The sequence below is a fragment of the Benincasa hispida genome, unplaced genomic scaffold (assembly GCF_009727055.1).
Source record: "Benincasa hispida cultivar B227 unplaced genomic scaffold, ASM972705v1 Contig674, whole genome shotgun sequence".
NCBI lineage: Eukaryota > Viridiplantae > Streptophyta > Magnoliopsida > Cucurbitales > Cucurbitaceae > Benincasa > Benincasa hispida.
In genome coordinates, this window is record NW_024065018.1 from 97,019 (window position 1) to 241,197 (window position 144,179).

The following is a 144,179-nucleotide window of genomic DNA, read 5'->3' on the forward strand; positions in this document are numbered from 1 at the left end:
TTATTCCGGAGACAATAGGAATAAGAGTTATTCCACGGATAGTGTTTGGTCAAAATTGTTTGTTTCAGCGAAGAAGTATATGACTGCCCCTCGGTAGTACATATTCAGACTCACTAAAGTATCGTTGCAAATAAATAATGGTTATGGGTACATTATTACTTTTTGTTAAAATTGATTTTTGATTTAGTTATAATTTGCTAATTAGAATTTGTTTGAATTTTATCAGCATGTCGAATTCCTCTAGAATACTCACTTCCGATTTAAATAACAGTAAAATTAAATCAATAAACAAATTACTAGCGATTGATTACACCAAAATATTTTTAACAGAGGATTGTCCTCTATCTCTTAACTCATCTGAAATTATGAATTATGTAGATGAGAGTGCAGAATTCGAACAACAAGATAAATATGATTTACTTGTTATCGAAGAATGTTTAGTGAAAAACGATAAAATCTAGATAATTGATTCAGGTGCCGCTAATCATGTTTGTACTATCTCACAGGAAACAAGTTCCTGGAGACAGGTGACAGAAGGTGAAACAATCTTTAAGGTAGGGACCAGGGAGATTGTTTCAGCCAAAGTAGTGGGAGATATGAAGTTATTTTAGGAGATAAGTACATTTATTTGGAAAATATATATTATATTCCTTCTATGAAAAGGAATCTAATATCTATCTCTTGTTTCTTAGAGCAAAATTATAAAGTTTATTTCGAAAATGATGAAGTGTTCATCGATATAGGAAATAAACAGATTTGCTCTGCAAAATTAGAAATTAACTTGTACATGTTAAAACCAACTAAGGTCAACGCTGTTTTGATATATAGAGATGTTTAAAACTGCTGAGACTCATAAGAAAAAGAAAATTTCTCCAAATGCCTATCTTTGGCAATTGAGACTGGGTCACATAAATCTCAATAGGATTGAGAGATTAGTTAAAAGCAGTCATCTAAATAAATTTGAAGACAGTTTATTACCACCATGTGAGTCCTGTCTCGAGGGTAAAATGACAAAAAGATCTTTTTCTAGAAAAGGTCATAGAGCCAAATAACCCCTAGAGCTAATTCATTCGGATCTTTGTGGGCCCCTAAATGTTAGAGCGGGAGGATGGTATGAATATTTCATCAAATTTATAGATGATTATTCCAGGTATGGGCATGTTTACCTGATGCGCCAAAAGTCTGAAACTTTGAAAAGTTCAAAGAATATATGGTTGAGGTTGAAAACCAATTAGGTAAAAAGATTAAAACACTTCGATCAAATCGAGGTGATGAGTATATGGACATTGATTTCCAGAACTATTTGATAGTATATGAATTCAGTTTCAACTCACAGTCCCTGGCACATCTCAGCAGAACGGTGTGGCAGAAAGGAGAAACAGAACCTTATTGGACATGGTTCGTTCCATGATGAGTTACGCTCAGTTACCAAATTCCTTTTGGGGACACGCAGTTGAGACTGCGGTGTATATTTTGAATATGATTCCCTCGAAAAGTGTTTCTGAAACACCTTATGAGATTTGGAGAGGATGTAAAGGAAATTTTTATCACTTTAGGATTTTGGGTTGTCCAGCACATGTGTTGGTACAAAATCCTAAAAAGTTGGAACACTGTTCAAAAGTGTGCCTATTTGTAGGCTACCCAAAAAAGACAAGAGGTGGTTTTTTTTATGATCCTCAGAAAGATAAGGTATTTGTATCGAAAAATGCAACTTTCCTGGAGGAAGACTATATAAAGAATCATCAACCTCCCAGTAAGCTAGTAATAGAAGAAATGTCCAAAGAAATGACAAGTGTATCAATAAGAGTTGTTGATAGAGCAGGTCCATCAACAAGAGTTGTTGATGAAACTGAGACTGCACATCCTTCTCAAGAGTTGAGAATGTCTCGTCGTAGTGGGAAGGTTGTGCAATAGCCTGATCGGTACAGGGGTTTAACTGAAACTCAAGTCATCATACCAGATGATGGTTTAGAGGATCCATTGTCTTTTAACCAAACAATGAATGATGTAGATAAAGACCAATGGATTAAAGCCATGGACCTTGAAATGGAATCTATGTATTTCAATTCTGTCTGAGATCTTGTAGATCAACCTCAAGGGTTAAAACCCATCGGTTGCAAGTGGATCTACAAGAGAAAACAAGACCAAACTCGTAAGGTACATACCTACAAAGCTAGACTTGTGGCAAAATGGTTTACCCAAAGAGAAGGGGTAAATTTTGAAGAAACCTTCTCCCCAGTTGCGATGATAAAGTCTATTAGAATACTCTTGTCCATAGCCACATTTTATGATTATGAAATATGGCAAAGGGATGTCAAGACAACTTTTCTGAATGGCTATCTTGAAGAGAGTATCTACATATCTTAACCAGAAGGGTATATACAGCAGGGTCAAGAGCAAAAAGTTTGCAAGCTTAATCGATCCATTTATGGATCAAAATAAGCTTCTAGATCCTGGAATTTGAGATTCGACGTTGCGATCAAATCTTATGGCTTTGAACAAAATGTTGACGAACCTTGTGTAAACAAGAAAATCGTCAACAAACCTATCGTTCTTCTGGTATTATATGTTGGTGATAATCTACTCATTTGGAATGAGGTAAAATATTTAGCTGACGTTAAGAGATGTTGGCTTCACAATTTCAAATGAAAGATTTGGGAGAAGTATAGTATGTGCTTGGAATCCAAATAATTCGGAATCGCAAGAGCAGAACATTAGTATTATCTCAGGCATCTTACATAAACATGATGTTATCTAGGTATAAAATGCAAAATTCTAAGAAAGGATGTTTACCTTTCAGACATGGAATTTAATTGTCTAAGGAACAAAGTCCTAGGACATCTTAAGAGGTTGAGGAGATGAATCGAATTTCATATGCATCAGCAGTAGAGAGTTTAATGTATGCAATGTTATGTACTCGTCTTGATATATGCTACACGTAGGAATTGTCACCAGATTTCAGTCTAATCCTGGACATGATTATTAGACTGTTGTTAAAAACATTCTCAAGTATCTTCGGAAAACGAGAGATTATATGCTCGTGTATGGTGCTAAGGATCTGATCCTTACTGGATACACTAATTCTGACTTTCAGACCGATATTGATTCAAGGAAACCAACTTCGAGGGGACATATGGTGCAAGACGAAATAGATATTGACTCAATAAGACTCCCATTTCAGGTGTAAGACCGAATAGATAACTAGGGACATAGGGTGCAAGATGGAGTTCATACCTACCCGATTTAGGGATAGGAGAAATGTTGTTCTCTCAAGTACTGAATCTAGGTCTTGAATAAGAGGCCCCACCCTCTCACTAGGTTGAGAGAGATTGGTTTAGTGATTGGATCACAAACCAGTTGTTCATTAGAGGATCAGTAGGAACTTGAGGAATAAGACGTAATCTCGGGGGTAAAACAAATATTTGACCCAGCCATTATTACGAACAACCTATGAAAGGTTGACTTTCTAATTATGGTTAAATCATGTGGACATAATATATCTACAGTGAGGGTAGTGCAACTATGAGCTTTAGTGGCGTGACCTATTTATTAACAAATGGGGATTAATCTGGTCTAGTGGGTTTAGCCAATTAGTCTCGGATCGTTGGAGCCCATGATCTATAGGTCCGCGAGGTCCCCCTACTAGCTCGTAACGGACTAGCTCTAGAATAGCGTGATATGTTAATTTGAAACGTTCAAATTAGGATTATGGGAATTAGTAATTCTATAAGATATAATTACGTCTTTAATTTGAGAATTAAACGGAATAGGAGAATTTATATTTCAATATGATTTAAATATATAAAGATGGATGTGTGTAAAAATTAATTTAACATTTGATATTAAATTAATTAAATTTTATTTAAAAATTAATTTTATTTTTCAGTTTAAAATCAAAATATATTATAAAATCAAGTGTTGATTTTTTATAAAATTGGAAAATAGAAAATCAAAACACAAAATGGAAAAACCTTGTTTTCCATTATCCATTCTAACTTTCTCACACAAAAGCCGTCTTCTTTGCCTTGTCTTTCTCCAAGCATGAGCTACAACTCTCTCCCTTGCATGTTGATCTGCAATATAATGAAAAGATTGGAGTGAAATTCGGGCATACGATCAAGAGAGACTTTTAGAGAAATTTCGAGTTGAAGAAAGAGTTCTTCAACAAGATTGCTACAGTGAACATTTCTTCTTCATTCCTTAGTTCAAGCTTGTTTTGAGTCCCACAACTCAATCTAGAGCACCAAGAGAATAGTGAGGAAGATCTTGAGGTGTTCTGCAACAAGATTTGGAGAAGATTACAGCTGGAGATCGATCTTTGAAGAAGTTCTACAAGAGGTATGTCTTGAAACTCACTTGTTTTCTGCAATAGCATGCTTTATATTTTGTCAAAATTAGTGAATTAGAGTGCTTAGATGATCCTTGTGCTTCTACTGTTGCTGATACAATCCTACAGGAAAGTGTTTACATGGATCGAGATTTTAGTGAATGGGGGAAGTTGTTCACTTTAAAATCAAATATGATATTTTCGATTTTAAAATTTTCACGTTCTCAAGATGTTTACACCAAAAGGTTCATGCGGAACTTTGTGTCACCCTAGGAGTGGCCTCCATATGGAAAGTGTTTTTGTGAATTGATCATGGTAAAGGAGGGGAAGTTGTTCAATGGAAAATCAGATATATTATATATTGATTTCAATTCTCACGTCCCTACATAATTCCCACTGTGAGATCCATGCAGCACTTTGTTTCGATTATTCCTTGAATGCTCCATTCGGAAAGTGTTCGTCATAGATCAAGACCAAAGCGAATAAGGAAAGTAGTTCATAGTAAGTAGGTGAAGGATATGTATTAACATATCCTACAATCTCTTGTATAGGTTTGAACCGTGAGATTCCTATGTTGCGCCTGTTTGTCGTCTTTAAGTTGGCCTCTCTAGTCGTTTAACGACGGCTATCCCCACGGAGGATTTTAACATAGGATTCAGAACAACTCAAACTCTAGAAATGGATAGGATTTCTAAAGTCGATTTCAACTTTGTCTTTCCAACTTTGGGAGCATCGTTGGGATCAGACTTCTGAGGTCTAAAAATAGAGGGTTACACTTACAGAATTACTAAAGAGTTAGTAATTTCTGACAAAAAATGGTAGCTAAATGACTATTGGAATATGAGTTATTCTGGAGATGATGTTTAGTCAAGAATGTCTATCTACAGTATTGTTGCAAAAATAATCTTGGGTATATTATTACTTTGTTAAAATTTGATTGAATTTAAAAAGAAATTCACTTGTAATTTATTTATATTTTTCAGAATGACGAATGCACTTGTACAATTGTTGGCGTCTGATAAACTAATAGGGGATAATTATGCAACCTGGAAATCAAATTTGAATACTATACTGGTGATAGACGATTTACGATTCGTTTTAATAGAGGATTGTCCTTCCTTTCCTAGCTTTAATGCAAACCGAACTGTTTGGGATGCCTACGATAGATAAATCAAAGCGAATGATAAAGCTCGTGGCTATATCCTCGCCAGTATATCTGATGTCTTGGCGAAGAAACATGAGGATATAGGTACTGCTAAAGAGATTATGGAATCTCTACGAAGGATGTTCGGGCAACCGACCTTTTCCCTAAGGCGTGATGCTATTAAGAATGTTTACAATTGCTGCATGAAAGAGGGGACCTCTGTTCGTGAACATGTCCTGGACATGATGGTCCACTTCAATGTGGCGGAAGTAAATGGTGTTATCATTGACGAGAGAAGTCAATTCGGTTTATTCTAGAATCTCTTATGAATAGTTTTCTGCAGTTCTGCACGAACGCGTTAATGAATAAAATTGAATACAGCTTGACTACTCTTTTGAATGAGTTATAGGCTTACCAGACAATAGTGAGAGCTAAAGGTCTGGAACCGGAAGTACACGTTACTACTTCTGAGAAGAGAGAATGTCCTCCAAAACGCCTGATGTTGCTTCCTCTTCATAGAATAAAAGTATTCTTGTTAAGAATAGCTAAGGGAAAGGGAAGAAGAAACCCGCTGGGAGAAAAGGCAAGAATAATGTTGCAGACAAAGGAAAGTATTTCCACTGCAACGAGGAAGAGCACTGGAAGAGGAATTTCCCTCAGTACCTTGCTGAGAAGAGAGTAGAGAAAGCACAATAGGCAAACTAGTTCCTGGACTACGTGCTTAGCTTAACCAGTGGGAGATGTTGTTGTCTAATGATAATCTTATTTTATTTTTTTAGCACGTAAAGAAAAGATTGTATATATTTTTGTTGTGAATGAAATGTTCATTTTCGAAAATTATGTTTGTTCTATCCGATAGCAACTTTTATTAAAGAACCAACCTAGTTAAAAGCCATTTGTCAATATTCAGATATTTTAAACGGCTAGAAATCAATTAAGGAAAGTAGTTATTTAACATAAATGATAAGTTTAGAACACTTGAAACATTCAAAGTGTATAAAACTTGTTAGGTAAAATAAAACAAAAATACTTTGATTGGGTCAAAGTATAGAAAGTTTAAGATTTCAAGGTCTATTTGATAGAACATGAAATCCAATGAAAAACTTTCTAATTACCTTAAATTATTTTCTCAACATCATTCCAATTATTGGAATATTGTTCCAGATCACCTTGTATTATTTGTTTCCATAAGAACTTGCATAAATCAATAATGAGTTATTGAACTAAACACTGTAAACAAGAGTTGTTTAGATAGGTCAGATACGTCTTACTCAAAGAGTTGAGAGTACCTCAATGTAGTGGGAGGAAAGTATGACTTCCTGGTCATTATTGAGAATAAGATGCATTCCTCAAATAGTTTAATAAGAAGTCTATTGTACATTAACATGTTTACAAAATATCTCTCGGCTAAAGTGTTTGAGAATCTCCTAGTAAGATTGGAATACCAGGTTAATGACCTAGGGCAAGTGGGAGAAATATCGGGTATAGGATACCGAATGGTAAACCATGGATATGGGATGCGCTAGTTTATTGTATTTCTCTATAAAACTCAGAAACTCAGATTTATATATTCGGATATATAAGTTACCACTGAAGTTTTAGTCCAAGTGGGAGTTTGTTGAGTTTTATGTACTAAAACTCATCATTTGTAAATAAGTTACAATGGACAGGAGGATGCATATCAACTTTAATATGGCTACAGGCGAGAAAGTCTCTTCATAGCCGACTCCCTCTACCTGGGTATAACCCTTTACCACAAGTCGAGCCTTGAAGGTTTGTACCTTCCCATCAGCACCCTATTTGCACTTGTAGATCCATTTACAACCGATAGGTCTTACCCCATCAGGCTAATCTACAAGATCCCATACTGAGTTGAAGTACATCGACTCCATCTCGAGATCCATGGACTTGACCCATTCACCCTGATCAACATCCTCCATTGCCTTCTGATAAGAAAACAGATCCTCAATGTCGCCATCTGCCACCATAGCAAGAATTTCAGTGAAACCCAAATAGCGAACGGGTGGGTTCGCAACCCTCCCACTATGTCGAGCTTCCCTCAACTCTTGAGGTGGAACCGACCTACTAGATGAACTCCCATTAACAACTATTGTTGATGTAGCAGGCTCTTCAACAACTCTTGTTGAAGTTTCAGTAGTTTCATTGGAAAGCTCACGTAACACGACTTTACTTCGTGGACTGTGCTCCCTTATATGATCCTTCTCCAGGAAAGTAGCGTTCGTTGAAACAAACATCCTATTTTCTGACAAATCATAAAAATAACCCCCTCGTGTACCTTTGGGTAGCCTACAAAGAGGCATAACCTCGATCCTGGTTCCAACTTCTTGGGATTTGCCTCCAACACATGTGCAGGGCAACCCCAAATAATTAAGTGACGTAAACTAGCTTTATGCCCGCTCCACAACTCCAGACGTGTTCTCACAACACTCTTGGAGGGAACACAGTTGAGTATGTATACTGTAGATTCCACTGCGAAAACCCAAAACGAGGCCGGTAAGAATGCATAACTCATTATCGAACAAATCATGTCTAACAAGGTTCTATTTCTTCTTTTCGTTACACCATTCTACTGAGGTGTACCTGGTGCTGAGAGTTGGGAAACAATTCCATGTTCTATCAAATAGTCCTGGAATGTTGAGTCCAACAACTATCCACCTCGATTCGACTGAAGTGTTTTAATCTATCTATCCAATGCATTTTCAACTTCAGGCTTGAACTTTTTGAACTTTTCAATGGATTTAGACTTCTATTGCATAAGATAAACATACCCATACCTAGAGTAATCATCAGTAAAACTGATAAAATACTCATAGCCACCTCGGACTCGCACATTCATAGGACAACAAAGGTCAGAATGTACTAACTCAAGGGGCTTTTTGGCTCGATACCCTTTTCCAGTAAAAGGTTGTTTAGTCCTCTTACCCTCAAGGCAAGATTCACACACCGGTAAAGAATTTTCTTCTAACTCATTTAGAAGTCTATTCTTCACTAATCTTTCAATCCTATTGAGATTAGTGTCCCTAAACGAAGATGCCAAAGATGGACATTTTCTTTTGGAGAAATATGTCAACGTTTTGTTTGAGTTACGGTAATCGTAAACAATTCTGTGTTATGGAGGGAATTAATGGCTAACAGTCTTAGCACATATAAATTACTTTCAAGATTTGCTATACAAATAGTAACACCATCTTTATGAATAAACGCTTTATCCACATTGAAAGAAACGGTATATTTACATTGTAACAAACACTTTAGAAAAATGAGGTTCCTCTTAAGTTCGAGAAAAATATATACATCGTTCAAAACTAGAAAAATATTCTGTAAAGTTAACTGGAGCTCTCTCACTGCCACAGCTGAGACGATATGCCCGGTGCCTACTTATATCGTCATCTCACCAACCTCCAACTATTGCCAGGATTTAATCCCCTGAAAAAAAACAAATGTGATTAGTGGCGCCCGAATCAATTATCCAGGCAGAATCATCATTCTCCACTAAACAAGTTTCAAGTACAAGTAAATCATATTTACCTTTATCTTCCTTGGCCTTAGCCTTGTCGGCCTTCCTTTCCTTCAGCTAGCGAGGATAGTTCCTCTTCCAGTGTCCATCTTGGTTGCAGTGGAAACACTTTTCCTTTTCAACCTGTGGTGGACGCCTTCTTGGGGTGACAGGCGGCGGGTTAGCAGGTGTCTTCCTTATTCCATTACCATTCTTCTTCTTCTTCTCCTTTGTAGAGTTAGAAATAGAAGGTGCAAACATCATTCCTGAGGTCGAACCTCTATGGAACGTCTTGGAGGATGAAGCAACATTTGTCTCACTCTTCTTCCTCTCCTTACTTATCAGTAAAGATCGGTAGGTTTGCAACTCGTTGAGGAGAGTTGTAAGGTTATATTTCACTTTGTTAAGAATCACATTACTAACAAAGTTCAGGAAGTTCTACGGCAAAGAATGCATGATTATGCTAACCTGGCTGCCCTCATCGATGGTAGACCCATTTAACTCTGCCACATTGAAGTGGACCATCATGTTAAGCACATGTTCACAAATAGAGGTGCATTCTTCCATTTTGGAGTTGAATATGTACTTAAGAGCCTCACGCATAAGCTGTTCAGACGGTTGTCCAAACATCCCCCGTAGGGACTCTATGATCTCACATGCTGAGTCCATGGGCTCATATTTCTTGGCCAAGACTTCAGAAAGACTAGCCAAGTTGTAGGCTCGGACCTTTTCATTCGCCCGTGTCCATAGCTCGTATGCCTCTCGAACATTTCGAGTGGCATTTGAAGCTGGAATAGGAGGACAGACCTCCGTAACGGTGAACATGAGATCCTCGATGATAAGAATCGTCATGATCATGTGTTTCCATGTCGAAAAGTTATCGCCAGTTAATTTTTCAGAACTAAGCAAGGCTAACATGGTTGTGGCCATTTTGAAAACTTGTTGTTGAAATACGAACATAACTTTATTAGATTTTGCTAAACCACATTTAACCAATTAATTTTGCAAAACAATTTCAAGTACCCTAAGTGAAAGACTTCTATTTTACAATGATGTCCCAGTGAGGCAGGACAAACGTCACCGGTGGGGTGATCAGATGCCCCTTCGCTCGGATGAGACATTCTCAACCATTAGGCAGAACCAACTCTTGGAACTGAACCTAACAGCCACCATTTTTTCACTCTAGAACTGTTAACCTTTAACAATTCAAGCGTAAGTGTGACCCCTCATTTTCAGTGCCAAAGTCCCACCCTAATGAGCCCACCGTAGGGAAGAAGCATATTAGGAAAAGAGACTAAGTTAATTTATCCTCTTACAGGAGATCAAATAAAAAAACACGTAAAACTTCCATCCTTTTGGGGGACACTCCCAGGGTGCCTCGAGGCGATGCGCAGTAACTTTATTCAATTCAATTAGGAAGATCAAGAGATATGCTGTCGCACTTTCCACTCCCACTTACTATGAACACTCTCTCCATCCACCTTGATATTGACCTACCCAAATACCATCCATTAGGGGGACACGCCAAATGCGCCTCAAGACTGAGGGTAGATCTCATGATGTGGACTATTTAGGAGAAACGTAAAAGGTTTAAGTGAAGCATCTTATGCCCCAAGTACCTCCCACTAAATATTCTACCTAGGGGTTCATTAACCTAGACAACCCGACTACTGATTTTAGTCTAAGTCATCTTATTAAGTCCGCTCATAAACAACTTCTGTCTATGAAATATGAACAAGTTCAAGTAGTCATTTAAACACTTTAATGGATTGTCCTTAACTTGCATGTATGCATCAAATCTATATAATTCACCTTTCCAGGTAAGTTCCCGGGAAGCGATGTTACTTTTCCGTCAACTTAAATTCCCAGCCTAGACAGAATCCACCTTAGATAAAAGGTCCCTTATAGATAGATTTGCTACACTTTAACCTTTTATTAGTCAATTTAATCCTATTAAATTAATTAAAAGATTAAAGCCTTAGGGTTGTTAATCATATTAGAACCGTGATCTTAGATCTATGTCATCCAAGTTTTAAATAGTTTAAAACCATGAATTAAACCTAAGTGAGCATGCATGTCTTTCTTATTGCTTTTAGTTCTAATTTCTCTTTAACTTTTAAAAAGAAACAACTAAAATACATCATGCACAACTAGGTGTTTATAACGCTTATAAAGAAACCTACGTGTCATGCTTCATACAATATTCGATCATTACTATACATAACTTTTATATACGCGTAATAACCAAGTAAACATGTTTTCCATTCACCCTTATAATATAACAATTATAATATAAAGATGATGCATGTCAATGCTTTTTATGCATGCATAAATATAACTTTTATATTATATGATACACGAGCATGCGCTTACAAAATTAAATCATGCTTCTCTAAATTATAACATTTATAATAAAGAGATGATGCATGACCAATGCATAACCTAAGGTGGGATTTACTATATGTGCATACCATATGACATATAAAAGACATACATCGCATGTAATAAACCAAGGATTAATGATTTGGGATGAGCCTTTACAAAAAATGGGAATGAAATAACCCTATCTATTACATTTTCCATCAAGCAAACCGGTTCACAAGCGAATCGGGTCTTGAACCACCAGGAGAACTCCATCGTTTAGTAAACGCCGAAGGTAAACGATCCCTGTAGATATATTGTGTCCACTCGATATAATTATAATTAGTAAGTTAATCCTTCACAGGTTGTTCGTAATAACGGTTGGGTCAAATGATTGTTTTACCCCCCAAATTACCTCTTATTCCTTAAGTTCCACTGATTCTCTAATGAATAATTTGTTTGTAATCCAATCAACAAATAGAATCTCTCTCGGGCCAATGAGAGAGTGGGGCCCCTTGTTCAAGACCCAGAATGAACACTTAAGGGAACAACCTTTCTACTACCCCTGAAAGTGAGTACGAATAAATTCCATCTTGCACCCTATCTCCCCAACTATCTACTCGGTCTTACCCTAGAAATGGGAGACTTATTGAGTCAGCGCTATTGAGCCAATCCTCACCTATACAAATCGAAGGATATGTCGAATAAACAGAAGTTCATAGTTAGTTCAGGATTAAAGTTAAGTTACCTAGGTCATCGTTATGAAATAGTTAGTCTTATATAGTAAACGGCGTTATAAAGTAAGAGTAACTTATTTCTTGGTCTGATCTTATACAACTTATTGCACAGGATGCCCCCACTTCTCATGTCACCACATGAATGAATCAGGATCATTTCGTTTGTAGCACTTTACAACTCCTTGTAACAATTACAAAGTGGGTCGCATTCAATAGTGTTACCAAAATAAGGCATCCAATCTTATTTGTATACTATAGATCATTTTGACTATTTACTCAAATATGATCCACTCTTATGTCTCCACATAAAGTTCAAGTACTCATATAATAGTCATAGATCTTTTATTTTATTGGATTTATTGCTGAAATGAAATAAACACATATATTCAATAACAACTTTATTGAGTTTCAGAATAAGTTTATTGTTTTACAAAACTACAAGTTTTAGGACATAAAACTCAACAAACTCCCACTTGGACTAAAACTCCAGTGGTAACATACATATGAGTACATAATGTTGAGTTTTTTGAGTTTTACAGAGAAATACAATAAACAAGGGCATCACATACCCATGGTTTTCCTATAGGTATCACATACCCATCTTTAGGTATCACATACTCATGGGTTTTTCTCCCACTTGCCCTAGATTATATAACCCGTTGTCCTAGTCTTACTAGGTGATCCTTAAACACTTTAGTCGAGAGGATCACTGTAAACATATTAGTATAAAGTGGACTTTTATTCAAACAACATAGAAAATGCATCTTATTTCCACAACTTCTTGTTTCTCGATATCGTCACCTAGACTTAATGACTTGAGTTTCAATTAAACCCAAATTATGGCTAGGCTATCATACATTCCTCCCACTACATCGAGGTACCCTCAACTCTTTGACTAAGATGCATTTGATCTGTCCAAACAACTATGTTACAGGGTCAGCTTTAATCAATAACTCTTATTGATATACACTTGGTTTTTATGGAAACTAAATAATATATGGCGATCTCGTATACTTTTCTAGAAAATTTGTCAACACAAACACTTGATTTTTTTTACTTAAAAAATATACTACTCTTTGGGTTGCCTACAAATAGACATGCCTTTTGAACAATATTCCAACATTTAAGGGTTCGACACTAACACATGTGTGTCGATCTATTCCAAATTTCTGAATTATGTAAACATCTTTTACATATCATAAACAACTTTTATGAGTTCTCCATATCTCATATGGAGTTTGAGAAACATCTTAAAATTGGAATGATGTTCAAAACAATCAAGGCAACTTAGGTGTAGAGAGTTGTCACTAGACTTTATGTTCTATCATAATAGCCTTAGAAATCTCAAATTCTCTACACTCTCTACCTCGATCTAATCAAAGTGTTTCGATTAGTTTACCTAACAAGTTTTATACACTTTGAACCTTTCAAGTGTTCTAAACTTATAACTTAGGTAAACATAACTATACTTTGAACAATTACTATAATATTCATACCCTGTTTTCTTATGCTTTAACATTCATCAGATCTCTAAGATAAGACACATATAAAGTTAAAAAAGATTTGTCTTCTAACTTTTTTAGTTGACACTTTTTAACCTTTTTCTTAATCTTATTAAGATATTATGTGACAAAAAATCTTAATTACCAAAGATAAGTACTAGAATACACAATTTGCCTTAATGATTTCTAGTCATTTTAAATATTCAAATATTTGAGATGGCTTTTATCTTAGTTGGCTCTAATATAAAAGTTGCTTTATAGTAGAACAAATATAAAATATATTTTTTGCCAATGAACATTTCATTTACAACAAAAGGATTTTATACAATTTGTCCTTTACAAAAGATAAAACAACTTTTATCATATTAACAAAAGTAAAAGGATTCATCTTCTATTAGCAACTCTATAATCTCCCACTTGTCTTTCTAAGATATTCTCCCATGTTCACAACCTGGAGAATTATCTCATTGCGAGCAATCCTCAGGAACTAGTTTCCTTATTTTGCTTTCTCCACTCTTTTCTCTGCAAAGTACTTGATAGAGTAAACTAACATGCAACGAGAAAAAACAAAATCAATAAACACTCTAATTACACTTAATTTGAGTTTGAAACATGTATTGAAACAAAATTTCAGAAAAGGGTTTCTATAACACGATACCTTTGATGAAAACTCTTCAATTCCAGCTGAATTCCATGAATTGATGCTTCAATCTTTCAGTAGACCACCACAAAGACCTTCTCTACTATTCTCTAGCTTGTATTATGTGGTGGAAATACTAAATTGAGTTGAATTTGAGTGAGATTGAAGAGGGTTTTTCAGGGTTCTTAATTTCTGCAAATTTTCTAATTTAAACCTGATTTCATGAAGAGGTAATTGAAGTTCAAAACTTCAATACATTGAAATTGAAGTGGCATGAGATGTTAAATTGAGTGGAAAAATCCAAGATTGGATTTTCTCACTTTCAATTTTAACTCCAATTAATTTTGATTAATCAAATTAAATTAAAGTTGATTTTTCAAAAAAAAATTAATTTAATTTTATATTTTGAATTTTCAAAAATCCAAAAATTCTAATTAATCAAATTATAAATTTTGAAAAAATTTCAAAATTAAATAATCATTATTTAAATATTTTGAATTCTCGAGTTTCGTATAATTCCGACAAAAATTAAATGTTTCAATTGTATCAAATACAATTAATAGAAACCCTAATTGAATTTGAACACTTCAAATTCAAAACCCTAATTTCGAATCTTATCATTTCAAATTCACTCAATTCACTAATCTAAGATAATTTTACGAGCTAGTAAAGGGACCTTATGGACCTCCAGATCATGAGCTCCAACAATTTGTAATTAATTAGTTAAACTCTTTAAATTCGAATTAATCACCATTCATGAACTACCAAGATACATCACTATAGCTCGATAGTTGCACTTTCCTCACTGTAATATATTTCTGTCCATTTTAACCATAATCTGTATGTCGATCATTCACAGGTCATTCGTATTTATAGCTAGGTCAAAAATATCGTTTTACTCTTGTAAATACATCTTGCTCCTTAAGATCCCACCGATCCTCCATGGAACAATTAGTTTATAGTCCAACTTATAAACCATGACCCTCTCGATTATGAGAGGGCAGGGCCCCATTGTTTAATTACTAGAAATCAACGCTTAAGATAACACCCTATCTGCTAACCCTAAGTCGGGTAGAAGTGAATTCTATCTTGTAGAGCTATGTCTCAGCTATCTATCCGGTCTTATCCCAAAATGGGAGGCTTATATAGCAGTGTTGTTGGACTACTCTTGTAACACCCCACATTTTTTTTAGTAATAATGTAATTTCAGTAATTTTTATTATTTAAGGACATTTTTGGAATTTTGGACTTCAAGTGTAATTGCGGGAATTTAATTGTTGGCGTGAAATTATTCAATTTGAAAATTAATGGCATAAATTAATATCATTTTTAGAAGGAAAGGAATTTAATAGTATAAAGTAGAATAAGGAAAAGAATAAAAATATAGTTTACTTTTATTTCATTTTTAGTTTTTTTTTTTTTTTTTTTTATTATTATTATAAAAACCCCCAAATCCCTTCTTCTTCCTCACGCGACCAAAACCCCCCCGATTTTCTTTCTTTCTGCCGCTCGTCGCTGTCCTCCTCCGTTCAGACCGTCGTCCCACTTCACGTCTCAGTCGTTCGCACTGCCCAGATCCGATTTCGACCTCCCACGCTGAAGCCTTTCTCGCCATTCAGATCTGAGTTTCAACCTCTCATGCCGAAGCCGTTCACGCCGCCCAGATTCGAGCTTCGACCTCCCACGTCGAAGCTATTCGTCGCCCAGATCCGATCTCGACCTCCCACGCCGAAGTCGCCCGCGTCCGCCGCTTGTGAGTCCTTCGAGGCCGCCGTCCGCCAAGGCTAAAGCCGAACGAACCAGTCACATCAACCGCGCCCCAGTCTGCTGCCACCGGCTGCCTCCAGTCATGCCGATTTAGCGCCGCCCAGCCCTGTTCGTCGCCGAAATCTGCCTGCATTACTGGACTTTTGTTTTGAGTAAGGGATTGATTAATTTTGGGCAAGATTTTGGTTTGTCTTTAAGGGTTTGATTTCCCATTTGGTTTTGGGTTAAAATTTGTTATCTCTTTATATTTGGAATTTAGATCCAAGATTAGAGTGCTTCGATGTGCGCAGTGGGCTGTTCAGTGGATTCAAGTTCATTCGACGAGTATTTTGGTAAACGTTGTGATCCTTGTTGTTGGTTGTTGGGCACCTATTGGTTATTGGACTAAATGGGGGTTTGGTTTTAGTACTTTGAAGGTTCCAAATCGTCGTTCTTTGGGTTCTAGAATCTGCTAAGAGGAGATTTGGAATCGAAATCTTGCGAGTGTTTGTTGATCAAGTTTTGTTGTGTAAGTTCATTGGTGATCATTGAATTAAATTCGTATGTTTGGATCTTGGTTCCAAGGATTGAAATTTTTTATTATGTTTTGTATTAGGGGACTTAATTCAGGAATTATTTAGTTAGAGATCATTAGCTTGGATTGATATCTGAATTTGACTTCGAGATAAGTAATCTTACTACTGGAATTGCTCACGAGCCAGACACTAGATATATGCTAGTATGATAGATGAATATTATGACAGAACTATGGCATGATAGATTGATAGTATAGTATAACCGATGCATGTTCTTGTATGAGGAACTGAAAATTTTATTTATGCATGTAGATACTTAAATGCTAGCATGAGATGATATTTGATTCCATGAGGTTGTATCTGATCGGTGGATATTAAGGCATATATGTATGTTGTAGAGCCATGATGTTGAGGCATATATGCATGTCAGAGAACCATGTTGTGATAATTATGATGTTGAGACTATGATAGTGATTTTACTGATTAGTTAGATGCCCATTAGATATTGTGTTTCTGTCGGGATTCACCAGATTGTGTTTCCTTCGGGATTCACTAGATTGTGTTTCCTTCGGGATTCACCAGATTGTGTTTCCTTCGGGATTCACTAGATTGTGTTTCCTTTGGGATTCACCAGATATTGTGTTTCCTTTGGAATTCACCATATCATGTTTCCTTCGGGATTCACCAGAGGTAATGGGCATATTTAGCTACAATAGGATAGAAATCAGTTTTTCATGTATGTATGTGTCCCATGAGGACTAGGGCAGTTTATATGTTCCACCAGAGGTAGGGATCTAAAGAACACATATGCCTAACCTGACCCTAGTAGCGGGGTTACTTACTAAGTATTTTATACTCATTCTTTCTCACGTTGTTGTTTCAGGTAAAGGTAGAGATGCACCGACGATGGTGTAGCAGAATTCGTGATCGAGCCACTGGGACCAGTTTTATGCTTCCGCTCATGAGACTTAGGTTTCCTTTCTGTTTTGCATAACTTTCAATTTTGATATTTGAAACCTACTACTAAGAATTGTTTTCTGACTTATTTATTAAAATTTATGATTTATGGGTACCCTATTATTATTTTTTATATTTTCATTTAATAAAGGACTTTTGAACTTACCTTATTTATTTAGCATTTATTTCACCATAAAAGAGTGTTGTTTTAAGTTCCATGCATACATGTATTTAGTAACGGCCTAACTTAAGTCCTAGGGGGTCGGGTCGTTACAACTCTCACCTATGCAGATCAAAAGATAATCCCAAATAAACAGAAGTTCATAGTTAGATCAAGATTAAGATCGAGTTACCCTAGGTCATTGATTTTGAAATGGTCAGTTTTAACAGTAAACGATTATTATAAAGAAAAGTGACTGTTTTGTGGTCCGATCTTATGCAAACTCATTGCATAAGATGCCCCCACTCACATATCTCTACATGAATAATTTTAGGATCACATCTTTTGTATCAATATACAAAATGGGTCGCATCCAAAAGTGTCATCAGGATGAGGTACCCAATCTCATCCATATACTTATAGAGCTTTTTGGCTATATACTAAAGCTAGATCCTCTTTTATGTCACCATATAAAGTTAAAGTATTCATATTATAGCCATGAATTTGTTTATTAGATTTATAATAGATTGTAATATCAATAACAATTTATTGAACAAGATACTCAATGATACATTTATTGATATATAGAATATGTTAACAATATTTACGAACTACGAGTTTAGGACATTCCCAACAGTACTGTGGGCAGTTTTCCTTCCAGTACCCATCCTCACTACGATAGAAATATTTTTCCTTTGTCTTTGAGGCTAATAAAAGTTTTCTTTTTCCCTTTCCTTTTTTTATTCACTGGAATACTCGTATTCTTAGAAGAAAAAGCAACATTAGACTTTTTAGACGACGATCCTCTTTTCTCAGTAGCGGCAACACTTACCTTTGCTTCTTGTCTTTTTGTTTTCAAAATGGACTGAAAAGCCTGCAGATCGTTGAGAAGTGTAGTCAGGTTGTATTTTATCTTATTCATTAACGCATTAGTGCAAAATTGCAAGAAGCTCTTAGGAAGAGACTCTAGAATAAAACCAACTTGGCTTCTTTTGTCTATAACAGCTTCGTTTACCTCTTCCATGTTGAAATGGACCATCATGTCCAGGACATGTTCTCTAACAGAGCCCTTCTTTCATTCAGCAGTTGTAAACATATTGTTATTTTTAGCTCTCACATCCTTAAGAGTTCACATCAAGATTCATGCTTCACTTCATGTCGATTATACCTCGTTTGCTCTATTCGGAAAGTGTTTGCATGAATCAAGATTTAGGTGAATAGGGGAAGTTGTTCATAGTAAAATCAAAAATGATGTTTTGATTTTAAATCCCACGTCCTAAGATGTTCACACTATGAGATTCGTGCAACACTTCGTGTCGATTATACCTCGATTGCTCCATTCGGAAAGTGTTTGTATGGGACAAGATCAAGATGAAGAAGGAAAAGTTATTCATTATAAAATCAAATATGTGATATATTGATTTCAACTCTCACGTCCCTAGAAAGTTCACACCGTGAGATCCATAAAATGCATCGTGTTGATTATACCTCGACTACTCTATTTAGAAGGTGTTTGTATGGGTCAAGATCAAGGTGAATGAGGAAAGTAATTCATAGTAAGTGGTGAAGGATATGTGTCAATGTGTCCTGCGCCCTTTTCCATTAGTTTGGATCGTGAGATTCCTATGTTCCGCTTGTTGGTTAGCTTTAGGCGGCCCTTGCTAGTCATTTAACGACAATTATCCCCTCGGAGGGTTGTAACATGGGATTTGAAACAACTTAAGCTCCATAAATTGATAGGATTTCTTAAGTCGTTTCCCAACTTTGACTCTCAAATTCGGTAGCATTGTTGGGGCCGCTAATCTCTGAGATCTAAAAATCGAGAGTTACACTTATAGAATTACTAAGTGTTAGTAAGTTTTTACCCAAAAATAGTAGCTAAATGACTATCGGTACGTGACCCAAAAACTGATTCCCAACTTGTATCCAAGCTACCAAGGGGACCTTATGGACCTATGGCTCAAAGCTCCAATGGTACGTGAGTAACTGACTAACCTCTTTAGCCACAATATCCACCACCCGTTAACTGTTAGGCATACCACTAAAGACCGATAACTGAACTCTTCTTACTATAGATATATTTCTATGTCCATTGGATATAACCAATCATCAGTACGATGACCCTTCACAGATGCTCGTAAGTACAGCTGAGCCAATTTACCGTTTTGCCCCTGTAGTTACATCTTACTCCTTAAGTACCACTGATCCCTCTAATAAACAATACAACATAGTCCTACTATCTGTGAGCATCTCTTGGGCCATAAGAAGGTGTGTGTGCCACATCATTCAAGCCCCAGGATCAGCCCTTAAGGGAGCAATCTATCTACTTACCCCTGGTTTGGGGAAGGAGTGAACTTCATCTTGTGAAGCTGAGTTCCCAACTTCCAAATCATTTGAATCCCTAAAGTGGTAGGTTTGAGTCGGCACTCTGGCCATTCGCACCTAAGCAAATCAAAGGACTGCCCTCAATGGCAGGAGTTCACAACTCACTTAGGATTGAGGTCATGTTACCTATGGTCATCCCAGTGAAGTGAAGTCTCTGTCATGAATGAAGTTATATGACGAGACATTAACACGTCATGGTCAGGTCTTATACAAACTCTTTGTATAGGCTGCCCCCGCTCGCATGTCCTCTACACAAATGATCGGGATCAGAGCATCTATGACAAGTCACAATACTTGTAACTATTCCAAAAAACGGGCCGCATCCATAGCGTTACTAGACCTCCTATATCTATATACTACGGACCATTTTGGTTATCATTTAAGACATGATCCATTTATATGTCACCACATACATGTTTAGTTATATTAAGACAATCAGGGATTTTAAGTTTATTGGTTCATGGTAAAACAAATAAAATATCCAAATGTGCAAAGTCAAGAAGTGAAGTAAATATTATATATTAGACATCACAAGAGTTCGTACAAAAAAATGTTTACAAACTATAGAACACGAGACTTTAGGACATCAACCTCAACAAAATGGAGTTATCGTAGATAAGAGGAGTCAAGTCAGTTTTATTCTAGAGTCTCTTCCGTAGAGCTTCTTGTAATTTCGCACCAATGCGTTAATAAACAAGATAGAATATAACCTGACTATTCCCACAGCATAACAGATGTCTGGCCTAGTGCAGAGCATCGTACACATCAAACTGCCAGCGATAGATGCATATGGGACCCGTCTTATCTCCTCAACCTCTTGAGGCATCTTAGGACACATGTCCTTAGACAAAGTGACTCCATGCCTGAATGGCATTAGGCCCCTTTTGGAGTCCTGCATCGAGTGCTTGAGCAAGATCTTGTCAATATACAATACTTGAGACAGTGCTAGCACTTTGTTCTTACGATCCCGAAAGATCTGTATATCCAAAATAAACTGAGCTTCTCCCAAATCTTTCATTTGGAATTAGGTCGCTAGCCAGTTCTTAACTGTAGTTAGTAGACCTACATCATACTCAATGAGTAGTATATCGTCTACATACAACACTAAGAAAACTATTAAACTGTCGACGATCTTCTTGTAAACACAAGGTTCATCAACGTTTTGGTCAAAGTCATACGATTTGATCGCAGTATCAAACCAAATATTCCAAGATCGAGACGCCTGTTTCAGCCCATAAATGGACCGATTAAGTTTGCAAACTTTTTGCTCTTGACCTTGGGTAATGAATCCTTCGGGTTACACCATGTAAATGGTTTCCTCAATATTGCCATTGAGAAAAGTAGTCTTGATGTCCATTTTCCATATCTCATAATTATAATAAGCAACAATGGACAGAAGGATGCAAATTGACTTTAACATGGCAACAGGTGAGAAAGTCTCCTCATAGTCGACTCCCTCCACTTGGGTATAACCCTTTGCCACAAGTCGAGCCTTGAAGGTTTGCACTTTCCCATCAACACCCCGTTTGTGCTTGTAGATCCATTTACAACCTATAGGTCTTACCCCATTAGGCTGATCTACAAGATCCCATACTGAGTTGAAGTATATCTACTCCATCTTGAGATTCATGGCTTTGACCCATCATCCTGGTCAACATCTTCCATTGCCTTTTGATAAGACAACGGATCCTCAACGTCGCCATCTGCCACCATAGCTAGGATTTTCGTAAAACCCAGATAACGATCAGGTGGGTTCGTAACCCTCCCATTACGTCGAGGTTCTCTCAACTCTTGAGGTGGAACCGACCTACCGAATAAACTATCATCAACAACTTTGGCCGACGAAGCAGGTCATTCAACAACTCCTATTGAAGTTTCAGTAGTTTCGTTGGAAAGTTCACGTAACACGACTTTACTACGTGGACTGTGCTCCCTGATATGATCCTCCTCCAGGAAAATAGCGTTCGTGGAAACAAACACCCTGTTTTCGGACGGATCATAAAAGTAACGCCCTTGTGTACCTTTGGGGTAACCTACAAAGAGGCACAACCTCGACCGTGGTTCCAACTTCTTGGGATTTGCCTCAAGCATGTGTGCTAGGCAACCCCATATGCGGAAATGACGTAAACTAGCTATAATATGAATACTTTAACTTTATGTAGAGATGAATCAAGTTTTAGTACATAGCCAAAATGGTCTATTAGTATATGGATGAGATTGGGTATCTCATCTTGGAGACACTATTGGATGCGATCCACTTTGTATACTGATAGAGATGATGTGATCCCGAAGTCATTCACAAGGAGATATGTGAGTGGAGGCATCCTATGCAAAGGATGTTTGCATAATACCGAACCACGAAATAGTCACTTTTTTTTATAACGACCATTTACTTGGAATTAATTAATCTTATATCATTGGAGCTTATAATTTGTAAGTCCGTAAGGTCACTTGGTAGCTCACAACGAACCAATAAGGATAAAATATATTAAAAGAAAATTTGACATTTTCAAAATTGTTGAAGGAAAAATATATTTATTGTATCTGATATGTATTATGATACATTATTATAAAGTTAATTTTAGTGAGATTCAAATTTAAAACTTTATTACATGAGAAATTAGTATATTTGAATATGATTTAAATAATTAATTAAAACTATATAATATGAGAGAACTAAATTACTCGAATATGATTAAAATAATTAGATATTTTTATTTTACTATGAGATATTAAAATATTAATATAAATAATTAAGGTGCCCTATAGGTTTTATAAATAGGACCTTATAGAGAAAAACTGGTCAGTAGTTCATATATCTTCTCTAAATTTTTTTTCTTCTTCTCCCAATTCCTTCAATCTTTCATGAAGGCTTCCACAAGTCGGATCCTCGCTAGAGTCACAAAGAGGAAGACTTCGTGGAGGAGAATATCATTGAAGAAGATTTTTATTGCAACCATGCTTCTACAAAGGTATAATTCTTTAAGGCTTAAGCCACTTACAGTTGATTGACATAACCTTCTCACCTAGAGGTGGAAGGTTTGAATCCCCTAACTCCCAATTGCTATACTAAAAAAAAGACAGCATGCAATTCCATCGCTTTCGTTAGTGGGTCGAAATGTTCGATCTCTTCACTTTTTCTTTTTCTTTGCTAGAGGTTTATGCTTTTTCTTCAGGTGTGTTTGATAATTGCCCTTTGGCATTTGGTGTCGGGGTTAATTGCTTTGTTGTTCGCCCATTTTTTTCATTTCTTTAATTTCTGGGCTGAATCTACTGATTTCGTGGATATGGTCTAGAGTAGTTGGAGGAGATAGGATGGTTTCCCCTCCTTAGTGTGTTTACAAAAGGGTCTTGAAATCTTGAAGCCAGACTTGTGGGGGAAGTTTGGTCATTTGATCGATGTGATTGGTAAAAAGATGGTCGAGGCATGACAGAAAATGAATTGGTATATATTGGGTTAGTATAAAAACCCAATTTCATTGAGTTACAATACCGTGCTAGGGAGGAAACTTTGTTGTTTTGGGCTTGAACTCGTCTAGAGGAGGCTTCTCTTTATCAGAAAATCTCGTGTGCAATGGTTATCTTTAGAGGATAAAAACTCAACATTCTTTCATAGAGTTGTTCAAAATGGTATTTCCTCGTTGATTTCAGTATGGTCTAATGCTCTCCTCTAATACTAGCGTCTCCTCCACAGTTGTTCATTATTTTGAAAATTTGTTAGGCTCTCAGCCAACTCCGAATTGAATTCTTACTAGAGAGATATCAGATAATGTGAACTTCACTTAGCTTGAGTGGTGTAAAGAGGCATTGTATCACTTGTTCTAAAGGTTTTGCCCAATATCTAGGGTAAAAAAAAAAAATAGAGTTTTATTTCTAGACTCTTTTTCTAAATCATTTTACGAAAACCAAAATCTTCCTAACCCTTTTAGTATCAGATTCAATTTTACTATACTAATCTAGGTGATCAATCTAGACTTCAATAAAATGAACTAAGCTATGAATTGTGCCAAGTCATTTTATTTCATATATTAGGTCTTTGCTACTTTCTTTAGGACATTTACATATTTGAATCCCAAAGAAAAGTTTAACTCATTATGGAAGAAATGAAGAACAAAAATTGAGATGAACAGGAGTTCATCGTAGACTAAATAAAATAGAGTTTATTCAAGTAGTTTTCACATCCCTTCCAAAATATAAATTTTGATTATTGTGGTTTGATGAGTTTTCAAATATTTTTGAAAATATGTTTGTTACCGTTTGATTGTTTGGAATTATTGCATGCTCTAAATGATTTTCTTTTGGAAAGCATGTTACATGTGTTTTGAGGATCAACTCAAAGTATTTTCTATATTTTTAGATGATTTTGGTTAAAAAAAGGTATTACTTTTTAGAAAAATGGTTACTGTTTTGATTTTGGATATTTCTAAATTTTTTTGAATGTCTAAGTTTAAGATATGTTTGAAACTTTAAAAATTTTGGTTATTTTTTGATTTCTGCTTAAAAGTTTAAAGATTTTTCTGAAACTAGAGTATACTTGAGTCAAGGACATTTAGCCAAAATAAAAAAGGAGGTCAATTGTATAATTTTGTTTTGTTTGTTTGTTTCCTTTATTTTTGTGGGGTGATTTAACCTCAGCCATTCGGAGAGTCCACTGTCGCCCGCCAAATAGCCACCAGTCCTCATTTTGGGCGATGAGAAGTATTTGAAAAGGCTTCTCTTCCGACGTCCCTCGCCAAATTCCTCACCATCAATTCACCAATCGACTTTGCTTTTCCACTTGATTGAGAGTCGAAAGAGACTATTGAATGTCAAGAAGAGGAGCCGATTAGTGGAGGAGTGCACTTGATGGAGGTTTTCCGACAATGTAGCCAGATTCATAAATGTAATCACTGTGTTCGAAATTCCCAGAGTTAAAATCCATCGAAAATCACCAAAAACGCGTTCTCAAAAGAAGACAGAGTATTAGTGTTCGTGTTTCGAAAATTGTTTCCGATTTCAGGCCCACAAAACGATTAGGAAGTTCGTCGGAGAAGTGCATGTACTCGGGATGTTACCTGCTCTTTTGTTATCTTAATGATCGTTGGAACTACGGCGAGGAATTTTAGTTCTTCGTTTGAGGTAATTGGATTTTTTCTACTTGTTTTCGTGTTTGAAGAAATGAATTTTAGTTCTTCGTTTAAGGTGAGTGGACTTTTTTCATTTTCATCTCATGCGGGACTTCCAGCATGTTTCAGCATGTCTGTGTTCAAAATAAGAAATATGCTTTTAAGCATTCAAAATTAATTTGGATGGTATGAAAAAATTGATTTTGAATAATCAAAGGGATGTTTCAGAATGTTCATGCTGATTGAGTAACTCATGCTTAGGTTCGCCCTGGTTGAAGCTGACTACGCAGCAAGAAAGTAAAAAGTAGAGCAAGAATGACGTTTGAGCCGTTTGTTTGGTATTGTCGTCCAGTTGCTGGTGGTGTATGGACGAACGCAGTGGCGAATGCTTTTGGCGCTTACACACCATGTGCCATTGACTCTTTCGTGATTGTTATTTCTCACCTGGTTGTTCTGGGTTTGTGCATCTACAGAATATGGTTGATCAAGAAGGATTTTAAAGTACAGAGGTTCTGTTTGAAGTCAGGGATATACAATTACGTGTTGTGTTTATTGGCTGCTTACTGTGCATTTGAGCCTTTACTCAAATTGATCATGGGAATTTCAGTATTGAATTTAGATGCGCAGACTGCACTTGCTCCATTCGAGGTATAATTTCCTTAGAATACTTAGAATTATTGTTGATCTTTTATTTCTTTGCTGCAATTATTCACACATACTGCAAGCGTAACAAAAGGAATGTTTTGACCTTGTACTTCCCAATTTAGTTAAATGAAAATTTTTAAGTCTTTTTGTAGGTTGTTTCTGACTTTCTAATATTACTTAACTTTGTACCAAATTTTTCTTTCAAATAGTTGACCTTATGTTTCTTAACTGAGTTCGTTAATATTAAGTCTTATGTCCTTTTGTTTTAGGTGGTTGCCCTGATAGTTCAGACTTTTGCTTGGTGCTCAATGCTTGTAATGCTTGTTGTTGAAACCAAAGTTTATGTTTATGAGTTTCGATGGATCGTCAGGTTTGGAGTTGTTTATATATTAGTAGCAGATATTGTAATGCTCAACCTAATTCTATCGGTGAAGGATTTCTACAAGAGGTATTTCTAAATGTTTTCTCAACGTATATGTTTAATTTAATTCTTAAAATCATTTATGAAACATGGACGACATTTTACCATTTTGTTCCTGCTCATTTTACCATTTTGTTCCTGCTGTTCTTCCTATTTATTAGAAAATTTCATGTAAAAAATCCATGATGTCTTTTGCAAATGTGGAAGGAACTAAGATTTGCGGATGTTAATATCTATTTATTAATATTGAGATATTAATTGGAAATTCAACTGAATGTATATCTTAGGCATCTGTGAAATATCATGGAAAAATCTCAAGTTCTCTGATGTTAAAAAGGAAAAAAAAATTGGATGGTTTCTTGAGCATACATTTAGTTGTAACATAAATTCACCGTTTAACTTTTGTCATTTCAGATATGTCCTATATTTGTACATCAGTGAAGTCTTCTTCCAGGTTGGTTTGTTTTCTGTATCTTATGTGTTATGCAATTTTGCATTATTTTGTACTCTATAGGTGTTACTGAATGAGTTTGATAATTATGCATGGGCAACTAGTACATTGAGATTTTTTTTGTTTTCCCTATATTCTTTCATTTTTCTCTTTAGTTATTAAAAAAAAAAAGAACTAGTGCTTGAGAATTTTAAATTATTTTATTTGGTTAGCCACAGAACAAATATTGAGAAATGAAATATTTATATTTGTTTCATAGGATACATACATAGAAATATGTTTTTTTCTTTTTGTTTTTTGTTCTTTTTTTTCGCTTATTTTGTTTGTTGTTTTTTTTGAAACAATTGGTGGTTATTCTAGTAGCTTGTTGGATTAAATTTTCTTTATTCTATTGGCTTCTTCTGCCTTGTTCTTTTTCAAGAAAATTTCGTTGAAATAATGAAAAAAGACTAATGGTAAAAATACAAAAGCTACATTGAGGATATTACAATTCAAATAAAGATAACACCTCCTCGAGAAAAACTAAAAATAATAATGCAAACAAAACACCAAAAAAAAGGAGAAAACCCAACACCATGTGCTCTGAGCAAAAGAGACCGAAGGAAGCAGGACCCTAGAGAAACTAAAGATTAAAGGACTTGGAAGTCAAAAAATGTCCAACGATCAACTTCAAACTATCAAAATAAAAGGGCCACAGGCTTCCAGAAAAGGCATCAACCAACGGGAAAATAACATCCTCCAAAGTCTCTGTGATACCAAGAAGCATTGCACATAGCGGAGCCGTGAATCACAATCAGATCATAATTTGTAGTGATTAGGGCATGATTTCGTTCATGATTTCATATGCAGTCTACAAATCTCAATTAAGGAATGAAATTTGGGACGAAGTGACTGTTACTTAAAACTAATACTGTGATTGCAAAACTTTGACTAAATTCCTTCTATCCTCAATTGAAGAAAGACTTTTGAATTCTTCTGCAAAAGAGTCTTTGGTAGGAGATTATCGATCTCTATATCAACTAAATGTGCTTCAACTCCCTCACTACTCATACTTCTCTTATTTGCAGTATTTATGTCTCTTTTTGTATCCTTAGCATTAGCCTCTTTTCATTTACTATCCTTTTAAAAAAACTTAAAAAAACATCAAGAGAGTTTTTTGACATGTTTGCAAAAAAGCAAAACCCAGAGACACATGCCCGATTTTCATTTTTTTTAAAAAATTAAAGTTGCAATTGCCCCAAACATTAAATGCTTCATTAAGAGTCAATATCACGAACAATTGGAGAGGAGAAAGGATCCTTAGAAGAGCTCAAAAAACATTTGGTTAAAGTAACATTTGATCTCACATGAGTGCTCACTGAATGAGTGGACGAGATGAAAGGTTGTGAAAGAGACTAGTGCTACATTGGTGAGGAAGTGATGAGCTGAACACAAGCCTTTTCTTGAAATATCTAAATTAAAAGTAATTGGCATGACCTTCCTCCCAGAGTTGGAGGTTCGATCCCCTACCCGTATAGTTGTGTTGTTCTAAAAAAATATCAATATTTTTTTTGGAAACCAGAATGGGCTTTCTTTCGAGTAAATGGAGAGGGTAAGCTTCAATAAATCTGTTTTCGCTTTAGAGGCGTGAAAGTTTCGGCTTGAAACCTAATAAGACGACTGAGAAGATTGTGTGAAGGTTATCTTGAGAAAAGAAACGTTGATTTTTGCAACTGATCATGCAAAGGAATAGAAATTAAAATCAACATCTTTGCCCTTAAATTTCTTTGATGGCAAAGAAAAACCTTCATCCATCATAACTTGATTTATTCTCGAAAGATCCGTTGATCTCAGCCAAATTAAAATGCCTTTGAAGGCAACCCAATAGTCAACTGGTCCCACTTCGATTGCTCCAAGTTACATCAACAACAACTCAGCGTCCCCTGCATCTTCAAATCCATTAGCCTCTCTCAATTGACGCTTCAGTTACCAGCAATAACTTCTGCAGATAGAGAAATAATGACTGCTCCTCTTCCCAAATGAATTCATCGACTTCTCCTGCTGTTGAAACTTCCAGTGTTGCAACGGCTAGATGCCCATCAAAAGTAAGAAAACTCCCATACCTTTTCAAGCCATTCCCAAGCACTTTGCAAGAACAAAGAGATCCAAGTCGACTTCTAGGAAAAGGTTAGCCAACAAGAAGAAAGTTATTGAGAGCAATCCTGGCTTGTTAGAAGTATGTTGTACTCAAGTTCAAGCCTTAATTCAATCTAGCAGGTTAGCTCCTCTAACCTCTCAATCTAAACAATTTAATCACTCTGTGTTCTCATTTCCTAATTCGAAGGTGCAATTTTTGAGAGGTACACCAAGTCCTTCTCCAGTGCCTTCATTAAAAAAGAAAAGCGAATTAGTAGCTGATTCTCCCTTCAGTGTGAGTAGTGAAGATGTTGAGCTGTATGAGAAAGAGGAAGGGCAAGCGGCTATAATGTAGAAGGAATTATCTGTGATAGACCTTAATGTTTAATTTCAGATTGAGGAAGAACCATTTGTTAATGAGAAGATTGCTGATAAACTTTCACCAACTCAGTCTACAGAAATTCCAACTCATTTGAACTCAATAGTAGCTAATTGTGGATTAGCTGAATCCCTTCCTCCAATCACGGTGGAAATTTTAAGTTCTGAAATGAAAATAGTTTCCTAGAATATGAGAGGTTTAAAGGATGTAAATAAGAGATTGGCCCTCAAAAGATTTTTGAAAAAGCACAATCGAGACATAGTTATAATACAGGAGTCAAATAAAGAAGAGTTTGATAATTGTTTCATCAAGTCCTTATGGAGTTCTAAAAACATTGGCTGGGAATTTGTGGAATCCTTTCGAAAATCAGGAAGCCTATTGACATTGTGGGAAAAGAGAAAGTTGTCGGTTGTTGAAACTCTTAAAGGGGGATATTTGCTTTCAGTTAAGTGTATTACATTGTGCAAGAAGACATGTTGGGTTACAAATCTGCATGGGCCGAATGACTACAAGGAGAGAAAATATGTATGGACTGAGCTGTCCAACGCGTGTCAACATTCTTTTGTGGATAGTGGTATTTGGTCCCATAAATTTTTCCTCGATGGTGCAACATAAGCGACCTGCTAGTTGTTTATTCCCCTCCATTTGCCATTTATGTAAACAACATGGAGAAGACCTACAACACACCTCTTCACTTGCCCTTACTCTGAAAACAGTTGGTGGAAATTGTTCACTCTATTCAATATTTCATGGGATTTTTGTAATGATTTTAGAGGAAACATTCAGCAGCTCTTAATTGGTACACATTTAAATAGAAATTTTGATGAGAGTGCTAAGGTGGTGTCAACCTAGTTAAGATGCTCAGGTGCACCTCCTGATCCATAGGTCTTATGCTTTAAGCTCTTTGTAAGCTCTTTGTATAACTCTCTTGTACTTTGAGCATTATTCTCATTCAATTGTATTAATGAAGAGGCTTGTTTCCTTTTCGATAGAAAAGAAAGATCCATTGAGTTTGTAAAATCAAAAATTGAAAAATTCTCATGATCAGTGCATGGAGGATCTAAAGGATATTCCCAAAAATGAAGAGAGAAATTGTCGTACTTCCAATATGTTATCTTATCAGTCGGGTCGAAATCGCAAATATTTTTCTCCACTTCAATTATAATAGTTGTTAGTTGTACAATCAATGAATTTATAAGGTTGTTTGGCCCCCAATTTGGAATGGGTTGAGTGGGTTATAATAGCTCATTCAACATTTGTGGCGTGTGTTAAGAAAATGAGGGATAATGGTTCTCCTGTTGTGCTATAGTAGCATTATTTACAACTCATTGATTGAAATAGCCAACTACAGAAACAACCTCCGTCGGCAACTATCACCACCTCACTCTAACGACATGCTCTAGTGACCAACTCCGACGACCACTTCTAAGGAAGACCATCTCTGTTAATCAATTACAATGGTCACCTCTGACGCACAACTCTAGTGGCTAGCTTTGATGACTACATTCGGCAGCCAACTTTGACGACCCCCTTTGGCGATCAATTCCGTTGATCATCTCCAACGACTAACTCTAATGATCAACTCGACCAATTTTTTTTTGAAAAGGAAACAGCCTTTATTAATCAATATAATTAGGACAAGAGATGAGTACTTTGATAATAAAGGCAAATACAAGGAAATCAATCAGGAAACCAAAGGATCAGTAGGTGCACCAGGGCATCTCAACTAGGTTGACACCCCATAACACCCTCATCATATCCAACAAATTGAGAATGCCAACAAAGGCTAAAATAAGAGTAGTCTAATGAAGCAATACAATCTGAATATTGCAACCAAACAAAATATAGAACTAGGCTATAGAAATCTAAATTACATCAAGAAGCTAAGACAAATAAGAGTACTAAAGAAAGCGAAGCTGCTGTCTCTACTTCTGATGCTTCGATTAATCTTCCAGTTGACAAAAAGATTGCCAATTTAAAATTATGTCTTGCAAGGAGTAGGCTTCAAAGCAATTAGAAATGGAGCACCAAAGCGAGGCATTGAGCTTTGCTGCCTCGAAGCGATTATACCAAGGAGTTTCAATGATCAACTTGACCAATTATCTACAAACAAAAACAAAAACACAAAAATTCAGTGTTCTAAATACAAATTTGAAATTATTAGTTCATAGCGTTTAATAGTCTTCTTTTATAGTAATCTAACATTAATAGAAATACTTTGAGTGTATTGAAAGCCAAACAATTTAAAATGTTACAAAACACATAGGTGTTTTTATTTTAAACAGTTTAAATGAAAACAACTTTTTGGAAAACAATTTTTTTCCTGGGCAATTCAAATATGCCTGAATTCATTTTTTTAATGTTAAAAGGAGATCAAATGACATGTCATATAAATCTTTTTACTTCTAATTGCAAAATATAATATGTAACATACCACGACTTCTTTATAATAATAAAAAAAAATACTTAAACCCATACTTCAGACCTCGTGTTAAACAAATCAAATCCCAAACACAAATTTTCTTGCTATGAAGTGCAAACATTGATACACGACACAGACACAACATGATGCTGACATGCCTTGTTCTTTTGTCCATCGAGGAAGATTGCACAATCCTTTGTTCTTTTGTTAGGTTCTATCTTTGGTTGTTTCTTCTTTTTTCTTTTCTCAAGTCTACGCCTTGTAGAATTGTTTGTTTTGCGTTACTTCTGTAGTTTCTCTATTACTGAAAATTATTTTCTCCTTTTCAAAAGAAAATAAAAAACTCGAGAGTGGTTCATTTTTATTAACAGTAGTATCCCCATCCAATAAAATCAACAAACTAAACAACCTATGAGTGTTTAGTTGGATTTCATCTTCTTCCATCTTGGTAACTTTATTCTGAGATTATATTCTTGCTGTAGGCTTTATTTGGTGTTCTCTTGCTCCCATATATGCCTAGCTTGGATCCTTATCCTGGTCATACTCCCCTACGTAGTGAATCTGATGATGTTCCTGAATACGAAAAACTTCCTGACGGAGAAGATATATGTCCTGAGCGGCATGTGAATTTATTTTCAAGTAAGTATTATTTTTATAAAATCCAGCATTATTACCTTTGTGTGGAGAAACGTGGAGGATATAGATTGCTATTTTATGAGGTAGTTTGCTAATATGTATTGCCTTTTTAATTGTGGTTACTTTTTACTAGAAATTACTTTTGCATGGATGGATCACATAATGAAGCTAGGATACGAAAGGCCACTTACAGAGAAGGATATATGGAAATTGGATATGTGGGATCAAACTGAAACATTATACGATAAGTCTGGTCATCTCACTCTCACTGCATCATTATCTGATTTTTTCACATTATTTTTGGATCTTATATACTGTTTTCTCTAGCTTCCAGAAAACTTGGGAGGAAGAATCTCATAAATCCAAACCATGGCTTCTTAGAGCACTAAACAGTAGCCTTGGAGGGAGGTGCCGTAAACTACCAATTTACCATATATATGATTGGAAACCTCATTTCGTTAGTTATTAATGTTACTATCTTATTCTGTTCTGATAAGGAGTTGCCTCATTATGAATCACATTTTTGCGTTCTTGGAGGCCTTTCTTCTATTTTATTTATTTATTTTTAAAAAAGAAATAGGACTTTTCACTGATAAATAAAAAGAGACTAATGCTAAAAAATACATGCTACCAAAAAAACAAAGGAGAATAACATTACGACGAACCTCTTCCTTGAAAACTTCAGAGAAAAATACATTGACAGGAGAGGGTTTTTATTGATGATTTTACCTATAACCTTGTTTTTCTTAAAACAAATACAAGACCTTTTATTTATGAAATGAAAAGAGACTAATGCTCGAATTATAATGAGATATAATAAGCACGGGAAACTCGAATATGAGGGATTGATAGGCGGGCCCAGATATATCAACTAGATTGACACACTTATAGCACCCTCATCATATCCCAATACAAGATACGACTATTGAAGTAAAATACAAGATGTCATAACGAAATGAAAGTATTCTGATTTAGACAAATATCTTGAATGGAATAGTCAACAAAAAAAAACTTGGACTTCCTTGGCAACAGTGCCAAAAAAAAAAAACACAAAACTTGGATTGGGAACACCAAGAAGAAGCTAGAAGACGAGCTGAGCCAAAATGATCAGACATAATAGATCTGTCATGGAAAACTCTCTGGCTATGCTGGAACAAAATTTCTGGAATCAAGGCTTTGGCTGCATTTGACCGTAGTAACTTGGCTTGAGATGATAATAATGGACCAACCAAGACTTGAGAGATATTTTCATGAAATGAGTGCCCAAAAACCCAACGTAGATTAAAGCAGGAGATTAGTTTCCACCAACATTTGCTTGAGAACGAGCAACCCAAGTGCTGTAAATCTTCACCATTTGCTAAACAGAGAGGGTGAATGGAGGGAGATAAATGGTGAGACTGAAGTTTATGTTACAAGGTATCCGAACCGTTAAGGGAGCCAAAAATTAATATCCAAATCAGAATTTGAATTTGTTTAGGGCTCTTAGATTTCCTTAGAGCTAACCTTGCAAACTCATTGAGACCGACAAGGAAATTGGTAAATACAATCGTCCTCCACAACTTCTTGGTTTGATCCTTAGTTGACTCATTCATATGTATCAAATACATGAATGCCATTCACGAGTAGGCATGATTGAACCAAAAAACACCATTGATCTCCAATTGAATGGCTGATGTACACCTGCGTCGATAGTCGGCAGAAAAATCGGTGGCGATGACATAAACGGCATTAGGGGCTAGGGTTAGGGTTAGGTTTAGGAGTATCCTAGGATTTTATTCAGTCCATCTGATTTTCAAGGTATAATTCAGAAAATAATTCTTTCTCGTTATACATAGTAACAGCGGTTGCTTTTATCTTTCCAGCTTAATCTGTTTTTTTTTTTTTTTTTTTAATTTGAGCATCAATCTCTTTTCATTTCCCCAATAAAAAGTTACGTTTCTTTTAAAGAGAGAAAAAAAAGAAAAAGAAAACCTAATAACATAAGGAAAAAGCTTTTACCCAATCACAATTTAAATACACTTAATAAATTATATACGGTAAATGTCTTAAAGAAATAAACCAACAGTAACTGTTGCAATATTTATTTGGTATATCATATAGTAGCAAAATCAAATTAACTGTCCCACGAATTCCCTTCTGGGAGGTTGGGATTTACATCACAGGCATCTTATAGAATTTGACTAAAAGTTGAAATATGGAAAGTACTGAACATGAATTGAATGTGTTTTACTTCAATTTAGTATATGAAGGAATATTGCTTGTTTTGTTGCGCAATCTTTTATTGTCTATAATTAATTTTCTTCTCTCGTCTTCATTTATAGGTTTTGGTTGGGTGGCCTCTGGAAGGTAATGTGATCTATCACTTGATATAACTAGCGCACATTTAGGGAAGTAGATTAGGAATGTATTTGATGTATTCATTAAAACCCCAATTTAGGAAAGTATCCTGTAAAGAGTAATTGGTTTTTTGTAGACTTCTCATCGATGAATGAAAAGGAACAAAATTGTTCAAAGATACAGGCCCCAGAGGGAGAAAGGAAAAACAAAGTAGGGCAAAAGAAAAGGGGAAAAGGAAAAACAAAGTAGGACAAAAGAAAAGGGGAAAACAAGAATCTATAGGGGCAATTGCATCCCAATTAAAATATGAATTATACACTTGAAAGAAAAGAGAAGGTTTAGATATATCCAACCTTTTTCAATGAGGGTTTCTTTCGTGGTCTTGATTTTTTTTTTATGCCTTTGTATTCTTTATTTATTTTTTTCTAATTGAAGTTATTGTCTTTATCACAAAAGAAAAAAGAAAAAAAAGAAAAAAGAAAAAAAAGGAAAAAAGAAAAAAAAAAGTTTATCCAACTTTGAAGCATTCCAATCCAAAATTTTTAAAGAAATAGAAGATCACCAAAGTTGATGATAGCCAATTATTTCTAGATAAAACACATAGAAACCATCGAGGCATGTTAAAATCACAAAGAAGGGAATGTTGATTATGAATGTTTATGGACTAAATGATTACTAGGGGAATGCGACATTTTAATCAGATTATTACGGAGCTGAGACTTGTGGAATTACCATTGTCTAAAGGCCAATTTTGTTGGTATAAACCCAATGATGACTCTTGTCAATCATTAATTGACAAATTTTTAGGTACATGGGAGTAGGTTGAGATGTTTGATAATTCTAGGGTATCTAAACAAGTCCCTGTGCCTTCTCTGACCATTTCTCTCTCCTCCTTGATCCCTCAATCAACTTTGTAAGAGTGTTATGCTTGGGACCATTTCTCAATTTTTACGTGGAAATTTCCAATTTTCCTACACTTGCGATCAAACTCCCAGAAAAATCAGCACTCAATTTCATCAAAGATGTACCATGGAAGGGTTAATAAAACACTTGGATTGAAGTGCCCTCCCTAGCCTCCCCTCCCTCTGATCGCCTCTTCCACCCCTCCCCTTCTGCCCTCCCTCCGACTCCTTCCCTTCCCCCCGACCTCCTTTCCTATCTTGTTTCAGCCTTGTTTTCCAACCTTGGATTTTAACTCTTGCCGCATCAAACCACGCCGATGATATTAGTTCAACTTTCAGCCCCAGACCCCATGGAGGTGAAGAGTTGCAAAATAGGTGTTCATTTCTTCTGTATGTGGAAAGTGTGCAATGAGTTTTTTATAGAAGACATGGAAAAAGGACAAAAAGTTCTTTTCTCTCCACTAATGGCACAGTTTTTTATAGAAGACATAGAATGTGCAGTCTGACCCTCAACGGGCGTAAGGAAAAACATTCACATCCCTTTTGGGGATAGCACCTCAGGCTGGCAAGAATTCAATGATATGGTCAGCGGCTGCCTCAAGAATTCCTCAATAAACTCGTGTTCTTCTGGGAATAAATCACCCCCCCCCAAATGTAGACAAGCCATCATTGAGTTCCCTTCTTCAGCCACAGACTTCCTCAAGGAACCCGAGTTCCCCTGTCTCCCTTGTTTCGTTGGTCAAAAAACAGAACAGGCAGCATCAATGGGTTATCAAGCAAACTGATGTGCTCCAACCTGACTTCTCTAACCTATGGATTGTCTCACGGCTATTTGAATTCGATAATTGGCCTCATATTTGTAAAGCACTCAAAGACCACTTTCAATCTAATGTTATTATCAATCCTCTATTTGCAGAAAATGCTCTCGTAACAATGGAACGAGACTCATTGGACGAACTGGTTAATTTTTCAGGCAAGTGGCAGAAATTCGGCTCCTTCCATCTGAAATTCGAAAGATGGAACAACTCCATCCATGGCAGACCAACTTATGTCAGGGGTTATGGGGGGTGGATCTTTATCAAGAACTTACCCATTGATTATTGGTGCAAGCAGACCTTCGAGGCCATTGGGAAATACTTTGGGGGATTAGAAAGCATAGCAATGGAAACACTTAATTTGATCAATGTCTCAGAGGCCAAAATTAAAGTAAAGGAGAATCTTTGTGGTTTTGTCCCAGCAACAATAGAAGTTTCAAATGAAAAAAGAGGCTCAATCTACTTGAATTTCGGTGATATCTCGACATCCAACCCTCCTAGCAAGGTCAAGGGTGATTTATTTGAATCTGACTTTACAAATCCCATTGATTTAATTCGGCTAAATGAAGTTAAATGTGATGAAGGCATTTATTGTGATCCATTAAATTCAAAATTCAACTTCCTCCTTCCCTTCAATCGCAACATTAAGTTCTCTAGAAGTCCAGGAGTCTTTGTGGATAATAAAGAAAGCAAGATGAGAGAGATTGAATCCAAGGCCAAGAAGTCAAGAGGTCGTTCATCCTCTGAGCTGCCCCCCCGTTCCTGCCTCATCCCTCAGCCTTTTGATCTTCCCGAGCAGCTATTTTCAGAGCTGTCTGCAGAGGATAATGATTTAATTAGTGGAAAAAAGACAGAGGGTTGTGACCTTTCAACTTCCCCTAAAAAAGTCGCCAAAAAATGACTTAATGATTGGAAAAAAGACAGAGGGCTGTGACCCTTCAACTTCTTCTCACAAAGGCGCCAAAATTGACTCGGGAAAAATCAGTAATACCGGTCCGATTCTTCCTCCTCAGAAAGTCGGTTCGTCTCCAACCAATTTTGAGAAGTCTGTTGCTCAAGATTCTATCACAGAGAAGCCGAAGGCCTCGGTCTCTATCCCTTTCTCCCACAGACAGCTCCAGAAGGTGAAAAGGAATAAGCCATTAAAGCCTTACACTTCTGCAAAAACGAAATCGTTTGGGCTGCGGCCTTTTCCCAGACATTTCATCAGAAAGTACACGTCCTTTCAAAACCCTGGTCAGCCATCTCCAACCCGGATATTCTTGAAGTAAGTTGTGCTAACCTCCAAGCTAATCCTCAAACTTTGGGCCCTGATAGGGAGAGTCCTATCCTTCCTTCTCTACACTGCACCCGAAGTGGCAAAACCTCTACAGATAGTCAAATTCCCAGCCGTAACAAGTTTATTTTCCCCTCTCCATTCTCCCAAGATTCAGATGATGACTTGTTGGCTAGTGTGAGCAGTGAGGAGCCTTATCCAAGAAACAAAAAAAGACAGAATTGAGGACTCCTTTATCAAAAGCCTTTGGAGCTCAAAAGAGGTAGGTTAGGACTTGGTGGAAGCTAAAGGAAAATCGGGAGGCATACTCACAATGTGGGATGAGAGCAAAATCCTAGTCTCCTGCAGTTCAAAAGATGAATTCTCTCTTTCAATCAAATGCCAAACATTAAACAAAAAGATTTGCTGGATTACAAATGTATATGGTCCTTGTGATTACCGAGAAAGGAGAAGATTGTGGGCAGAGTTATCCTCTCTGGCAGAGAAATTTGATGATCCGTGGTGTATTGGTGGAGATTTCAACAATATTCAAAGAAGGCATGAGAGATATCCAGTAGGTAGAGCAACAAAGGATATGAATAACTTCAATAAGTTCATCAGATTAAACAACCTGCTGGAAATTCCACTCTCAAATGGCCAATTCACTTGGTCTAGGGAAGGTAATGGTGCTTCCAAATCTCTCATAGACCGTTTTCTTGTATCAAGCACATGGGAAGAAGTTTTTGATAATTCAAGGGTTGTAAGACAAGCTAGAACCATGTCAGACCACTTTCCTCTTACCTTAGAAGCAGGAGCATTTGAATGGGGGCCCTCACCGTTTCGATTTTGTAACAACTGGTTGAGCAACAAGGACTGCTGTAAATTGATTGAAAAATCTCTGAAAAGGAAGGAAAATCATAAATGGGCAGGTTTTACTCTCTCCACAAACTTAAGAGAAACAAAATCAGTCCTTAAGAAATGGTTTCATGATCATGGAAAGAGAAGAAGATGAAAGAGGACAGCTTACTAATAGAAATTCAAAGAAAAGACTCTAACAGTGGAAGTATCTCCTCGGGTCAGTGATGAAGGAGTAGCCTACTCCTTGAAGGTAGACCTCCTAACCTTTTACCAACCAGAAGAAAGAAGCCTAATTAAAAAATGCAAGCTAAAATGGTTAAAAGAAGGGGACGAGAACACTTCTTTCTTTCACAAATTCCTATCTGCCAGAAAAAGAAAGAATTTGATTGCAGAATTGCTTAATGATCAAGATATTCCAACCAAATCCACCCGGGATATTGAAGATATCATTTTGGGCTTCTACTCATCATTATACTAAAAAAGTAATGATCCTCGAGCCATTCCCATCAACCTTGACTGGTCAAGAGTCTCAAGAAGTCAAAATGAGCAGTTGATAGTAAGTTTTTCTGCTCTAGAAATCAAGCTAGCAGTGAAAGGGTTAGGAAGAAACAAGGCACCAGGGCCGGATGGCTTCACACCAGAATTCTTAATCCATTTTGGCATCTTCTAAAAGACAACCTTATAAAAATGTTTGATGATTTCTACAACAATGGTAAGCTCAATTCATGTATTAAAGAGAACTTTATTTGCCTTATTCCAAAAAAGTCAGATGCAGTGAAAGTCAAAGACTTCAGACCAATCAATCTCACTACTCTTTTGTACAAGATAATAGTAAAAGTCCTAGTTGAGTAGCTAAAAAGAATCATGCCAAGCATAACAACCCCTACTTAAAGTGCCTTTATTGAGGGAAGACAGATCCTAGACCCCATCCTAATTGCAAATGAAGCAGTCGAGGACTATAGATCGAAAGGGAAGAAAGGATGGCTTCTAAAGCTTGATTTGGAGAAAGCATTTGATAGAGTGGACTGGTCATTCCTTGAAAAAGTCCTAATTAGGAAGAATTTCAGCTCAAAATGGATCTCTTGGATATTGGGGTGCATCACCAATCCAAAATTCTCCATCTTTATCAATGGAAGGCCTCGTGGAAGGATAGTTGCAACTAGAGGAATTAGGCAAGGAGATTCCCTTTCTCCTTTCCTCTTTATCCTTGTGGGAGAAGTCTTAAATGCCTTAATCAGCTGGTTACATGAGAAAGATCGTTTTGAAGGTTTTTTGGTTGGTAAGGATAAAGTCCACGTTTCAATTTTGCAATTTGCCGATGACACCCTTATCTTTTGCAAATATGATGATGATATGCTAGAGTCTCTTCGGGCCACTCTTGACCTTTTTGAATGGTGTTCTGGACAGAAAATTAATTGGGAGAAATCATCCCTTTGTGGTATAAACATAGGCCAAGACATGTTGAATAAGTGGGCAGAAAAGTTCAATTGCAAAGTAGAGCGACTGTCCCTTCTCTATTTAGGACTTCCATTGGGAGGCTACTAAAAAAAGATTGATTTCTGGCAGCCTGTTATTGATAAACTTCAAGGCACTCTTGATAAATGGAGAAAATACAACATTTCAAGAGGAGGAAGAGCAACCCTTTGTAAGTCAGTACACTCGGACCTCTCCACTTACTACATGTCTTCCTTCTTGATTCCTAATAAAGTGTTGCATATCTTAGAAAGAATATTGAGGAATTTCTTTTGGGAAGGCCACAAAGGGGGTAAACTAAATCATTTAGCCAAATGGGAACTTGTGATTAAATCTCATGAAGAAGGTGGCCTCGGTTTGGGAGGCTTAAAAGAGAAAAATCTAGCTCTCTTAGCAAAATGGGGCCGGAGATTCCAGCTTGAAAGCTCTTCCCTTTGGTGCAGAGTGGTCAAAAGTATACATGGTAGTCGGATTTTTGGGGGTCACACATCCGGTAAGGCAGTGGGCAGCCTTAGAAGCCCATGGACCAGCATTTCAAGGGTTTGGTTGAAGGTGGAAAATCTATTGGTGTTTGTTTTGGGTAATGGGCTTAATATTGCTTTTTGGTTAGATGCTTGGATTGGCAATCTTCCCCCTTCATCTAGATTTTCTAGATTATTTAGATTGGCCACCCATCCAAACGGTTCTATGAGGGAGCATTGGGATCACAGCACCAACTCTTGGAGCATCTCTTTTAGGCGGTACTTAAAAGATGAAGAGATTATTGAATTTCAAGATTTGTTAAGTCTCATTTCTAACCTAAAGGTGCAAGATCGTCCCGACTCAAAGGTTTGGTCTTTGGAACCCAATGGAGCTTTCTTGGTTAAATCCTTAACCAACTTTCTCCGCAAAGCCCCCCGAATTGATCCTCTACTTTATGAAGCTCTTTGGAAATCAAAAAGTCCAAGGAGAATAAACATAGTCCTTTGGATAATGGTTTTTGGATCCTTAAACTGCCTAAGTGTGCTGCAAAAGAAGCTTGCCTCCCGCTACCTCTCCCTCAATATGTGTGCTTTGTGTAAAAGGAATGGGGAAGACCTACAACACCTATTTTTTGACTGCCTTTATGCACAAAGCTGCTGGTTTTTGCTCTTCAATATCTTCAATTTGTGCTGGTCCTTTGGAGCAGATTTTAGCCTAAATGTACAGCAGTTGTTGATAGGGCTGGTTCTCAAGAAATCACACCAAATTCTGTGGGTCAGTGCTGTTAAGGCTGTGTTAGCTGAGTTATGGTTTGAATGGAACCAAAGAGTCTTCAAAGACAAGAAAACCCCGTGGTTCTCAAGATTTGAAGCTGCCAAGCTGAAAGCCTCTCTTTGGTGCTCCCTCTCAAGCTCCTTTGCAGCATACTCTAGTCAGGAAATCAGTCTAAATTGACATTCATTCCTTTCTTCAGCTTTCTGAAGTTCTCATTGCTTCGTTTTTAGTTGTCTTTTTGTTATGATTTTCCAGTTCTCTCTTTATCATTTCAAGTATTGTTTCCCTTTGTATCACTTAATTTAAAGGCTTTTCTAGAATTAGGATGTGATGAGAGGTGCTAAGGGGGTGTCAACCTAGTTGAGATGCCCGGGTGCACCTGCTGATCCTTATGAATTCCTTGTAAATTGAGCATTAGTCTCACTTCATTTTCTTAATGAATAAAGAGACTCGTTTCCTTTTCTCTTATACACATCTAGATGTGTATAAGAGACAGGTGTCAACCTAGTGAGATGCCCGGGTGCACCTGCTGATCCTTATGAATTCCTTGTAAATTGAGCATTAGTCTCACTTCATTTTCTTAATGAATAAAGAGACTCGTTTCCTTTTAAAAAAAAAACACTTGGATTGAAATTCCAGAGTATCATGAATGTCTTTCCAAGAGTCGTGAACTAGTAGTCTAGAAATCACCAAGATAGAATTGAAGTTCATTTCCACTAATTTTTCTTTCTTTTCCTTTTCCTTTTTTCTTTTTTGAAAAGGATACCTAACTTTTCATTAAGAGAATGAAAAGTGACTAATGCTCCAAGATATAAAAGAAACTGAGGCTCCACTGTTTTTTCTTTCCTCACCCAAGAAGTATAAGCATTTCATCTGTTCTTTTGTACCAATTCTGCATAGTTTTTGTGAAGTTTATCATCTTTGACAAGCTCCGATTGGTATATGTCTCCTTTCAACTTGATTGGGAAAAATGAAAGCTGAGTGCTGATTTCTCTCAACATTTAAAAGAAAATGTTGTATCATGTCCCAAGAAATAAACCAACCTTTTCAACACTAACGGATACATGTAGTATCTTTCTACTTTCATTTGGTGGCCAAATAAAGCAATCAAGTTTCCAGGCTTGGGGAGATCTAAACTTGACCAAACGGATAGTCCCAAAATCATCCCTGATTTGCTTATGAAAAAATGTGTGCACTGGTTTTTGTTTAATATTCAACAATTAACAATGAATATCCCAAGAAATTGTTCAAAAAAATTTGTTTAAATTAACAGCAAATGTTCTTTCTAATTATAGAGGCTATTTCATTTGGAATTGCAACTGGTTCATGTTTATTTATTTATTTTTTTTGTTTTTGTCCCCACTATTTGACTAACACGTTACAGGACTTGCAGATTGGCAATGATATGTCTCAATTTGTGGGACCTGTCATCTTGAATAAACTTCTCGAGGTTGGTGGGCCATTCCTTCTTTACTTTTGTTCTTCTTTTCCCTTCTTCTTGGTGTTTCATCACTATAATGAAGGTTGAACATTGGTGACACAGTTACAACGACAAAATGAAACGAAGAAAATCAAATAATCGGAAAATAAGGAAATGGACGAAGACAAAAACTGTGCAATAATGACGATATTATAATATTATATTTAATTCAAATGTAAAGTAGCCATAACGATGAGCTAAATTTTCCAATTTTGAAGCATGTTGACAAGGTAAAAACTACGCAATAATGGTAACTATCATATATAATTCAAATCTTATCAATGACCGTGGAAATGTACTGGTCATTTATCCAAGAACTTTAGTATGAATTGTCTAGTTTTAGTTTATTTTGGTCTCCCTTCTCAAGCGTAATTTTACGATTAACCACTTTTCATTATATCAATGAAATGCTTTGTTTTCCTCCTAGAAAAAAAGAAAAAAAAAAAAGAAAAACAGCCCCATAATGATGCACAAAATTTCCAATACTGGAACTTGTTGACAAAGTAATTTTTTTTCTTGAAATGGAAACAAACCAGGTTTTGATGCCAACTAAAGATTGTCTGAAATGCTCTCCCCTCTCTCCTCTCCTTCCCTAGCCTCCTCCCTCACCGATCCTAACCCCCTCACCCACCTCCTCCCTCATTGATGCTAAACATCTCCGATCAGTCACATTGCTTCTTTTCTCCCTTACTCTACCTATTCTCCGGTACCTTCCCAACTGATACTTACCTCAGACTCAGATCTCATGGAAGCGAAAAGCTGCAACATAGGAGAACACTTCTTCTGTATGTGGAAAGTGTTCAATGGAATATACATATAAGAAATGGAAAAAAGACAAAAGGTTCTTTTCTCTTCTCCAATGATACAATGGCTAGATGAAAGTCTAAAACAGCTATTGAATGGACCAACGTTTGAATTCTTCCTTCTAAAGGAAAGAGTCGACTAAAATGTCATCCGTCTCTCCAAATTTCGTGACAACAGAGGATGGTTCGTGGAATGCGGGGTCTGGCCGTGGATGGGAGGAAGAAAAAACATTCATATCCCTTATGGTGATGGAACATCCGGATGGCAAGACTTCAGTACAATGGTAAGTGACTTCATAAAAGACTCCCTCTTCCCCTTGCCCTCATTAGAACCTTCCCAGACTACATCCCCTGTTTCAGAAGACAGAAAACAGAGCCTTCAACATAGTTGGGATAAAAGAAGCTCCCCGAAAAAAGGAAATAATTATAGAAGAACAAGATTCGCAGATGTAGTGAAAAAAAGTGATTATATCTCACAACCTACCTCAGATTCCTTGATGATATGCCACAAGCAAGCCTTTTGGGTTTAGAAAAGCCAAGAGGTATTCAAAGAAGATTTTAATCAGTTATGGACCATTTCCAAGCTCTTCGCATTTAATGAGTGGAAGGAGATAGAAAAAACTCTGATTCAAGCTTTTCATACACCTGCTATCATCAATCCCCTGTTTGAAGACAAAGCTTTAGTCAAATTAAACCAAGGGAATTTGGAAGATCTGATAGAAGCCCCTGGAAAATGGCAATCAATAGGGTCTTATCATCTTTTATTTGAAAGATGGAACAAAGAAAAGCACGGCAGACCTTCAGTTGTGAAAGGATTTGGGGGTTGGATCTCAATAAACAACCTACCTTTGGACTATTGGTGTAGAGCCACTTTTGAAGCAATTGGAGCATACTTCAGAGGTCTTGAAAGCATAGCAGGTGACGTTCCTAACCTCATCAATTGTGCGGAAGCAAGAATAAAAGTAAGAAGAAACATTTGTGGGTTTATGCCAGCAACCATAGAAATTAAAGATGAAAAGCGTGGAAATATCTTTTCGAATTTTGGTGATATAAAGTGTGTTGAATCCTTCAAAATTCTCAAGGGTGATCTTCTTCTTAACCAATTCTCCAATCCAATTGAAATATGTCGAATCCATCAAGCCATGAAAGATGAAGGGGCAGTAATTGAAGAGCTTGGATCAGATTGGTCTTTTCTTCTTTCCTCAGATTCCAAGCTGAGGTATGCAAGAGATCCGTATGCAACCTTAATGAGATATCCCGATCACAATCAAAAGAGTTTGAAGCACCATCCTCATTCAGCCTGCAAGAAATTACCAGAAGAATATGAAGAGTCGCGCCAAGATTCTCAGACCATTTTGTTTAACTCAGAAATCCGTGAAGAAGAATGCCAAGAGTCACCTCTGCAAAAGAAAAAGAATATGAACCATCTCCCATCACAGAAGAACACGAATGTGTCAGCGGTAGTCGAAGAGTCTTCCCTTTTTTTACAGCAAAAGAAACCTATAAATCAGCCGGTTGGTGAGCATTTAATCGAAGAATTTGAACGGCCACAATTATTGAGGAAAGAGAAAGAACCAGTGGATTTAATGCTCAATGTTTCCCCCCCTCTTACAATGGAAAATTTTAAAAAAGCCGACTCTTCCTCAGTCATTATGAGCAGACACACTCTCTCTCTTCCAAATGAAAAGTCGGGCTCCATCATTTCAGTTTCAGCAGGGGAAAAACCATTAAAGTTTATTCCTTCTACAGCCAGCCCTTCTCAACTCACTCCCCTTCAGCAACCGAGAGAATTTAATGATTTTGAGACTACTTCGATCAATGAAAAATGCTCACACCTCTTCAAACCTTTCCCCAATCATTTTGAAGGAAGACATAAGTCACATATTAAATCGTGGTCCTCCATCTCAAATTCTGATTTAATTGAGGATTACTGCATAAGACTTCAACTCTCAGAAACAAACTCAAAAAGGTCAGTCTTTCCCCTTAATCATCCATCTTTCAAGGATTCAGATCCAAATATCTCTCTTTTGCAAGGATCTCCACTTCATGGAATCTCCCATGACTTCAAAGATGTATCAATAGCAAGTGTAAGCAGTGAAGAACTTGAAAAAGACTTCCAGGAAATTGACTAAACTTCAGCATAAGACTTAATTGACAGTGGGGATGTTTTAAAAACTCTCTTCCAAACAGAGGAAGAACAGGGAGTTGAAAGGAAGAGATCCCTGTTTTCATCACCATTTATCAAAACTTGCATACCTCAGGAGTTCAATTCATTGATCGAAGAGTGTGAACTTACTCCAGGTTAACCAATTGTCCATAATTCACAGACCTTAGAAGCAATAATGAAGATTATTTTATGGAACATCAGAGGGCTTGGTGATAGAAATAAAAGGTTGGCAATCAAAAGACTCTTGAAAAAAATAAACCCAGACATAGTACTTCTCCCAGAAACAAAAGAGACAACTTCGATCTACCTTTTATAAATAATTTATGGAGCTCCAAAGAAATTGGCTGGGCTTTTGTGGAAGCTTCGGGTAGGGCAGGAGGTATTTTATCAATGTGGGATGAAGGAAAAATTTCAGTTTTAGAGATTTTCAAAGCATCATACTCTTTGACCTTAAAATGTCAAACAATTTGTAGAAAAAGCTGCTGGATAACAAACGTATACGGATTGATTGCTATAGAGAAAGGGACAGCCTATGGTCTGAATTATCTTCCATATCAGATTCTTGTGATGTCCCATGGTGCCTTGGAGGAGACTTTAATTGCATCCGAAGAAGACAAGAAATATTCCCAATAGGAAGATCATCAAGAGAAATAAGAAACTTCAATAATTTCATTAGAGAGTCAAATCTACTTGAAATTCGTATGTCCAATGAAAAATTCACTTGGTCAAGAGAAGGAGTAGTGATATCAAGATCCCTCGTTGACAGATTCTTTGTTTCTCATAATTGGGATGAATTCTTTGAAGACTCAAGAGTATCAAGACAAGCTTGTACTATATGAGATCACTTCCCTCTTCTTTTTGAAGCTGGTGCTTTTGAGTGGGGTCCCTCCCCTTTTAGATTCTGTAACAGTTGGTTAAAAAATAAGGAATGCTGTCGGATAATTGAAAACTTTTTGTCGATAAAAGGACAGCAAGATTGGGCTGGTTTTGCCTTATATTCCAGATTAAGAAGGGTAAAACAGAGTGTTAAAAGGTGGCTGGCAGAGCACGAAAAAGACCAGAAAATTAGAGAAGAATCTCTACTGAAAGAAATCAAGGAGAAAGACCTCCAAGCCGACAGCCTTGATAACTTTTCAGCAGAAGAAAATGTGAGAGTATCTTTAAAGGCTGACCTATTATCTCTTTATCAAGTAGAGGAAAGAGACCTAATTCAAAAAAGTAAGCTGAATTGGCTACTATTGGGGGATGAGAATACTTCCTTCTTTCATCGTTTCCTTGCAGCTAAAAGAAGGAAAAATCTTATTGCTGAATTATTCAACGAACAAGGATTGCCAACCAAATCTTTCAAAGAAATAGAAACAGTCATATTGGATTTCTTTTCCAATTTATACACAAAATGCACGGTTACTCATTCAATTCCTTTGAATATGGCTTGGTCAAGAGTTTTAGCTAAAGGTAATTCTCGTTTGATTGCAAAATTCAGCACAACAGAGATTAAAACTACTATTCAAGCCTTGGGAAAAAATAAGGCTCCAGGACCAGATGGTTTCACAGTGGAATTTATTCTTCATTTCTGGAACTTGTTGAAGGATGGATTTAAAGATGTCTTCGAGGAATTCTATCACAACGGTAAGCTCAACTCATGTATTAAGGAGAATTTTATTTGCTTAATTCAAAAGAAGGAGGAAGCAGTCTTGATTAAAGATTTTCGACCTATAAGCCTATCTACCATTGTTTATAAAATAATGGCTAAGGTGCTTGCGGAAAGGCTCAAAGTGATAATGCCTCGCCTAATAAATTCAACACAAAGCGCCTTCATAGAAGGAAGGCAAATTCTTGACCCAATTCTTATAGCAAACGAGGCTGTAGAGGAGTATAGAGTCAAAAAGAAATAGGGATGGATACTAAAACTTGATTTGGAAAAAGTCTTCGATAGAGTTGATGGGGAGTTTCTTGAAAAAATCCTCCATGAGATCCAAGATTGATCACATGGATTATGGACGGTATATCCCATCCTAAATTCTCCATATTCTTCAATGGAAGGTCTAGAGGAAGAATTATGGCAATAAGAGGAATTAGACAAGGAGACCCTCTTTCTCCTTTTCTTTTTCTTTTAATTAGTGAAGTCCTTTCAGCCTTGGTCAACAGAATTCATGAAAAAGGATTGTTTGAAAGATTTGTGGTAGGAAAGGATAATATCCATATATCAATTCTCCAATTTGCTGACGACACCCTCTTATTTTGTAGAAATGATGATGGAATGTTAGAGATTCTTTGAAAAACTCTTGCATTATTTGAATGGTGCTCCGGTCAGAAAATAAATTGAGAAAAATCAGCAATATGGGGAATCAATATTGAAAATTCCAAGCAAGAAGCCTTGGCCTCAAGGCTAGGTTGTAAATTATTGCAGCTGCCTTTTTTATATCTTGGTCTTCCATTGGGTGGATATCCAAAAGAAGTAGACTTTTGGCAGCCGGTGATTGACAAACTTCAGAGTAAAACTTGACAAATGGAGAAGGTATAACCTCTCAAGAGGCGGCAGGGCAACTTTATGCAATTCAGTTCTTTCAAATTTACCAACTTATTATATGTCTTCCTTTCTAATGCCAGAAAAGGTTATTTCCTCTATAGAAAGAATTATGAGAAATTTCTTTTGGGAAGGATATAAAGGAGGGAAGCTAAATCATTTGGTAAAATGGGAGGTTGTCTAAAAAAAAAAAATAGAGGATGGTGGTCTGGCTCTAGGAGGTTTAAAATGAAGAAATTTGGCACTTCTTGCCAAATGGGGGTGGCAATTTATCCAAGAGAACTCCTCTCTATGGACACAAGTTATAAAGAGTATTCATGGCAGAAATTTTGGTGAATGGCACACTTCTGGAAAGACATTTTGCAGTCTTCGCAGCCCTTGGATTAGCATCTCAAGAATTTGGTTGAAAGTAGAAGCCTTGGCAGTCTTCAAACTGGGAAATGGAAGCAGAATAGCCTTCTGGCATGATTCTTGGACTGGTAACACACCCTTTAAACTCAGTTTTCCCTCTTTAGTCAGAGTTGCCTCCAACCAAAATGGATCTGTTTTGGATCATTGGGATTCTCAAACCCTCTCATGGTCTCTACCCTTTAGAAGGCTATTAAAAGAAGAAGAAATACCAGATTTTCAGAACATGCTCTCCTTGATTTCCAGCATAAAGCCTACAATCAGACCTGACTCTCGATCTTGGTCTTTAGAAGCAAGTGGCTCATTCACGGTAAAATCTTTGTCTAACCATCTTGCTTTGGCCTCACCTATTGACACTCACCTTTTAAAAGCTCTATGGAAGACTAACAGCCCTCAAAGAGTGAATATTACGGTTTGGATCATGCTTTTTGGAACCTTAAGCAGTGCCTCAGTCCTGCAACACAAGCTGCCTTCCCATTTTCTTTCTCCTAATCAGTGCATTTTATGTAAATCAGCAGGAGAAGATTTACAACACTTGTTCTTTGACTGTCTCTTCGCCAGAAATTGTTGGCTAGTCCTCTTTAAAACCTTCAACATCAGCTGGGCTTTCGATAATACTTTTAGAAATAATGTTCAGCAACTACTCACTGTCCTATCCTCAAAAAAGCCCCAAATCTGTTTTGGTGCAATGCAGTAAAAGCACTATTAGTTGAAATTTGGTTTGAAAGAAATCAAAGAATCTTTCAAGATAGAGAACTCACGTGGTTCTCCCGTTACGAGGCTGCTAAACTTAATGCTTCTCAATGGTGTTCTCTTTCTAAACATTTTGCAGCATACTCCCTTCAGGATATATGTTTAAATTGGCAAGTCTTCATCCTCTCGGGCTGATTATGTTTTAAAGAGAAGGGGCACTACTCTCCAACCTTGAAGACTTAAGTAGTTAGACTTATTTTCTTGTTTTCTCCTTTGTTATGTATTATGTTTCTCAAAAGAGCACAACTTTTCTCTGTATTCAATCCTCTTGTAAGTTCCATTTTGTTCGTTTTGTTTGAGTTGTATGGATGTGATGAGGACGCTAAGGGGGTGTCAACCTAGTTGAGATGCCCGGGTGCATCTCCTGATCCCTTGTCTTGTATCACTCTTTTTTAAGTACACATCTCTTGTACTTTCTTTTTATGCATTAATAAAAAGTATGGTTTCCTTTTCAAATTTAAAAAAAAGAGGCTAATGCTTGAAATACACTGAAACATAAAAAGCAAGATATTAAATACGACCAAATAGGGACTTGCCCCAAAAAAATGAAAAAGAAAATAAACAAGAAAAATTATATCAGCATGAAAGCCTGGATTTGTTAGCACCTTTTATTAGCGATTTTCCTAGTGAATTGTGTCACCGTAGATGTTCACATATTTCTTATGAATACCTGCAGTCCATGCAGCGTGGAGATTCATCTGGGATTGGTTACATATATGCTTTCTCGATTTTTGCTGGTGTGGTATGCACAAAATCCTGTTTTTTCTTTTTTGTTTTTTTTTGTCTCTCTCCCAAATCTGTGCATATCGATTAGGTATGTGATAATGCTGGATTTTCTTACATTTTTGTAACATTAGATGAGTATTATGATTATTTATATTTGTAATATATTTTCCTTATTGGTAGAGGATCTTTCTTCTATATTAGAAAAGTATATGATTCAAGGAGAGAGAAAATGTAAACAAATAGATTTCTTTCCAGAAGTTTAGTAATTGACATTAACAATAACATATACGTTATTTACTTCAAAAGATGGTATATCCCGTTGTTCAGATATATTTGTATACACTATGCATGTTGTAAAACTGACTTATTGACGTCCTGAGTCTGCCCTTTGTCATTCTTTTGATGTTTATACTTCTTTATCAATGAAACCTTGTTTCTTATTATAAAAAAAAAAAAATCAATGAAACCTTGTTTCTTATTATAAAAAAAAAAAAAAAAGGAAAACAAAGGCTTATTTCATAACGTTTCTGTTTCCTATTTTCTGTTCTTGTTTTTTATTTTTTAAGAAACAATCTTATGTGATAAGTATTCTTGTGTTTTGTTTCTAAATTTTAGGAATGTTTCTAAAAAAATTAACCAAATTTTAGAAACTACGAGTAGTTTCTCTATGTTCCATTTTTTAAAGATTTTTATATTTTAACGTTCCTTTTAAAAAACCATATCCATCCATTTGTTTGTTGGTGTGAAAGCATGCGCAAGAAGTTTCTATGGATATTAGTCTTGGGTTCGAATCCCACAATCGGTAGATTTTTATATTATTTTGAATGTTGAAATAATTTATATTTATATATTATTTTAATTTTGAATTTTGTATTTTGAATTTTGCATTTTAACTTTTAGTACACTTGGAACCGATTAGAATTTTGCACTTATAAAAAAAAACAATTAGAATTTTGCAACAAATAAATTTAGTTTATTAAGCATGCATTTAGATGCACTTTTGTGCCGCCCCCTTTTTAGTTGCCTTTTAGGATTTTATTTTGTTTTTTAATTTTCTATACATAGAGAATCCCCCTCATGTATTCGACATTTTTTGGTCATAATAAAATTCTGTCTTTGGTCCACACCAGTCATAATTGTTTATATGAAGTTTTCTTTGCTTGTTTTTGTCTCGTGTATATTTCAATATGCTCATATCAATTGCACGACCCCAGTTTGTCTGGCACATATCTAATAGCTTTTTGCTTTACAGCTTCTTGGAGTGTTATGTGAAGCACAATATTTTCAAAATGTGATGCGTGTTGGTTTTCGACTGCGGTCAACATTGGTAAACTTTTTCCCTTCCATTTTATTTCTTTTTGTCCAGTAAAGATGATTTGTACAACTCCAATTATGTTATGGGAAGATTAGAATTTGTATGGTCGTTTTATTTGTGCGTTCCAGTGTCTGAAATGTGTTCTTTATCTTTTTTTGTGAATTTATTGGAACTTCAAATTTTCTCCCAATTTGTAACACAAGATGCTTAATTTCTTTTTGTTGCTTTAATAAAATGGATTATTTCTATTAAGGGCAGAAAAGTTCGTTGGAGATGTTATCTTAATACAGGTCTGGGTTTTTTTTTTTTTTTTTTTTTTTTTTTTCTGTCTTTAGGTTGCTTCTGTTTTTCGCAAATCTTTGAGGTTAACTCATGAGGCTCGCAAGAAGTTTCCTACTGGAAAGATAACCAACTTGATAACTACCGATGCCACGACACTTCAGGCACATTTTTAAGTTTCATATTTTTTCTGTGGTGTATATGCAATGATTGTTTTTAAATTATTCATATTTAATTATTCATATTTTTCCCGCCATCAGAATTTCATATTTTGAATGAAATGCATTTTGCTAAAATAAATGCTAATTTTTTTTCGAAATGAAACAAGACTTTTTCATTGATAAAATGGAAAAAGTCAAAAGCTCAAAATATAATGAAACAAATAAAGAAAGAGAACAACATAGTTAATGAACTAACAAGAACAAAAATTAAAAGACTAATCCTTGGAAACAAAAGAAACTAAAATACAAGTGCCTAAAGAACAAAAATTTCAAAACAAGCAAAACAGCTGTCAAAGAACGAAGCTTGAGCCAAGAGTGACGAAGAACTTTGAAAGCAGATGAAAGTGGATGATGCTTGAAGCTGAAAACATAACCAAAAAGACTAGAAAGATGCCAATGCAGAAGCCTCCCCTTAAATTGAGCCAGACATAGTTCTTAAACAACCATGGACAAAAGACATGGGAAGAAAAGCAGCAAAAGATTTTGACAAGCATTACTATTATAAGCCCTTTAGAAAGCACAACCAACCGGGCCCTCCAATCTGAATTTTCTCTTGAACTTGACTTTAACCTGAGAATAGAACATGGAGCGGCAACCAAAACCATAATAAATTCCTTCAAACAATTGATAAATACCAACCATTTATAGATGCCCCCAAGCCTCTTGTGAACTACGACAGGATCTTTAATGAAGATTAAACAAAACTCAGCCAAGAACGATACCACAAGCATCAATTATTGAATGCAGATGCTGTGGAGTTTCACTCTTATCAAGAGGAGTAAATAAAGGAACTTCAGCGTTTGTGAAAATAAATGCTAATGAATAGTGATTTCTAGAACCATGGGTTAGTTATGGACATGGCTTGGGGGCACTCATTGGAGTTTGTAGTTATATTAGACAAGGATATTTCTTATTTTATTGAGATTATTGCGTAGCCCTAATTTAAAGGGTAAAGTTTGTAACAAGAAAGTGCATGTCATCTACAGTCCACTCCACGAGCTTGGTTTGGGAAATTTAGTCAGGTGATTGAAAACTTTGGAATGGAAGAGCATGTTAGATTATTTAGTCTTTTTAAGAGATTTGAGAGTGGTGTCATCCTGTTAGTTGATATGTTAATGATATTGTGATTTCCTGTTAGTTGATATGTTAATGATATTGTGATTACTAGCAATGATGCATTAGTTATTCAATTCCTAAAGACCCTTTTCCATATTCAATTTCAAACGAAAGATTTGGGCATGTTGAAATACTTCTTAAGAAGCTAGAAAGGAATACTTTTATCAGTGAGAAAATATACTTCACTTGCTAGTTGAAATAGGGAAGTTAGGGGCTAAGCCATGTAGTACTCTAATGATGCCAAACTTTCCATTCACAAAAGAAGGAATTGCTAAACGATCTTGAAAAATATAGGAAGTTAGAGGGAAAACATAATGATATTACCGTGGCTCTACCAGAAGCCTATTCAATGAGAATTGTGAGCCAATATATGTCGTATTCTATAGTTGATCATTGGGCTACATTAAAACAAATTCTGTGCTATTTGAAGGTTGCCCTCGGGCGTGGTTTAATATATAAAGATTATGGTCATACTAATATTAAATGCTTCTCGGCTGCCAATTGGGGAGGATCTAAAGAAGATAGAAGATCAACTTCAGGATATTGTGTTTTTATTGGTATTTATAGGACATGTGAAGAGTGGAGAACAACTAGGAGTTATCTTCACGAAAGCATCGAATGAAGCATGTATAGATTATCTATGTAACAAGTTGGGCATGATTAATATATATGCTCCAAATTTAGGGAGAGTGTTATAGGGTTAATATTAGGGTTATCTCACTATTGTAAGTATACTATTAAGGTTATCTCACTATTTTTTACCTTCTTCTACTTAGGTTACTCTTATACACTTGTATATATCTATCTTTAGTTTCCGTTTCAAATATATATGTGTGTGTGTGTATATATATATATACCATATATGTATGCATATGTATATATATTTATGTATCTTTAGTAAATGGAATAGAATATTTAGATTCTCTCAAATCTAAGAGTTTTACAATAATATTCATCTTAACTTCTTGGCGTGTTCGTTAACTATTGTTTGATTGGTTTAAGTTGGCAAAATAAAAGCTTCTCAATGTTGCTGTCTTTCTAATATTTTTTGGTTTTCACCTTACAAGAATTTGTTTGAATTAGGAAGTTTTTGTTAATTATTAGTTGGGTTGTTTTTGCTCTCTCTCCCTCTCTCCCTCTCTCTCTTAATAAGACAATTTTTCATTCATATAATCGAATGAGAGTAATATTTAAGGCTTAAGGGATACAAACTCCACAATGGAGTGAAATAAAAAGCATAAAAACCAATATTACAATGGGAATATTTGTCTTTCAATTAAGACAAGTATTTTTAATAGAAAAATCAGCATAAGATTTAGAAAGGGAGAAACATGTAAGAAGCATTGGGATGAGTTGAATTAAAATGATCTAACCATAGGACAGATTTTTCTTTCCAACATGTGTAATTTTATTTTGTCTGCACGTTTTATGTTTTCAAATATTGTACTATTTTTTATGTCGTTGTGAAAGAACATGTCGCTATAGAAGGAATTTCTATTCTAAAAATTGTTTGTCATCTTTCATATTAAATTCTAATCCTTATAGTAGATTTTATTTCGTGTCTTGCTCTTTTGGTCTCGGTATCCAGCAAATAACCCAGTACCTGCACACATTATGGTCAGCTCCATTTCGTATTACAATTGCAATGGTTCTCCTTTACCAGCAGTTGGGAATTTCTTCACTTCTTGGCGCGTTACTGCTAGTTCTTCTATTTCCTATACAGGTATGTGTTTAACAAAATTTTCTTTGGTTCCTCTCACAAGTGTGTGTGTGTTTGTTTGGATAGCATGGGTAGTTGTTGCATTGCAAATAAATCTCTCTGTCTGATGATATATATTTTTTCTTAAAAAAGACAAGAAACAAGGGTTTTCATTGATATAATAAAAAGAGGCTAATTCTCAAATGATTTTACCAGAGTGAAAAGGTGTTGTACGAAAAAAAACAACTAATGTTCAAAGAAATAAACTCCAGTCAAGAAAGAATAATAGAAAAAGAAAATTCTGAAAAGCAACAAACGTATTAAACTATTGAAAAAAGATGAAGGGCCCTCAAGTTGAGACAAGTATTCTATTATTTTTTTTTTGGAACAAGATACAAAAGTTTTCATTAAGAAAATGAAAAGTGACTAGAAAGAGACTAATGCTCGAGGATTCAAACTCCAAAATGAGTGAAAAAGCAATAGAAAACAGTACAAGAAAGCAACTACCACTTGGATTGCAAGAGGCCTCAGTGATTGTTCATGTATGTTTGCTCCGGAAAGTATTCTCTAAAATCAGTATCTTCTAGTTGTCTTTAACCAAGAATCAAAGAATGAGGAAGTGGTTGGCATTCTCATTAAAGTTATCTGGCATTCAGTGGGGGGTGGATGATCTGTTGTTGATTCAGAAGAAGGATGGTAGAGAGGCATTCTTGGGTTGGAAGGATTGAATTGAAGCTTCATCATGGACTTTTATTTTAGTAGTCTGTTAGAAGCTGCTAAATTTTCAATGTTTCATGTCTCTCCGGGCAGCTTTGTGGCATCTCTTTTTGTATCTCACTATTGGAACATATTGGGAAATTTTGTCATCATTTTTCCTCTGTTTTGGTTTTTGGAGATTCGTTTTAAATATTTTTGGTTGGTGAGGATTCAAAGGGATTTCTATGTTATTCTCGATTGGCTTATCATTTTGAAGCTGCAAGGGTATTCGCCTTCCCTTATTGCCATTTTTCTAAGATTTTATGTATTTTTCTATTCAAGTTTTTTGTATTTTTGGGGCTTTTTCCCTTTTCTTTTGGCTTATCTTTGTCCTCGTGAATGGTTCCTTTGGGATTGTACTCTATGTTTTCGGGCTATTTATTTTGTATCCTTGTATTTTTAGAGATTGTCTCTTTTCATTTTATCAATGAAAAGAATGGAAAAAGAAAAACAGTATGTGAAAGCCGTGAAAAACTAAACCAGTAAACAGAATAAAGCTAGCAAGTGGAGCAGAAAGCTTAAGAAAAAGAAACTATAGATTTCCAGCTGTGACAAATCTTAAACAACGAAAATGTGGGAATGCCGAAAAGAATGCCGAAAAGAATGCCGGCTTGGATGGCATCCACTCTCTCCTCTTTCCTCTTTTCTCCCTCCTTCCCTTTCTTCTTCTTCTTCTTCTTCTTCTTCTTCTTCTTTTTTTTTTTTTTTTTTGGTAAATAGAAACAACTCTTTTCATAGAAGTGGTGAAAAAAGACTAGTGCTCAAAATACAATATACGAAAGAAAAAAATTCAAACAACTAAAACAATCAAAGCAATGCAAATATAAATTGTTCAAGTAGAGGAAAAACAACACCAAGAAAGCATTAAGCTGGAAAAATAAAAGCACTCCAATTTAAACAGAGATCTTGAATGGAAAAATCTGCAAAAGCCTTAGAAAGAGTGCACCAAGAAGAAGCATTAATCCGAGCAACTTCAAAACAATCCATCCAAGCGATTGATTTATCGTGGAAGACTCATTGGTTTCTTTCAAACCAAATTTCAGCAAGCAAGGGTTTAATTGCATTAGACCAGATCAAATCAGCAATGGAATGTTTCTTATTAAAAAAAAAGGTTCGCTTTTCATCCGGATGGTCCTTTGAATGCACTGTGTGGCCTAGTACAGGAGGAAAGCAACCGATATATGTTCCTTTTGGCTTTAACAAAAAAGATTGGTTGGTATTCTAGGAAATGATAAAAGATTATCTCAATAAGTTTGAAGCATTGAAGAAGTTGAAGATCAGTCTGATGGAAAATGAAAGGTCCTCTGGGATTTTGAAGGAAAACAGATCAAATAGGAGAAGCCTTGCAAATGTGGTTTGTTGAAATCGTAAGTCAGTACAGTCAAAGTGTTTAGGTGAATGAGTCGAACGTTGATTGGCCATACTTGTATGGTTGAACGTTGATTGTTTTATGGCCCTCCACAGTTAGTATGCGATGATCGACCATGCACATTGGAGGCAAGGTTGAAGGGGTGTCGAAAATTTGTTTTCTCTCCTCTAACAAGGCTTGTATCATGACTGGTAGCTTCTCGGTTTGCTGTCTCTCCAACTCATTATTCATCTTCTCTTCCTCAATCTCCAAGTGTTGAAAATCGATTGGAACCCCATGTCTCCCTCCTCTCATATTTTGGACAGGGCCTTAAGGGACGCTTCAACTTTCGTAAGAGAGGGATCTCCACGGAGCACAACCTGGGAGTCACCTAACCAAAATGACATGGTTAGTGAAGGCTAGTGAATGCCTATGAATCCAGTGGTACACAACCAAGGCATCCCTAAAACCACGTTCATCTGGCCTAACTCAATGGCTAAGAAGTCTGCTCTGACTAGCAGCCCAGGCAGTTTAAGTTCCATGTCCTTACAAATTCCTTTTCCTTGGATGGATGTCCCATTCCTGATCACTACCCCGAATTTGGTCTTTTGTTTTAAAGGGAGGTTGAGCTCTCTTACCGTGTCTTGGTGGATGAAGTTGTGTGACGCGCCTAAGTCTATGAGTATTGTAACCACCTTGCCATGTACCGTCCCTTTCAGTTTCATGGTTCCTTTTGCTGAAAATCCAAGCATCGACTTCAAGGCCAGCTGTGCATTCCTGATGGTTTCTATTGTGTTCAACTTTGTTTTTTCCTTTTCTCCCGTGGCTTTTTCATTGTCTGCGTCATCTTCCTCATTGGCTATAAACAACATTAGCGGTCTACTTTCCCTCATTTTGCAGCGATTCCCAAGGGAGTACTTTTCATTGCATCAGAAACAAAGACCCTTGTCTAGCCTCTCACGAAACTTTGAGTCTCACAGCTTCTTTAGAGGAGGATCCTTCTTCATTGGCGTGTTTTTCACAGGTATCGCTACTTGTTTCATCACTGGAGCGTCAACCCTTTTGGTGCAGCCCATTTTAGTCGTGACGGGTTCTTTCCTCCCCGATTGGGCCTCCCTTTTGTTGGGCCCATGTATCCCAAATCTGTTAGGGCGATTTTGAGGGCTAAGTTGCGGTCGTTCACCGGCTGCGCTTCACGCATACATTTATACGACGTATGCGGATTCCTGCTAATCACCTCTGCTTGCAGAGTCGATTCGAGGCCATTCATGAACGCATCCTTCAGCACATTCTCTGATAACTTCGGTAAGAGTGCAGAGTAGGTAACGAACTTCTTCACATAATCAGCATACGACCCCTCCTGCTTGATCTTAATAGCCGTGTGCCCAAGCTTCATTCTCCAATGGCCCTGTAATGATCAAATAGCCTTTTCTTCAATTCTTTCCAAGTAGTGATGGCCTTTCGGTTGTTACTCCACTTGAACTAATCCACTTCATCAGGCGCAAAACTTACCACAACCACTTTTACCTTTTCTTCATCAGAGAGTTCATGAATCTCGAAGTAATACTCAGAGCGATATACTCAAGATTCGGGTTTTTCTTTGGTGAACAGGGGAATTTCTAGGCGTTTATACTTACCTTTGTCGTTGCTGTTAGCCCCCACTGATTGAGAGGACTCGGCTTCATCCGTCTTCCCTTTGGCTTTGTGGTTGCTTCCCTCTGAAACCGCTGACTCCTTCTTCTTCGAGGAGTTGTTCTCTCTAACTTCCTCTGTCAACTTCTCAATATTTTTGCATAGACCTAACAATACGTCCTTCAACCCCACTATCTCCTTTTTGCTCGTCTCCCGCTTTCTTCCAGCAACTTCTGAGTCATAGCTCTAGTCTGCCCCAAGATTGTTTGGGCTCTGATACCAATTTGTTAAGCCCCGGTCCTGCACACAGCAAAGCTTATGCAAACACAATGACAAATGATGGAAATAGGATTATTTCTATTGATATTGATACTCAAAACCTAGGAAATACAAGAACAAGTAGCTTGAAACTTAGAGAGAGAACAAACTTCAAACAACAGAGATGAAAACCAAAAGAAAACAGACCAACAAACTAAAATCCCAACACAATTCGAGAGAACTGGGGAATTCTCTCCATAAAAGCTCTCTAACTTTTATTTATCTTCAGTAAAGGCATGCCTTCTCAATTCCTCATGCTGGTGCTTTTAAAGGAACGTCAAGGTCCCCTCCTCTAGATGTTTCCCCTCTCCACTAATTCCCCCATAACAAACTCACCCCCTGCCAATTCGGTTGTAACAGAATTACTGAGTGTATTTCCCTTTTTACCCCTCCTCTTATAAGTGTAAATTATTGGGGGTTTAATAACCTCATGCTAACCTATGTTAAGGTATGTCACCTTTGTCCACCACCTTACCTCATGCTAACCTAGGTTAAGGTGTGTCACCTTTGTCCATCACCTCACCTAGTCTTTCTTGTCTTACGTGCACGTAGACAGGATCCTATCATCAAGACTCATATCTAGACTCAGCTCCTGTACCTTGACTTCTAGTCCTTCAGTATAGAGCTACCCAAACTTCCTAAGGGAACATTGCGTCAAGGCTTATATCTAGAACCTAGCTCTAGTACCTTCATCTATGGTCCTTTAGTACTGAGCTATTCCTACTTCCTAAGGAAACATTCTTCTCTTTACTAAGATTTAGCTCTCTTAAGATATCTCTTATTGACACATATTCTTGATCCTTAAAGTGCATAGCTTAAACATACTTAGTAGCTTCATACCTCATCACATGTTTACAATATTAGAGATACGCGTCACTTAGGAAAACTTATTGAAAACTAGTTAACATGAAAAGCTTTCAGTAAAGATGGATTTACTAAATCATTCATAAAGCTTTTGTAAAACATTTAAAGCATTTAGAGCCACTAAAGATGGATTTGCTAAATCATTCATCAAGCTTTTGTAACACATTTAAAGCATTTAGTGTAACGACCGGATCCTTACATACTATGGTCCGACCGCTACGACATGCATGCTTAGACTTTTCTATTATGAGATGAGTTTTGGACAAAAATCTCAAAAGAACATATCTAAGATTTTATTAATTAGGTAGAAAACTATATAAAAAGTTTATTTTACAAAATGCCAAGATCCATAAAACACTAGTGTAGTGATACAAAAATGTATATGCCCATAATAGTGAGTTTGATGGTTGGCCATTTGAGCGACGTTCAGTTCTGCCACCTACGCTATGTCCTTACCTACAAAGTCTGTAAAAATAGGATGAGTATATAGTATACCTAGTAAGTAGTTCTCACATAAGGTAGTGACCAAATGCACAATCACATGCAACATGTCCTGAAAACATATGATTGGGACCGAAAACATATACTAACATGTGGTGGTCGGTTATGCTTCCAACGTAAATTTCTTCGCCCTGATAGGAAGATGAGGACTTAGGCGGAAACTAGCCCATCTGATGATTAGCGGGTCATACAGTCAGTAGGGCCAGAGTCGCATCCAACATCACTAACGTAAATTTCTTTGCCCTGATAGGAAGATGAGGACTTAGGCGGAAACTAGCCCATCTGATGATTAGCGGGTTATGCAGTCAGTAGGGCTAGAGTCGCATCCAACATCAACCATTAACATAAACGTAAGATTGGACTAGAGGGGTGCAACCATACATACCCTGTTAGTCCGTTAAGTTTCCCTAGCATAAACTTGACATAGAATTGGGTCTAGAGGGGTGCAACCATACATGCCCTGCTAGCCCTAGAAGCATAACCTTTATTAATTAAAATTTAATCTTATGAACAAACATAATGCATGGGGTCCCTTGCGATAAACGTATTTTAAACATGTAATGCAACATAAACAATAACATAATTATGCAACATATTAAAGGTACACTACCATGAAACACTTAAAGAGAGGGTGAGATAAACTACTTACCTTAACTGCGATCCTAGGTATTCCTTATTATTCCTTATGGTTTGATCAGTAGAGCTTTCCCTCTTAAACTAGAAGGAAATTGGGCAGCACCTCACTCGAGCTTTATCTCTTCTAACCTCACAGAACTTCCTCACTCACACGATTCTTTGTTACTGAGATTTGTTTGAGAATGGGTTAAATCTTCTGGTAAAGGGTCCTATTTATAGTGGTTTTCAGCTCTTCTCAGTGTGACAACTCATCCTACAAATGAATTACTTAGGTTTAAGAATTTCTCTTAATAAGACACCTAATTTTGGCTAACGTTTGCCCTTACGTCTTCAACCTTTGTTTGTATTCAATTTTAGGGTTCTCCATGTATAATCTATAAGATTGTGGCCATATTCAACGCATAATCCACGCTTTTGTCCAAATCTCGCTCTCTTTGTTCTCAGAATCTCGCTCTCTCGAGATTTCTCGCTGGTTTGGCTCTCGCTCTCGCTCTCGCTGGTCTCGCACTCGCCCCCGCCCCTGCTCCCGCTCCCGCTCTCTCCCACTGTCTCGCTGAGAATCTCGCTCTCTCTACTCTCGCTCTCTCCAATTTTCTCTCCACTCTCACTCTCTCCACTCTCGTTCTCTCCAATTTTCTCTCTAATCTCGCTAGTTTTCACACGTGGGTTGCCTTCACTGCTTGTGGATTCCACTTCCCCTTTTTAACTCTTTCAAATTTTAAGAATATATGGGCAATTAATTCACTTCCAATTCTTCCAATGAGTAGTGCCCAAATAAAAAGTTATCTACTGCCTTTTGTTTCCTGAATTAGCTAGCGTCCAACTTCTAATTAATCCTTCCTGATTCTGCCCCCTTATTCATTATTTTTGGATAATTAATAAATTTCTTATTTTTTTCCAATTCTAAATTTCCACCCGATTTTCCTATTAAATTTATATATTTTTCATTCTTAATTATGTATTTTATTTGTTTTCCTGCTTTCTAAATTACGGTTAGGGTATTACATTTATCATCCCTTTAAATAAAATTTCGTCCGGCTTAACATTTAAAATCTAATTTCTTGTAGTGTATGCATACAAATCTGGGTTGTTACATTTAGAGTCACTCATAGGGTTTTACTAGAATCCTTTCTCTCTTTCCAAGTTCCCTGGTTTCCCTTGGTTTTCTTTTTGAACCCTAATTTCTAGATTCATTTGAAGCTCAGATTACTCATTATTCCAGACCTTATTTTGAGACGCTTCCTTCTACAAATATGTTTAGGAATGTGTTAACTTACTTACCTTAAAATTTGAGCTTCAAACTCCATCGCAAGAGCTCAGAATCTCAAGATTACTCCACTTTGCTCGGCTGTCACCGATTCTGTGAACACCTCTTGGTTTCCTTCAATTTTGACAATTCTCTCTTAGAATCTCCTCACAGCAGCCCTTACACATAAACTACATTCAATTTATGAGATTTTGGCTTAAGAATCACTTGATTTGCACGAGTAGTTTGAGAGAACTCCTCGTTTAAATCTGGTGTAGCAATCCTTACGCTGTGAGAAGCTTTCCTAATGCCTGGATGTAATCTCAATGCCCCGACAACATCTTGGATGCTTAGAGGATCTTCCTCAATGCTTGCTAAGCTTCCCTCAACGCCTTAGTCTCCCTCTTCTCTCTTAAGCCCTTTTGAGATATTTTCTGAGTTGCATTTCGGAATGAAGGCCCCTCGGGATATTTATAGGCTTTCTAAATCATCCTTGTCATCCTCTAACATTACCAATGCAGGCACTTGTATTGCATGAAAATCCTAAGTGTCAACTCCATGTAATGTTCGACACTTAGCACGTTCCACCTCCTACTTGCATGGATTCGAGTTGTCTTCCCAATATTTTGTCCAATGCATAGGTCATTCTTGCATGTCTTAATATGCTTCCACCTTCTCCTAGCTTAAGCTCAAATTTCATTTGATTTAGCCACTTGTCCCGATGCTAGCCATAATCTCCAAGTTTCCTCAATTCATCGTATACTCTTCTTCTTTGGTCGCATAGCATCTCTTGAACGCATCCCCCATGTCAACGCATAGCCTCCTTGAACGCCTAACCTCACTTGGCCTCAGTTAGAATCATAGCCTTTGCCATGACCCACCTTGTGTCCAACTAACTTCTCAAGACCGACGCATAGTCCAATGGCCATACTATTCTTCCAACGCTTAGCCTCATGGTTGGCGCATACTTTCTTCAACGTATACCAACGCTCACCTTAGATAGCTATTGTGTCAACGCTTGCACAAGCCTCTTGTCTAAGGCCTCTTGCTGCGTGCATCAACTTAATCTTATCTCACAACTCCCAGCCTCGTCGCATTGTCTTTGGCATCGCCTAGCCCCTCAGTCGCACGCCCAACGCCCTTGCGTTTAGCGCCTTGCACCCATCCTTGCGCGCAATCGAGTGCTTCCTCGCTCGCGCATGGCCCTTACTTGATGCACAATGACCTTTATTCGATGCACGATGGCCTTTCCTCGATCATGTATAGCCTTTACTCGATGCTCACCTAGTGCTTATTCGATGTGTGCCTAGTGTTTACTCGATGTTTGCCTAGTGTTTACTCGATACTTGCCTAGTGTTTACTCGATGCTTGGCCACCATTTTCACGGGCAACACTTAGCCATTAAATAGGCTTTGTCTAACCTCTGAAGACAAGACCAATGACTATGGCTCCCATATCAACGAATAATTCTATACTTAGTCAAATTTTATGCTTCCCACACTTAGCCAAAATTTCTTCTTGCTAGGCTAACTTATAAACATCCGAGAGCCCTCCAATACTTAAGCATTTTCCTTCTTCATTTCCTTATCCTTTACCCATTTCCCTACAATTCCACATTATCTCAAATATTAAACCCCTCATTTCACTGATCTCAACCAATAACATATTTAAGTAGGAAAAGTAGGGTTCGGGTTTCACAACTCCAACTTCATGCCTTTTACCAATGGTCCTATTCATCGTAAGATCTTGAAATAAATAATAATCATGAAAAAATGAGACACAACAATGAAGATCATGAATGAAGAGACTTTTCCTCAATAAACCACAAACAAGTGAAGATATAGTCCAAAAACACAAACAAGTAGAAGGAATACACGATTTCGATCAAACCTACCAAAGTCGGCTCGAAACGGACGACGCATGTGCCTACACACGCTGACGCATGGATCGAGGGGCAAAAGCTGACGACAACGCATGAGCTTCACACGTTGCTCAGGTTGATGCCAGATTTTACACTTTTGTAGATCAGCGGCTGGGCTCCCTGTTGGAATGGACGGTGCAAAAAATAGAGCGATGAACAGTGATGTAATTTGTACAGGCAGCGGCGGATGGCGGCAACCGATGGTGAACGAAAATGCAGACTTAATCTCTTCACAAAACCCTACATGAAACACAAAGGGGTTCTAAATACCAAACCCTAAAGTTCACGAAAACCCTAAAACCTAGGGTTCTGATACCATATAGAACTTTTAGGTTTGAGAGAATCAGAATCTATGGACGATGACAAATGGTTATAGGAATCAAAAGAGGACATAGGATAAGTGCATTGACATTTACCTTTACGAAGAGCACTAGGAAGGTCATCATGGGATATGAAATTTTGGGCCTTCTTTCATCCTTATTTCAATTGTTCTCTCTGGTTGGTTGAAATGAAGCGTTTCAACATTTCTTTTGAGTGCTATTATTAGTTGTATCTGGCTGTAACGGTTGTAATTACTTTGTTTTATCTTGTGTCATTGCATTTTGAGCATTAGTCTCTTTCTATTTTATCTATGAAATGTCTTATTTCCTTTTCTATAAAATAAATCTTAAAAATAGAAAAACTGGTAATCTTAAAAATAGAAAAACTGGTATCATAGATGTGAGCGAGATCTAGTTTGTCTTGATACTTTGCAATTATCAAAATTACAATCCTAATTTTTGTTCACTAGGAAATGACAAATTGCTACCATGAATTGAAAATTCCTCGAACTTCAAAAATGAGGACAAAGAATCCTTCGAATGAAATAGTTCAAAACGATCCTTGAAAGGTAGTTGCTTGTCATTAAAAATTCAGTAGTTGCTTGTCATTAAAAATTCATCGGCTTTGTTCCAAGCATAATTATAATACAATAGCCTTTACCGCATTAATCAAAAGCAGAGAAGCTTTGGAATTTAATAGAGGACCATTGATCGTAGTTTGAGAGTTAACTCAAGTACTTGTGATTGATTGTTAAGTCAGATGAACATTGTCTCACAAGTCCTTTGCAGTAGAATAGCACATTTAGTTGGAACACATTTCCTTACTCATGGAATTGACCAACCAAGTTATAACCATAGAGTTTTTAGCATCCTAAGTAAAACAAATATTCTCGGGAGGTGTTTTTTTGTCTCCAGTAAGATATTCAATCTTCCCTTGTCCAGAAATATATATCCGAACCATCAGCCCATATAAACAATAAAAATTAAAAATTTTGTTAGTGTTTTGATAAAATGTTAAATTTACCTTCATCCATCAGCTTAAACTTTTGGATCAAACGGTGATTTAACATGGTATTAGAGTAGGAGCTCCAAGAGGTCTTGTATTCAAATCCCTACCATATTATTTCCTTTCCAATTAATATTGAATTTCCCTTGTTGGGTCTTCTACACATTTCAAGGCCACAAGTTAGGGTGAGTGTTAAAATATTGATATAATATTAAATTGATAAATACTTCGGTGCAACATCTTTGTGCAGCCGACCCAACTATCCAGTCACAAAAATGCCATATGGCAAACTTTTCTTTTTTTAGAAAAAGATTATTTTTCCTTTGAGATTGAAAGGGAGGCATGAAGATGGGTGGAGCTTTGGCTGCACCATGTATTATTCTATTAAATTTACTTTCATCCATCGGCTGAATCTTTTGGGTCAATTGGTGATTTAACACATCTATCTATCACTAAAATAGTAGATGGAATGAACCGACGATAATCTTTTCAGACTCTGACTAACACTTTCATGAGGTTGAGCTTCTTTGCATTTTCAATGCTGCTCCTTGCATTCTGTTTCCTTAAAAAAGAAAAAAAAAAGAATGCTGCTCCATGGAAGTCATCACATGCAATTCCATTTAGTTTGAAGGTGTTAAGGTTCAAGGTGTTAAGATTCTAGAGGTGAAGAGGGATAGTTCGTACCTCTAAATTTTTAATCAACCTCCATAACTTGCATTGCTTTGTGTACTTCTGATCTGTATGACTATCTTCATGTAATGACATTGACATATAAAAGTAACAGGTTTTGCATGATGCTGAACCCATTAATTTTTATTATTTTGCAAGTCTCCCAAGATTATAGTATTTTAGAATTACGTAAAATTAATGTTATTATGTTTTGCGATTACAGACACTTGTAATCAGCAGATTGCAGAAACAGTCCAAAGAGGGATTGCAACGTACAGACAAGAGAGTTGGTCTCATGAATGAGATTTTAGCTGCAATGGACACAGTGAAGTATGCAGTATAAGAATAAAATACTTCTATTTTTCTATTATCTAAAACTTTACTAATATATGTTGATGGCTGTTGGAAATGGATTAGATGTTATGCATGGGAGAATAGCTTCCAGTCAAAAGTACAAAGTATTCGGAATGATGAGTTGTCATGGTTCCGTAAGGCATCACTTCTTGGGGCGGTACGTTATAACTTTTTTCTTAATGTTAATCTCTGAACAATGTTATACCAAAGATTGCTGCCTGCCTAACCTTTTAATTCAACGTTCTGGAGTTTCATTAGAAGTAACAGAATTGTTAGGGTACAAGCTGTTCTATAGTTCATAAATAATATGGATTCAGCATCTTCTTCTATGGGGTTTGATGACTGATAAAAATTCCTTTCTCTCTCATGAGTTTGTCAGTGAAAAACAAATGGAAGTAAAATCTTGCTTAGCAGTAGTGACCTACAAAAGAAAAAAAAGAGGATTGAAGAATTAAAAATAGTAAAATACCCCTTCACCAACCAAGAAAAACCAGTAGCAAGTGTCAAGACCCATGACTTGAAATGACCTAGATTTCGTGAGATTATTATAGGCACTTAAACCTTGTTTACATGGTATCATAGTACTATGTCTGTGTATGTAGGGGTAATCTGGGTTTTGTGAACTTTAGGTATAAGGTCTGAAACCTTTTTGTTTTTTTAGTGGTGTAGCCTAAGCGACTAGGTAGAATTCTCTCATGAATGAGGTATTAACCTTCTTGTTTCGTGAATCTTAGGCCTGTGGTGTGTTCTAACAATATTACTTGTTTTTGCAGTTAAATAGTTTTATACTGAATAGCATTCCCGTTTTGGTGACCGTGACTGCTTTTGGATTATTCACGGCTTTTGGGGGAGACTTGACTCCATCTAGGGCATTTACGTCCCTTTCATTATTTGCAGTGCTAAGATTTCCTCTGATTATGCTTCCTAACATAATTACTCAGGTTCTATTATGTGCCTTTCCAAAAATTAAATTTTAAACATTTTGTGGCTTGGATATGAGCCTTATATTTACTTTGTATATAGGCCATACAATGATGGTTGTGGTTGTTAACACCTGGGTTTCTTGTTTGTGCTTCTCGCTTTTACCTTTCATTTTGTGGTAGTAATGTAACATGACTTGATTATCATGTTTACGCTTGCGTAGAAGGATCTAACTTCATGTTGTCTTTCTCCTATCATAAAAACAACTATGCAATTACGGTGAAATTTTTAATCCCTGCGCCACAGCTAATTAAAGCATCCAGTAACACTTGTCTTCCATAAATGGACATAATTGTTTGGTAATGCTTATTCATTTTTCTATGCTGACTTTTAATTATGTTGGTTAAACTTAGTTGGACATAGTTAGTTACTAATCCTTCGTTAGAATTCATTATAATCATATGATGGGAAAATTACCTTTTTAGTCAGGAATAAGTGTTTTTTTTAATGGAAACATTAATTGGTCCCGTGTTTTAGTTTCGGATTTTTAAGAATAGGTTTAAAAAGTCTTTGAAATAATTTTTTATTATTTTAAATAAAGGGATATAACATTTTAAATGAAAAAATAATTTCAAAAAGTTCTCTTTTTTCTCTTCCCATTTCCTCTCTTCTCTCTCTAACCTCCACCCTTCCATCTTCTTCTTACCTTTCCATCTTCTTCTTACCTTTCCATCTTCTTCTTCCTCTCCCCAACCATTCTTCTTGCTCCTTGATACTTATTGAAAAAGTTAAAAAAATTAAAAAGAACATAGCTATTATATTTGGAATTAAATAAAATTAATTACTGAAAACCTTTTTTTGTCAAAAACTTTTGCAAATCTTAGTTTAATAGGGAGTGGGGATAAGTGTGGTTTGAAAATTGGAAGTTATCAAGAGGAGAGTGAGTTGACGTTGACTTAGTGAGTTCTCTTTCTTCCTCCATAATTAGCTTATGATTCTGAGTGTATGTATTGCCTATAAAACACAATCCTACATCTAAAGAAAACCCTAAATAAGCTAGCTTTACTTTTTCTCCTTTTCTTCTTTTGTTAATTAATATAAATTTTTAACAAAAGATTGAGAAAAAGAAAACAACTTACAATTCACGTTTTTTGTAGCCCCAATTGTACCAACTAGTTGGAGTGGTGATTTTATCCATAAAGGTATAAACAAAGACATAACTTGGGAGTAGGTGCCCCAAGCTTGACCCTAGGTAATAGAGAGGTAAGGGGAGAGGAAGAGGAGGGAAGGTGGGTGGAGGGAGAAGAGAGAGGAAAGAAAATGGGATGAGTGAGAACATATATTTTTTAAAAATTATTTTTCTAATTTAAAATGTCATATCATTATATTAAAATAATAATGAAAAAAAATTTACTTCAATAACCTTTTAAATCTATTTGTAAAAATTTGTGACTTGAAAGGTACATTTTGAAGACTTAGGGACCAAGTGCACTAAAACAGATATTTTCCCCTTGTATAATCATGTATATCCTGTGAAATGGATTTTTAAAATTAGATATAATTATTTAATTTACAATAATCCGAATTACAGTTTATGTGTTCTCTAGCTTTGGTTTCTTTTCAAAAGTTGGTTTGTTAGGTTGTAAGTGTTTGTTTTTCTCTGTCTTCTTTCCTTTGTATCTCAATTGTATTGTCATCTTTTGTTTTCTCAGTTTCTCTTCTTTTTAAGGTTAATGTATTTTTGTTATTTCGTATTTTCTTATAATTCGAGCATTAGTCTCTTTTCATTTTATCAATGAAAAGTGTTGTTTCTAATTTATTTTTAAGGATTAATCTCTTTTCATTGAATTCCTTTACAAAGAAACCCCAAATATAATTTTTTTTGTATTAATATAATTAATAAATTTTGGTTTGTACCCTCAATCTTGCCACGTTATCTCATGAAAATTCTGCCATATGCGCCTAGCTTTGCACATAGCCTTGTGTAGTTGCTTGCTTAGTTGACTGGCTTTAAGCCAATAGTGTTCTTTATAGTTTTTACTTTTACTCTTAGGTTACTTGTTTTGCATGTTACTTTCAGTTTATCGGGTTAATAATAGTAATATTTGTGAAGGTAGTGCTAGGGGGTGTATGAACATGCTTGTTTTTTTGTTTTCTTTAGATGTACTTTTTGGCTATTAGGTTCTTTTCTTTTGGAACTCATGCATGGCCTTATCTGTATTTTCAGTCCTTTTTGGCTATTAGGTTATTTTCTTTTAGGTAACTGGGAGGCTAAGCAAACGCTATTGCAGTTGATTTATGGCTTTATTTGTATTCTGTTGCTTAAGGTGCCATTGATTGACAGGTGGTAAATGCTAAAGTATCCCTAAATCGTTTAGAGGAGCTACTTCTAGCGGAAGAGAAAGTTTTGTTTCCAAATCCACCAATAAATCCGAAACTTCCAGCCATCTCAATCAAGAATGGATACTTTTCTTGGGATTTAAAGGTGCACTCAATCTTTACTAATTTTTTTTTTGGCTGTATTTGTGTAGATGTACGAAAATAGTTTGAATGAATTAAATCCAATTCAGTATAAAGTAACTTATTAAACAAATTGTTATTAATATTTTTAATTCTTATTGCTCCATAATTAGTTGAGGTACTCGGGAGTACTCACCTTTCACATTTTGATTAAAGGGGCTGATTTCAGTTCTAACAATAATTCTTTTAAACAGCATGTGTGTGTGTATATATATTATGTTGTTAGCAACCAAACTTTCATTGTGATAAAATGAAATAATACCAAAATCAACAAGAGAGCATATTAGAAATATAGCTCAACAAAAGGAGTTTCAAAGTCAACTTTATAAGAAGGGGCTCCAAGTCTATCTTAAGACCAAGAGGATAACTAAAAATATCCTTAGAGACCGAGGTTCAATCTTACAATTACTTTTATAAGCACACTTGTTAACTATAGAAACAGCAAAACAAAGGAATGTTATGAATTGTTTTGTAGGCAAGATGTAGTTTATTATCAAAGGAGAAAGAAACAAAGCAAACAAAGTCAGTTGAGCTAGTTTCTTATCTTACATCTTTTTAAAATCTATAATAATTCATAAATTGGGGTTTAACAACTTACGTATCCCTGACACTCTTATCTCAGTTGAGCTAATAATAACATTGATAGAAGTGTGCCTACAAAATGGCCTAGAACCAAGGAGACAGTTTTTTTCTTATTGAATTGGGATTCTTTTTTCGAATAAAATGCTCGATGCAATTTTTCATTTCAACATATTTTCTTTATACTACTTTCCAAAGGTTCAATTCTTCATTTGGGTTATTTTATTGTTATTTTTAACTAGGCTGAGAAGCCCACATTATCAAACATTAATTTGGACATACCAGTTGGTAGCTTAGTTGCAGTTGTTGGAAGTACGGGGGAGGGAAAGACATCACTAATATCAGCAATGCTGGGAGAACTTCCACCAGTTGCAGATTCTAGTGTTATTATTCGGGGAAGTGTTGCATATGTTCCACAAGTTGCATGGATTTATAATGCTACAGTAAGTTGGCATAACTTGCCATTGGATGTTTTAGATAGATGATATTTCACTCATTTCTGCTCTGATCTCACGTGTGATTGAAGTTTTTAATGTGCTTTGAAATGGGGACGCTTTTAGTTTTATTTACTTTACTTTGGATAACACTTTTACTAATAAATATTTGTTTAATATGTCTTTCTAGCTTCTTTTCAGGTTATGTTGACCAAACAATACAATGATATTCCTCCTATTTGAATTTTATGGGAACAAATTCTAGTTCTTATTCAATACTGTTTTCTTTTCTTCCTAAATAGAATTCATTGGTCATTGCTTTCTTTCTCTTTTGGAAGGAAATATAACTTCATTGATGAAAAGAGGCTAATGCTTAAAATTACAATGAAAAAAAGCAAATAAGAGGTGAAAAGTAAAAATAAAAACAAGAGCAGCACAAAAGTATCCAACAAATTGATGCTAAGACAGGGGATTGCAAGGGGACTGGGGCTCCTCCATTCAGAATTGATGCTAAGACAAATTTCAATGTGAAGAAATAAAAGCTCCCCAGTTCAGATAAATATCTTGAATAGAAAAATTCGCAAAGATTTGGATAGAGAACACCAAGCAGAAGCATTGAGCCTTGCCACTTCGAAATGGTTGAACCACTGAAGATACTCTTCATGAAAAGCTCTCCTATTTCTTTCAAACCATAATTCAGGAAGAAGAGTTTTGACTGCATTATCCAAAGTTGTTGGGACATCTTCTTCAAAGAAACTCCAAAAAGGACCTCATGTTCTATCTCTGTTAAGAGGTAAGGGACTCCCCTTGAACTGATTGCAGTACTAAAATAAGATTGATTCTCTTCTTGGCAGCCAAGAATCTGTGGAAAAAATTGGTGTTCTCATCCCCCAGAAGCAACCAATGAAGTTTGCATTTCTGTATTGGATCCCTTTTCTCCATAAGATAGAATTCCAATAGTTCCCCTTTAATTGCTGCACAAATCAACCTCCAGATTGGAGAAACCTGTATTTTCAGCTTTAGATTCAAAGTAGGACAGCTCATTAAGCAGACTTCTCTCCTTTTTTGCTTAAAACTGTAAATATTATTATCGATCAAACTTTTATTATTATTATTATTTTGAAGAGACAATAGTGCTGATACTAAATAATAAAGGAAGAGTAAAAAAGATAAAAATTGAGTCTACAAAGGGTAGACTGCAGAAGAGAAAAGTAAAGAAACAATATAAAACATAAGCTAGCTAAAGAACAAAAATGCAGAAAGCCATAAAATTGGACAAGAACCCAAAAATGTATCAGATGGGACTTGTTGAACAAGAAACAACGTTTCATTGATATAAGAAATGGATGAAAAATGTTGAAGCATACAAGTTCCAATGGGAATGTACACAGGCAATATAATCCGAAAGAAGCCTAAAAAATACAATAGGATAAAACAATGAATAACAAACAAAGCAATCATTTTTCAGCTTTAAAATACAATAGGAAAACATACTTCAGATTTTGGTTGGCCCCTCTTTGATATCTAAATCTCAGTTGCTATGGTCTAATGCGGTTAAAGCTCTACTCTTTAGACATTTCGTTCCAAAGACATTTTCCTACTCAACCATTTTCATTTGTTATCCAACAAAAATAGCTTATTAAAAATCAAATTGGACCAAAATATTTTTAATGCTAAACTCTTTGAAGCTTCTCAAGTCCTCTAGAATGCCATGAAAGGATCTTCATTGAGGGACTAGTTAGAATGAGCAACTAAACTTTTATTTGAGGTGAATAAGGTAAAATTTCATGCAGAAGGATTATATGAATTTTTTTAGGAATCAAGGGAGTGACTCTACTGGAGTATCTTCTCGAACCTGATCCACAAACTTTAATGAAGGTACAACATCTTCTTCTAGAAAAAGGAGGGCCAAGGATTGTTCAAGATGAAAATCCTTACGATGGATTTCCTAATCGGGTTCCAATTCCTCGCTGCTTTCACTGACTGTTTCTATGCCACAGTTAATAAATGGTGAAGAAGATGGATTTTCATCATATTTGCTTGAGGCATTTAATAATCGTGTCTAAAGAAGAACTAGGATTGCCATGGGGAAGCAACTAGTTAGAATGAGCAACTAAACTTTTATTTGAGGTGAATAAGATAAAATTTCATGCAGAAGGATTATATGAATTTTTTTAGGAATCAAGGGAGTGACTCTACTGGAGTATCTTCTCGAACCTGGTCCACAAACTTTAATGAAGGTACAACATCTTCTAGAAAAAGGAGGGCCAAGGATTGTTCAAGATGAAAATCCTTACGATGGATTTCCTGATCGGGTTCCAATTCCTCGTTGTGCCACAGTTAATAAATGGTGAAGAAGATGGATTTTCCAGGGCTTTTGCTTCCCGCACCCCACAGAAGGGTTTCGGTTCTGGGATTTTTATTTTGCTTACTGCCATTGCTTCCCCAGATGGGGCTTGGTTCCCTTCCGTTCGGATGGTGAGATTCACCCTTGCGCTTACATCCGCTATCTCGGCTCTAACGACGTCAAGGGCCGACCGAAAGTCTTTAGACAAATCGGTTACCATCTGAATTATTGCTTTTTGGGAGCCGTCCAACTCTTTGACGCGCTCCTCTATGTGGGCAACAGAGCCCGATGAGCTATCGCCACGTTCAAAGCTGTCGGACCGTGCCATTTTGGTCTCAAGGGTCTCTACTCTCATCATCAGTTCTCTGACGGGTAATCCGTCTAGGCGGCCCACTACCGCATCAATTCCATCGGCTTTCTCAGTAACTTCTTGTAGCCGAGTCTCTAGGAAACGGATACTATCCGAGACCTCTCTTAGGTAGAGCATTTGCTCTTCCATCTCTACCAGCCTGTCCACATGGGACTTGTTCAGGTTCTTCGTTGCCGATACCAATTGTCACAATCGCTCTTTCGGGAGCTTCTCTTAGCGATTGTGCGGCACTTGTTCCCGCTCACGAACAAGTCAGCCAACTCGAATACGGATTGCTGGTGGCACACCGAGTGCCTCTCGCAACCTCCACCCCTATTTTAGGGAAAACGGTTTTAGAAAACGGGTTTGGAGAAAAGGTTTTCGTAAGTAGTTTTTGTGAGTGTGAATAAAGAAAGAAAGATTGTAGTAAGCTAGAAAGCAATAAGCAACAACAACAACTTTATAGAGTACTACTCCAAATATGGGGAAGTGATGATTAGTCTTATCCCCATATAGTACATTTTGAACAAAAAGCCAACTGGCACCCTTGCATATGCAAAAGAGCGAGTGGTCACTTACAATGAAAATGTAAAGAAAGCAAGCTAACTAAGCTAATACAATACATGATATGAAAGTATGCTAGAAGGGGGTTGGATCGACATGCGGCCTTGGGCAATAGGCCCTGGACAAGCATGACCGTGACACCATCCATCTAGCTTGAAGAACTTTTGAACTTATGACCTTTTTCTTTATGCAAATGGATCTCTGGTCTTTTAGTCGATGAGGATGTGCTTTTATTTTGAGGAACGTTTTCTTGCTTGTTTGTTGGAATAAACTACGACATTTTTCGTCATGTGAAGACTATTATAAAAAGATCAGTGTTACATGCATTGGAATGGTGCTCCTCTTGGAAATAGTGATGTAGATGGTGGAGCATCGAAAATTTAGTACCCCTTTCTTCAGAAATAAGTCTGATCCTGGAATGGAGAATGATGATTCACATAACTTGTTTGGTGCTTCAAAGACTACTTTTCATGCAGGTCAACTAACTGAACTGGAGGAAACATAGGCAAGCTTCTTCAATAATATCGAATTAGTCGCTGAAGTTTCTAAACTTGTCTTTTGAAGACACTTCTTGTTTGACCATAAAACATTTTGAACCAAAAGAGAACCAGTTGTTGCATTTATTGAGGCAATCAGGCCACAAACTGTTGAGACATTGAAGAATCATTTAAAGAGGTAACCTCCTCCTTAAAAATGGAAGGATTTGGAACCTTGAAAGAAGAGTGATGAAATTTTCCTTGTATAAAATTTTGAATATTAGGCAACAAAACGGCCTTAATTTACTGTATAGAGTTGTCTTCCATTATTTAAAACCAAACCGCTTCTATCAAAAAATGGTTTGATAAAACAAGGAGAAATGATGTAGTAGGTGTTGAAAATAAGGGGCTGTTATGTGTTAGCCCTCGGGGCATTTTAGTCTTTTTACTTTATGCTACTTTTCCCTTTTTTGTATTAGGGTTTTCTATAGCCTATATATATCTCGGGTTTGGCTTATATGATATAGGTTGAATTATAATAAAAAAGACTCCGTAGTTTTTTCTCCCTGTTCTAGGGTTTTTCACGTAAACTTTGTATCTTTTTCTTTATTTCAATATGTATAAGAGCATGGTGACGAAACCCTAGACATCGTTGACGAAAACACAGTTGACACAGTAGACACTGCCACTGCCGTTCCGTTTGCCGCTGTTCAAGCCACTATTGACAGGTACCTCCAGTCACTCAATCTTAGCCCGATGTTCAAGCTGCCGTCGCATGATGACCAGGGCATTCGTGCGTCTCCATCCGATGGCGGCCCCTTCAGTCGCAGCTCGCCCTAGCCCAACCTTCGGCCCAATTTGCACCGGCGCTACTCCAGTCGCAGTTCACGCTAGCCCAACCTTCGACCCAACTCATGCTTTGTCCCCAGCAACTGACGCTGCTCCAGTTGAACCAACAGTCGTCTGATGCGTGAACCAGCCGTCTGATGCGCCGTAATCTGTCGCCGATCTTCCCAAGGTCACCCAAGCGGCGTGAGTATTGACAGTCAGAATTTCATGTTTGAAACGGTTGAATCCCCGTCTTTCCTGGGTGGACAGCAACTGAACACATCAGCCATCCATCTTCCTCAATATGCGTCGGCCAATCATGGTTCTTTAGGTTCGACGGGTTTGTCTCCGATGGCGGTTCAACCGCAGTGAATTAGCTTTCAACAACAGATTGTTCCCTTTGGGACTACCATAAACCCTCAGTCAAACCCCGTAAATTCAATTCTATCTTCCGGTCTACTGATGTATTCAAACAATTCGGTAACTTCTTTTCCTAATTTACCTACCGCAAATTTTTTATCTGAATCTATGGGAAATTGTATATTGTTTATTATAGGGGAGAAGTTGAATGACCAAAATTATTTCTCTTGGTCCCAGTCCATCAAAATGGCGCTCGAGAGGCGTCACAAGTTAGGGTACCTAACCGGTGAGATATCGAGACCTTGACCTGGAGATCCTCAAGAGCGGGTTTGGAAGGGCGAAGACTCCTTGCTCCGTTCTTTGTTAGTTAACAGCATGGAACCACAGATAGGGAAACCCTTACTGTATGCTGCAGCTGCTCGGGACATTTGGGATGCAGTATAAAAATTGTACTCTAAGAGGCAGAACGTGTCATGGTTGTACACCTTGCGGAATCAAGTTCATGAGTGTGAACAAGGGACCATGGATGTTACTTCTTATTTCAACAATTGTCTTTGATCTGGCAGGAGATGGATCTATGTCGGAAAATTGTCTGGGATTGTCTGTGTGGTGGAGTTCAGCATTCTAAACTCGAGGAAGTTGATCGTGTTTATGACTTTCTTGCTTGACTGAACTCCAAATTCGATACAGTTCATAGTCGGATACTGGGACAAAGATCGATACCCTCTCTCATGGAAGTTTATTTTGAAGTCCGGTTAGAGGAAGACAGATCGAGTGCTATGAACAATCCTATTGTCAATCCTATTGACTCTACTGTGTTTGGTGCAAAATCGTCCGGGTTTGATGTTAACAAGCAGAATGGTAAGCCTCCTCCAGTGTGTAAACATTGCAAGAAACCGTGGCACACTAATGATCAATGTCGGAAGTTACATGGTTGACCTTTGAATGGCAGACGTCGCCCTCCAAATGATAAGTTAGATCCGAGCGGGGCACTTGTGAGTGATTCAATAGATAGTGGTTCACAGTCTCAGTCTGAGGTGGCCAACCAGAATGACCCTGGTAATATTGGGATCGGTGCGATTGTCCAGTGAAGTACTCCTCAGTCCTTTAGTCTTCTTAGTATTGAGGGAAAGAAACCATGAATACTGGATTCAGGAGCAATAAATCACTCAACTAGCTCGTCTGATCAATTTCTCTCATATTTTCCGAGTGTTGGTAATGAGAGGATTCAGATTGGAGATGGGTCCTTTGCTTTTGTTGCAGGAAAGAGTCATCTCTCTTTGATCCAGGGTTTGACCTTACAGAATGTGTTGCATGTCCTGAAAATATCTTACAATTTACTCTCTATCAGTAAGATAACTAGAGATCTGGATTGTCGAGTTATTTTCTCACTTGATACTGTTTTATTTCAGGACTTGAGCTCGGGGACAACGATTGGCACTGTCCGGCACGATAGGAAACTCTATTTCCTTTATGATGCTGCCTTTAGGAGTTATTATAGGACTAGTTTGTTGTCTTCTTGTTTTTCAATTTCTGAAAAAGATTATATGTTATGACATTTTCATCTTAGTCATCCAAACTTTCAATATATGAAGTATTTATTTCCCCATTTATTTCATAATAATGTGGATGTGTCTTCTTTGTCTTGTGATGTGTGTATACGAGCAAAACAGCATCGGGTCACCTTCCCATCTCAACCTTACAAACCTTTCCAACCATTCCATCTTGTCCATAGTGATGTTTGGGGTCCCTCAAATATCACTATTTCGTTCGGAAAGCGTTGGTTTGTAACTTTTATTGATGATCACATCCGTCTTACATGGGTGTTTCTTCTCACTGATAAGTTAGAAGTAACGTTTGTTTCCAACAATTTTATACCATAGTAGAGACTCAGTTTAGCAAGATTGCCATTTTTCGTAGTGACAATGGCTATGAGTTCGTTAATCACACCCTTCATGATTTCTTGTCTTCGAAAGGTATCGTCCATCAAAGTTATTAAGCTTATACTCCTCAACAAAATGGGGTGGTTGAACGGAATAACTGACACCTCATTAAAGTTGCTCGGTCCCTCTTGCTTTCTGCTTCTCTTCCCTTTTATTTATGGGAGATGTCGTTCTAACTGCAGCCCATCTCATTAATCGGATGTCCTCCCGTGTTCTCAAATTCCAAATACCTTTGGAATGTTTCAAAGAGTCTTACCTCACCATGCATCTTATTCTTGATGTTCCTCTTTGGGTGTTTGGATGCACTGCTTTTGTCCACAGCCATGACCCTCATCGTGCTAAATTTGTCCCTCATGCTCAGAAGTGTATCTCTGTCGGGTATCCTCTTCACCAGTGTGGTTATAAGTGTTTCCATCATCTTCACGGAAGTACTTTGTCTCTATGGATGTAACGTTCCTTGAGGATAAACCTTTCTTTCTTGTTAGTCCTCTTCAGGGATAGAATACTAGTGAAGAGACTAACTGGTCCACATATTCAGTTCCTACGAACTTTCTTCTTGAGACTATCTTGGGTACAAATGACACTATCCTTCCTACTAATCAAGTGCCATAGATAACATACTATAGGAAGAATCTTAGAAAGGAAATAGTGCCTCCTGTCGCTCCACCGGATACAGTCCATGAATCGGAACCGGCACCAACTCAAGCTCAAGGTACTTCTACTCCTGATAATACTGATGTATGTGTTGAAGGTGATGTGATTGGCAGTGACGAAATTAATGAGATAATTCCAGAAAGTGTCAAAGTTGTAGGTAATGATGAGTCATCAGAAGACTCACAGGAGGGTGAGGGTTTGCTGAAGGTAATTAAGTGTGACCACCGTCCTTTTACTGATGTAAGGTCAGGCAGAACAAGGGACTATGATGCCTCCCTTGATATACCCATTGCTTTGCGAAAGGGGACTAGGTCGTGTACTAAGTATTCCATGAATCCATGCATAGTTTCCTATCGTACAGAGTTCAGGGCGTTCACTACTAACCTAGATGCAGTAACGATACCAACCAATGTGCATATGGCCATGGAGGTTCCCGAATAGAAGGCTGCGGTCATGGAAGAGATGAAAGCCCTTGAAAGAATAATACGTGGGATCGTGTGGCTCTCCCTAGAGGGCATAAAATAGTTGGGTGCAAATGGGTGTTCATTGTGAAAGATAAGTCTGATGGAACTCTTGATAGATACAAGGCCAGATTGGTTGCTAAAGGGTTTACACAAACTTATGGAATTGACTACTCAGAAACTCTGTCTTCTGTAGCAAAGCTGAACACAGTACGAGTTCTTCTTTCAGCAACAATTAACAAAGATTGGCTTCTTCATCAACTTGATGTGAAGAATGCATTCCTAAGTGGTGAATTGGAGGAAGAGGTCTATATGAGTCCACCTCCTGGGTTTGAAGCTCAATTTGACCATCAGGTTTGTAAACTCATAAAGTCCCTGTATGGTTTGAAACAGTCTCCGAGAGCTTGGTTTGACAAGTTCACCACTTTTGTTAAGTCCCAAGGTTCTATTTAGGGCATTCTGATCACACCTTGTTCCCAAAGAAGTCAGTATCGGGGAAGATAGTTGTTCTAATTGTGTACGTAAATCTGTCAGGTGATGATGCTGCTGAGATTACCAGACTGAAAAAGAAAATGGCGGATGAATTTGAGATTAAGAATCTTGAGAGTTTAAGATATTTCCTTGGAATGGAGGTGGCGAGATCAAGAGAAGGGTTTTCAGTTTCTCAATGGAACACTCGATTTGTTGAGGGAGAACTGGATGTAAGCCCATTGACACCCCTGTTGAATTCAATGCCAAGTTGAGAGATTTTATTGACGGAGTTACTTGTTAATAAAGATAGATACCAGTGTCTAGTGGGAAAATTGATTTACTTATCTCATACTAGACCAGATATATCCTATGCAGTCAGTGTAATTAGTCAGTTTATGCAGGCACCTCACGAGAACCATATGGAGGTTGTAACTCGGATTATGAGATATTTAAAAAACTACTCTAGGTAAAGGCCTGATGTTCAGGAAATATGGCAGGAGATGCATTAAGGCTTTCATTGACTCTAATTGGGCAGGATCTGTTACAGACAAGAATTCGACTTCAGGGTATTGTACTTTTGTGTGGGGTAATCTTGTTACTTGGAGGAGTAAGAAGCAAGGTGTGGTTGCTAGGACCAGTGCTGGAGCTGAATACAGAGTTATGAGTCTGGAAATATGTGAAGAGATATAGTTGAAGAAAGTCTTAAATGATTTTCAACAAGATAGTGATACTCCTATGAAGCTCTATTGTGATAACAAGGCAACTATAAGTATAGCCAACAACTCTGTGCAACATGATAGAACACGACATGTGGAGATCAATAGGCACTTCATCAAAGAAAAACTGGACAGTGATAGTATCTGTATTCCTTACATCCCTTCTAGTCAACAAGTGGTTGACATTCTCATTAAAGGATTACTCAGGCAAAGCTTTGATACTTGTGTTAGCAAGTTGAGTCTAATTGACATCTACGCTTCAACTTGAGGGGGAGTGTTGAAAATAAGGGGCTGTTATGTGTTAGCCTAAGGGCATTTTAGCCTTTTTACTTTGCCCTACTTTTCCCTTTTTGTATTAGGGTTTTCTGTAGCCTATATATATCTTGGGTTTGGCTTGTATGATGTAGGTTGAATTATAATAAAAAAAGACTTTTCTACCGTGGTTTTTTCTCCCTATTCTAGGGTTTTTTACGTAAACTTTGTGTCGTCTTCTTCTTTATTTCTATAGTAGGATTAGGGTAAATTAGGATATTTTAATCAAATCTTTGATTGATTATGATTACGATTAGTTTCTTTGAATAATTAGGATTAGGATTAGGATTAGTTTCCTCGGTTAGTTTGGATTAGGATTAGTTTGTTTTCCAATTCTCTATAACTAGAGTACTGCCTTCTTGTATTCATAACTCTTGATTTGTAATAAATATTTCGTTGATTCTTGACACCTCTTGAAGGTGGATGTTGATTGTTAATATGCAATAAATCATCATTAACTAATGTAGCTTAAAGAATCACGATCATCCGAGTTATTCATCTTGTCGTGCACCAAGCTGACTAACCATCAGCAACCATCAGCAACCATCATCAACCATCATCATCTTTATTTGATAACGTGTATACTTCCTCTTCCATTACCTGGTTGATTCTCCTTATATCCACAAAATTTGAAAAAGTTTTTAAAGGATAAAAACCATGGTTGAAGTTTCTCGTGCTAGGACGGGCTAAAGCAAAAATAGCACCAAAATGGAGGCAAACATTTCTAATACGAACATCCTTAACTTCAATTTATGATGGGATTTATGATGTATCCACAAATATGTATACTGAACAAGAGAGGAACTTTTTCGTTGGTAAATGAAAAGATTTAAAGATGTTGAAAGGAGACACATTCTTAGGAGAAAGGACAAAAAGGACAAATTGTTTTTAAGGGAAAATGAAAGCTCCTCAAATTATACAATTATTACTAAGAGAAAATAATTGAATAATGTAGAAAGCAAGCACCAAAACAAATTTCTAAATATTATGGATTTGATAGGCTTTGTTATATTTATGGACCTCAAATTTCTTTGCAGGTGCGTGATAATATTCTATTTGGTTTGGCCTTTGAATCTGCCAGATATGAGAAGACAACAGATGTAACTGCATTGCAGCCTGACCTTGACATACTGCCCGTAGGTATTTTTGTATAGTAAGAGTCCTTGATGATAACTATTTCTAAAATCCTGCCGTGAGTTTTCGTCTTTTTGTTGGCTGCTAGGGTGGTGATCTGACTGAAATTGGGGAACGAGGAATAAATATTAGTGGCGGTCAGAAGCAAAGAGTTTCCTTGGCCAGGGCCGTGTATTCTAATTCTGATGTGTACATTTTTGATGATCCCTTGAGTGCTCTTGATGCTCATGTGGCTAGAGAGGTAGATATAACGTCATGATATTACTATCCTTGATTTAATTTTATAAGGATGTCTTTTACATGAAAATTGGATGATTTCGATAGCCTATGTCTGGTAAACTCATGTGTCTTTGACATCTTGTTGACTTAACAATGTTGAGGTTTTATAACCTATATAATATTATACTAAATTGACATCTTATTTTTCTTCCATCGGAGAGTTTGCTCTAGTATTCATGTGTTTTTGGCTTTTGACTCTTAAGTGTGTCCTATTTTATTGAAGTTAGTATTACTGGAAGCAATTATTCTTTTAAGAGAGTTTATTCAACAAATACCGTTGATGTTTCAACTTTTGAAGTTACGCTCACAATTTGATTATGTTATACTACTAGTAAATTCATCCCAACCTTCTGGTATAGTTGTTTTGCTATAGGGTTCATCGAGTAACATATTTCCTTATCATTGTTAGTAGTTATTACCATGGTAAACAATGGTAGGAACCTTAGTGTTCTTCGGTTTCATGTTTTCCCTATAGAAACAGGTGTTAGACTCGGGTTTATATGTTATTGTTTGAATTCAGTATTCTTTTTTATATGTACTTTCAGTAGAGACATATTGTAATTTCTTGTTTAAGTTTGCTTGTATCATTCTCATGCTGTCATCCAACCATTGACAGGTTTTTGAAAAATGCATTAGGGGAGAATTAAGAGGGAAAACGAGAGTTCTTGTGACCAACCAACTGCATTTTCTCTCCCAAGTTGACAGAATTATCCTGGTTCATGAAGGTGAGGTGAAGGAGGAAGGAACATTTGAAGAACTTTTTGAAAATGGCAAGTTGTTCCAAAGGTTAATGGCAAGTGCAGGTAAATTGGAAGAAACTAGTGAGGATAATGGAGACAGTCACACCGTGGATACTAAAAAATCATCCGAATTTCCTGCTAATTTGACAACAAATGATTTTAATAAACAGGACATAAATCCTTCAAAAAATCGTAAAGAACAAAAATCTGTTCTTATCAAACAGGAAGAGAGAGAAACGGGTGTCGTCAGTTGGAATGTTTTAATGAGGTAAGATTTTTCTAACATGAATCTCATTATCCATTTTTGTATTTGCTTTTATATATGTGTGTGTATATTATTTTTTCCCAGTGAATGTAAATCTTGGCAGGAATGAGTGTGCATTTAAAGTAATAATAGAAAATTTCTTGTAAAAACATTCGAATAGGTCTTTGCTGTATGGAAGAGTTATTAACGGACAGATTTTTAGAGTTATTAACGGACAGATTTTTACTGGTGCATGTCTCTTCTCTACACTATTGTTGCTCATAAGGTAGCTACAACAGAAGAGTAACACTTGATTAAAGAATAAACAACTATAGCAAGAACTTTTAAGAATTTCACTACACCAAATATCAGCCCAACATTCATTAAGCTCTCCCTGGTAGTGGAAATATCAGAGATATTATTAGAATACTTATCATTAGCAAGTAGTTGGTTAGTGGTTATAACATTCTTTTCCCCCTTTTTTCTGAAACAGAAACAAGACTTTTTCATTGATAAAAAGAAAAGAGCCAAAAGATCAAAGTACAATGAAACATACAAAGAAAGAATACAGCATAGGATCAATTAGAACAAAATAAAATACAAAGGACTAATCCTTAGAGGCAAATGTGACCAAACTAAAATACAGACATCTATGGAACAAAGTTTCCAGACAACTAACTCTCGCAATCAACGAATCTTGAAAACCTGAGTGACAAAGAACTTTGCAAGCAGAAGAAACCTGAAACTGAACTCTAATCAAGAATGACTAGAAATCTGCCAACGAAGCAGCCTTCCCATAAACAGAGCCAACCAATCTTCATGAGCAATCATGTACGAAGGAACACTATTCGTTGACAAGACTCAAATGAGGGCTTTGACAGGCAACGTTAGGAAAAAACAATCGAACAAGTCATCAACAAACCAGGCCTCTTGTGAGCTATGATACTACTTTCTTTGAGAACAAGCCACTGCCTGCACAAATTTAAAACCCCAACTTGACCTCCACTAACCTCTTGATCAACCAAGAGTGATTTCACAAACCTCCAAAATAGAATGCAAATGCTGTGGGATGTCATTCTTGTTGAGAGGAGGGAAAGAGAAACATTCAACTTTATCCGCTTCGGGAGCATCCTCTGGTTGAAATAGATGGTTCAATTCCTTGTCAAAATCATCTAAATCAACAATATTCTCCTGAATTACTTCTGCCTTCGAGCTCTCGAGCTCTTCACTGCTCGGGCTTACAACTGATTCTTCATCAGAGTCTTGCTGCCTTGGGCTTGAGTTGGATGGGGATTGACTTGGAATAACTCGCACGAAGAATACATTTGAACCTGGTACTTAAAAATCTGAGAGAATATAAGAGCACTATTGTACTTTTGAATATACTGACCTGCTAGGAACTATACCGAGGATCTGAATCTTAATACAACTCACAACATTCTTCAAGAAGATCTGCAATTGCGGACCATGAGTTGAAAAAGGAGGTTTTCTTTCTTGCAAAGTGCTTGGGGAATGGCTTCACCAAATGTGCACGTTTTTTGGAGGTTGAAGTATATTTGCTCATGCTTCTTTTTAAATCCAGATTCAATGGAGAGGTAACCCTTGCCTGCTGAATATTTTCAACTTTGTTCTGACCTTGAGGGAGGTTTTTGCTGCAGTCAGTTACTAACGTGTCATTAATGAGAGAACCATCTGCTTTAGAATTTGAAAATTTATTATGTGCTGGGACCGAGGCATCCTTGGGCAAGGTTTTGCTGATTGTGGAATGGTAATCGACTGGGACAACTGTGAATTCGGTTGCCTTAAAAGTTTGGGCTTTCTTCAAATGGCTATCAACGGACAAATTTTGAAAATAAAAACTCGCGTGAATACCAAGAGCTTCCCTTGGACTATTTTCAAAACTTCGATGCACAGCTGAAGTCTCTCTCCTCATTAAGACATTATCAGTATTCACATCTAACCGGATTGTATCTCTGCTGACTTGCTCTTCCATCTGCGGCGGGGACACCGTAAAATCTCTTTTGATACTTTCCAGTGGACTCTGTCAAATTATTCTTCTGAATTTTCATTGAACAAGACGCAAATGGATTTCTTGAAAAATTGTGTGGAGTACTGGGGCAGCAAGAAAAGCCCAGTCTAGAATCAAACTAGAAAAATCTATTTCCTCGTTGATCATAACTTGCTTTAATCGAACTAAATCAATTGGGTTGGAAAATCCTTAACAAACAGAGCACCTTTGACTTTGATTGGAGGGTCGAAAAACTCTATATCTCCATGATTCAGAAAAATGTTTCCTCTGATCTCATCAGAAATTTCAATGGTAGATTTCTTTTAACTTGAGTTTTTGCTTCAGCAACATTAAGAAGATTCAAGGTTTCATTTGCAATAGATTCTAAACCACCAAAATAGGACCCAATAGCTTCAAATGTTTGCCAGCTCCAATAACATTCTTTTCCTTTTCAATTGAGATGATAACATATTGGCTGTTTTAACTGTGTTACTTTATTCCTTTATTGATTTTTTTGCTCACTAAATCAATTTATGTTACAGTAGGATATTAATGTTAAATCACCAATCAACCCAAAAGTTTAAATTGATGGGTTATCGTAAATTTAGTTATGTCGATACTTTAACACTCTCTCATTTGTGAGCTTGAAAATTTGTAGAAGGTCTAATAGTAGAAATCAATATTAATTGGAAAGGAAATGATACATGGATTCAAACATATTTATCGTCAATTCATGATTCATGGTTAGTGTTTATAATGTTCCTTGGCTTTTCAGTTGAGACAATACGTCAATAACCTATCTTTCTTAATTTAAGGGAAAAACATATTTTTGGTCCCTAGGTTTGGGTTTAGTTTTCATTTGGTCCCTAGGTTTCAAAATGTTACACTTTTAGTTCTTAAGTTTTGAGTTCAGTAGGGTTTTGAGTTTGGTATACCATTTTGTTTCTAATAATATTTTTAAAAAAGGGTTTGGTTTCAATTTAGTCTCTTGGTTTTAAAATGTTACAATTTTACCTTTGAAGTTTGAGTTTTGTTTCAATTTAGTTCCTAAATTTCAAGATTTACACTTTTAACCTTGACTTTTCACTAGATACTCACTTTAGTCTCTGAAGTCAATGTCTGTTAATCAATTTAATATAATTATGAAGTGAAGTTTTAAAATTAATTTTAATAAAAAGAATTTTCAACTGGAGAGCCCCCCTCCTCTCCGTCACCTTCTTACCAGTGTCTTCACCTTCCTCTGACTTTAATGTTTCAATTCAATGGAGTTAAAAAGTTGTTGCATTTTCGATCATTTCTGCTGTATGTGGCGAGATAATAACGGTTTTTGGGTGGAAGATATGAAAAGAGGTCAGAAAGTCTTCTTATCAAAGATTATGGCACAGTGGCTACACACCAGCTTGAAAAGACTTTTGAGTGGTCTGACTTTTGAATTCTTCTTACTTAAGGAAATAGTAGATCAAAATGTTATTCATCTTGCTAAATTTTGTGACAAAGAAAGGTGGTTTGTAGAGTGTGCAGTATGGCCTTCAACAGAAGGAAGGAAGAACATCCACATCCCTTATGGAGATGGCAAATCTGGTTGGCAAGAATTTAAAGAATTTAAAGAATTTAAGGAAGAACATCTTCAAATTCTTGTAAATTAATTAATAAATATTGACACTAAAAACTGAAAGTGAGTATTTAGGGAAAAATCAAGGTCAAAAGTCTAAATCTCAAAACGTAGGGACCAAATTGAAATAAAACTGAATCCTCTAAGGTAAAATAGTAACCTTTTGGAACCTAGGGACTAAATTGAAATCAAATTCAAAACCTAAGGACTAAAAGTGTAACATTTTGAAACCTAGGGATTAAATTAAAATCAAATTCAAAACTTAAGGACTAAACGTGTAACATTTTGAAACCTAGGGACCAAATAGAAACTAGATCCAAAAAGGTGTTTTCCCTTAATTTAATTTTGTTCATGCTGCCTTTTCATTTTTTTCTATCATCCAATGCATTTCTTTTGTCTCCTTCTAGATACAAGGATGCATTAGGAGGCCTATGGGTGGTTATTATACTCTTCTTATGCTATGTTCTATCAGAAACACTTCGAATTTTTAGAAGCGTGTGGTTAAGCAGATGGACTGACCAAGGCAATATAGGACCAAGTGAAACGTTATACTACAACACGATATATGCGGGCCTGTCATTTAGTCAGGTATGAGTATTCTCAACTAATAATTTGTGGGTCATCCTTTTGGTGGTTTTAAGAAGATGATTTGGTTTATTTTGTACTTTATTGAGTGAAAGAAATCAAAGGCTTTTTCGTGACACTTTTTCCTCCCTTACTAATTTTGTGGAGTTAGTATACTCAACTAATAATTTGTTCATGCTTTATATTCTATATAACCGATGATAGTTATAATTCTTTCATTTATTTTGATTCCTTATATTATAAACACAACTTTTGATGTCAGGTACTGGTGACACTGTTAAATTCTTATTGGCTGATCATATCAAGCTTGTATGCAGCCAGAAGGTTGCATGACCTAATGCTTACTTCTGTTTTAAAAGCTCCAATGGTATTCTTCAATACCAATCCTCTTGGGAGGATAATCAATCGCTTTTCAAAGGATCTTAGTGACATTGATAGGAATGTTGCCAGCTTTTTCAACATGTTCTTGGGGCAAATTTCACAACTTCTTTCTACTTTCGTCTTGATAGGGGTTGTGAGCACTTTATCATTGTGGGCAATCCTTCCTCTTCTGTTATTGTTTTATGCTGCCTATTTATACTATCAGGTAATTCCGTTGTTACTTTTATGGTATCCAACTTCTCTTATTTTCATTGTTTTGCCTGCATTCAATTTCTAACCCTTGGTTTGATTGAAATTTTGATAAATAAGAACATATTTAAAACTTATTTTTAACTTAAATCGAGTCTTCAAATCCCATAAGTGGGTTGGGTTCTTACATAGGCTTGGCTTGTCCTTGTAGGTGGGCTATGTTTACTGATATATTGTTTACATTGGTAGATTTGTACTACTGTTACTTTCTTAGATATACTGTCCTCAATGTCTTTTACATTTTTTGCCTTAGGTCGCACTCTTTCTTTTTATTTTTAGAAAACTGTTCAAGGTTACAATACTTAAGGTAACTCTTTAACAAATCTCTCTCTCTCTCTTTATATATATATATATATATATATATATTAGTAAATGGAATAGATGATTGTTGATTCTATGAAAATCTTGACTATAATTACCTTCAATGTCAAGGAATACTAATTAATCAGAACTTACAAGCACATCTTGATTATTTGTAATCAATATTAATTTGAATTAAAAAAATTTCAAATTTAATTTTTATTTATTAGGATTAATTAATGAATTAACTAATCAGTTCAGAATGTCGTGTCATCAAATTATTTGATTAGTCCCGAATCTTAGTTAGGTAGTGTTTCATATGAGTTAATTAATTTCTATTGTAGAGATCATACCCATGGAAGAGGGGAAAACTCTTGTGCTTCTTGGATTGATTGATAATGCTCATACTTACAGAAAAATTTCAATCAAGTCAAACCTTTTTTCTTTTTTGAGTTACATCAATATGGTTATATTTATCTACCTTTGCTAATCAAGGGTGGTATTCTTTTGTAATTCTTATCCGATAGGAACTTCTTTTGTTTCCGACTTCATCATATGAATGAGAATGACCATTTCTGTTTTCTATTAAAAGTTATATTTTAAGCTTTGAATGGTGGGTATATATTCAAGGTTTAACTTTGTTTTTTCCTTTGCTACAGAGCACAGCTAGAGAAGTAAAGCGGCTAGACTCAATTAGTAGATCTCCTGTTTATGCTCAATTTACTGAAGCTTTGAATGGGCTTTCAACTATTCGTGCATACAAAGCTTATGATAGAATGGCTGAGATCAATGGGAAATCTATGGACAATAATATAAGATTTACCCTCGTGAACATGAGTGGAAATCGATGGCTTGGAATCCGTTTAGAAACTGTTGGTGGTCTTATGATATGGCTTACAACCACCTTTGCGGTCATGCAGAATGGCAGGGCAGAAAACCAGCAGGCATTTGCATCCACCATGGGTCTTTTACTTAGCTATGCTTTAAATATTACCTCTTTGCTCACAGGTGTACTAAGGCTCGGAAGCGTGGCTGAGAATAGTTTAAATTCTGTAGAGCGGGTTGGGACTTATATAGATTTACCTTCAGAAGCTCCATCAATTATTGAGAGCAACCGCCCCCCTCCGCGATGGCCATCATCTGGACTTATAAAATTCGAGGATGTTGTTTTACGATATAGGCCTGAGCTCCCACCAGTATTGCATGGACTATCCTTTACGATATTTCCCAATGAAAAGGTTGGAATTGTTGGACGAACTGGTGCTGGAAAATCAAGCATGATAAATGCCTTGTTTCGTATTGTTGAACTGGAAAGGGGGAAAATATTGATAGATGGTTTCGATGTTGCAATGTTTGGGTTGTTTGATTTGAGAAATATTCTTGGGATTATACCACAATCACCCGTTCTTTTTTCAGGTAAGCCATCGAGAATATAGTACCCGAGGGAGCACATAGCATTTCTACTTCAAACTTTGTTTGCTTTGTAAATCAAATTGCATTAATAAACTAACCAATTATTATTTTCATGTTCTTTCTCTTTTTTTGAAGGAACTGTTAGGTTTAATCTAGATCCATTTAGCAACCACAACGATGCTGATCTTTGGGAAGCTTTGGAGAGAGTACATTTAAAGGATGTCGTAAGGAGAAATACCTTTGGCCTGGATGCTGAGGTATGTCTTATGAACTTTGTATGAAATTTAGAGTTTAGTGATGTGAATGAAATGAAATACTCTGTTGTCTATTTGCAATTTAATTACCTATATCAGCATTTTTCTATTAAAATACTCTGCAAGCTTTTATTAGCCAAATTTTAGGTGGATATGTGATATAACCCAATCTATTAAAATATAAACGATAATAGAAATACAAAACAAACCGAGTGTTTGAGGTTCTTGGACCCACCCTTTTTTGAGATCTCTCTAGCATGAAATCACTCATCAAAATAGTTACTAATATACTTTCATGTTACCCTAGTAACATTCTTATTATTTCTAAGACCCCCAATTATACACAAGTACCAGAGAGGGGGCAAAAGAGGAAAGTTGGGAATGAAAGGGAATGTTGGCACAGAAAGAGTGGTTACATGAGGCCACCTGGCTGGGTTTAAGAGAGGTTTATGGAAATCGTTTTTGGATGTGAAGAATTTGGAGCTTATTGAAGCTTTTGGAGAGGGAGGCGCTCTCGAATCTGCCCTTATCTTGTTCCGGGTTCCTTGTTTTTTTTTTCTTATTCTTGTGGTGATCTGTTTTCTTATTTGAGAGTTATTCCTTGAGATATTTGGGATTACTATTGTAATCCTTGGTCATTTATCGCTGAATGTCAATATTTGAGAAGAGTTTATCCCTGTTCTAGTCTTTGTTGGGTATTTTTCCGAGTGCAGGAATCTTGATACCAAACATCATTACCCGCCCATCAAACAAACCGTGTTCTCAAGGTGTGGTTTAACAAGAATAATACCGAAGTGGTGGAGTAACAATTAAAAGATGACCCACTTTTCTCCTCCCTCTTTTTAGGTGTTTTTTAATGAAAACATAAATAGGTGCCACTTCGACAGCTAAGTGCGGTGAGCGGCGTCTAATGGCAGCACCGGTTGACAATGCACGTGAGGCGGAAACTAGTGTTTCTCTTCATGTGGGTAGGATCTTGCCTTAGTAGGTCAGTTATTGGGTTTAAAAACACAATCTGTCCCAAAACCAATCTGCCTCCTTTCCCGACTTTGAAAGTAAATGGGCCTGATCCAATTTCATTAAATTATATTTTCCCAAGCTCATAATTAAAACTTCTTCCAGATTCCCATACCTTTTCCCTTGCCTATATTTATTACAAAATACTAAAACTACTTCCCTAGCTAAGTACTAATATACCCTCATATTACGCTAATAACATTCCTATAATATGATCACTGATCATACATTAAAATCGTGGTGAGCAGTTAATAAAAAAAGAATTATATGAAAGGGTTTTTCTTCCTAAGTTTGTTGGTAGTAGCAATTCAATGTTCGTGTTTTGGATACAGTATTGTCGTTTGATTTGTTACAACTGTTCGATTTTGATTTCTAATGGAGATTTTACTTCATATTAAAGTGAGAACATCTTAAATTTGACAATTGTTTCTCTTTTGTTCAAATCTGATGCAAGAGAATTTCCACAACCATTTTCCTGAAAGGTTCCTGTCGGTTCTTGATGAAGCGACCACAGCTTTTTGATTTCTAATGGAAATTTTACTTCATATTAAAGAGAGAACATCTTAAATTTGAAAATTGGTTCTCTTTTGTTCAAATCTGATTTAACATAATTTCCACAACCATTTTCCTGAAAGGTTCCTGTCGGTTCTTGATGAAGCGACCGCAGCTTTTTTTACTTTGCAAAAGTTTACATTGGCAAAAGTTCCTGTTGGTTTTTACTTAAATTAGTACAAAAATACTACTATCAGAATAACAATAGAGTTGTTAAATGAAATGTTAATTTTTTTGGGTTATAGGTTTCGGAGTCGGGGGAGAATTTTAGCATTGGACAAAGGCAACTGTTGAGCCTTGCCCGAGCACTTCTTCGGAAATCAAAAATTCTGGTTCTTGATGAAGCAACCGCAGCTGTTGATGTTAGAACTGATGCTTTAATTCAAAAAACCATAAGGGAAGAGTTTAAATCTTGCACAATGCTCATTATTGCACATAGATTGAATACCATCATAGATTGTGATCGGATCCTTCTACTTGATGCTGGTCGGGTATGTTTGTGTGCTAAAAGATTTAAATTACAGAAACGTTCTTTTATTTGGCATATTGTTTCAAGTTTATTGATCCTATTAATATTACTCTAGGTTTTGGAGAATAACACTCCAAAAGAACTGTTATCAAATGAAGAAAGTGGTTTTTCAAAGATGGTTCAGAGTACAGGAGCTGCTAATGCCCAATACTTACGTAGCTTAGTATTTGAAGGTGAAGGTGAGAAAAGGTTCGAATTAGAAGAGAACGTTTAGATGGATGAATAGAAGAGATTGCTTGCTCATGTTGTAATTTGATGATATTACATTGTATTGGAATTATTGGTTTTTTGCACTAATACATTGTGGTGCAAAGGTTCAACATTTTTCTATCATGTTTACTTCTTATGGAAATAATTGTGGCCCAAAAGTAACAAAACAAATACTTCAGGCACCTTATTCTTAACTGCTTTAAAAAGTTTGAAGACTAAAATGGTATATTTTGAAAACTCAGAAGTCAAATACATGTATTCTTCAAAACTCGGGGACTAAAAAGGTAATTTTTTTCTTTTTTTAATTAATTAATTTAGTTTAGTTTAGTTTTTTTTTATTTTTTTTTATTTTTTTTTTATTTTTTTTTATGTATGATTATTTACATTACACGAGTGGGATCTTAGAATTGAACACGACGGAAGTGTTATCTTTAGCTCTATTTTATAACTAAAAAAAAGTTATTTTAATGTTTTACCAACTAGTTCAACCTGTTATGTTTTAGTCCTTTTATTTTGGTATCTATACTAGTCCAAAAGTTGTCCAGTTCAACATATGACTTATCCTATTTGTTTTCTTCTCTAAATAGAGATGTCATTATTTTCTTGATACTAGTTAGTAGATATTAGTTACTAAAGTTTATGGTTCTTTTAGACCTAGAAGTTCAAATTTATATTTGATGTATCTATTAATTTTTATAATTTTGGAAATATGTTAGATACTTTTGAAGGGACTTTTTGGACACAATTGAAAGTTTAAATACCTATTGGACAAGTTAATGGCCCTTTTAGACACAAGTCCTCCGCCCCCTCCTACACTTTGTAAAGTTCATGGACCTTTTAGACACAAGTCCTTCACCTCTAATACACAAACGTGGTGCATGTTTGAATGCTCTAGTGTATGAAAATGATGTGCTTAGCATGCCTAGAGAGGCTTGAGGTGTATGAAAGAGATGCATATCTCGACATTGTTTGTATATGAAAGTAATGTGCATAGAATCATGTGTGTGAAAATGATACACATCTCGAGGAAATGAAAGAGAAGTGGAAATCATAAGGGTGAAGTTTTAGGTCCCTTTGTAGTCATGGTTATGTTGCATGTGATTGCTTAGTTGATCTCATTAGTGAAGTTATTGGTGTCCCAAACATGTAATGGACTATAATAACTCATTTCATCAACTTCTGGTTGGTGTCCCAAACGGCTCCAAATATCTTTGATACGCCACCTTTATATAGTAGGTTATTAGGCAACCAAACATTTCTTATTTCAATACAAGTAAAATTACAAGCGGAGATATTCCATCTTTGTATGAACCACTAAACAGAGTTCCTAGTTTACTTTTATGAAAACATAAACAGAACCCAAATTCATTTCATAGAGTTACACACACCAAAGGCAAAGCCAATAGTCTCACCTTTTTTTTTTCTTTTTAATAAAAATACAGCAAGTCTCATTCCTCTTATTTAATTAAGACAGCAGCAAATCAAATCTTTTCTTTTCCCCTCCAGCAAGTGATCTAGACAAATTGATTGAGATATTCATCCACATTTGTATATTTAACTTCTGGATATAGTTCTGTGGCTTCAACTCCAAATGATGGATCAATATCAAAGTTAGTATGATCTCCATTCACAAACACTGAGTGACAAATTGCTAATATCACATTTATGGGAAGTGGGGCCTCTGCAAAATTAAACAAACGCTTTAACTGAATTTCTATTCAAATTATTTCTATCTGTATATACCAATTATATTCATCTCTAAATTTAGAGCGTGTTTACATTAACTTTCTAAATGGTTAAATAAATGTTTCAAAGTACAATATATATATAAAACATTTAGAAAATCAATCCAAATAGACCCTTAATTTATTAACACTACCACGTATAATACAATACGGTTTATAGGTATCGTAATATATTTAGAATAGTTAATTCATAGAATCATTTTAAAGAAACTGATTCAATGTAGCTAATTTCAAAATTAAAGTCGTATTTAATAACCATTTTTACACATAAGTTTCTTTGTTTTGCTATCTATGTAATAGTTTTAAAAACCAATTTTTGAAAGTTTTTTTGTTTCTTTAATGGATTCAACTGTTTCTTTAATCAAATTTGACCCAGAATCTAATGGTTTTTTTAATGGATATGACAAGTATAATAGATTGTGATTAAACAATCTGCACAAAAATTTCCAAAGTTGAAAACGAGATTGTTATCAAATGAGTCTAAATAAATTATTAGTAAACGAATTATGAAAGAGAAATTAAAAGAAAATAATAAGTTTCAAGGGTTGAACAATCATAAGCATAACTTAGGAATAACATTAAATAATTGAATACTAACCTTGGATGTTCTTTAAAACTTGGTCTTCTGGAACATAGATTTTTTCAAGGGATTTTCCAAGTTTTTTCTCCCAAAGAGCCACAAGATCATTGAAGGAGTAGATGTTTTGGGGAGGTCTAATGTATAGAATTTTGTTTAAAGTTCTTGGATCACCCACAGCTTTGATAGCATAAGTGCCAATGTCATCTTCCTTGTTGAATATTGCTGCCAAAAAAAAAAAAAAAAAGAAAAAGAAAAATAAGCCTATTCTTTATATATATATATATATATATATATGGAAAATTATTTCAAATGGTAAAATTGTTGAAAATATTTACAAGATATAGCAAAAATTTAGAATTATCAATGATTGGCGCCGATAGATATCGATGGACTTCTATCAGTATCTATCAGTGCAATTTTATTTTGTAAGTATTTTGGTTGTTGGTTTTTACCAACAAGAGCGTAGTTCTATTGGCATAATGCTTGTACTATCAACGTCGAAATCCAAAGTTTGATTCCCCACCCCCACATTTTGACTATAATACCTTTAATATATATATATTTTGGTTCATTTTTCCGTATTCGATAAACAAACCTACCTATATATATTGAAAAGAAATAAAAGAGGAAATTAGTGGAATTACCCTTGGGATTTCCATCCCAAAAATAACAACTTTATCAGTTGGTGGAGTTGTGGCTCCTCTGGCTGAGAAAAACCAGCAAGAAAGTAACCAGCAAAGAAGTTTGAAGAAACAAAGGTATAAGGAATTCCTTCAGCTTCCACAGCTCTTCTAATTTCAACTTTTTCACCAAAAACTGATTTAGCTGGCTCAACAATATGTGCACGTTCCACATCATTCCCAAATTCTGAAGGCAAAAATCTCTGTAATATATACCCATAGCCCATAGTTCAATACAACAAATAACAACACGTTTGGTTTAGTTTGTAAGTATAACAATTTGCAGGTACGTTTCTGTTTGGGAGAATCTTGTGTGAAACTTACAATTTTTGTATTGATTAAACTTCTAAACTTTTGTAAATGAATCTATTTAGATTTTTAATTTGAATTTTCTTTTAGAATCGTCTATGCTTGTAAAACCAGATGATTTGTTAAGTTGATTGTAATGAAAACTTAAATTGAATTGCTTATGGAAATTTAGACGTTTAATTAACTCCAAATTAGATATTTCACACGATATTACTCAAAGAAATCTGGAGGAAGGTAGAAATTGATATACTTATAAATGGTTATGGTTTAACTCGATATAATTGTTAGTTGAGTAGGTCACATGCAATTTGACAACATAAAAACTATTTGAATATATGAAAGAATTAAGACATACATGATGACACCTAAGATATTAAGCATAACATTTTTTTTCTTTATTCCAGAAGATAATTGTATTTTTTTCAATTTGATTGAGTTATTAATTCCTTATTATTGCTATGTTACAAGGGATAAGAGAAAAATCAATAACATAAGTCGGTAAGAAAAAACCTTTCTTTAATTTGAACTCAACCAATAAAAATTCATTCAATTCTTAATTGATATGTTTACTATCCATATATTTATCCTATAATTAGGGTTATGTGCACCAAGAATCAAATAAGAAAATTAAGAAGGCGATCAGATGGGTTCTTCTTCTTCAAGAATTTGATATAGAAATCATTGACCGGAAGGGGATAGAGAATCAAGTTGCGGATCACTTGTCTAGACTGAAAAATCCTGAAATTAACCGCAACGAGTCTGAGGTGAGTGCCGTATTCTCGAATGAGCAGCTATTCCATATAGAAGAATTGCCTTGGTATGCGCACATAGTCAATTATTTGGTTTGTGAGTAATTTCATGAAGATTACATCACCAACAGAAGAAGCTCAAGAATGAATGCAGACACTATTATTGGGAAGAGCTAAATCTGTATAAAAGAGGTGCAGACCAGATTTTTCGATTATGCGTACCAAATGCTGCTTAACAACGCATATTGTCACAATGCCACGACTCACCATATGGTGGGCACTTTGGAAGGCAGTGCACGGCAGCCAAGGTTTTGCAAAATGGATTCTTTTGGCCTATATTATTCAAGGATGCGGTTGACTACGCAATGAAATGTGATCGGTGCCAATGCATAGGTAACATTTCATGGAAAAACGCAATGCCAATGAATACTATCTTGGAGCTTGAATTGTTCGACGTGTGGGGGATTGATTTCATGGGACCATTCCCTCCTTCGAATGGTAAATACTATATTTTATTAGCCATCGAATATGTCTCTAAGTGGGTAGAGGCAATAACATGCACCGCAAGTGATGTGGTGGTAGTCTCCCAGTTCCTAAAGAAAAATATTTTCAGTCGTTTTGGCACTCCTCGTGCCATCATAAGTGATGAAGGACCCCATTTTGTCAACCATAATATCAAGGAGCTGCTGCGCAAATACAACATCCTCCACAAAGTGACCACCACATACCATCCGCAAATGAATGGTCAGGCTGAAGTGTCCAATTGAGAAATTAAGTTGATACTTGAGAAGGTAGTAAGGCCTTCACAGAAAGATTGGGCAACGAAGCTTGACGATGCATTGTGGGCATACCGGACTGTATTTAAAACACCAATAGGTATGTCTCCATATGCGTTGGTATTTGGTAAGGCGTGTCATTTGCCTTTGGTGTTGGAATATAAGACACTGTGAGTAGTAAAGAAGTTGAATTTTGATTTGAAGAAAGCAGGAGAAGCGAAAAAAATGCAACTGGTCGAGCTAGAAGAATGGAGGAACAACGCATATGAAAATATGAAGATTTATAAAGAGCACACCAAGCGTTGGCATGACAAACACATATGCACTAAGAATCTCCAAGTCGGGCAAAAGGTCTTACTCTTCAACTCAAGACTGTAGCTCTTCCCGGGAAAATTAAAATCACGCTGGTCCGGATCCTTCATCATTAAAGAAATATTTCCACATGGTGCGGTGGAGCTGATAACTGAGGATGGCAGCCAGACATTTAAGGTCAATGGACAGCGAGTTAAGGTATATTGCGGAGGTGATTTCCAGCCAGAAAAAGCTTCTGTGAAGTTGAAAACCCCGAACTATCCCTTACTTGATTTTTGAACTCTTATTCCTTTGTCAATTTTACTATTATTTAGCTATTTGCATCTTGCTCACTTTTACTTTCATAAAAAAAAAAAAAAAATTTGTTGTTTTGTTTTAAATCAGTTGACCCTCTCTTTTTTTGTTACAACAATTAAGACACAGGATTGCGGAGATATTACACGAAGAAGCACTTATCTTACTCCATCACCGCAATATACAGAAGATAGATCGCCGCAAAGATGGATACATCAATACACAATGCGGGCGACAACGCAAAATTTGGAGGTGTATTCTTTCTTAATTTCAAATTTTGCACTATCACATTGCATTTTAGTTTTCAAAGTTTTATCACCGCATCCTCTTTGATTACCGCAATCATTTGACATAGATAACTTTAGTAAGTTATCGCATGCTATCTCTTTGCCAAGTATGATTTCAATGATGAAAAATATGCTTCTATTTCTTTCATATATATTAGAGTCAACTTAATCTTAAGATAGTCACCTCATAAAATATTTCTAGAAGTTATGGGTTTTCTAGCTTTCTTTCAAACTCTATTTACGAAGCCTTCTAAGAGCATCACATGACTTATTTTAATCTTTTGGCAATGAGGAATTTGCCGCATTTTAAATTTGGGGGTGAAGTATTTATTTCCGACCTTGCTATTTTTTTAAAAAAAATTGAGAATAACAACTCCACTGTCAATGCAATGGGAAACCCATGTTGATAAGAGTTAAGTTGTGAAAGACACTTACCCGTAGTTGGATGTCTGCATGACACATGTGGGGGCAAGCCAAAATGAAAGTAAGTCACCAGGATCAACGCATAAATAAATGACCACAACTCCACTGCCAAATAGGTATAAGTTTAGTTTGAGAAAGAGTGCATTGCTCGTAGTTGGATGTCCGCATGACACCCATGGGGCAAGCCAAAACGAAGGCAAGGCACTTGGATCAGCGCAAGATCAAAAAAAAAATATCAATGAAGAAATTTTTTTTATGCAAGGATAAAATCATTTGACACCCCGGTAGAAAATTTTCTTTTTGCAATAAATCATGCGATGTTCTAGAAGTTAGTAAAGTCTTTTGAAAGGTAAGCTTGCAGTTCCTAGGTCTTAGAAATATTTTAAGAAGAGACTTGAATAAGACTAAAGGAAATTCTGGTATATAGGATTTGAACAGAGTATTCTTGAGAAATCTAGGAAAAGAACATTGTGGTTGACTTGCTAAAGGAATCTTTAGCTTATTGTAACGCTATTTTTATATCTTTAAGCATGTGGACAAATATGAATAGGAATGAATAAACAAGTACATGCATTAAAAAGACTTTATGCGATACTACGTCTAAATATATGCGTTGTTAATGATATGCTTGTAGTATGCTATGGAGTAATGCATGTCACAAGTTTCCTTGCGCTGAAACCAAGTATAATTCCAATGCAAGTTTGTCAGAATAATACGAGGTCGAACACAGGGATTGTTTTTGTTAATGTGTTACTATTGTGATACATGCGACCGGTTTTTACAATGAATAAAGAATTTGGGTTTATACAGGAAAGTAAATTGTGATGAAATAAATTGCGTTAATAAGTAAAATCCTAAACTAATATGATACAAGATACAAGATACAAGATACACGATATTGAGGTCGAGACTGACTGTGAAGTTTTACAAAGAATTGTGGTATGCAATGGCAAATCTTTATGGATGAAGCAGAAAGAGAAAGAGTAAATATTAAAAACCTCGCAAGTTTGTTAATTGCGTTAAAGATGCAACTAAGGTTCCGCTTTCTCTTGGCGTACACCTCTAGGTGATCGGCCGCGTTCCCATATCTCTATGGTGAAACAAGGATGAACGTGATGAACACAAGGTTGCTTCCATCTCTGGAAGTACTTCTCGCTTTAGTTAACGCATTCTTCTAACCTTCTCTCGATAGGCGGAATAACATCTTCACTTCTGCTCTCACAGGTAAAGACGCTGTCGAGCATGCTTTAGCTAAACTTAATTATTTCCTTAACACAAATTAATTTCCTTGCTTAATTCTTGCTAATCACCCAAGGAATTAGGAAAACATCATGGAGAAAATGGATTATCGATAAACGGAAATAAATAGAGAGATGACAATGGTAATGATCATAACCTTTAATACTAAGATTAAGCTTTCGATACATGGTGTGAATGAAAGAGTAAAGAAGATGAATACAGATGATGAAATAGAGATTAGAGACAAATACAGAAAGAGTGTCAACGTCTTGACACAGATCTGAATGGAGATAGTGCTTGCCGGCGTGTGGAAGTGATGGAGAGGAGAGCTTCCCTCTCAGGCTTGCTCTTCTGGTAAAAATGACCTTCGTACAGAGTTTCAACGGTGGGGGTTGGAAGGATTCGTTGCTCGGAGACTCACCTCTCGGCCTTGTCTCTTGATTATCCCGGATCTACTCTAGACAGTTGCTTCAGACTAGTCTCTCTCTCAGAATCAGTATATGCACGTCTTTATTTATTCATGTATATCTTTCAGTGATTTTGCAAAAGCTATTTATATGCGAGGCTTGACTCTTTGAATTGTGGTCCCCACTTTATGGTTATGGAAGTTCCTAAAATGGCGGAGTGAATATTCCTTCGGTTATGCAATCAACCCGTCAGAAATGCGCAACTGAAAGCTGTACACTTTGTCAGACTCCTTCGCAAATGCCTTGCTCTTTACATCTTCGATCTATCGCCACATGTGGTTGAGATTGCGTTGATTGCTTAGAGCTCTAGATTGTTTGTCGCATGCGCTGTCATTGTGTTGATCATCTCTTCATTCCTAAATGATGGGCGCAATGCGACGTAGATACGTTGTTTGTTTTATCTTTGAGCCATGAACGGATGCAGTGACTGATTTCCTACAAAACAGAATTGAAACATTCTATTCTACCACCGCAGTGGTGTTAGTGGGTGTATTGATGACAATTTATAATTCTTGTATTTCTTAGCCAATTTCTATACTATTGATGCAACTTTCCTTTTTTTTAGCCGTAATATCTAAATAAAATAGTATAAATAATTTGTATTTCTACAAGTTATCACTTATGCTTGAGGACAAGTATTATTTAAATTTGGGGGTGTGATAACGGGCATAAATGCGGGTTATCATAGTGCTAAGTTCTTAAAATTATTTGGATTGCGTTGTTGAAATATGTTAACTTGCGTCCATTAAGCATCAATTTCATAATATTGCGGTCGCATGTGTTTAGCGCACTAGAAAAGTTGATTTTTGTATTTTTGTGTAGAATATGCGTTGACGCAATGCAAGAATTGCGATCATAGGAAATTAATGGTCGAGCATAACTTCACCGCAAGACTTTGTGTTGATTGTGTTCGCAAACATTCGCCCGAGAAAGATCGCCGTAACTTGGTCAGCGCAGCATGCTGGGCGCATCTGGGTGAAAGACTAATTAAGCATGATGGGATATAAAGCTGATGACAGTCGAATCTGAATTAAGTTGACAGTCGATAACGGTCACAAAGTACATTAAGCTTTTCGTTGACAATTATTCGGCGCATCAATCAGGAATTAAAGTTGTCCCATCTGCACAACCATGAGAGAGAGCCGCCTTTCACCATGGATGCTCTATAAATACCAAGGGCATTCTTCAGAAAATGGGTTGATCAGCTGACCAATTGATCAGTTCACCATTCCTTAGTTCATATCGTCTGTGTTCTTAGTTTTCTTTCATTTTAAGGCGGACGTGAGGAAGGAAGTTGTGCCAGCAGATCGTTCCAATAAGCTTGGGAGAATGCCGGAAGCTTCAAGGACAGAGAGAGGGCCAACGCCTGCGGAAACGGGAACATCTTTATAACAGAATAGAGATTTCAGTGTAAAAACCTTGGTCAGTAAGGAATTGCTACCAGGCTCTCTACCTTTAACTTCCATTTTCATTTTATACTCAACTCATTTATAAAAATGGAATTCTCTTCTCTATATCTGTTCACTCTCTGTTATTCACGCATGAGTAGCTAAATTAGTTGAATGGGTTGAGAAGCATTTAGCTAGCACAACTAGGGAATCTTTATTCTTTGCGATTATCTTGTATTATGTATGCTTCATTCGTCTATTAGAGATACTCGGGAGGGTAGTCTAAGGACAGGATCTAGACTTGGGAAGGTCAGGTTAGAATCTAGACTCGGAAGAGCCAGATTAGAACGTATAAACAAGAGATAGGAGCTTAGGAATGAGCACTATTTGTTATCAACGCATCGTATGTATCCTAGAGATAGGATATGATTGTATGCAGTTACTTTGCTTTTATGCATTTTGCATCATTGCATAGGACAAGAGTAGAGACTTATGGATAAGCTCTATGGACATTTTGCATTCAACACATGCATCTTAGATTTAGGAGTATCGCATTTGCATTGGAAAATAACTTGCTGTGCATGGTTGTAACATGATCGTATAGTCTGACGCATTCCCAAGAAATGCTAGCTAAAGATCTTCTCAATCCATTCATTGCATACTCATTGCATCTATCGCACAACTGTCTTTTCCCAACTCCGCCGCATTTATTTATTTCTTTTTCATCAACGCAAATAACAAACCCAACAATTTATTTATTTATCCGGTTACCGCAAAGTTCTTTATAAAAATTACCAATGCAATCTGTTTTCACAAGTCCCAGTGTTCGACCCTAGACTTACAAGGAAACCTAGAGGAATTTACACTTGGATTCCATTGGGGAAAATTGAGTGCACAACGCAATTCCATCAACGCATAGCATCAACACTTCCATTTCATAAAATCAAGCATCATGTCGCGGTGGTAGAAATATCTTGCGCCCATCCTCTAGAAATGCATTGCGTTGATGGTTGTGTTGCGCTAATATATACATTGCGCCCATCCTCTGCAAATATGCATTCGCGGTGACAGATGTACGGATATATTGCGTTAACAACTTAACATTGCACCCGTCCTATTAAATTTACAAATAAAAAAATGATAAAATATTCGCGGAGAGGGCAGTCGAATCGCTTCAGCTCCCAAGAAAATTATTACTTAGAAGACGAAAGGACGTCCTTTCCTACTAAGTCATAATGGGAGGGGCGCGGCAGGCTTTTTGGAATACCAAAGCCTGCCATGCAGCGATCGCGTTGGGCCCATCAAGGCCTAACCTATAAATTGCACTTCCTTAAGACCGAGGAGCTCATTTTCGTCTCTTTGCGAAAGAAAAACCCTAAGAAAAAATCTCTCTGCATACCATCATCCCCTTCTGCACTTTCTTCCGAAGAACAAGAAATTTCCAACTTTCCTTTTACCGATCCATTGGCTGGACAATCATCCCATTCCTTTTCCCAGCCATCGTTCCCTTCCCATGCCCCCGTCTCCGCACAAGAAACAACCTTCCTCGCCACCAAACCAATGCCTCGGCCAAGCCAAAGCTAACCCCTAGAATCATGGAAACCTAGGCGAAAACCTCTATAGCCGCAATACCACCCACCCCACGTGAGGGGTTTGAGCATGGAGAGTGCCCCTGCCACCAAACCTGAGGTGGCACTCCCAGTACCTTCAACTGAGAGTGAAATGAAACGAAAAGACGACAAGGAGGTATTTGGGAGTTATTCTGAGCCATTTAGAAAGAGGTGGGGGGTTGCCGGAGGCCAAAGTAGTGAAACCAGCCCCTACTGTTCAGAGAGGAGTTAGCGGTGGCTTCGTGGGAGAATGGCCCTGACCATTTTAGATCGTAAGGAGGACTACCCTAACAGACTCCAATGAGAGACCCATAAGGGCTGTTTTGGAGGTTGTGGATCCGAAGAAGCAGACGGAGAAGTCTAAAGAGAAGGAGAAGAGAAAAGATGAAGAAAACGGGCGGAGAAGAAGATGAAGTTTGCCTGGCTGGAGAAGGAGAAAAAGTAAAAGAAGAGAAGTGAAAAGAAACAGTGCAGACGAGAAGAGAAGCGCTTGAAGAAGGAGGAAGAAAGAAGGAAGAGAGCGAAAAGTTTAGATGTCGACGGAGAATCAACCACCGCAAGGGTGGAAGAGGGGGTGTCAGCGCAAGCTAAATCATCTGCCAACTACTAGCTTCATGGTCACATTCCAGATTAGTTGCGTCGGATGAAAAAGAAGTCCTGACATCTCCCTCTAATGCGACGTTCACAAGGAGAATGGGGTCCAACAAGTGACCCAAATTTTTTTTCAACACATAAAAAAGAGAAGGAAGAAAGAAAAAGACATTAGAGAGGAGAAGGAAGTGAAAATGTCACGGGCGCACCAAATCATCGCATCAGGTGATTTGGCTAGAAAGCTTTCAAATGAGAAGATTTGCCGTGACAATGCAAGGGCAGAAGAAGAGGAGAGAAGGGAGGCTCGAGGGATGAGCAGCACATTGCGCTCGCCTCAGAGCAAATATGAAAAAGAAATGAGAGAAGAAGAAAGAAGAAGGAGAGAGGAAAACGAGGAAAAGAAGATGTGCCGCAAAGCAAATATTCAGCGCATCAGAGAGCGAAAAAGAAAAGAAGTGGAAGAGTGGGAAAAGGAAAAAGAAGAGCAACGTAAGGCGCATGAATGCACCCAAAGACAAAAATCCCACCTTACGTTCGCTCAAGAAAAGGAGAAAGCAAAAGTGGAAAGTAGCGAGCTTCCATCGGCCATGAGGCACCCAACAACAAAAAAGGAAAATGATGATCTGTGGATGGAAATGGGCTTCTTTCCTGCGTCAGCACCACTACTGGATCTAATCATCAGTATTGTGGTGGAACATGGGTGGGAAGCTTTATGCCAATCTCCATCCATTGTAATTCCATCCGTAGTGAGGGCCTTCTACCATGGCCAGCTCCACGACACCGAAGATGCGGTAATCATCGAAGGGAGGGTAGTGCAGTTCAGCGCAGAGGACATCAATCAACTCTACCAGTTGAAGAATTTCACACCAGGTAACAAACTGATTGATGATCCTGAAGAAGAGTATATAGAGGATGCGCTGAGAGTATTAACGCAACTGTGCACCAAGTGGACGGTGTCCCTAACCGGCATAAGAACCCTCACCTTCAACCGGCTCCTACTAGAAGCGCGCCTGTGGGTCTATTTAGTGAAGAGGCGTCTCATCCCAACATCGCATGACAAAACCATTTCAAGAGATTGAGTTATGGCCGCATATTGCATAGCGTGCGACATTCCGATCGATGTGGGCCAGCTTCTTACAAAGCAAATTCGAGGTTTTGTTGGCTGAACGAGAGGCCAGTACTTCTTCCCATGGACTATTTCGAGCCTATGCCTATCTGTGGACGCGGGCATTGATGAAGAACCCATGCTAGAAGTGCACGGCGTCATCAACACCAAAATCCTGAGAAAGCTTCTCAAGGATTCACCGCATTGCCCCGAACTTCCACCGAAATGACCCCTCATTGATTTAAATGCGCTGCAACCACCAAGACCCAGGAAGTAGCACTGCAATGACAAAGGGAAGGAAATCATCCAAGGAAGTTCACTGCAAAAGCAAACCAAATTACCCTTGGACTCTTTACCCTTAGTCATTCATTCACCAAGCCCTACAAATGAACACCTATCCCCTCTTCTCGAACAATTCACCAATCTTCTCTTTGCCCCCGACTCCAACCTCGTATCTCTAGCAACTTCCACCTGCCATCCATCTCCACCCCACTTTTCACCGGAAACATCGCCACATGTTGATGACCCACACGGTTTGGGAACATGCCTTTTCGCTTAACCCCAAATCGGTGCTGGTGAAACATCGACGGCACAACCCTCCACCGCATCCCTTGTTGCTGCCTTAGAAGATATGCAGGGCTTCTTATCTCAAGAACTATCCTTCTTTCACCATTCATTAACGGAGTTGCGAGAGAGTAACGCAGAGCTATGATAGGCGATGATCAATATTCAATACAACATTTTTACCATTCGCCTAAATCAAAGACAGACGGCCGAACGCAACCATGAGTACTTCAATTTCTTGACTGCATATTTACATGGTCCCATGGTGCCTCAACATCTGCAGCAGCCTCTGCAATTTCAAGAAGCACCGCAAACAGCTCCTCCACAACACCCTCCTCACCAAGAGGCCCCGCCGCAAAATTAAATTTGGGGGTGTACCACCTTCTTCGTCACAATTTTGAATTCTTTTTGCGGCCATTAATTTTTTTTTATAGATAGCTATACCTTGTATTCTTCTGTACATGCTCACAATTTTATGTTGCGATCATTATAATTTTTTGTGTACTTAGACAATTTTTATACAAGTGAGTGATTATTCTTTCCTTATGCATTGGCCTCTTTATTTTTATCATCCTTTGTCAATTTATTGCAGTAATTCTTTGCTTTTCTTTTGCGTTGTTTATTTGCACTGCCATGACGAGCAGTATGTGTAACCTTAGCAAAATTTCTTTATACATTGCATTTTCTGCCTAACACTTAGACAATTCATCGCAATAGCTATACTTTACCTTCTTTATTACAAGACTCTGCTCAAACCTTCTTTTCAAAATTTTGACTAAGTTTTTTGTCTTTTATGTCCAAAACAATGCAATGAGGACCTTGTGACTCTTTAAATTTGGGGGTGGGGAAGGTCTGAGTAGATGCGATCATATTAGGCAAATGCGTTCGTCATCAAAAAGAAAAAAAAACTCGCTATCAGTGCAAGGGAAAATCCCAACCTGATAAGAGTTAAGTCGTGAAAGGAACCTGCTCATAGTTGGATGTTAGCATGACACACGTGAGAGCAAGCCAAAACGAAGGTAGGTTACCAAGATCGACGCAATACAAAAAAGGAAAATAAGAATAAAAGAGACAACTCCACTGACTAGTAAAAGTTAAAACTTGGCTAAGGATCAAAAGTTGAAGTTGAAGCTTGGTACACAACCGAAGTTGGATGCTCGTGGGAGCAAGCCAAAACGAAGGGTGTAACCATGCTCATCGTTCTCTATAGGATGATGCAAACCAGGCCACTACATAAAAGGTGCATTTTGTTGTTTTTACAAGAATAGGTAAAACATTCTTTTCAAAACAAGAAGAGAATTTGGGGCAGAGGTTTGTCCTAGATAAGAATAAAGTAGAGCATGTTGAAGAAATGTCAAAGGATAGAAGGAATTTGTAGTTTTGAGAAATTATGTAGAGGTGGAGCATTCGGAGTAGCCGATCGATGCAAAGTTAGGATAGGATTTGAGCTGAATTGTCTTAGTCGAGGATATGCTTGAGGACAAGTATATATCTAAATTCGGGGGTGTGATAACTTGTAGAAATACAAGTTATTTATACCATTTTATTTAGATTATGCGGCAAAAAGAAGGTAAAAGTTGCGTCGACCGTATAGAAATTTGCTTAGAAACGCAAAAGTTGTAAAGTGTCGTAAGCACACCCGCTAACCCCATTGCGATGGAAAAATGGAATGTCCAAGTCTTTGTTTTGCAGGAAACAGGTCACTGCATGCGACAACTGCTCGAGTACAAAGAAAGAACAACGCATTATTGATGCATTATTTTATTGAATGAAGATATGGATGATATGTGTTGATGGATTGCGTTGTGCACTAAAGTTTCCCCAGCGGAATTCAAGTGTAAATTCCTCTGAGTTTTCTGGTAAGTCCAAGGTCGAACACAGGGACTTGTGAAAATAGTTACGTTGATAATATTTATGAAAACTTTGTGGTAACCAAGTAAATAAATAAGTTTTGGGTGTGTTGTTGCGTTGATGAAAAAGAAGTAAATAAAGGCGGCAGATTTGAGAAAGATAGTTGTGTTGATAGATGCAATGAGTATGCGATGAACGGGTTGAGAAGGTCTTTTAGCTAGCGTTACACAGGAATGCGTCAAACCTTGCGATCATGTTACAACCATGCACAGCAAGTCATTTCCTAATATAAATGCGATGTTCCTAAGTCTAGGACGCATGTGTTGAATGCGAAATGTCCATAGAGCTTATCCCTAAGTCTCTACTCTTGTCCTATGCATTGATGCAAAATGCATGCAAGCAAGGTAACTGCATATAACCATACCTTATTGCTAAGATGCATGCGATGCGTTAATAACAAATAGTGCTCATTCCTAAGCGCCTATGTCCCGCTTATGCGTTCTAATCTGGTTCTTTCAAACCTAGATTCTGAGCTGACCTTTCCAAGTCTAGATCCTGCCTTTAGACTACCCTCCCGAGTATCCCTAATAGACGAATGAAGCATACATAAACAAGATAATCACAAAGATGAAGATTTCCTCGTTATGCTAGCTAACTACTTCTCAACCCTTTCAACTAATTTAGCTACTCATGCATAGATAACAGAGAGTGAACAGATATAGAGAAAGACATTCCATTCTTATAACTGAGTTGAGTACAAAATGATAATGGAAAGTAAAGGTAGAGAGCCTGGTAGCAATTCCTTGCTGACCGAGGCTTTTTACACTGAATCTCTATTCTGATCTACAAATGTTCCCGCTTCTGCAGGCATCGACCCTTTCTCTGTCTTGGAGCTTTCAGTGCTTTTCCAAGCTTACTGGAATGATCTACCGACACACTTCTTCCTCGCGTCTGCCTTAAAATGAAATAAAACTATGGACAGAGGCATGAACTTGTAAAGTGATGAAGTAATTGACTACTTAACCCCTTCTCTGAAGAATGCACTTGGTATTTATAGAATTTCCATAGTGAAAGGCAGCTTCTCTCTCTCCCAATTATACAGATGGGACAACTTTAATTCCTGACTGATGCGTCGGATAATTGTCACCGATAAAGCTAAATGTACTTTGTGACCGTTATCGGTTGTCAACTTAATTTGGATCCGACTGCCGTCAGCTTTTTGTCCCATCGCGCTTAATTATACTTTCACCCGGATGTGCCCACCATGTTGCACTGACCAAGTTGCGGTGATTCTTCTTGGGCGAATGTTTGCGAGCACGATCAACACAAAGCCTTGCGGTGAAGTTGCACTCGACCAATGTGTTCCTATGATCGCAATCTTTGTATTACGTTAACGCATATTCTGCACAAGATCAACTGCTCTAATGCGTTAGACGCATGCGACTGCAATATTATAGAATTTATGCTTAAGAGACACAATTTAACATATTTTGTCAACGCAATCCAACATTGTTTAAGAACTTAGCACTATGATAACGTGCATTTCTGCCTGTTATCAATTATCCCCGCATACGACAATTGATCAAGAACGAAAAAAAACAACGCAATTGTAGCACATGCGACGATCGATCATGGACGCAAACGATCAACGCATCTGCACCACATGCGGCAATCGATAAAAAGATCAAAGCAATTACACTGCATGCGGTGATCGATCGTAGATGTAAAGAGCGTCGCATTCACAAGGACTTCTGAAATTGTACAGCTTTTCTGTTGTACGATTCTGAAAAATTACATGTGGAGTAGAGCACACATTTCTACCAAGCCATGGAAAGAAAAATCAGCTTTTTAGAGCGAGACCACTGATGTAGAAGGTGTCGAGGTCTAGAAATAGCTACATCAAATTCAAAGAAAGGAGGTTGGTCTGAAGAGACAACTTAGAGAAAATCCGGGAGAAAGATGAGACAAGACCAAAAGGGAAGTCTCTGGAGCAAGCAATTGATTCCCATTCCTGAAGAAGAAGCTCTGTGTAAAGATCACTTCTACCTGGAAAACAAGCCTGAGAGGGAAGTTCTCCATTACATTCCTACCACACGCCGACAAGAAAATTGTCTTCGATCAGGATCTGTGTCAAGACATTGACACGCTTTCCGTATTTTGTTCTAACTTTCTATTCATCTACTGTATTCATCTCTAATCTTTCATTCATTATCTGTAACAAACGTTTATCTTGATTTCAATATCATTATCGTATTCATCATCATCTTTCTGTTCTTCACTATGCATTCATAATCCATTTCCTTCACCATGTGTAACTAATCCCCCAGGGTAAAGGGGAAGGATTAAGCGAGTGAGTTAATTTTTGTTGAAGAAATCTGCTGAGTTTAGCTAAAGCATGCTCAACGACATCTTCAACTGTGAAAGCATAAGTGAAGATATTATTCCGCCTCTCGAAAGAAGGTTGGAAGAATGCATTAACTAAAGTGAGAAATATTTCTAGAGATGGAAACAACCTTGCATTCACCACGTTCATCCCTGTTTCACCATAGAAATATGGGAACGCGGCCGATCACTGAAAGGTGTAAGCCAACGGAAAACGGAATCTTAGTTGCATCCTCAACAAGATTGGCGAACTTGTGATGTCCTTTCCCTCAACCCATTCTCTTTCTGACACATTTCACAAGACTTGCCACCGCATTCATCAGATACCTTTGCACATCTTCACAACCAGTCCTCACTTTATATATTTAATTGTTTATTGATTTGTTTATTACCGTACTTTATTTATCAACCCATTCGATAGATTTAGCTACTCATGCGTGCTTTTAAGAGAGTGAACAGATGTAGATAAGCAAGTTCCATTTTATAGATATAGAATCGAAATACAGAATGACAATGCGGAATAAGAATAAAGAGCCTGGTAGCAATCTCTTGCTTCCCAAGGCTTTTACACTGTTATTCTCTACTCTACTCAAAAGATAATCTTGCTCTCGCAAGAGTCAGCCATCTTTCCATTTTTCCACGCCTCCTAGGTTCTCTCTCGAGCTGACCAGGGCGATCTTGTGGTGTCTCTTCCCTTCTCTCGCTCCACCTTCTAAGTAAAAAAAAAAATATGAACAAGGTTTCTTCTAGCTATGGAGAAAATTATCAAACTGTCGAACTCCTTCACTAAAGGTGGCCTCTAGTATTTATAGAGCTTCGGGGTGAAATGATTCTTCTCTCTTATGATTGCACTGATGGGATGGCATTAATTCTCTGTCTGATGCGCCGAATATTTCACCGAAAAGTTGAGGTACTTGCTACAGTAGATCGTTAATAGCTTGTCAACTTTATTTGGAATCGACCGTCATCAGCTTTCTGTCCCATAGTGATTTATTATGCTTTTCACCCAGATGCGCCCACCAAGATGCGCCGGCTTTGAGTGGCAACCTTCTCGAGAAGATATTCGCAAGCACAATTTGATCGTATAGCTTTGCGTTAACAAAATCTCTTAATGCGCTCGATCGTTGATTTCTTTGGATCGTATTTTTCACCTTGCATCAACACATATTCTGCACAAAAATACACAAGTTGGCTGTTTTAATGCGATGGACACATGCGATCGCCTGTCTCTTATACACATCTAGATGTGTATAAGAGACAGGTTTGAACACTGACCTTGATTTCGATTTACGAGAATTTCTATCGGTCTGAAAGTCAGAGTCTGTGTATCCTGTAAGGATTAGATTCTTATCTCCATACACAAGCATGTAGTTCCTCGTTCTCCGAAGATACTTGAAGATCGTCTTGACCGTAGTCCAGTGATCAAATCCTGGATTGGATTGATAACGACTGAACATCCCTACTGCACAGCAAATGTTAGGTCTGGTACACAACATTGCATACATTAAGATTCCAATAGCTGAAGCATAGGGAATCTGTCTCATTTCTTCAACCTCTTGAGGTGTCTTAGGACATTGATCCTTAGACAAAACGATTCCATACCTGAAGGGTAACAAACCCCTCATCCTGCATTCTGTACTTGATCAATGATCGATGTAGGATACCTGAGACAAGGCTAACCTCTTCTTCTTACGATCCCGAATTATCTGGATCCTTAAAACATACTGTGCCTCACCCAAATCTTTCCTTTGGAACTGGGCAGCTAGCCACTTTTTAATGTCAGTCAGAAACCCTACATCATTCCCAAATGAATAGGATATCATCCACATACAGTACCAGGAAAACTACTGAGCTGTTGATGATCTTCTTGTAAACACAAGGCTCACCACCATCAAAATCTTCAATGGTATACTCATCTGCCTTATTTGGCAGAGCAAAGACCCCATTCATCTGAGATTCTACGAGAATTTTGATGAAGTCCTTTCATTTGCTTCTCTTTGATGGATGTTTGATTTTCCCAGAATGTATCCCAATTTTTGCCATTATGGACTTGTTGAGAATGGTTCTGATCTAGTTCATGGCCTATTCGGCTGTAGAAGGCGCTCGATTTCAAATTTTCCCCGTTTATCATAACCTTTTTTTTCATTCGAGGGGGATCTTGTTGAGTTCTTATGCTTTCATGTCTACAACTCAGTTCATCACTAGCAATGGGGGAGAAAACATAACATGTCGCAACAAAAGCTTGATTTGAGGCATCAATCTAGTCTCGATGTGCCTTCTGAAGGAGAGCTAGGTAGGACAATCTCCTGTGGCTGACGATTAATGTGGTACGGCCCAAGAACTAGGCAAACACGAATCCAAGCTTGAACTTCACTCAAGTTAGTCATTGTAATCGTCATGATAGGCATAACCTCCCTCAAAGCAATGAATGCGCTCAAAAGCATGCCATAGCACGAGAGAAAGCTTCCACCCGGCATCCTTCCGCATAGGCGGCGAGTAAAGTGCCACAATCCCATTCATCTTTTGGATGCCAAAAAATGCAATTTCGACTCATCAAGATTCAATCTATTTGGGGGGTGCCCAAGCCCAGAAGCTTTAGTGGAACCCAAAGTCTTGGTAGGGTCCCTTCTTTCTCTCTTGTTCCACGACCTACGAATTCGTTCTTATCAAAGGCAAACGATTTGACTACACTGTCAAATCTAATGTTCCACGATTTAGACACTTGTTTCAGCCCATAAATGAACCTATTAAGCTTGCAAACTTTTTGCTCTTGATCTGGAACTACGAAACCCTCTGGTTGAGCCATGTAGATGATCTCCTCAAGATTACCATTAAGAAAGTTAGTCTTGATGTCCATTTTCCATATCTCATAATCATAAAATGTAGCTATGGATAGGAGTATCCTGATAGAAGTATGACAACAAGTGAGAAAGTTCCCTCATAGTCCACTCACTCAACTTGGGTATAACCCTTTGCCACAAGTATAGTTTTAAAGGTTTGCACCTTTCCATCTACACCTCACTTTTGCTTGTAGATCCACTTACACCCTATAGGTCTTATCCCATCAGGCTGATCCACAAACTTCCAGACTTAATTGAAATACATAGACTCCATCTCCTTGTTCATGGCTTTAATCCGCACATCTTTGTCAACATCCTCTATTGCTTTCTTAAAAGACAATGGATCCTCGACCCCATCATTAGAAATGGTGTTCTGGGCTTCAGTATACCCATATGGAGATCCGACAGATTCATAATCCTCCCACTACATCGAGGTAGTCTCAACTCTTGAGCTAGTTGACTAGATGTTCCGACATTAACAACTCTTGTTGATCTATTGACCTGTTCAACAACTCTTGTTGAACACTCAGTAGTCTTAGTCTCACTAGAAATCTCATGTAAAACAAGCTTACTTCGTGGTTTATGATCCCAAATGTTGTCTTCTTCCAAGAAGATAGCATTTTTAGAAAAAAACACTTTGTTCTCACTCGGATCATAGAAGTATCCACCCCTCGTTTCCCTAGGGTAGCCTACAAAGAGGCAAACTTTCAAACGCAGTTCCAACTTCTTTGGGTTAGTCACAACATGTGGGTTGGACACCCCCAAATCCTTAAGTGACATAAAACTACCTTTACGGCTTCTCCACAGCTCCAAAGGTATTTTAGTAACACTTTTGGAGGGAACATTGTTCAGAATGTAACAAACAGTCTCTACTGCAAAACCCCAAAACGAGTCTAGAAGATGAGCATAACTCATCATAGACAGAACCATATCCAACAAGCTTCAGTTTCTCCTTTCTAATATACCATTCTACTGAGGTGTACCGTGGGCCGAGAGTTGGGATGTAATTCCATGTTCTATCATATAGTTCTGGAATTGGAGGTCCATATACTCTCCACGATGAATAGATCGTAGTGTTTTTATCTACTTACCTAACAAGTTTTCAACTTCAGCCTTATACTCCTTGAACATGTCAAGGGCTTCAGACTTACGTTGCATTAGGTAGAGATGAACCTTGAATAATCATCTATGAAAGAGATGAAATATTCATACCCACCTCGAGCTCTAACACTCATCAGGCTACAGATGTCAGAATGTATGAGCTCCAAGGCTTCCTTGACTCTGTAACTTTTTCTAGTAAAAGGTTGTTTGGTCATCTTGCCTTCGAGGCATGATTCACACACCAGCAAGGAGTTTTCTTCTAAACTCTTTAAAGTCCATATTTCACCAACTGCTCCATCCTACTGAGGTTGATGTGACCTAACCTTAGATGCCGGCGTTTTCCTTAGGAAAATGCTCTGGTCTTTTAGCTATTGTTGCTGTGCTGAACATTTCAGTGTTAAACAAGGCTTTTATGACTAATGGCCTTAGTACATAGAAGTTACTTTCCATTAAACCAAAACCAATATCCATTTCATTCTTGAAAATAAACACTTTACTCTCAGAAAAGGAGATGGTATAACCTTGTTCAATGAGACAATAAACCGAGATTAAGTTCCTCTTAATATAAGGAACTACGAAAACATTATCTAGTAACAAATAACGTTTCTTGTCCGAAAATAACTTTAGCCTACCTACAACAATAGTTGAAACAACCTCACCATTACCGACTCGAAGAGTCATCTCTTCCTGTGGCAACCTTTGACATGAACTGAATCCTTGGTAAGAGAAACTAACGTGATTAGTAGCACCCGAATCAAGGATCCAGGCAGAATCATCATTCTCTATAAAACATGTCTCTAAGACCAATAAATCATATTTACTGTCTTTAGACATCCTTCTCTTTGGAGAGTAGTGGGATCAGTATCAGAACCTAAATAAGCTCCAACTTCAATGTCAGAGAACACTTCTCGTTTATGAAATTCAATAGAGTCAGCAACAATTGCTTTATCTTCCTTGAGTTTAACTTGGGAACTGACACTATTGGTTTTGTCATCCATCCCTTTGTGCTCGAAAAACTCACATTCAAACAAACCTTGCAACAAGTCCATGATCTCACGTGTAATGACCATGTCCCGTAAGTGAGACCCGCCATTTTAGGCCCTAGAGTTCCACCCCAAGCCGCCAATCCAAAGGGAAAAAATCCGATTGGGGCAAAAACTAAAGCGAGTCTATCTATTTCTAGATTTCACCTTGATATTAACCAACTGTATAAAACCCTTCGAAAGGGGGACGCTCCCAGGGAGCCAAGATGGAGTACATAATGATCTCACGGTGCAAACCAATGACAGAGATTGTAGGACATTTTGACACACACCTTTCACCTTCTTACTATAAACACTTTCTTCGTCCACCTTGATATTGACTCATGCAAACACCATCCAAAGGGGAATGCTCCAAGGGAACCACGAGGCCAAGCATGAATCTCACGGCGTGAACATTCAAGGAGAAACGTGAGTGGAATCATTGACATATCAAATACATATCTTCCTCCCACTTAGTATTTTATAACCTAGGGTTTAGTTTACTTAGAAAAAACATGGCTAAGAATTTTAACTAAGTGACTTTTTAGGTTTTCCCAAGAGTAACTTTTACCTTAGATAGTGGAAACAACTTTTGATCATCATCGATTAAACTTTTTGATAGAGTCTTTGACCAACTGTCACATGCTTGCAAAAAATCTATCTAATTCACCTTTCCAGGTAGGTTCTTAGGTAGGGGTGTTTCGTTTCCATTAGCTTAAGTACCCTAGCCTAGACAGAACCTGCCTTAGAAAAAAGGTCCCTTATAGATAGATATAATGCAATTTTAATCTTTTATGCCAATCAATTTAATCATATTTAACCGATTTAAAAATATTAAACTAGGTTGCTACTCCCATCAGAACCTTTAAACTTAGGTCTATCTCAATCCAATTTCAAAACCCTTTTAAAACATGAGTTTACCTAAGTCCCTATGCAACTCTTCTTATTGATTTTAGTTCTAATTTGTATTATAACGCTTATAATAGAAACAACCAAAATCAACCACAATGCAAATCAAACACATGAAAGGCATTCATAACGCTTATAAACAGCCTAAGTGTCATGCTTCATACATTGTTCATTCATTGCTACTTTTTATATTACACTTATACAAAACAACAACAAACCAAGCAAAACATGCTTCCATTTACCCTTATAACATAACGCTTATAATATAAAGATGATGAATGAATATGCTTACTGAATGTATACATATAACTCTTATATTTCATGATGCATGCACATACTTTCTTGTAATTTCATCAAGCAATATTATAACACTTATAATACATAAAGCATGAATAATTGCACAACCTAAGCTAGGTTTTAAATCTATATGTCATACACTATGCAATATAAACCACATACATCTTATGTATATTAATCAAAAGTTTATGAACCGAGAAAAATTGCCTCAAATCCTCAAAACTAAAGCTAAGTATTACAAAAACAAAGAGTCTTCGGTTCAAACAGGCGAACTGGGTCTTGAACCATTCGGTCGAAGTTCGCGTCTCCACTGATTGTGTACCAAAACCCAAGTGATCGTCTACACGAAAGAGTAAATACTTTACTCATTTGTTTACCAATGCTCCCAGAGCTAAGTGATTGTTTAGCAACAATCGTGTACCTTTTACTATTCAATGAAGCTAACTTCTCCTCTGACGACAAGGGCTGGTTTACTAATCCAGCCTCCGGCAACCCCCCATCCTTCTCTAAATGGCTCAGGATACTCCCGAACACCTCCTTGTCGTCTTTTCTTTTCAACTCACTTTCGGTTGAGGGTATTGGAAGCGCCACCTCGGTAGAGGCACACTCCGTGCTCGGCCCCTCACGGTGGGTGGACGAAGTTGCGGTTTTAGAGGGTTTTCGCCTGGGTTTCCCGGCGATTCTAGGGGTTGTCTTAGGCTGGGCGGTGAGGCGGCGGCTAGCGGCAAGGAAAGCCGCCTCCCACGTGGTAACAGGGGCGTGGGAAGGGGATGATGGTTTGGAAGAGGAATGGGATGAGTGTTCGGCCATGAGTTCGGTTAAGGGAAAGAAGTTGGAAATTTTTCTTTTCTCGGAAGAAAGGGTGGACGACGATCAAGGTATGCAGAGAGATTTTCTTAGGGTTTTCGCGAAGAGAATGAAAGTAAACTCCAACGGGCTGAGGAGGGGCGATTTATAGGTTGGGNCTTAGGGTTTTCGCGAAGAGAATGAAAGTAAACTCCAACGGGCTGAGGAGGGGCGATTTATAGGTTGGGCCTTGATGGGCCCAACGCAATCCGTGCTCCGGCAGGCTTTGGTAATCCAAAAATCCTACCGTGCCCCTCCCATTATGACATAGCAGGAAAGGACGTCCTTTCGTCTGCTATGTAATTATTCGGTCGGGAGCTAAAGAAATCGTTCGATTACCCTCTTCGTGACTATTTTATCATTTTTTTATTTTTATATGACGGGCGCTGTTACACCCCGCCCCAAATTACCCTCTTAACCTGGATGGAGTGGTGACTGCAGCAGTTATCAACCCTTTTGCTGGTACTTACTGCCTATCTAGCCTGTTCAATTTCGTTCAAACCCTGAATACATACATTTCATCAATACACTGAACAATTAACTCAGAACTTAACACATTTACATTACAGGGTTTTGCAGTATTGTTCATACATGAATATTACAATTTAGTGAGCCCCGACTAAAATACCAGTAACTTGACAGACACATGTGTACTAACTAATACAGGTCTTCAATTAAGCTTCCTTCAACCTGACTCTTTAAGTGGCAGAGCAGCAACAACGAACTCTTTTGGGAACTGACCGCTACCTGAAAGGAAAACATTTGAAAACATGAGCTAGAAGCCTAGTGAGTGACTAACATTAAAGCATAGCGTTCATACATAAATTTCATATTAAAATTGAAAGTTTTAACTGAAAACATAAACTTGGTAACTATTATTCATGTCATCATCAACATCACATAACATTTTTCTTACTTTGTTAGACTATGCCATTGTCTATCAGTCTAGAGTGTCCCTCTTGCTCATTCTTTATCATCCTTTACTGCGTTACTACTTAACTAGGAAGGAACCCTTTTTGTCCACTTCCTACAATCATAACTTGCATCCTTAATTAAAAGAGAATCTTTACACAATTCCTCAATGTCAATCCGTAGCTAATGTGGAGTGAACTCGGCACTACCAATGACAACTTTTCTTTCATTTATGTAATTCTAGTTTAAGTAACGTCATACCTTAGGTACTACTGCTCAGATACCTTCTCCGTGTACTTCAGTATCGAGCTATTCAAATTCTAAGACAAAGCTTCAGTACATTCTCCATGTACTTCAGTACTGAGCTATTCACATTCTAAGGCTGACCTTCAGTACCTTCTTCGTGTACTTCAGTACTAAGCTACTCATACTCAACTTGCATATTCTTATCTCTTAACGACTTAGTTGCCCAAAAGATTCTATACTGACGCATCCTCATGGTCATTGAAAATCATAGCATAAGTATAGCATTAATGTGAGATGTGTTGCTTGGTAACTATTTTGAGAATAGTTGTCATAAATAGCTTTTAGTAAACATGCATTGTTAAACATTCATAAGCATTAGCAATTTATTTAAAACATTTAAAGCATTTAGATTCACTCACAATCTTTGGCAATCCTTTTTATGTATGCTTACTGTGCGTTGAACACCTAGCCAAATCCTTAGGTCCTTACTTGACTAGGCAGCCACGTTAATACCATGCGTCCATGCCTTGTGTCCGTGCATTATGTTAGGCGTTCAAGCTTCCTATGCATCCAAGCCTTCAGCTCATGCCTACTGCCCATCGCATAGCAACCTTTGCAACCCATCGCTCAGCTCATGCACCCGTCTTGTGGCACATCAACGCATGCCCCATGCGTTCGTCCGGTTGTGCCCATCGTCCAGCTTATGTGCCCGTCTTGTGGCACATCAATGCATGCCCAATGCGCTTGTCCGGTTGCGCCTATCGTCTAGCTTATGCGCCCATCTTGTGGCACATCAATGCATGCCCCATGCGTTCGTCCGGTTGTGCCCATCATCCAACGCAACCTTGCACTTATGGATTCAATATGTGTTGTATGGTCTAATGCTTCTCAGTGCATCCTTGCACCAATTCAACCTCCAATGCATGCGCTCATCATCATCGTCAAGCCCTTAAAGCTGCTTGCTTGTTCAACCCAAGCAGCTGCCTGCTTGCTCAAGATTCCATATTTAACTTTCAATTTTAATAACTAATTTTCCAGGCCTTTTCTCAAGAAATTTCCTTCTAAAAAAATTCTCTAAATTGTCTTAACAAGCTTAACTTAAAATTTCAACTCAGAATTCTTCATGGTTGTGCCGGAATCCTTAAATTATCAAGACTGGCTCAGCTTACCCAAGAATTCTACCTCCAGCCAGATTCTTCATACTCTAGCTCGATTCCGCTAGAATCTCCCTCCGGAATATCAACCTGAGTAACTAGACATACTCAGGGTTTGAATGGCTCTAGAATTACTTCATTTTCTTAAGCGAATTTCTCTAAACCTCTACTTGAAGTCGAGCTTCTCTTTCAAACTAACAGCTGCATGCTCTCCTTTTAACATCAGGCTGCCACCTCATCCTTAGAGGATAATGTCAAACTTGAGTATGACAACTGGCTTAGCTGATCAATCTCCAAGATGATCTTTCCCTCATCGGTATCAACGCAAGGGTCAGCTCCCAAGCCAACACTTGCAACCACCTGGCTGCATACCTCCTCGACGTATCGCCCAGTCTAACTAACGCATAGCTCACTTAGAGGCTTTTGCGTCCCTCCTTTGGTCACATACTTCTAAGCCAACACATGTCCTAGACCACGCATAACTCTTATCATATCAACCATGCATTAAGCCTTCCTCGTTTCGTAGCATGACTTCAACATGTATCATATACTCCATCGTCTAGCTCATCGTCTAGCACCACTGCCGCATACCACCAATGCATAGCGTTGCCGCATAGCGCCAACACCAACACATAGTACCTAACCAACGTATAGTGTAGCACTGCCGCGTCCATTGCGTCCATCGCATCCATTACGGCATATCATCGCATAGCACTGCCGTTTCCAACGGCGCATGCTTTCCTTGTTGCATGCCATCCATCGATGCATGCCTTGCACCGCATCATCGCATGCCCTTGCACTGCGTCATCGCATGCCCTTGCACTGCATGCCCTCGCATCAACGCAAACTACCAACACATTTCCTTTGGTCGCATGCCTTCGACTGCTTACCATCGCATCATAGCTTTCACTTATACGTTCACCCTTGGTACCAACACATAGCTTATCCTTTCCTTCAACACTTAGCCTCTACCAAACCTTGGTTGCTACATATGCAACCTTATGCGTCCACACTTCTCCATCAATGCATGCGTACACTTTGCTTCCATACTTAGCCAAATTTCCACTTGTTATATTATGTAAAACTCACACATCTAAGTATTTCTAACACTTAGAATTTTCTTCCTCCATCTTCCTAATTTCTTTATCTCCTTTCATAATTTTACTTAACATGCTTGTTACTCAATTTTGTAGGAAAAATATAGTACGGGGTTGACAGGTGCAATGTTTAGTTGTTAACGCAATACATTCGTTATCGCAAATGCATATTTGTGGAGGACGGGTGCAATGTATACATTAGTATAACACATCCGTCAACGCAACACAACTTTGGAGGACGGGCGCAAGGTATTTCTACCAACACTGCACATCCGTCAACATAGTGCATATTTGCAGAGGACGGGCGCAATGTATATATTAGCGCAACACATCCGTCAACGCAACACAACTTTGGAGGACGGGCGCAAGGTATTTCTACCAACACTGCACATCCGTCAACATAGTGCGTATTTGCAGAGGATGGGCACAATGTATATACTCGCGCAACACATCCATCAACATAATGCATCTTTGCAGGACGGGCGCAAAGTGTATTGATAACAAGTAGAAATGCACGTTATTGCATTGCTAAGTTATTAAACAATGAGGGTTTATGTTGATAAAATATGTTAGATTGCGTCCAAAAGCATTAAGTCTATAACATTGCGGTCGCATGTGTTCATTGCATAGAAACAGTTGGTTTTTGTATTTTTATGCAGAATATGCGTTGACACAAGGCAGAAATAGCGATCATAAAAAATCATTGGTTGAGAGCAGCATTACCGCAAGGCTTTTTGGTGATTGTGTTTGCAAACATTTGCTCAAGAAGGATTGCCACATAGAGTTGGCGCAACTTGGTGGGCGCATCTAAGTGAAAGGCATAATTAATCATGATGGGACAGAAAGTTGATGACGGTCAAATCCGAATTAAGTTGACAGCCACTAACGATAACAAGTACATTTAGCTTTTTGGTGACAAATATTTGGCACATCAGTCAGGGAATTAAATCCATCCCATCTCTGCAATCATAAGAGAGAAGCCGCCCTTCACCCCGAAGCTCTATAAATACCAAAGGCATCCTTCAGAAAAGGGGTTCAGCTGCTTACGAGTTCACAAGATCTGTTCATAGTTTAGCCTTGTTCTTAGATTTTCTTTTATTTTAAGGTGGACGCGAGGGAAGGAGGTTGTGCCGACAGATCGTTCCGATAAGCTTGGGAGAGTGTTGGAAGGTTCAAAATCAGAGAGAGGGCCAGCTCCTGCAGAAGCATGAATATCTTTTGAACTGAACAGAGTTGCCAGTGTAAAGCCTTGGACAGCAAGAGATTGCTATAAGGCTCTTTACCTTTAACTTCCATTGTTATTGTGTATTCAAACTCATTTATGGAAATAGAATTTACTTCTCTATATCTGTTCACTCTCTGTTTATCACGCATGAGTAGCTAAATCTATTGAATGGGTTGAAAAACATTTAGCTAGCACAACTGGGGATCTTCATTCTATGCGATTATCTTGTATTATGTATGCTTCATTTGTCCATTAGAGATACTCGGGAGGGTAGTCGAAGGACATGATCTAGGTTTGGGAAAGTCAGGTCAGAATCTAGGCTCGGAAGAGTCAGATTAGAATGTATAATCAAGAGATAAGAGCTTAGGAATAAGCACTGTTTGCTATTAACACATCGTATGCATCCTAGAGATAGAATATGATTGTGTGCGGTCACCTTGCCTTTTTGCATCTTGCATCATCGCATAGGAAAAGAGTAGAGACTTAGGAATAAGCTCTATGGACACTTTTTCATTCAACACATGCGTCCTATATTTAGGAGCACCGCATTTGCATTGGGAAATGACTCGTTGTGCATGGGTGTAGCATGATCGCATAGTCTGATGCATTCCCAAGTAACGCTAGCTAAAGACCTTCTCAACCTGTTCATCTGCATACTCAGTGCATCTATCACACAATCAAACTTTTCTCAAATCTGCTGCATTTGTTTATTTTTCATTATAACAATCAACAAAACCAAACAATTATTTGAGTTATCGGTTGTCGCAAAGTCTTCAGAGAAATTACCACCACCGCATATTGTTTTCCAAGTCCCTGAGTTCGACCCTGGACTTACTAGAAAACTCAGTGGGGTTTACACTTGGATTCCACTAAGAAAACTTGAGTGCTCAACGCATTTTCATCATCGCATTTCATCCATAATTCCACCTACTAAAATAACGCATCAAGTTTTTGGCACCGGTTCCGAGGACTTCGGGAAAGCAGTGTGCTAACGGTGATTTTTCTAATTTCTTTGCAGCTCAATCTCTAGCGAATTATGACCTAGAGATTGAAAGAACATTTCAACGACGATTAAAAGACAACCACGAATAGCAAGACAAAACCTCAAGAATGGCGGAAGAACTGGCAGAAAGGGCCATGGACACAAACAATATAATGGCCAACCCCATCCTTCTGGCGAATGACCGCAATAGACCCATTCGGGACTATGCGTCGCCCAACCTCTATGATTTCTCTCCAACAATCATGAGGCCAGCGTTAAACGGATCGAGGTTTAAAATGAAGCCAGTAATGTTGCAGATGTTCCAGCCTACTGGGCAGTTTGAAGGGAGGCGTAGCGAAGACCCGCATGCCCACCTCCGTAGCTTCATAGAAATCTGCAACACTTTTGTGTTCCCAAATATCTCTACCAAAGAAGTTTGACTAACTCTGTTCCCATTTTCCTTGTGCGATCAAGCAAGAAAATGGGTGTATTCTCTCGAACTGGGAGAGATAACCTCGTGGGAGCAAGTCGTCGAGAAGTTTATGAAAAAATACTTCCCACCTACCGAGAATGCCAGGAGAAGGAAATTAATAACAAATTTTGAACAAAAATATTGATGAATCGCTTAGCGATGCTTGGGTGAGGTTTAAGCGGTTGGTAAGAGATTGTCCACATAATGGCTTACTAGACTTCTTGCAGATGGAGATCTTTTATCAAGGACTAAATCCCTCTTTGCAGACCGCTGCCAATGTGGCAGCAGCTGGTGGTCTGCTTGAGAAAACATATGAGGAGGCAAAGAGAATACTTGATCGCATTTCCAAAAATTACGAGGATTGGCGGGAAAGCGATCAGAGATTAAGAATTAAAGACAGTGACGACATAAACGATGGGGCCATGCATCTCTTCAAAATCAAATGACTGCGACGATGAGTTTGATACAAGGCATCGCAATTAACAGCACGAGAGCGAAGAAAGGGCAGGTCAACACCATTGCTCAAATGACTGCAAGATGTGTCATCTGTGGAGATGCTCACTCGATGGAAGAATGCCCAGCAAACCTGCAGTCAGTATGCTTCATAAAGACTAATCACTATTCCGATACATATACCCCCGGGTGGAGAAACCACCCAAATTTTGCGTGGAAAAATAAAAAACAGAGCTTCCAACCAGTGGCGCAAAAAGGAGGGCCATCCGGATTGTTCCCGCAAAACAATGGTCCAACGCATGATCAAGCTAGTAGCTAACAAACACCGCAATCTTCGTCTTTAGAGAGCTTGTTGAAGTAGTACATCGAGAAAAACGAATCAGTGCTTCAGACTCAAGCAACGCCCATTCAAAATCTCGAAATTCAGTTGGGACAAATTACGGGCGAGCTGAAAAATAGACCGCAAGGAGCGCTGCCAAGCTCAACATAGCTTCCTCGCAATGCTGGGGGTATCAAGAAGGAACAATGGGCGACAAAATGACTGTGGAAGTAAGGGAGGAACCCATCACAACCAGCTTGAATGCGGTGACAACCGAGGACCTGTTGACCTATAGTTCGAAAGAGGTCGAGAAAATGAACCTTGAAGTTGCGTCCTTTCTCAAACCTCCAGAACATGAGACAGAAGAAGTCTAGCTACCACCAGCTTCGCAAAGATTGAAAGAAAAACAAAATGATGAAGAAAATATCGAAATAGTGGTAGCAACGCAAAATGCTACAATCTCAATTGATAAATTCATCTTGCCGGTAGACTTCCTCATTTTAGATTATAAAGCGGATGAAGATGCGCCTGTCATATTGGGATGACCATTCTTTTCGACCGGTCACACTCAAATTGATGTGCGCAATGGGAGATTGTAATGAACATTCATGGGGAAAAGCTCCGGATTAAGGCAGTCAAGATCCCAGAGGGTAAAGAAAAGAGGGAAAAGCCACCGTGGATGTGAAAAGTCTAGCTTGGAATAAACATTCCCTGAGTTACTACATAACTCAACCTCATCAGGGATGCAATCCTTTTGAATATCCCTTTTCTTGCATCAATACTTCATGAACTTTTATCATCTTGTTATTATTTATTATCACAAATCTACTTTTTTATTCTAAAAAAAAAAAGTTTGTTTTGTTTAATCTTATTTGACCCCCTCTCTGTTTTTCTTGCAACGATCGAGGCGCAGGATTGCAGAGGCGTTACACGAAGAAGCAACTTATTTTATTCCGTCATCGCAACCCAAAGAAGATAGATCGCTGTAAAGAGGGATGCATTAATACACAATGTGGGCGACAATGCAAATTTGGGGGTTGTATTCTTCCTTCACTTTTTTTCAAATTTTGCACTATCGCATCGCATTTTAGTTTTAAAAATTTTATCACCGCATCCTATTTGATTACCGCAATCATTTGACATGGATAAATTTATTAAGTTACCGCATGCTGTCTCTTTCCAATTATGATTTCAATGATGAAAAACATATTTCTATTCCTTTCGTATATACTAGAGTCAACTTAATTTTAAGATAGTTAGCTCATGAAATATTTCTAGAAGTTAGGGGTCTGCTAGCTTTCTTTCAAACTTTCTTTACGAAGCTTTCTAAGAACATCACATGACTTCTTTCAATCTTTTGGCAATGAGGACATTGCCACATTTTAAATTTGAGGGTGATGTATTTATTTACGACGTTGCTATTTTTTTTAAAAAAAAAGAGGAAAATTTTGAGAATAACAACTCCACTGTCAATGAAATGGGAAACCCATGTTGATAAGAGTGAAGTTGTGAAGGGTACTTACCCGTAGTTGGATGTCCGCATGACACACGTGGGGGCAAGCTAAAACGAAAGTAAGTCACCAGGATCAACGCATAAATAAAATGACTGCAACTTCACTGTCAAGTAGGTATGAGTTTAGTCTGAGAAAGAATGCATTGCTCGTAGTTGGATGTTTGCATGACACACGTGGGTGTAAACCAAAACGAAGGCAAGGCACTTGGATCAGTGCAAGGTTAGAAAAAATAATAATGCCAACAAATATGCAAGGATAAAAAATCATTTGACACCCTGGTGGAAAAGTTTTCTTTTTGAAATAAATCATGCAATGTCCCGGAATTGAGTAAAGTTCTTTTGAAGGTTAAGCTTGTGATCCCTAGGTCTTAGAAATATTTTGAAGGTGAGGGCAGCTCATCATCGCTGGCCCAATAAGCCTCCCATTTCAGGGGTAAGATTGGGTGGATAACTGGGAACATAGGGTGCAAGACGGAATTCACTCCTACCCGTTATAGGGATAGTAGATAGGTTATTCCCTTTAGTACTGAATCCAGGTCTTGAACAAGGGGCCCCACCCTCTCCTTGGCCCGAGAGGGATTCGGTTTATAGGTTGGACCTTAAACCAATTGTTCATTAGAGGATCAGTGGAACTTAAGGAACAAGATGTAGTCTTGGGGGTAAAACGGTTTTTATGACCCAGCTGAGATTACGAACAACCTGTGAAGGATTAGCTTATTAATCATGGTTATATTAAATGGACACAAATATATCTATAGTGAGGAGAGTGCAACTACGGGACTATAGTGTAATAACCCGTTAGTTAACGAATGTTGATTAGCTCTGTCTAAAGAGTTTAGCTAGCTAAGCTCGGATCGTTGGAGCCCATGATCTATAGGTCCATTAGGTTCCCCTATTAGCTCATATGGAATAAATTTAGAACAGTATGATAGAATAATTCGAATTGTTCGAATTAGGTGAAGAGAGAGAAACCGACAAGCCTAAGTGAAATAGTGGTCGGGTTTTTTAGTTTAGAGATACATCTTTAATATTTAAATGTGATTTAAATATAAAAAATATGAATACCTTCATATTCAGAAGCTCATAAATAATGGAAATGGTCAAACTTTGACCGACCTTATATTCAAATGTGATTTGCATTTATAGAAAATGAATGCGGATTCATGCTCAGGAGGTTAAAATTAGTCAACATGGAAAAAATCATAAAAAGTCAAAATGTTGACTTTTTGGTCAAAGTTTGACTTTGACCAAATGACTACTTTGCCCTTTGACTATAGTTAGCGGGAAAATCCAAACTTTTGTTGGATAATTCAACTAACAAAATAGTGGGCTAGGTGTTGGCTTATAGTGGAGACATTAAGCCCACTAAGATAGTGGATTATAGGTGTTGGGTTTTTATGGATTTGTTTTATGCAACTGTTGCATGGTTTTTTTCTATAAAATGGGCTCTCATTTTGAATGAAAAGAGTTTTACCCATTTTTGCCAAATTTTTTTTTCAAATTTGGGCTGAAAAAAAACTATTTTCTTTGAGGAAAATTCATAACCCAACCCAAAGATCTATCATATTTTCCATCTCTTTTATCTCTCTCGTTTTCTTCATCCACTGGGTCCCACAATCCGGTTCTGAGTCCAGAGGATAGTAGGTCAACTCTAGTGGTGGGTCAGAAGAGTTCGGGTCGAGATTCAGCGAGGAGAATCGGTTTTCGGGAGCTTCAAAAGTAAGTTAATTACTGTTTTTTTTCCTTCAAATTGCATGTTTTACCTTTAAGTTAAAAGCAATTAGAGTGTAATTAGATTCTAATTCCGCTGTGTATGTCTCGTGTTCCATCAAAATAAAATGCGATGATGAAATAAAAAGCGATGATAAAATAAATTGCGGTGATAAAATACGATGCGGTAATAAATAAATAAATAAACAGATAAACAACAAATAAATGGGCTGTCTGTGAAGATGTGCAAAAGTATTTGATGGAATACGGTGACAAGTCTTGTGAAATGCGCCAGAAAGAGAATGGGTTGGGGGAAAGGACATCATAAGTTCGTCAATCCTGTTAACATCTTCACTTATGCTCTCACAGGTGAAGATGCCATTGAGCATGCATTAGCTAAACTTAGCTGATTTCTTCAACAAAGATTAACTTACTCACTTAATCCTTCCCTCTTACCCTGGGGATTAGTTACACATAGTGAGAGAAATGGAAGATGAATGTATGGTGGAGAATAGAGAAATGATGATGAATATGATAATGATATTTAAAGATAACGATAAAACGTTTGTTAAAGATGGATGAATTAAAGATAAGAAATGAACACAGTTGATGAATAGAAAGTGAGAACAAATAAGGAAAGCGTGCTAATGTCTTGACACGGATCCCGATCGGAGACGATTTGCTTGTCGGTGTGTTGGAGGAATGTGGTGGAGAACTTCCTTCTCAGGCTTGTTTTCCCGGTAGAAGTGATCTTTGCACATAGCTTCTCATCGGGAATAGGAATGAATTTCTTGCTCCCGAGACTTCCCTTTCGGTCTTATCTCGTCTTTCTCCCCGGATTTTCCCTCAGTTGTCTCTTCAGACCAGCCTCCTCTCTTTGAAATTAATGTACCTATTTATAGACCTTGGAACCTCCTTCGTCAATGGTCCTGCTCATAAAAGCTGCTTTTTCTTGCCATGGCTTGGTGGAAACGTCCGCTCTGCTCCAAGTTCATTTTGTCAGATTGTACAACAGAAAAGTTGTACAATTTCAAAAATCCCCGTGAATGCGTTGATCTTTTCATCTACGATCGATCGCCGCATGTGGTGCAAATGTGTTGATCTTTTATCCAGGATCGATTGTCGCATGCAGTGTTAATGCGTTGATTTGTCCATCCATGATCAATCGTCGCATGCACTGCAATTGCATTGCTTTTTTTCATTCTCGATTGACCGTCTCATGCAGTGCGTATGCGTTGCTCTTTTTTTCTCATTCGAGCGATCGTCGCATCCGGTAACCTGTTTTCTGCAAAACAAAGACTTGGACATCCCTTTTTGCCATCGCAATGGAGTTAGCGGGTGTGTTTCCGACACTTTACAATTTTTGCGTTTCTAAGCCAACTTCTATACGTTCGACACAACTTTTCCTTCTTTTTGTCGCATAATCTAAATAAGATGGTATAAATAACTTGTATTTCTACAAGTTATCAGCCATTAATCCCTCTAATGAACATAAGTCATAGTCCTACCATGATTGAGTTCTCTCTTCCAAAGAGAAGCTATGGCCACTATGTTCAAGACCCAGAATCAACCCTTAAGGGAGCAATCTATCTACTTACCCCTGCTTCGGATATGAGTAAATGCCAAATAAAATCTCTTATTTTATTTATAACAATGTGTACAGATTACAAATTACGAGACTCTGAGAGAAGTAGAACAACAATTCCAACAATCTCCCACTTCTTCTAATGCCTCGGGAGACTAATGTACAATACAAGATAAATACAAGTACAATATACAATAAACCAGGGCATACTCTATACCTCAATATCATCTTCCACTTGCCCTAGACAAGATGCCGCATGTCCTGTAGACCAAGACTCTCCAGGTGACCTTCAAAAACTTTAGTAGTGAGAGCCTTTGTAAATGGATCAGCAACGTTATGCTCTGATGTGATTTTCGTTACTATCACACCATCGTGATGCACAATCTTCGTGGGCTTCCATAGTGGAGTCTGCGAGGGATCCTTGATTGATGCTCCGCCACACTACAACCCCTTCATTTAGAGTGAACACTGACCCCGATGTCGATTTGTGAGAATCTCTATCAGTTTGAAAGTCAGAGTCTGTGTATCATGTAAGGATCAGATCCTTATCTCCATACACGAGAATGTAGTCCCTCGTTCTCCGAAGATATTTGAGAATCGTCTTGATTGCCGTCCAGTGATCAAATCCTTGATTGGACTGATATCGACTAACAATCCCTACTACATAACAAATGTTGGGTCTAGTACACAACATCGCATATATTAAGCTTCCAATAGCTGAAGCATAGGAAATCTTTCTCATCTCCTCAACCTCTTCAGGTGTCTTAGGAAACTGATTCTTAGACAAAACGATTCCATGCCTGAAGGGTAATAAACCCCTTTCAGAATCCTACATCCTGTACTTGATCAACATTTGATCATTGTACGATGCCTGAGACAAGGCTAGCCTCTTGTTCGTACGATCCCGAATGATCTGGATCCCTAGAACATACTGTGCCTCATCCCAATCTTCATTTGGAATTGGGTAGCTAGCCACTTTTTAATGTCAGTAAAAAACCCTACATCATTCCTAATGAGTAGAATATTGTCCACATATAATACAAGGAAAGCTACTAGCTGTTGATGATCTTCTTGTAAACACAAGGCTCATCAACGTTCTGATCAAAGCTAAACGATTTGACCGCATTGTCAAATTTAATGTTCCACAATCTAGATGCTTGTTTCAGCCCATAGATGGACCTATTAAACTTGCAAACTCTTTGCTCTTGATCTGGAACTACAAACCCCTCTGGTTGAGTCATGTAGATGGTCTTCTCAAGATTACCATTAAGAAAGACAGTCTTGACAACCATTTTCCATATCTCGTAATCATAAAATGTAGCTATGGATAGGAATATCCTTATAAAATTGACCATGACAACAAGTGAGAAAGTTTCTTCATTAGAAATGACGTTCTGGGCTTTAGTCAAACTCATGTAGCAATCCAATGGTTCATAACCCTCCCACTATGTCGAGGCAGTCTCAACTCTTGAGCTGGTTGAGTAGATGTACCGACCTCAACAACTCTTGTTGATTTATCAGTCTGTTAAAAAATTCTTGTTGAACCCTCAGTAGTCTCAGTCTCACTAGAACTCTCACGTAAAACAAGCTTACTTCGTGGTTTATGATCCCGAATGTGGTCTTCTTAAAAGAAAATAGAATTTATAGAAACAAACACTTTGTTCTCACTCGGATCATAAAAGTATCCACCCTGCATTTCCCTGAGGTAGCCTACAAAGAGGAAAACTTTCGAACGCAGTTCCAACTTCTTTGAGTTAGTCACAAGCTCATGGGTCGGACACCCCTAAATCCTGAAGTGGCGTAAACTACCTTTCGGCCTTTCCACAACTCAAAAGGTGTTCAAAAACCCTTTTCGAGGTAACGTTATTCAGAATGTAGCATGCAGTCTCCATTGCAAAACCCCAAAACGAGTCTGGAAGATGAGTAATTAACTCATCATAGACCGAACCATGTCCAATAAAGTTCTGTTTCTCCTTTCTGATACACCATTCTGCTGAGATGTACCTGAGGTCAAGAATTGGAACGTAATTCCATGTTCTATCATATAGATGGAATTGAAGGTCTATATACTCTCCATCATAATCAGATCGTAGTGTTTTTATCTTCCTACCGAACAAGTTACCAACCGACATTAAAGCCCGAATTTCTTCTAGTGATTGGCTATAATTAAATAAACTCGATTTATATACCTATGGAAATTAAGAACATTAGGAGCAAGACAACAAACTTTGTCGAGGACTTCTCCATATCCAATCTCTAGTGGGTGAGTATTATATGATTTGGAAGCCTTTGTATTTGTTTGTGTGTATTGACATGAAAACTATACCAGGATTTATAGTAAAATAGTTTAGCTTAAAATGGTAGAAAATATATGGGATAGTTGCAATAATAACAAAGGAAATTACTAAAATTGAGTCTTACCAACCATTTTTAAGTTTTGTAAATTAATATCGCAAAACCAAAAAGAGTTGGGCTTAACCCAAAATATAAATAAAAAAAAGTCCAAAAAGCACTAAAAATATGGGAACACACAAAATGAGGATATCTCTCTTGTAATACTATTTTCATTTTTATTCTTTTGATATACCATTAAAAAAAAATTTAAATTAGAAAATATCACCTAAATCAAAGAACAATGCGGCAACTTGAAAAAAAATAAAAACTTTTAGATTAAAACAAGAGGTGTTTTCAAAATTAGAAAACTAGGTAAACTATTTACAAATATAGTAAAATATTACTACATATCACATATAGACCACGATAGAAATTTATGAGTGTCTGATCGATGTCTATCGTGATATATCATTCAGTGATAGATGTCTATCATAGTCTATCGCTATCTACCACTAATAGACAATGATATTTTGTTATACTTGAAAATTTTTCAGTAATTTACCATTTAAAACCAATTACCCTTGAAACAAATCACAAAAATCTCCCAAATCGGAAAAAACAAATCAAAATGGTCAAAATAAAAAAATGAAACAAACAAGATTTGAAGAGTAGGACTAAATGGGTAAAATCTAGATATTAAAAAAGAAAAGCATATTTTTTTATATGTTCGAAAACCTAAAATATTGTTACTAAAATTATAAATATACTAATTAATTTTGCTACGCCATACAATTTTCCAAAATATATGATGCATTAAAAGATGAATTTCATTATTGATCGAATATAATAGTAAATTTAATGTATATGCATTATGGAGAAATGCTATATACGTATACATATGTTATGAAAGTTTTTCCAAAAATTTTATCTTCTTTATTGATATTTTAGTGTTTAAAGAATATAAAAACGTAACCATTGAAGTTGAATATTTGTTTTAGGTAGGTTCCTAATTTGAAATTTTATATAATTTTCTTTTTCATATGATGTATACATGATTTTCTATATATTACCTTTTAGATTCCACAATTCTCTTTGATGATCAAATCAAGTTTCCATCTTGACAATATTTAGTTTATCAAATGAAATATGTTAGTAACTAAGATGTCCTTGGTTTGAATCCCCCATTCTTTATTGTACTAAAAAAACTTAGGTCAATTACCATTCTAGTTCTACTTTAAAGTTTGTTCCATTTTCGTCCATGTACTTTCAAATGTCCAATTTGAATCTTTAGATTTTCTAAACTGTAGCAACAAACAATAGTCTCATGACAAGGAAGAGTAAGAAGAAGATGTAGGGAGAGAAGAGGGGAAGGAGAAAGGAAAAAAGACTTGTGATATTAAAAAATAAAATATAATATTAGTAAAGTTTTCCAACTCATCTAAAGTAGTCACCTCAACATGCCGCGTCATTTTTACATTCGTCAAACTAACGGTCAAATTAAGTCAATGACCAGTTAGTACTATTTTGAAAACCTAAAGGGACTAAACTGTCTCTTTAGAAACTTTACAAATAATGGTTGGAACTTGTGAAAAACATGGTGAAAGAAAATGGCCATTTTAACTTTAAAAGCTTTAGGAACGGTAAAAAAAAAAAAAAAAAGAAGAAGAAGGTTGTTTCATTGATTAAGTAAACTATAAATCAAATGCATACAAAATTGAAAATTGCAAAATATATGAATTTCAACAAAGATATTAATTAGTTAATTTGTGTACCAATTAAACATATTTTTCTATGAAGTTTAGTTTTATTGAAACAGATAAATTTATGAAAATTTTACATCATTTTTTTTCTTGCAAATCAAAGTTTGGAATAAGTTATTAATAGCTAATGAATTAATCAAGCTCCAATTTGTGCAAAATTTGATCATAATATTTTTATTTTTCATTTTTTTTAGTGATAGAACAATATTTTGATCAATCAATTGGTTATATCTTACCACAAAGTAAACGTTAATTTCTATGCGGCCCCTCTCTATACAACATCTTCCATCGGAAATCAAACTAAAGACATTTAAAAAATCTGATAATGTTTAAAACTAATAATAATACACCACCATTGGAAGATAATAGTGGTAATGAATTGAAGTGGTATAATTTTTGTAAAAACATAAGCTTGGAAATAAAGTGCTCTAATAATGAAATAAAGTCATGTATTATTTATGTGTATTGTAGAAAAATACATTTCTTCTAATTTATGAGCACATGGATGTATGTATGTGGATCCAAACAGGGGCGAGGAATGGGGAATGAGTTAACCTTCCATAAAGTCTTTAAGAAGTCTGTTCACACGAGGTTTCCAGAGAATCGTGTTTCGTGGAGTTGAACTTGAGTTGATGTTGATGTTGAAGTTGATTTGATGTGATGTGGTTTGATTCTAGTACTTGATCCTTTGATTCTCTCTCGATTGGATGAATGTGCTTGACTTGAAGTATTTTAATTGTTAATTGTCATACAAGTAGATAACTATTGCGAAAAGAGAAATTTTTTTGGCTATAATTAATTAAAATTGATTTATATACCTATAGCAATTAAGAACATTAGGAGCAAGACAACAAACTTTATCGAAGACTTCTCCATATCCAGTCTCTAGTGGGTGAGTATTATATGATTTGGAAACTTTTGTATTTATTTGTGTGTATTTGCATGAAAAATATACTAGAATTATAGTAAAATAATTTAGCTTAAAATGGTAGAAAATATTGGGATAGTTGCAACAAGAAGAAAGGAAATTACTAAAATTGAGTCTTACCTATCATTTTTAAGTTTTTCAAATTAACGTCGGAAAACCAGAAGGAGTTGGGCTTAACCAAAAATATACATTAGAAAAAGTCCAAAAAGCACTAAAAAATATGGGGACACACAAAATGAGGATATCTCTTGTCACGCCCTCTCCCGAATCTTATCCCTACCCAAGATCCGGGGGAGGAAGTGAAGACAACCAATACTATTCTTTTGTACAACTAGATCGCTATAACTTATAATGTACGTAATTTCTTAGGCCTGCCATTTTATATGTTTCGCTTAAACCCTATTGACTTTCAATTATTATGATCCAAGTCTCGTCTGAATAGCTAGAGTTTATTTAGACCTCTAGTTGCTTCCCTAACCGTTTCGCATCCGCAACTTGGGGAGGAAAAAAAACAGAGAAATCATGAACTAAAATCCCAGTGAGTGGCATGTTCGAACATCAAGTTTAATTATAGAAACATTTAATTTAAACACACAGTGCCAAAAAAACGATGCTAAACATATAATAAATGTAATCTCCCTGGCCTGTCAGCTAGATGTTCTGGCAAGATAATACGATCCCAGTCCTTCGATATTCTTTGCAAACAACCCAAATTGTTGAATATGGAAACAATGTTAGTACCCCAGTGTCCCGCCGAATGTGCACATGTCACACCCCGCCCCTGACTACTCTCTGAGCCTAGGAAAGGACATGACTGCAGCAGATATCAACCCTTTTGTTGACACTTACTGCCTAATAACTCTTACGGAAATAACTCTGATACCAATGAACAAATTCAACAACCAACTGATTAAGTCAAGGAGGCAAACAACAACGGATTAAGTAGGCCTATTTTATTACAACAATGTAAAGTTCATTGATAACTTGTAGAAATAGAAGTTATTTATACTGTTTTATTTAGATATTGTGGCAAAAAGAAAGGAAAGTTGCATCGATCGTATACAAATTGGCTAAGAAATGCGAAAATTATGAAATGTCGTTAATATACCCACTAACACCATTGCGATGGTAGAATAGAATGTTTCAGTTTCTGTTTTGTAGGAAATCAGTCACCGCATGCGTTCATGACTCAAAGATAAAATAAAAAACGCATCTACGTCGCATTGCGACAATCAATCAAGAACGAAGAGACGATCAAGGCAATGACGGCACATGTGACAATCGATCAAGAGCTCTAGTGATCAACGCAATTTCAACCGCATGTGGTAATAAAAAACAACACTGTATGCGGCGATAGATCAAAGATATAAAGAGCAACGCATTTGCAGAGGATTTTGATAAGTGTACAACTTTCAGTTGTGCATTTCTGACGGGTTGATTGCATAAAAGAAGGAATTTCTCATTCCGCCATTTCAGAAACTACCATAACTATATAATGGGGACCACAAATGGAAAGAGTCAAGCCTCACCTATAAATAGCTTTTGCAAATTCACTGAAAATTATATATGTATACATAGAGACGTGCATATATTGATTCTGAGTGAGAGGCTGGTTTGAAGGAACTGTCCAGAGTAGATCCGGGAGAACCACGAGACAAGGCCGAGAGGTGAATCTCCAAGCAGAGAATCCTTCCAATTCTTGTAGCTGAAGCTCTGTGTGAAGGTCAATTCTACTGGGAAAACAAGCCTAAGAGGGAAGCTTTCCTCTCCACCACTTCCACACGCCGGCAAGCACAATCTCCGTTCAGGATTTGTGTCAAGACGATGACACTCTTTCTGTATTTGTTTCTAATCTCTATTGCATCATCTGTATTCATCTTCTCTAATCTTTCATTCACAACATGTATCAAATGCCTAATTTTAGTATTAACTATTGAATAAATCATTCCATTTGCAAGAAAAAAATTGATGTAAAATTTTAATAAAATTATCTATTTCAATAAAACTAAACTTCGTGGAAAAATAATTTTAATTGGTACACAAATTAACTAATTAATACCTTTTTTGAAATTCTATACCTTTTTTGTAAGAGAAAAAACTCTAATGTCATCTTTTTGTTTAAAAGTTTTTCAATTTTGTATGCATTTGATTTATAGTTTACTAATCCTGAAACAAACCTTTTTTTTTTTTTTTTCTTCTTAAATCTTTTCAAGTTAAAATGGCTAGATTTTCACCATGTTTTTCGCAAGTTCCAACCATTTATTTTAAAGTTTCTAAAGAGACAATTGGGTCCCTCTAGATTTTCAAAATAATTCTAAGTGGTTATTGACTTAATGTAAAAACAACGTGGCATGTTGAGGTGACTACTTTATATGGTTCGAAAACTTACTAATATTATATTTTATTTTTTAATATCACAAGTCTTTTTTCCTATTCTCCTTCCCCTCTTCTCTCCTACATCTCCTTCTTATCTTCGTGTCATTAGACCATTATTTGTTGCTAAAGTTTTAGAAATCTAAAGATTCAAATTGGACATTTCAAAGTACATGGAAGGAAATGGAACAAACTTTAATGTAGAATCGTGGAATTTTTAATCTAAATTTTATTAGTACAATAAAAGATGGAGGATTCGAACCAAAGACATCTTAGTTACTAACATATTTCATTTATGATAAGCTCAATATTGCCAAGTGGAAATTTGATTTGATCGCCAAAGAGAATCGTGGATCTAAAAGGCACATATAGAAAACCATATATACATAATATGAAAATGAAAAATATATAAATTTCAAATTAGGAACTACCTACAAAATTTTTAACTTCAATCGTTACGTTTTTATTTTCTATAACACTAAATATCATAAAGAAGATAAAATTTTAGGAAAAACTTTCATAACATATGATATACGTATATTGCATTTATCCGTAATGATATACATTAAATTTACTATTATATTCGATCAATAACGAATTCATCCTTTAATGTATGATATATTTTTAAAAATTGTATGGGGTAGCAAAATTAATTAGATATATTTATAATTTTAGTAAAAGTTTTTTAGGTTTTCAACATATAAAAAAACATGATTTTCTTTTTTTAAATCTAGATTTTTCCCTTTAGTCCTGCTCTTCAAATTTTGTTTGTTTCATTTTTTTTTTTGATTTTTTTTTTTTTTCGTATTTGGGAGATTTTTCTTGATTTGTTACAAGGGTAATTGGTTTTAAATGATAAATTGCTGTAAAAATTTTCAAGTATAAAAAAATATCATTGTTATTAGTGGTAGATAGCGATAGCCTTTGATAGACATTTAATAGTGGACTATATTTCGCGATAGACATTTATCAGACATCATAAATTTCTATCGGGTCTAAATAATATGTAGTGATATTTTACTATATTATAAACTGTTTAGCCAGTTTTCTAATTTTGAAAACACCTTGTTTTAATCTTTTTTTTTTTTTTTTCAAGTTGGCACGATTTTTGTTCTAGGTTATATTTTCTAGTTTTAAATTTGATTTTAATGGTATATAAAAAGATATAATGAAAATAGTATTACAAGAGAGATATCCTCTTTATTAGTGTCCCATATTTTTTAGTGCTTTTTGGACTTTTTAATATATTTTTGTTGTGCGACGTTAATTTGCAAACATAAAATGGTATCTATGACTAATTCTTGTAATTTCCTTTGTTATTGTTGCAACTATCCCATATATTTTCTACCATATTAAGCTAAACTATTTTACTATAAATCCTGCTATATTTTTCATGCAAATAAACACAAACAAATACAAAAGCTTCCCCATTACCCGCCCCTGTTTGGATCCACATACATACATCCATGTGCTCATAAATTAGAAGAAATGTATTTTTTTGTAATACACATAAATCATACATGACTTTATTTCACTATTAGAGCACTTTATTTCAAACTTATGTTGTTTACAAAAATTATAGCACTTCAATTCATTACCACTATTATCTTCCATAGTTTTTAACATTATCAGATCTTTCAAATGTGTTCGTTTTTTATTTCCAAAGAGAGGCCACATAGAAATTAACGTTGACTATGTGATAAGATATAGCCAATTGATTGATTAAAATATTTGTTCTATCACTAAAAAAAATAAAAAATAAAATATTATGATCAAATTTTGCACAAGTCGGAGCTTGATTAATTCATTAACTATTGAATAACTTATTCCAAACTCATATTTGCAAGAAAAAAATTGATGTAAAATTTTCAAAAATTTATCTATTTCAATAAAACTAAATTTCGTGAAAAATTAAGTTTAACTAGTGCACAAATTAACTAATTAATACCTTTGGTTACATTCATATATTTTGCAAGAGAAAAAACTCTAATGTCATTTTTGTTTAAAAGTTTTCAATTTTATATGCATTTGATTTATAGTTTACTTAATCCATGAAACAAACTTTTTTTTTTCTTTTTACCGTTCCTAAAGCTTTTAAAGTTAAATCGGCCATTCTTTTTTCCACCATGTTTTTCGCAAGTTCCAACAATTATTTGTAAAGTTTCTAAAGAGACAGTTCAGTCCCTCTAGGTTTTCAAAATAGTTCTAAGTGGCCATTGACTTAATTTGACCGTTAGTTTGACGAATGTAAAAATGATGTGGGTTTGACGAATGTAATAATGACGTGGTTTGTTGAGGTGACTACTTTTAGATGAGTTGGAAAACTTTACTAATATTATATTTTATTTTTTTAATAGCACAAGTCTTGTTTCCTTTCTCCTTCCCCCCTTCTCTCCCTACATCTTTTTCATACTCTTCCGTGTCATGAGACCATTGTTTATTGCTAAAGTTTAAAAAATCTAAAGATTCAAATTGGACATTTGAAAGTATATGGATGGAAATGGGACAAACTTTAAAGTAGAACTAGAATGGTAATTAACCTAATTTTTTTTTAGTACAATAAAGGATGTAGGATTCGAACCAAGGACATCTTACTTACTGACATATTTCATTTGATAAACTAAATATTGCCAAAATGGAAACTTGATTTGATCATCAAAGAGAATCGTGGAATCTAAAAGGTAATATATAGAAAATCATGTATACATTGTATGAAAAAGAAAGAAATATAAAATTTCAAATTAGGAACCTACCTAAACAAAATATTCAACTTCAATGGTTACCTTGTTATTTTCTATAATTACTAAAATATCAATAAAGAAGATAAAATTTTAGGAAAAACTTTCGTAACATATGTTTAGGTTTTTGAACATATAAAAAATAATGCTTTTCTTTTTTAATATCTAGATTTTACCCTTTTAGTCCTGCTCTACAAATTTTGTTTGTTTCATTTTTTTTATTTTTTATTTTGACCATTTTGATCTTTTTTTCGATTTAGGAGATTTTTTTTTTTATTTGTTTCAAGGTAATTGGTTTTAAATTGTAAATCGCTGAAATTTTTTTAAAGTATAACAAAATATCATTGTATTTTAGTTGTAGATAGCGATAGGCTGTGATAGACAGCTATCACTAGACGATATATCGCGATAGATATCTATCAGACACTCATAAATTTCTATTGTGGTTTATATGTAATAGATAATGATAGTTTACTATATTTGTAAATAGTTTACCCACTTTTCTAATTTTGAAAACACCCCTTGTTTTAATCTGAAGGTTTTATTTTATTTTTTTTTTCAAGTTGGCGCGATTTTCTTTGATTAAGGTTATATTGTCTAGTTTTAAATTTGATTTTAATGTTATATCAAAAGGAAAAAAAATGAAAATAGTAATATAAGAGAGATATCCTCATTTTGTGTGTCCCCATATTTTTTAGTGCTTTTTGGACTCTTTTTTTCTTTATATTTTGGCTTAAGCCCAACTCCTTCTAGTTTTGCAACGTTGTCACACCCCCTCTCAGATTACTCTTTTATTCAGGAAAAGGACATGATCGTCGTATTTACTAGCCCCAACTACCCACAACTACCACCAAGTCTTTTAATCTAATACCAACTTGTTACAAACACTAATAATCTACACATACAGCAAAACTCCCAGAAGGATTCTACAAAACTTTATAAACATACGCATACAGCCATAACATTACTTTTACAGGAAACAAAAAGGAAACTTCCCAGAAGGCCCAATCATTCCTAAAGAAGCCCTAGTCCCTTTTACAAAACATGTGTACATAAACAGATTATCAACCTAAATCTTCTTAATAAGCTGAGACTTTTGGTGGCAAGCAGCAGCAGGATCAATCTTGAGGAAACTGACCGCTACCTGAGAAAAGAGAATGCAAAAATTTGGGGAGCTAACAGCCCAGTGATTGACTATAGAGTCATAACGCAACAAGCATAGCAATACTATGAACATGTAAACACACAAACGGGTAAACTCAACAATTGTCCCTAAATATAGCTTAAGCCATTCTCAAAACGTCATTAAACGTTATTATTCCCTAATTGAGAACAGGCCTAAACGCTCCAGCTCTCAATGTTTACAACCAGCCAAGAGACCCATACCTCGGTCTGTCATTCATAACTGACTACGTGCATGTGGCCACTCTAAATACTATCATATTTTAGATACTTTCACTCAGATACCTTCTCGAATTTGTCCTTCAGTATCGAGCTTCTATGATACCTTCTCATATGTCCTTCGGTATCAAATTGGCCAGATACCTTCTCAAAAGTCCTTCGTATCAAATTGGCCATGTACCTTCTCAAGTGTCCTTCGGTACCTAATTGGTTGGATACCTTCTCAAAAGTCCTTCGATATCAAATGTGTATTTTGTAACACACACTAAGCTCCATAGCCTAGTATAACACAAGAGTTATTCCATTGCCACTCATTTACACAAGAATTCATTCTCCCGTAACCTTCCTTTAGAAAGTATATATCAAAATCAGAACATAGCTTTTGTAAAGGTTACACAACATACCTTGGCCTGTGCTACACACATACAAACCAGGAGACATGCATTAAGTTATTCTTCCACAATTTGTTGTTTGAGGAAGTGTAAATACATCATTAATGTCACTGTGCTTTACTTGATCAGATATGCGTGAATATTAAAAACTTAGAGTTTACTTAGTCACTCACAGTTTGTCAGGCTCCTACTGGTTTATACGCTTCCCCTAGCTCCTGTCTCTTATACACATCTAGATGTGTATAAGAGACAGCCCTTTGGAGCGACACCAGCGTTACCCTCTAGAGTGACACCAGCGATACCCTCTAGAGCAATACCAGCACACCAGCGATACCCTCTAGAACGAAACCAGCGATACCCTCTAGAGCGATACCAAGCTTTTCTTGTGAAATTCTTAGCGATACTCACCTCAATTCCTAGCTAGATTTCCCCTGAGAGTGATACCCTCCTTACAAAGTCTCCCTGTAATTCTCCACGTTGAACTGCTTGCTTGTTCTTCACAAGTAGCTGTCTGCTTAAGCCTAATTCCCTGGTACAATTTCAAAAATTCATAACTCAAAATCTAGAGCTCTTTTCAAAAAAATTCCTTCTACAAACTTGTTTATATTTGAGTTAGCTTTCTTATCTTAAAATTTCAGCCTAAACTTCCTTGTAATTTGGCTTGGAACTTCCAAGCTTCACCACAGGTTCGGATTAATTCATGGTTCTGCCTCTTTTGCAAATTCTCCTCCTTTGTTCTTCTCCGCTTGCAATCGTTCTCCAACAGGACCACCTCCAATCTCCCAGCTTTCAAATGGCACCGAATTTACTAGATTTTCTCTTGTCAATTGTCGAAACCATGCCTTTAAGTTTCTCTTCCCTTTTAATCTCTCTGTCGCTTTCTGAATTCAAGGAATAAATTGCCACGTCATCCTCTCTTAGTGTCTCTAGCTAGATAATGATTGAGTTCTTTCATTTAAGATATTTCCTTCCCTTTCTTCAAAATCCCTATAAACAACATATTTATCTACTTTAAAAAAAATATGTAATATAGCACCCATTTTGGCCAAAACATGCTTATCTAAGGAACCTAAGTTCGGGGTTTACAATCATCTCCCTCTTAAAAGAAATTTCATCCTCGAAATTTACCTAATTTGTCATCTGAAAAGTTGAGGGTATTTCTTCCTCATTTGTTCTTCAAGTTCCCAGGTTGCTTCCTCAATCCCATGATTATGCCATAACACCTTCACCAAAGGAATCGTCTTATTTCTGAGTACCTGATCCTTCCTGTCCAAAATCTCGATGGCCTCTTCCTGGTAAGATAAATCTTCTTTAAGCTGTAATGGTTGTGTTACTAGTATGTGCATAAGATCAAGCACGTATTTCCTTAGCATCGACACATGAAATACGTCGTGAATACGAGCTAGCTCCATCGGCAACTGCAATCTATAGGCTGCTGGACCAACTCGTTCCACAATTTCATATGGCCTGATGTATCGTGGGTTTAACTTCCCTTTTCTCCCAAACCGAAGAATTCCTTTCATAGAGATAGTCAGAGAAATACTCGTTCTCCAACTTCAAATTCTAGTTCTCTTCTTTGTTTGTCAGCGTAGCTCTTCTGTTTATCGCGAGCCGCCTTAAGATTATCCCTGATGAGTTTCACATTTTCTGTTGTTTGTTGAACTAATTTTGGACCTAGTAATTGTTGTTCTCCGACTTCGTTCCAACATACTGGAGTCCTACAAGGTCGGCAGTACAATGCTTCATAGGGAACCATTCCGATACTAGAATGGTAGCTATTGTTATAGGCGAATTTAATCAACGGTAGGTGTGTATCCCAACTTCCTTTGATTTATGGTACACACGCTCTTAACATATCGTCCAGTGTCTGTATAGTTCTTTCCGACTGTCCATCTGTTTTCGGATGAAAATTCGTACTGAAATGCAATTTAGTGCCCATAGCCTTCTGTAAACTAGGCCAAAATTTAAACGTGAACCTCGAATACCGATCCAACACTATCGAAACTGGGGCTCCATATTAACTGATTATCCTATCCACATAAATCTTAGCTAGACGGTCTAGTGTAAAAGTAACTTTTACTGGTATGAAATTATCCGTCTTAGTCAGTCTATTGACTATTACCCAAATACCATCAAATCTTGAGGGTGTTTTAGGCAATTCAAATAGAAAGTCCATTGTCACATGCTCCCACTTCCACTCAAGCACAGGAAGTGGATTGATTAATCCTGCCGGTCTTTGTCTTTCAAGTTTTACTTGTTGACAGATTATACATCGGTTCACATATTTTGCTATGTCTCTTTTCAACCCAGGCCACCAGTAAGATTTCATCAAAGTTCTATACATCTTGGTGCTACCTGGATGCATAGCATAGGCGGAACTATGCGCTTCCTCTAGAATAGCTTGTTTAAGTTGTAGCTTGTTAGGCACACACATTCTCCCTCCCTTTTCTAGCACATTGTCTGCTCCTAGTTGAAAGTCAACCCTGATGCCCTTACTTACATCATCAGCAATCTTCTGAAAATCAGGGTCTTTCAACTGATTACGCTTAAGGTTTTCCACTAAGGTTGACCTTATCTTAAAAGTAGCTATCATTCCCCCTGACTGTTCCACTGATAAGGCGGTTCTGGAATTCTTGAACTTCTGCAATAGCTTTCCTCTTATGGAACCGACAATGGCCTTGGGTCCTGAGGATTTTCTACTTAGTGCATCTGCCACAACAATAGCCTTACCAGGGTGGTACTTGATGGAATAGTCGTAATATTTAATTAATTCAATCCATCTTCATTGTCTTAAATTTAATTCTTTTTTATCAAAGATATATTTTAAGCGTTTGTGATCTGTAAATATCCTGCAGCATTCTCCAAATAGTAAATGTCTCCACAACTTCAGTGCTAAAACAACTGCTGCCAACTCCAGATCATGCGTGGGATAAATGCCCTCGTGTTTCTTAAGTTGACGAGAGGCATATGCAATCACCTTTCCATCTTGCATCAACACACATCCCAATCCTTGTCGGGACGCATCACAATAAATCTCAAATTTCTTTCCTGGAATAGGCAAGGTAAGCACTAGTGGTGGTACTAGTCTCCGTTTCAGCTCTTGGAAACTATGTTTACACTCCAACGACCATTCAAACCTCATGCCTTTCTTGGTCAGGTTTGTCAACGGAAGGGCTATCTTAGAGAAACCCTCCACAAACCTCCGATAATAACCTGCCAAACCCAGGAAATTGCGTATCTCTGAAATAGTTGTGGGTCGTTCCCAATTAACTATTGCTTCCGTCTTCTAGGTATCTACACTAATACCCTCTGTTGAAACAACATGACCAAGAAATACTATCCGATTTAACCAAAAGTCGCATTTACTAAATTTAGCATACAACTGCCTATCTCGCAACGTCTGCAGTACTATCCTCAGGTGGGTAATATGCTCCTCCCTACTACCAGAGTACACTAGTATATCATCAATGAATACTATCACGAGCTGATCCAAGTAGTGATGAAATATCCTGTTCATGAGATCCATAAATACGGCAGGGGCATTTGTCAATCCAAATGGCATTACCAGGAATTTGTAATGTCCATATCTCGTTCTAAATGCAGTTTTTGGAATATCGGCTTCTCTCATTTTCAGTTGATGATAACCCGATCTCAGGTCTATCTTTGAAAACACCGGCTCCTCTTAGATGATGAAAAAATCATCAATGCGTGGTAACGGGTATTTATTCTTAATCGTCACATTATTCAGCTGCCTATAGTCGATACACAATATAAGTGTACCGTCTTTTTTCCTCCCAAACAATATCGGAGCTCCCCAAGGCGATACACTAAGTCGAATATATCCCTTGTCAATTAACTCTTGCAACTGAACCTTTAATTCCTTCAACTCAGTCGGCGCCATTCTATATGGTGCCTGTGACATAGGAGTCGTTCCTGGAACCAGGTCAATAGTAAACTCCACCTCTCTGTCGGGTGGTAATCTCGATAGTTCTTTAAGAAATACATCCCAAAATTCATTTACCACTGTGACATCTTCTGGGTTCAGTTTCTTCCTTTGAGTAACCATCACATGAGCTAGGTATGCTTTACATGCCTGGCTCAACAACTTTCGAGCTTTCACTACCGATATCAAATTCCCTTCGACTAATCGTGAACTTCCAAGCTTCACCACAGGTTCAGATTAATCCGTGGTTCTACCTCTTTTGAAAATTCTCCGCCTTTGTTCTTCTCCTCTCGTAATCGTTCTACAACAGGACCACCTCGAAAACTAGATTCTCCTAGCTTTCAAATGGCATCGAATTTACTAGATTTCCTCTTGTCAATTGTAGAAATCATGCCTTTGAAGTTTCTCTTCCCTTTTAATCTCTCTGCCACTTCCTGAATTCAAGGAATAAATTGTCACGTCATCCTCTCTTAGTGCCTCCTGCCAGATAATGATTGAGTTCCTTCATTTAATATATTTCCTTCCCTTACTTCAAAATCCCTATAAACAACATATTTATCTACTTTAAAAAAAATATATGTAATATAGCATCCCTTTTGGCATAAACATGCTTATCTAAGGAACCTAAGTTCGGGGTTTACAGATGTTAATTTGCAAAACTTAAAAATAGTAGGTAAGACTCAATTTTAGTAATTTCCTTTATTAT

At 36.9% G+C, this 144,179-nt stretch overlaps 2 protein-coding genes and 1 non-coding gene across 3 annotated transcripts; 1 reads left to right on the forward strand and 2 right to left on the reverse strand.

Annotated features, from left to right (window-relative positions):
- The first annotated feature begins 24,636 nt into the window (after nt 1-24,636).
- LOC120069912 (ABC transporter C family member 2-like) lies at nt 24,637-91,790 on the forward strand. Its single transcript, XM_039021752.1, has 27 exons — nt 24,637-25,130; nt 25,379-25,765; nt 26,032-26,210; nt 26,598-26,637; nt 32,033-32,189; nt 32,320-32,434; nt 32,514-32,594; nt 34,508-34,532; nt 42,456-42,512; nt 49,877-49,942; nt 51,179-51,253; nt 51,577-51,684; nt 54,446-54,580; nt 65,997-66,103; nt 66,191-66,284; nt 66,901-67,068; nt 69,393-69,533; nt 70,390-70,590; nt 81,100-81,198; nt 81,285-81,437; nt 82,092-82,483; nt 86,487-86,667; nt 86,927-87,250; nt 88,254-89,010; nt 89,143-89,264; nt 91,076-91,321; nt 91,415-91,790. Exons 2-27 carry the CDS (start codon nt 25,433-25,435, stop codon nt 91,571-91,573), a joined length of 4,515 nt encoding a protein of 1,504 aa, XP_038877680.1. The 5' UTR covers nt 24,637-25,130; nt 25,379-25,432; the 3' UTR covers nt 91,574-91,790.
- A 1,293-nt stretch (nt 91,791-93,083) lies between these two features.
- Nucleotides 93,084-94,801, reverse strand: LOC120069910 (phenylcoumaran benzylic ether reductase Pyrc5-like). Its single transcript, XM_039021744.1, is given in 5 exon segments — nt 93,084-93,250; nt 93,913-94,116; nt 94,539-94,556; nt 94,559-94,585; nt 94,588-94,801. Coding segments are annotated over 5 exon segments (630 nt in total).
- Nucleotides 94,802-122,127: 27,326 nt separating this feature from the next.
- On the reverse strand, nt 122,128-122,235 carry LOC120069914. Its single transcript, XR_005479721.1, has one exon. It is a non-coding gene; the product is annotated as a small nucleolar RNA R71 (small nucleolar RNA).
- Between the last annotated feature and the right edge of the window lie 21,944 nt (nt 122,236-144,179).

Bases quoted from the DNA above. Each gene is read 5' to 3' on its own strand.
- LOC120069912 (XM_039021752.1), top strand. From the start codon at position 25,433: ATGACGTTTGAGCCGTTTGTTTGGTATTGTCGTCCAGTTGCTGGTGGT. The intron at 86,668-86,926 runs GTATGAGTATTC...TTTTGATGTCAG, and splicing joins CGGGCCTGTCATTTAGTCAG to GTACTGGTGACACTGTTAAA. The intron at 89,011-89,142 runs GTAAGCCATCGA...CTTTTTTTGAAG, and splicing joins ATCACCCGTTCTTTTTTCAG to GAACTGTTAGGTTTAATCTA.